The sequence below is a fragment of the Castor canadensis genome, chromosome 7 (assembly GCF_047511655.1).
Source record: "Castor canadensis chromosome 7, mCasCan1.hap1v2, whole genome shotgun sequence".
Taxonomy (NCBI): Eukaryota; Metazoa; Chordata; class Mammalia; order Rodentia; family Castoridae; genus Castor; species Castor canadensis.
Genome location: NC_133392.1, coordinates 10836961 through 10981139, shown reverse-complemented (window position 1 = coordinate 10981139; position 144179 = coordinate 10836961). Strand labels below are relative to the sequence as shown.

The following is a 144179-nucleotide window of genomic DNA, read 5'->3' as shown; positions in this document are numbered from 1 at the left end:
GGTTTGGATTTGAATGTGGCTCTGCCACTTGCTGTGTAGCCTTGTGCTACACAATCTTTCAGAGCCTCAGTTTCCTCATCTATAAAATGGATTTTTAAAATTCCCTTTATCTCCCAAGGTAGTTATGAGGAGTAAAAGAGAAATGACCATAAGTACTTAACATGTTCTAGGCACAAAATAAGCACTCAGTAATAGTATAGCAGTGATGATGTTTGAGGTTATTGTTACTAGACATTGGACAGGGTCACAGGGTGGTTGAAGGGACTGTTATGTTCTGAGGGGTACTGTAGAAGAGTCAAGTGTCTTAGGAATAGGCCTGTATAGGAAAAGTAATTACACAATGCTTATAAACACTTGAAACTGTCCTGGTACTTGCTTTGGTAAACACCAGGCACATGTTGATTATATGGGATTTCCAAGACACCATGTAGCCTTAGCCTTTCTGGTTCATCCCTACCTCTCTCAAAATGTACCTAAGCCCCAACAGGGGATAGTTTCTGTATGCCCCGTGAGCCCAGGACTGAAAGTGTCTAAACTTTTACAAACATGATGGCCCAAGCTCCAAATGACAGTGCCTTTTGTCAAAGTCCACTCCAGACTGCAGTATGCCAAGAGGACATGGGCCCATTCATGGCCCTGTGATAACCCTGAAACTCAGTTCACAGCAACCTGAACTTTGCCTCTATTCCTAGCTGTGCTTACAAACCTTACTTAACCCTCTCTGCATATTGACATCTTCTTCTGTAAAGTACAACCAAAGAGCAATGAATGCAATGAGCGTGAAGGTTGAATAAGCTAATTTCAGCACTCAGCAGGGTGGTTAGACACACCAAGGACCTTACACATATTTCTTAGTGATCATTTCTCCGACAATCAGGAATACAAAATGAAACAATGCCTTCCCCCTGGTGCCCAGCATAACCAACATGCTCATGTGTGCCCTCCCACCCCTCCCCTCTCTTGCCATCAATGGTCCTTGTAGCTTGGGCAACCTTAGTGAGAATGTTGCTGGAGAGTGCAAGCTGCTGGACTGAGCCACTGTTGGGGGAGTCAGCCACTGCACTATTTACTTGGAGCAAAGGGAAAAAAGTAGGAGAATGAGATCCAACATGGCCCTAGCCTCGGCGTGTGCTGGCTCCAAGCATTAACAAGACCCACTTTTGAGGGAGACCTCAGAGTGTCAGACTCCCTCTTCCCTAGATGGAGAACACCCTTCCCTTAGACATAAAGCAGGCTGGAAAAGGTATTTCTTTAATAAGGTCAATTGCAGAGAACATAAAACCTCACTTAACAAGCTGCAAAGTTTGTCTGAACTTTGGTGTAGTGCAGTTTAGAATCAGTAAGCTTCCAGACTCTGGACTATAGATAAACATCTGTTGCCAAACCAGGACACAGTCTATATGGACAAGACTGGTAAGATATAAACAACATAGTGTCCAGTATGGCTACACTTATGCTAAGACGCGATGAGGTCTAGAGAAGCACGCTGAGGTCTCCATTTTGGGGTGTAACCAATCAGCAGAGGACTAAGTGACATCAGAGGAGAACACCCTGGAGAGAAAACTCATATAAAGGGACTCTCTCCTGCTGCCTCTCCTTGCTAGCGGATCTCTCTCCTGAGTAAGACAGGCCTGCCATGTGATAGATAGCTTTCCCTCCCAAGCGGACTGAGCTCCCAGCACTGTCAGCCTAAACTAACTGAATGCTTGGTGGGGCTCCACCCTTACCTGCCACGGTGCTCTGCAAGGCAACTGATTGTGTGCTGTGATTCCCTCTTGGACCTTGTAAGTGGATACTGAAAGTGTGAATAAATGTTGTTGCATTAACCTGAGTGTCTGAGTGGTCTGTGAGGGACATTGCCATAGTTTCATTACCTCTACCCTAAGTCTGCTTGGGCCATATCCCAATCCCACCACAGGGATATTGACTCCTCCTGGAGTGGAGAAGGACGAAGTCCTGTTCAAGACATCAGTGAAGTTGGTAGGTATGGTAGACACAGTGCTCAGAGCCCATTGTGCTTTTAGGAGCTTGTGAACAAGGGTTACTTTCTTTTAAAATCAGAACCCAAAAAATGAATATAACTCAGGTGGTATTGTATTTGCATTATACTGAATCATAAATACAGTTTGGTTTTTTTTTTTTTTTTAGGGAGGAAGTATCTCATGAGTGCAAAACTTCCCAGGCCCCACTGAAATCACAATGTGACCCTATCTACCAGTTAAGTGTTGAATCGGTCTTAGGGAGTAGGTTAGTCAACTTTCTGTTACTATAACCTGAGATAATCAGTTTATAAAAATAAAAGGTTTATGTTGGCTTCCAGTTTTGGAGGTTTTAGCCAAACATTGATTGGTCATTTTGCTTTTAGCACTAGTGCCTGGCAAAACTGTTTACCTTATGACCAGAACTCAAAAGGAAGAAAAAGGAAGGGGTGAGGGACCACTATCTCCTTCAAGGGCATGACCCAATGACTAGAAGACCATCCACTAGGATCTACCTCTTAAAAATATCCACTAGGCCTTTAACACACGGGCCCCTGGGGGACACTTATGATCAAAAGTATAGCAGGGAGGGAGTGCTGTTTGTCAGGAACAAAACAGTAATTTATTGCTCAAGGTCAACGTGAGACCCTGAGGTCAACTGCCTGAGGGAGAAAATAATAGTGAGGGTCTCTTCAGGAGAGGCGGGAATTCATCTATTTTGGGGCTCCAGCAGGAGGAACAGAGGAAGCTGAGAAACTGAGAGAGGGATAGAGAAAAAGAATGGAGGTGTGGGTATGGAGAGAAGCCAGCAAGATGGTAATGTTGAAGATAAGGGGTACAGAAGAGTTGCAAGAAGGTCCCGTGGGGACCTTTTAAGAGCAGAGAAGCTGGGTGTTAATTTTGAAGCTATTTGTGGGCTGCAATATCTAACCTGCACATGTTTAGCAAAGTTGATTCTACAGGTAAATTTCTTGTGTGGGTGAACTTTAGGTGGGAAAGTTTAAAACAAGTCAAACCTGAGCTAAGTTTCCAGTTGACACAGGTGTGCAGAATCAGCGCCCTAAAACAGACTAGGGGCAGGGGTGGCAGCCTGGAGACCCTGAGCCCACCAGTGATTGCAGTAACCCTAGGAAAGGCCTTAGCTGAGGGTGGGGGTGTCCATGATCATCTCATCTGGACCACAAGAAGTACAAGCCCCCACCTACCCTCACAAGTCATATGTCAGCCCACATGTCTTATTGCCACTTTCACAGTTGACCGTGTTTATACGTGACATTGAGCATGAGTTATCCCTAGTGAAGATATGGTCTTCATAAACACTCTCTGGTGGCAGGATGGAAGGCAGGGCAATGAAGACCTGATGCCTAAACGTGAAGGATGATTTCATTTTGAGCCTATGGGGGTCAAAGCACGGATTTGGTCATGAAATGTCAATACCGTTCTCCACCTGAGGTCTTCTCCGTGAGATGCATGAAGGCTTAGAGTCAACAGACTTTTATTGAGCAGTCACTCTCTGGCCATGTTTTTACATTTGTCAATGTATTTGAGTTTTTCCCAGAATTCTTTCAGGTAGGTACCACCTCTGCCATACCAACAATGAGTCAATGTTTTTCCACATTTTTACCTTAATTAGATTTGTGTAATAAATAATAAGAGGAAAATCAATATAACTTGCTTTGGATAACAAACATCCATAAAAGTGACAAGCAGATGTTACTGTCTGCCAATTCTGGTCCTAAATCTTTCTTCATATAACAAGGACTTCAATGGAAGCTTCCTCCTACTGTGATTCTAAAAGGATACAAAGGAAAGTTGAAAAAAATTACCATCTCTCTGAAATGTGATGTTATTTAATAGTGTATATGTGCCAAGTAGAATAATCTCAGCTGAATTTTCCAGTGGTATGCACCATATATTTTAAAATACCACTTACTTAATCCTTATTAGACTGATAATTATTAATTATCTCAGTTTTGCAAATGAAAAAGAAAAACTCAACTACTTTTAATGATTAGTCAAAGACAGGGCTGAGGGGTGCAAGAGCAGGGATTTGAATCCAGATAGCCTGGGCTCAAGTCCATGTTCACTGTGTCTGACCTCACAAAAGGCAAAGGAAGGACACTGACAGTCATTGATGGCGTCTGCTCTGACTTGGCTCAGAGCCCTAGTGTCTCTTGGCTCACATTCTCCAGTGTTTGTCTCTATTTCTACATTGGAATGAACATGAATTCACTTGTTTTAGTGGATATCTACTCAGTTGAAAAGTGAGTAAATAGGCCAAAAGTGAATTGGGCAACTCACGTAATATTTAATCTAACATGCACCATTATTGTATGTACCACTAAGAAAAAAATGCTGTCAATTATATTATGTCAAGTTATCAATTATAAGATACATTCAATTTCAGAAATGTTAAAAATGTCAAAAATGGAACAGGATATCAACAAAAAAGACAGGGCTTCTAGGAAATCTGCCCTCAGCAATCAGAAGCAAAATTTTCTGAAGCAACTTTCACAGGCCGCTAGAAATTAAGCAATGCCTTGCAGCAACCTGGAAATGTTTATTGAAGAAAAACAGCTGAATTCAGTAAGAATTTGTGACATTCAACTTGCCCAACCCCTACTGAACTATCTAGCCCCACAGTACCCTTGAAAAATAAAAGTGCGCGTTCCCAGTCAGACTGTCAGAGTAGCAGAATGGGGACTGCCTTGGTCTGTTTTGTGCTGCCACAGCAGAATACCTGAGTCTCAGTAATTTATGAAGATGAGAAATCAATTTCTCCTGGTTCTGGAGGCTGGGAAATTCAAGCTTAAGGTGCCAGCATCCGGAAAGGGCTTTCTCGCTGTGCCTCTACATGGTGGAAGGTAGTGGCATAGGAGAGAGTGAACCATTGCCACAGCATGTTTTTGTAGACGCATTAATACATTCATGAGTGTGGAGTGCTCATGACCTAAATATCCTGCAAAAGGTCCCACTTCCCAACACCTTTATTTTCAGGATTAAGTTTCCAACACCTGGGTTTTGGAGACACATTCAGACCATGGCATGGATATAGCTCTTTCAAAGACTTAAACAGTTGTCATCTGACCTGTCTGGTAGTCCTCTGAAATACCCCACTTATTCTGCATCAAACCTGACTTGGTATTTCTCCAGTGTGAAAAGCCTTTGGCCAGAATGCATTGTTGAAAATAATTCCAGGCAGGTGTTTAACTTTGCAGCTTCTTGAGGCATTGGGAAACACCTGGGCAAACAATCTACTAACCAAAAAAAGTCAACAAAAGTGACAAACTTTTAGCTAGATGATAGAGAGAAAGCAATAGAAGGGGGAGGGAGGGAGAGAAGACTCAAATGACTAAAATTAGGAATGAAAGAGAGGGTGTTACTATGTATATTATAGAAATGAAAAGATTATAAGGAGTAATACAAACAACTTCCTAGCAACAAATTGGATAACCTAGATGAAATGGAGAAATTCCTAAACACAAACGACCAAAGCTGACTTGAGAAGAAATAGAAAATCTGAATAAACCTAGAAGTGAGAGATTGAATTAGTAATCCAAAAACTTCCAAGACTGAATAGTTACAATGGTGAATTCTCTAAACATGTAAAGACTTAAAACCAATCTTTCACAGATCTTTTAAAAAATTAATATTCAAAACAATGGAAAAGGTTGGAACACTTCCCAAATCATCTTCTGTGGCCAGTATTGTCTTCCTATTAAAAATCAGACCCACATCATGACAAAACTATGGATCAATATCTCTTATGAATGTAGATATAAAAATCCTCAACAAAAATAATTATATTTTGCAAATAAAAACCACAATATGATATCACTTCACATCGCCTAGAAAAGACATACCCTGCTGGAGGGAATGTAAGAAGGTACAATCACTTTGGAAAAGAGTCTGACAGTCAGCAAAAGCTTCATTAGGTGAACAGTTAAGCAAAATGTGGTATACTCATACAATGAAATGTTATACAGTCATAAAAAAGAATGAAGTACCAATACAGGCTGCAGCATGGATAAATTTCAAAAACATTTTGCTAAGTGAAGGAAGGCAAGCACAATTAACCACATATGGAATGATTCCATTTATATAAAATATCCAGAATAGGCAAATCTACTGAGACTAATGTTTTCTGAAGACTGGCAAGGACAGCATGATAAATGATTGCTAATCAGTACAGGATTTCTTTCAGGGTGATGAAAAACTTTTGTACAACCTTGCAAAAATACAAAACAATTCCCCTTAATTGAAGTGTTTTCTTGAATGGGACAAATCCAGTGCAGTCTTTGAGAATAGCCAACTCTAGGGTTTCAACACTATCTTCAGGCCAAACCTGTCTCTGTCTACAGTTCTGCTTTCCTCCAGGTGGCTCCACTCTCACACTGTCTTCTCCACTTGGCTCCCACAGCTCCAAGCTTACATTCTCCTAGCTTTGAGTAGAATCCAAAAAGAAATTCTCTTAACATCTTATATAAGTTTTCAGCTTGACTGTATCTGTGACCATCCCTGAACTAGTCAGTATGACCAGGGTGAGTGGGATCAACTGACTGGCTCACATAACCACTTGAGAGTGAGGGAAGGGAAGTAGGCAACCTTGGGCAAGCCACAGGCAATAGGGGATGGGTAGATGGCTCCCCAAAGATACATGAGACATTCTTACCAGACAGACATGGGCACTTACCAGGTGGAAACAATAGAGGTTGCATAACTAGCAGTGTAACCTTGAGAACCTCCGTGCCTTAGTTTTTTCATCTATAAGATGAGAAGTATAACAATACCTGTCTTCTAAGGTGGTTAATGCTTAAATGAATGAAGGAATATTACTATTCAGGGGAAAGCAAGAGCTGTGTTGCATTCTTTACCATTACGGTTATGTCCAGCAGCCTAGATCTCTGTAATTATCCTTGGTTATTTCATTGGTTATTTACTTCCTCATCAGATTGAGTCGTTCGTTAGTAGTCAGCAATTTTTGAATGCTAAAGCAAGAGTCAACTTATATAAAATGACTCCAAAGCATTTTTGCAAATTTCTACAAAAGAAATTGAAGCAGTAATAATAACTTGGATAGATAAACTATCCTACCCAGGCTTTAATCTAAGTCTAAATTCTAGACATTCTTAGTTTCAAAGGGTTCCTTCCTCCAAACCAGAATTCAGAGCTGTGCAGAAGTTCAGAATGTACTAGACTAAGTGCCTTGACAACAAGAATGTGCAGTCTGCCTCATTCCCACAGTTCCTTAGAGACGCTTCATCTCTATGAGCAAAGAGGCCTTCTGGAATTCTCACCAACTCCAGAGCCTGTTTATTACCTTGTTTCCTGGATGGTGATGCTGGCAAACAAAGGCAGAGCTCCAGTCCACACAGGTCACATTGTATCGGTGCTGAATCTAAAGATGGATGGCTCCATTAGACACTGGAAAAGCCTCTTACACTTGGACAACCAGCTGAAAACATATAAATTGAATTTCACACTCACAGCACAAATTCATCTTTACAACACAGTCCTTAAAAGTACTTGGAGTGATTTTTGTGGGAATAGTTTCAGAGATATGATTTTAAGATAGGACTACTTTGGGGAACAGGCAATTGAGACAAAGGCTATTTTATTAGCATTGTCGACTTTTGCCACAAGGTGATGTTATGAAAGAAATTAGCAACTCTGTGGACTATTAAGGAACAAGTGCACCACATTACCTATGTGCTGTGAGAGTTAAATGGTTAACAAATGGGAAGAACTAGGCCCAATGCCTGACTCATGTGAGTTGTCCCTATCCCCCTCCTCCTTTCTAAAAGAACTCTCAATTTCTCTTTAAATAACAATAATAGTCTAAAAATCCCTATATGTCATGGGGGCCATAAGAATTGAGAAGTACATTTCTTAAAGAGAAACACACTCAATTTTCCCTTTACTGTATTTCTATCATAGAGAGAAAAGAAAAAAAAATTCCAAGAGGCTTAGGGATGAGTCTCATAGACAAGTCTTCTTTTCATGTGTCTTATCACCACTGGTTTGCCTCTTGGTTGGTCTGATTCCTGGTTACCTGGACACGTGGATCCTCACAGCTACTTCCAGCTTTGCTGTTTGTTGACTTATTCTTTAATCTGGCTGAGGCTCTGTTGAGTGAGCCTTTTAGGAAATGTTTGCCTGACCCCTTCCTTCTTCTAGAAACATTTTCTCTATCCACATAGCCATGTAGAGCCCTGGATTTCCTAGCCAGCGATGAGGCTCCCAGGTACCTGATCCCAAAGGGTGAGTCAGAATTCTCCATGAATTATTCTGGAATTGGGAAAATGCAGTGGAAGCAAATGAGCTTCCACCTTGCTGGGCATTTGGTGGGAGATTGTCTGTAGTGAGAGATGGTCAGTGACAAGGAGAAGCAGAGAAGAGAGACGCCAGAAGAGCCCCATCAGTCTTGACTCTGGTTCCAGTTGTCTCAGACGCCCACCTCAGCTCTCTCCTCTCTGCAGTTTGATTCCAGGTTTCCTCCTTTGGATCCTGTGAGCATTGAATTTCCTTTGGGCTAATGTGAGTTGGGTTTCTGTCACTTGTAACCAATAGCACTGACTTAGAGCACTTTTTATATTTGATCTAAACATTCCTTGTGTTCATCTGGGATGGGATGGTTTCCATGGCAACCCTCCTGTTACACTGCCCTTAAAATTCAGCTCCTGTTGCAATATGCTGTTACCTGAGGAGAAAAAAAAAACTAACCATTTAGTGGTGTATAATCTTGACATCTCCAGTCCCAGCAGATCCCCTCTCTGTGAGAGTCCAGAAGAGAAGCACATGCCAGAGAGCAGGTCAATGCCAGCCCAGAAGGTGCAGGGACAGACCTGCCTGGAGTTCTCAGAATTTGTGCTCCCAATTACTGTCTGTCCGTGTGGAGTCTATGACAGGGTAGATCTAACTTTCTGAGAAGAAAGCATGAATTTTTTTCCTCTGGCAAGCTGGAAATCATTCAGTCAGAGTAAAAAGTCTACAATGACTCAGGCTCTGAAGTTGTGCCCACTAGCCTGGCAGGGTGGGTTTACCTTGGTAGCGGAGCTAAGAAGCAGCTCAGTGCCTTGTGAGGCTGCAAAGACACAACATTTCACAAAAAGTTTTAAGAAGAATCTGGTTTCCCAGGTAACAGCTTTACATTTGTCTTCCAGCTCGCTCCCTGCAAATCGACTGTGGATATGGATGAAAGTACTGCTTAGGAAAGTGACCACTACCCTGCCCTGCCTGTGAGGCAGCAGTCTGATGAGGCTAAGGAAATCAGTGGAGCAACTCAGGGCTGAGTGGTTGTAATGCAGATCACATGAGCTGCTGACTCCAGTGTTCAGGAACACAAGCAGTCTTTGCAGACAGTCAGGTGCTTCTGGAAGGGAAGCACCATCACTGACAGAGCGAGGGCTGCTCACAGGCTTTGTCAAAGAATGCCTTCGGATGCTGCTTGCACCAATACTTCATGTTCTAATTCAGCTGTGGAAGGATATATCATTTTTGTTGTTAGAGTATGTCATTCGGGTGCTGTAAGCTCGAGTAACAGAAAACCAAATCAAACTGGATTAAACAACTTGGAAATCCATTGCATACGTAAGAGGAAGTCCAGAGGTAGGATAGGGTTTGGGTTGGTTGATATGAACAGGCCCTGGTTAGGAGGAAGATCCAGGTTCTTTCCACAACTCTGCTCTCCTGTCCAGAGTCAACTGCATCCCAAAGTTGACTTTCCCCTTGTTTATAAGGTGGCTTCTTGTTGCAATCAGAGCTATATATCCCCATGTTCACATCCAACAGGAGAAAGGGCAAGGAAAAATGTTGCCAGCAAGACACTTTTCATGTCTCATTAATCAGGAACGTATCACATCCCAATTCCTGAGCCAGCCCTGAGTCTCCAGAGACAAGGATGGTGAAGTCAACATTTCGTGAGGAGTGGGTCATTTGAGAAAGGGTAAGTAACTGAATCAAGTCTGGTTTCTACATTCAAGAGACAGGGAAGATATACAGCTACACAGGCACCCAAGAATGTTAACTAGCTTTAAGTTTGAATAAGCTACTTTTCTTTTTAGTTTACCACTTCAACATAAATATGTTCAATTCTTCAACCCCCATCTCTCTATCCTTCAACCAATCAGAAGCAGTAGGAGCCCTCACCAAGAGGGACAGGATAATTGCTCCTACAATGCTGAGCTGAGAGCTCTCACTGGGCTTTCTTTTGCATACTCAATGTGGCATGGTGAAGTCCTCAGTGGACAAGGGCATTTTCAGCATCATGGCACCAAATATACTGGCCAGAGCAGAGGTTCTCACACTCCAGGGTGCAGAAAACTCAGTGTAGAAGATCAGCTTTGGCCAAAATGCAGATGTCAGAGGTCCAGTCTAGAGCTTCTGACCCATTATGTCTGTCTGAGATTCAGGAATCTACTAAGCAAATCTGGTGTGAGATCTGGATGTGGGTCTTCTTGGTCACACTGAGAAACAATGGCATAGGCCACGCGTTATCTTAGCCTGGGTTCTCCAGAAACAGATCCAGAACAAGGATGGTTGTGACAGCGATTAACTGGAAAGCATCTCTGAAAAAACACTTGGGAAATGGGAAGTAGTTCAGGAGAAGAAGGAAATCATATCAGTGCAGCTAAGTCCCACAGAGCCTAACCTTCGGCTTCGTTTCACAGAGGAGCTCTGGAAACTGAAGGAAGATGTCTCTCGGTCACCAGTGAAGGGATATATTTAGACTCCACCCACCCTGTAACTTCAGTGACTGGTTAAAGGCTTGACCTCAGGGTGCTGGTAGCTGGGAATGGAAAACCTGTATCAAGAGCCATTGTCCACAGAAATGGTAAAAGTGATGGAGTGGTCATGGACAAGACACCTACATTGTCTGCTCTATTTATTATATGTATATTCAAGTGCAAGTGAAAAGAGTGAGTTTTATGACATATGACTTATATCCCAATAGAGCATTATTAAAATATGTTTAAGCCATAGATAAACATAAAGCCAAACAGATTGAAGAACTCTAACTCTGTCTCCAGTAGACCATGAAACCATGCAACCTATAAAGGACGCAGATGGTTGCACTGAACACAGATCAAACTCAGAACAGGGGCTTGGTGTTCAACACTGACCTCTGCTTCTCCAGCCAGACTCCAGATAGAGTTGGACTAGGCCGTTTGGATATCTTACCCTCCTTTTTGGGGGAAAAATAAAGGCATATATAAAAAACCAGAGAGTAACAGAACATTTAGAACTTTTAAAATATGGTTTCAGAGATTTGTCTTTAATCAAAAACCATGAAACACTATGGATAATGTGAAAGCTCTCTTTCCCATTCTTATTCTATTACCTTGGTACAGAAAAAGTATTATTATGAATTTTGGAGATCATTCCAGCTCATTATTTTGTATTCATACAGTCTAAAAAATAATATTTACCTTTTGAAGCCCACTTAACATGTGTGTCTTGTTTGCTCAATGAGGCTATAATATCTCTGAGCACAGGACAACAACAACAGTTACTGAAGGCTTGCAACATGCCAGAGACCATCCTAAGCCCTTTGCATGCATTATCTCCTCTAATATTTATAATGGCCCTATCACGTAGCTCTACTATTATCACAGTTTTAGGAATGAGGAAGCTGAAAGTCAGGTATGTGACCCAAGGTCACATAGCTAGCCAGTGATGGAAGAGGCCCAAGCTCATTCTCATTCCCGTGTCCTGCCTCATCTTTCTTTGTGCTTTCTTCCCCTTCCACCAGCAGCCCCAACATGATGGCCTGAGACTGGATGGTGAGTGGGGGGTGGGCTGTCATCCCTGCTTATTCTTTTGGCCTCCAAGATCTCAGCACCCAGGTCAGCTCTTCCTTCACCAAAAAGGGAATGAATTAGAAGGACAATCTGAAGAAGATATCAGTCACGTGATATGTCCTTTGTAGCCTTAATAAAGACCACACAGTGAGAATCTCATGCTAGGCTTTTGAGGGTCAGTGTTGCTGGGAGACAGTGACAAGGACCTCCTGATACCCAACTCCACCCCAGGAGGCTGTAACAGTGAACATTTTATCTGTCAAGAAGCATGAAACAGCCAGGCACTGGTGGCTCATGCCTTTAATCCTAGCTACTCAGGAGGCAGAGATCAGGAGGATCATGGTTCGAAGCTAGTCCAGGCAAATAGTTCCAGTAACACTATCTCGAAAAAACCCAATACAAAAAAGGGCTGAGGGATTGGTTCAAGCAGTAGAGCACCTAGCAAGCATGAGGCCCTGAATTCAAAGCCCAAGTGCCATCAAGAGAAGAAGAAGAAGAAGCAGTATTAGGCAGAAAATTAGAAAATCAGTTTTAAGTAAATCCCATGAGAGTAACTTAAATTTGTATATCACTTTAATAATATTAAAACTATTTTAATGTGTATAAGCAGCTAATGCTTATAGAAAGCTTAACATGTGCTAGATGTTTAAGTTTGTATTCATTCATTTAATCCTTACACTAAATCCTATGAAGTAGCTGGAATCCCCATTTAGAAGATGAGGAAACTGAAGCCCAGAGCAATTAACGAATAAACTTATTTTTCAATTGGGAAAAAAGAAGTAATGTTAAATTCTCAATGGTTACAATTCTGTCCACATCCTCTTCTCATGGAAATAGACACATTCTCAACTCCTCTAATGGCCAGTCTGTAGGCTGCCAGTAAGCCAATTGGTAGAATGAAGAAAGAAGATGGAAAGACCCTGCATTGAGGGGTGAGAGGCTCTTCTCTACTAGTAGCTGAAAGAGGGGGGAAAAAGTTAGATAACAAAAAAAAGTGAAGTTTAAGGAGTGGTAAGCAAACCAGCTTTAGTGCTGGACTGTTCCAATTGTGTTGCAAGTATCAGATGCTCAGCTGCTGATGAATTCATGACTACCCAGACTTCAGTAAAATTTCCATGGTGGTTTGAGACAAGGGGAAAGATAGGGAAAGAGAGAGACAGAGACAGAGACAGAGACTGAGACAGATACAGAGAGAGGAAAAGAGAGTGGAGAGGAGAGGAAGAGAGAATCCAACAATATCCCAAGTGTCCATTGGAGATGGGAGATACAAAGATGCATAAGACAAATTTCTGTTCTCCAGGATTTTTCAGTTGTATTTACCCATTCATTTAACAAGCACTTATTGAACACCTTTGTTGTGCCCATCACTGAGCTAGTCCCTGGGGAGTATCAATGAATACAAGAGACAGATTCCCTTACAGTTGAGGGGAGAAGACAGTCATGAAGGGATAAATGGTAAAGAGATAATCCTACAGTGTCAGTAGTATTAAGAGCTACGGAAGGAAAATGGCAGATGAAAGTCCACCAGGAACTCAGTGATGGTCAAAGTACAGGTTAGCTTTATTGAACTTGCTGAGCAGGAGGGATGCCCCCCAGAAGGACATGGGTATCTCAGTAAGACAGAGTTGAGAGAGGGTTCTTATAGGTTAGGGGCTTGTGCTAGATTGTCCTAAGGAGGGTACAAGGAAGCAAGGGCCAGTTCTTTACTGGACACTGTCACATAGTGGATTAGTCTAGCAACTCAGTGACTCAGCAAGCTCTGTTCAGAAGGCAGAAGAATGAAGGCAGGTGGGGTGGGGTGGCACTGGTAAAGGAGATCAAGAGAGATCACTGTCCATTCTTCTGCCACCTATGGCCTCATCTAGAAACACTGCCATGCGGCCTTCTCCATGTCCTGTTGGAAGCAGTGTCCATTTTCTGTTATGAACAGGACAGCCTGATCACTGAATTTCACAATCTCAAGGCTCATAAGCCAGGCATTATAGGAATACATCCAGTCCCTACAGTGACAGGTAAGAGTTTTTCTTATCGTGCAGATTAGTAAACATGCTCAAAGAGATAATGTAGCTCTCCCAATGTCATATGTGTGCCAGAGAGAACACCAAACCTGGGTCTGCCTGACTCCAAAACCCACATCCCAAACCACTGCACAAGGGTGCTTGTGGTAAAGTACAAAGCAGATTGCATGAATCCTACACACTTCATACCATCTCCCTTGGATATTTAACAGCGGAAGTATCTAGATTGCCATAAGCCCACACCCCACAAGTAGCCATTATCAGGAGCCAGAGAGAATAGGACCACACAGCCTTTGCCTAAAAAAAAAAACCTAGCAACTCTCCCTGCCTGGGGGAAGCTGATGTAAAAGCAGGTTGGGAAGTGTTTCAACTATGGAGAACTTTCTGGAAGCCCACTTGAGTTTTGTGGGCTCTGCATACAGTGAGCTACAAGTGAACATCACGAGTCAGCAGTTCTCTCAAGCCAGACTGCTAGAAAACAGTTATATTGTAGATTCAGAAGTTGCTGGATCACACCTGGGAGACTGGGACTGTGGCAAACTCCACTGTGTACCCTCCCTTAGCCTCCTTCAGGTGACTCACACTGCATGGCAGTTCTGGTTCATGCAGATATTGTTCAAAAAATATCTGAATGATAAATATTTGAATAACTGTGTGTGTGCCACTTTCAAATTTTGATTGAGGCTTCACAGTGAAGATACTAGACATTGCTGGAGAAAAAAGTTTCCCTTTAAGAATGGCAAATCACATATAGAAAACAATAGCATAGGGCCTCACTTGGGTCTGCAGCTCAGTAAAAACTCCTGGGTGCTTCCTCTTTTCTCCCGAGCCACAAGCTCTGCAGTCAGCTTTCATGATGCCTGAGGAATCTAGCTTTCATTCCTCTTGTACACTGTTGGAGTCAGGGTACTTCTTGAACATGTGTGTCCAGCTGGCAGGGATCTGGGGCAGTGAGCAATCCCTGGACATAGAGGTGAGGTCATCATTGGGCCTGCAGCACAGTTCAGCTTCTCCCTCTGCCTGGTCCTGCTTCCTCTCACTCTATTATATGGGTGTTTGTCTCATATAAACACTTGGAATTGCCAGCCCCATCTAAGCATCTGCTTCAGGAAAACCCACCCTATCACAGACATCAAGGAAGCCATCCTGGAGGAACTGTTTTTCTAGGCAAGTGCTGAAAAGTTGATAAAAGAATTGGGCAGACAAATAAGGGACAGAGTCTCAGCGTGAGATGTTTACTAGAAGTTCAATTCCAGTTTCATCTGAGGCCTTTACATTTCTTGATTGAAGGCTGTTTCTAGCTAGCATATGGGAGAAAATCTAGTTCACTCAACCTGTTAATGAATATTGAGATGGTGTCACAAGGACGACTGGAGAGAGATATGTAGGTACCTCTGTGACTGGACTCAGAATGTGAGAATTCTCATGAAAGACACCCAGTGGGATAAAGACTCTCAAAGATGGAGGTAGAGTGTGGGGCTAAGGCTCTGAGCATGTCAGAAGACCTTCTCCAGCCAGCCCTCAGCTTGCTCATAGCAGAGGCTGTGCATGTGCTGTATGTAATGGACTTGAAGATGACCTTGGCAGTGCCATGACTGGTTGCACCATTTGACAATATGACAACAAAACCTAAAGCCCCAGTGGGGTATAATAATCTGACACTAGGTTGACTGCACAGGATTCTCCCCATCAGATGGGCAGAGGTTTTCCTCACTGAACGAGGCCCTCTTTATTTGGTTTGGCTTTTTCTACCTATCACACTTTGGCCAACACCATGCTCTATAACTTACCAGATGCATCATGGCAGCCCACATAACATTACTTCCATTCCAGGAACTTCCTTCATGGTAAGAGATGTGCCTAAGGGTGGCACTGGTCTTAGAAGCCAAGAATATCATTCACAACTCTAGGATTTAAGAGACTAGAGAAATCGGAGTTGGACGTAGTGTTAGGCAGAACCATATGAAAATCATCATATTCAACCACTTTTTTGATGTATGAATGTGAGGCAGAGGAAGAAGGCCTTGACATGAGCATAGCTATGTCAAGCTATGCTCACTTCCCTGTGGTTCCCTGAGGAGGGCACTGTAAATTTAAAAACATGGAACAAGGTAGGAAAAAGGCTGAGGGCACAATATATGGATGAAGGGCTGGAATGCATGCCCATTTTTACTTTCAGTTTGTGGTCTATGATTAGAGATTGTTTGGTTCCCATTGCCTCACATAAACAAAGATTCTCCTCTTCAGTATCTGGCTCAGCTCCCCCAACATATGCCCTCGGGGTCAGAGGGGAGGAATGGGATTTGCAGAACACAGCACCACTCCTGGGAACTGGCAGGCCCTAGAGTGACCAAGTCACAGTGGCATTGAACCCGCCTCCTGATAGAGCTCAGCCCAGCCAGGGCTGGCCCCATTCCCCTCTCCTGTCCACCTCACCCCTGCAGCAAAGCCCAGGAGTTGAATAAGGAGATGGCCACGACAACACAGATGCTGACAGCAGGCACACCCAGTCAGGGACAAATCAAGTGACTGACAAGGATAGCAGGTGACGTGATCAGGGGTGGCCCCTGGCCTTTTCCTTGGCCATGCTGGCAGTCATCACCCTACAGGTAAGTGGCTCGGTGACCCAAACTCAACAACACTGGACCTTTATACCTCACCCGCCGCTGCTTCAAGCAGCAACATTGAAAGGACCGAATGTACTGGTTTACACCAATGATTCAGAGTTGGTGAGAGATCACTCTAATGGGCACATGACTCCCACCTTCAGTTCCTAAAATGTCACAGGGCAATCCACTTCAGTCCCATTATGCTTAGGCTCACTTCAATGGTGCCTTCCTACAGCACCCACCTGGAGGAGCGCCCTTTTGAGGAATGGCACCCATTATGTAGATAAGAAATTAGAATTCCTGGGCTTCAATGCCACAGAGCAGTACAATGCCACACACTAGCCGCACTTCCCCAAGTGTCATACTAGACAGACTCAGAATCATCCTGGCAAAGAGATCCCATGAGAGAAATGCCTGTTCCTTCATAGTACATTCTTTAATCTCAGTGTAGCCACTGTTGTCTACTGGTCCAGAAATGCTAGCCAAGAAACCAACGTGACTGGATACTGGACCACCCCGATGGTAGGCCCTGATGGAGGGAACGTCCAAACAGATATATGAAAACTGACTGCTGTCACGGAGTTACTCAACTTGACTAGCTGGTCTTTGGGAGACCTTGAAGGTGTTGAGGTGGATAAGAAAGGCCTCCAAGCCTGCATACAACATCCTTTTGCTCTAGTCATGGGGGGTCTAGACATTACAAAAAAAATGGTTCCATATATGAGAACCATCTCATTGCCTAACTTGTGATCTAACAGCCTGCACCAGCACCTACAACAAAAGGCAAGACAATCTTAGTGGTAAGGCATATACCATATCTTCTGGTATCCACTAATTTTACAGGTCCTTGGTACCATGACAAAGGCCTACAAATTAAAAAATAAGTAAAAAGTCTATTAGTAAGAAGGAAGAGGGTTATAGGTCTTATCATAGCAAGCATAGGGGCTGCCATAACTACTATTGCCACTATGGCCATGGCCTCCGTGGCTTTAACTCAAAGCATACAAAATGCCCACTGTGTTAACACACTCACCCAGAATGTCAACCACACCCTTCAACAACAAATGTCTATAGATGAAAAAATTGATGTCCACTTAAAAACCTGAGGAGGCAGCTCTCCTCGCTTGGGGGATGAATTACAAACTATAAAATTCAGACAGGCCCGCCTATGTCGTGTGGGCTTCCAGCATATCTGTATCACTGCTGCTCCCTACAATGAGTCAGAGTATCCCAGGCACATCAACAAAACTCAGATAATGGGAGCCTCAGAAAACAGCAATGATACCTTAAATTTGCAACACCTCAGACAACAGATCCTGACAATGCAGAGAGCATATGACCAGGTCATTTCTCTTGCTGATATGGCAAAAACTGTATTAGATGAGCTGCGAGGCTTTAATCCATTTAACATCTTTAAACATTCCTTTTGGTACCTCATAGGAATAGGAGTCTTGCTACTAATCTGCTTTTGTACCTTTTCAGTTGGATGCCAAGCAATCCAGAGACAGCTCCTTGGACTAAACACCAGTCTGCACCAAGAACATTTAAGAAATAAAAAGGGAGGAGATGTGGGAAACTGAGGCAGTGGAAGAAGGCCTTGACATGAGCATGGCTATGTCAAGGGCCTCTTGGTGATAGGCACGGACCCAGCCAAGGGGAGGCAAGGTTCAGCAAGGCTGCCTTGCAGGGAAAACAGGACATGCAGACCTGGTCAGGATAGTCTGTACTAAATAACAACCTACCACAGCTTCTTTGTTTCTGCCACCTATGTGACTGGACCCATGAGAACTTAACCTGCATTTCACCCTGCTTCCTCATACATGATGTATAAATAAATGTGCTTGGAGGCAGAGGGGGTCACCACCCTCTCTCATCAGGAGTGCAGACTCACCGGATCCCAGCTTTTCTCTATGTTTGTCTTTGTGTCTTTTTCTGAATCCCCAGTCACTCCCAGTCAGGTCAATGACCTTCTGGCCATGAAATATGGAAATGGCACTTTCATTGACTCAACCCAATACCTGGTGGATTCTGGAAAGTTTCTCCCAGACCAGCCTACTGCCTCTTGAGTCATGGCAGCAAACAAAACTTTAAAGCAGGAGTAATTATTTAGAAATAAAATAGGCATGCATGAGCATCTGAAAGAGCAGACCATGGTAGATATTTCTCATTTTTTTTACTTTCCAGAATCCAAACATACATCCTATGTTATTGGAACACCAAGCTCAGCCAAGCAGATGCTCCCATCTGGGACCCCAAACTTTGAAGGAGTGAGGCAGTCAGAAACTTTTCTCATGGCTGCTGTTGTGAAGTAGAGTCCAACAAGAAAGAAGGGGACCATCAGCTGGGGAAGCAATGAAGCCTCGATACAATCCTGAGAGCAGTCTTGGTTATGTTTCACCTCCCTTTCCTTTGGTTCAAACCCAGTTCTCCAGTCTTCCCATTGAGTGGTTTATTGCAAACACTTTTGGAAAAATCCACTTCTAGTTAAGCTAACCAGAGTAGGTTCTATTGTTTTTAATTCAAAGCTTTAATAAATACACCATCTTTGGCCATAGATTTACAATGGTTTTTACATAAGAGTATGTTTCGTGATAGCAAAAGGCTTGACCTGTAAAATAATCCAGACCAGCAGGGGGCAGGAGGGTGGTGTATTATTTTGATTCATTTTACTTTGTTGTTTTCCAGATTAAAAAAAAATTACTTCATTTTTTTTAGAAAAATCATCCATTTTATTTGATCCTACAAATTTATAACATATAGCTACTTACGGTGCTTGAATTTTTAATGTTTTCATTACTTCACATTTCTAAATATTACTTGTGAGTTTTCTCATTTTTTAATATTTGCCAGAGGGATATTCAGTGTTTCAAAAGAATGTTTTGGTTCATTAATTATTCTCTTTTTATACTTTATTATATTCCTCTTTTGACTGGAGGATTTTTCTCTAGCACTCTAAATTTAAAAATATATGTACTTTTTGGTGGTACTGGGATTTGAACTCAGGCCTTGTACCTGGTAGGCAGGTGTTCTACCACTTGAGCCATGTCCCCAGTCCTTTTTTTGCTTTAGTTATTTTTTCAGATAGCGTCTCACCTTTTTTGCCTGGGGCTGGCCTCAGACCACGATCCTCCTACCTACACCTCCTACCTACACCTCTCTGGGATTACAGGCACCAAAATGGGGTCTTGCTAACTTTTTGCCTGTGCTGGCCTCAAATTGTTATCCTCCCAATCTCCACCTCCCAAGTTGCTTGGATTTCAGGCATGTTCTATTATACCCAACCTAATAAAATATTTAATTTGGTCATTTTTCTGGTAGCATTTAAATTATTTAAATAAATGAATCCAGTCCAGCTCAACAAACATGCATTGAGCGCCAACTATATAACACATACAGACCTAGTAGAGGAGGGTACAAAGTGAGCAAGGCATGAATACATGTCCCCAAACTGTCTGGAGGAGCAAGCATATAAGAGCTATTTTAAAAATAATATCAATATAACAATCGTCATTAGATGAGTAGTTATTTATCCTCTTCTATACATTTTTGCATTTAGATTTTATACATTTTAATAAGACATTTTTAAATTAAACAATATTTCACCTATAAACACATACTACTTACTTATATAATCACAAAAATCACTAAATACACTATTTTTACAAGAAAGACTATGACAGTACTACAATGTAGTAATAATCAGTCTTGACTAGAGATTTCAGAAAGATGTCTCAGAAAATCCCAGTTGTAATGGAGAAAGAGTGAGTCAGAGGAAGATGAAGATGTCCCAGGAGAGGAAGTGGTACAGACAAGGCCCAGCCATGGCAGCCAAGGGGTGTTGTCCTGGCTGAATGTGGTCTCCACGAGGCCATCTCTGTGTCTGCCTGCTTCTCTGCTGTGCCCCCACCAACCACTGATGCAAATGTGGACTACAGGTGTGTCTGCAGTGCTAGACCCAGCAGGTACTTAATGAACACCTGTGAAAGGGAAGAGGATGGATGGGGGTGGGAGGAGAAGGGCAGTGCCCAGGAGAGAGCCACTGATCCTGGAGGCCCTTGGGAATTCCTATGGTTTTCAGAAATGAAAGAAAATTTTACTGCACCTGGCTCACTTTGGTTTGGAAGAAAAGGTACCATTCAGAGGTGGGCAATTTCCCCACAGTTTAAAAATTGATGTTGTGAAATTATCATCACTTTCAGTCACTAAAGTTCCTATTAAAGCACTTTCTATGTCTCTTGTTGATTAATGAGCCATGATGAAAATTCTGTGATGGAAGTATACCTCTGACATGAACATCTTATGTTGTAAAGGCTGCTGTATGGGCTACATAAAGCAGAGTACCAATGGATTCCTCAATCACAGTCACATAAATGTCCCCAATAATGGCTGCTCTATTGGCCTGTTCTGTTCCTATTCTCAGCAGTAACTCACATCCTTTCCTTCAGAGCCCCCAGAGGGTGCTCATCTGGGAAAGGCCAGGCTTGAAATGTTAACAACACTGTCATCCCACCACCTGGCAAGTTAGGGTAAGAACTAAAATTTTGTATATGTACATCCATTTTTTGTGCTTTTGATTTGTACTTGTGATTTGTATGTATATGCACACAAAATATATGATATATATAGCATAATGTAACATCAAAATACAAATTCCCATTTGTGTTACTGCTTTCTAATGAATAACATTGTTATTCAGCTCACCAGCTTTCACAGGAAGACCTTTTCTACAAGAATCCTACTGGTTTTCCCTTAAAAAAAAATAAGCAAAATGTAAGCCTGATTCCCAAAGCGAATTTATTTTTATAAACACTATATTCTCCCACGAATGAGGAAGATTAATTACTGTTTTCTTTCTTTACTTCCTATTGAAATCCTTCATGCTAATGAGAGAAATGTGAGGAACCTGGCCGATGGCAAAGTCAGGTTTGAGTTCCCTGATTAGTTCAGCTGGAAACACCTCAGCATTACACTTCACCCTCAAAAGGGCATCCTTCAAAGGTAGGAGCCAGACTTGCAGTAATTGGCTTGTTTGTAAGTCACCTTCTTGGGTATATCGTGAGACAGATATGTGAGTCTGGTGGCTGTCTGGGGCAGCCTGGACCACTCACCCAAGTGTTAAGTGACTGCTAGCAAGGGGCTGGTGAAGGGAAAGTGAGGCTGGAGTGTCCAGCATCCCTGCAGGGATCACCACTTTGGATTTAGATTCTATGAGAGAGCACCTCCTTTAGGGTGCCCCCATGTGACCAAGAGCAGGCAGGAGAGAAGCCAGTGAGAGGGGAGGAGGGATAATGCCCCAGGGTCCCACACCTGGCTCTGCTCTGGATTTAGAATCACCTATGTCTCCCAAAAGCGGTCCTTTTCTTTAGCTTCTGTGACTGACACCTGACCTACAGTGGGATGGGAAGTCTGGTTACTTGCTGCCAACCTCCATCTGTGAGTTGCTGCGCTGACTCCTGCTTGTCACTTTGTGACTGTTTGACCTTGTGCACAATGAGCACCTGGAACTCCTACACCATCAAACCTTTATTGAGTACCAGCTGTATACCAGGAAGGGTGCTAGGTGCTAGAGAGGAAGGCAGAGTAGGATTTGACTCCTTTCTGAAAGGAGTTCTAAGTCTACTAGGGTATTCCCATATATCATGGTTACCTAAAAATTGGTCTCTATAAGACACATATCTACAGATAACAATAGTGTAGGGTAAAAATACTGAAACAGAAGAAGAATAGCACAGAAAAATTACTTTTTAGTCATCACTACATAAACTTTCACTTATATCTCATTGGCCAGAATTTAGTTTCATGGCCTGGCCTAGTTGTAAGGAAAGTGGGGGAATATACCCATTTAATGGAGTAACAATGTGCCAGATATAAATTGCTGTTCTTTCATTATGAAAGCAAGGGAATGAATGAGGAAGGGGGCAATTTACAATCTTTGCCACAGGAGGCTGCAATGATTTTTTTAAAAAGGACTGATTAAAAATTTAGACTTGTAGTTTCAGATATCTCTTGTGGAGCAAGGGAAAGAAAAGGAGGCAGCAACAGTGACTAAATGCAAGAGGACAACCAAGAGCCGAAACATTACTGGCTTCCACAAGTTAGACTCATGGCCAGTGTGAGTAGGTCTGTTGACCTGACTGTGGGTGACTGGGGATTAAGAAAAAGACACAAAGACAGACATAGAAAAAAGCTGGGATCTGGTGGGTCCAACGCTCCTGATGAGAGATGCCAGTCCCCTCTGCTTCCAAGCGCATTTATTTATACAGCATCTATGAGGAAGTGGGGTGAAATACAGGTTAATTCCCATGGGTTCAGTTGCATAGGTGGCAGAAACAGAGAAGCTGTGGTATGTTGTTATTTAGTACAGACTATCCTGACCAGGTCAGTGTGTCTTGTTTTTCTTGCAAGGCAGCCTTGCTGAACCTTGCCTCCCCTCGACTGGGTCTATGCCTATCAGCCAAGAGGCCCTTGACATAGCCATGCTCATGTCAAGGCCTTCTTCTACTGCCTCAGTCTCCCACAAGTAAGAGGATAGTGGTAGTGATTTTTGAGAAAACTGTTTCAAAATTGGTAAGATGTGTCAGGCGCTGGTGGCTCATGCCTATAATCCTAGCTATTCAGGAGGCAGAGATCAGGAGCATCACGGTTCAAAGCCAGCCCAGGCAAATAGTTCACAAGGCCCTATCTTGAAAATACCCATCACAAAAAAAGGCTGGTACTTCACTCAAGGTGAAGGCCCTGAGTTCAAGCTCCAGTACTGCAAAAAAATAAAATGATAAGGTGGGCACACAAAGAAGTTACCAATGTTTGGTTTCTTTTGTTGATGAAAGATCTAGCTATGTACTGGCTAAAAACAGACATCTGCAGATATTTTTGCTAGTGTGGAAGAAATGTGAAAGCTGTCGGAACCAAAATGGTATTGTTTGCATCAACCCAAACAGAAAGAAAGAAGAGCGATAGAGAAAAGCGAAGGAAGGAAGGAAGGGATGAAGTAAGGAAATGAAGTAAACAAAGTCCAGAGTTTATGAAGGAAGGGCTTTTACACATGGTTGCCTGATATTTACTACCACAAAAGACTGAAGAATTACAAGTTTGCACAGAGGCAACTGAAATCTTATACAAAAAGTACTTCTATAAGGACATCTACCTGGCAACTGTTCAGTCTCAAACTGATGCCACTCCTGTTATAAAGCGTTGAGACCAAGGATTATTGTTTCTAAATAGCTGGTGTTATCTTCCCCATTTTTACATTTAAAAATTTATCCTTAAACAAAAGAAATTTAAAAAAAACCCTTCCCTTTGCCTCAATCTTTTTGAATATGCCAATGGCTTCGCATGGCATGCACATTCCCGTCACAAAACTGCTCTTCTCGAATAATTACTAGTGTTTTTGGAGAGTCTGTCTCTTGCTGTTTATATTTAGGTTAAAACTGAAAAGCAAGTGCTACAGTATGGTAAACCAAGTGCTAATTATGCAGGAGGAAAGGACTGAGTCTAACTAGAAGGAGAGTGGCGGAAGAGAAACTGCAAAATGCTAGCCCAAGAAACAGGCAAAGGGCCGCTTGAACCCAGCCATAGTGCTACCATTCCTAAGAAGAGAGCCTTCCGTGTCCAGATATGGACTGTTCTCTGTACTTGTGAACTGTTTAGATTTCGGTCGTTCATTTTACTCAATTTACTCGATTAACTCATTCATTCACTTATTCTGTGCCAACTCCATGAGAGCAGAGTCTATGCCTTCTGCATCCTGACATCCCCAGCTCCTACCACAGTGCCTGGTCCTGGTAGCAGTCCCAAGTTAACTGATGGAAGGCAGAAAGGCAAATTGGGACTTTTATTCCTCGCTTTTCACAATTTCAAGCAATCTGTTTCCCAACCTGAAGAAAACAGGTGTGACAAGAGGCGGCACCTCTTCCGTGCACAGCACCAGCCTGAGCGGAGCAGCAGAACCAACAGACTCGCGGAACCCTGGAGAGGGCGGAACCCAGGAGCTGTGGAACCTGTGCGCACCGGAACTTTGGAACGTAGGAATCCGCGGATGGTGGAACGTTGGATCCGGCGGAACCTGATAGTGGGGCCGGCGGGGCTACCCGGACTTTGTCCGCTGCAGTGTCCGCCGCTTCCTGGTTGCCGGGCGGCACGGAAGGGCCGGGACTAGGCGCGGCGATGTTACCCTACACCGTGAACTTCAAGGTGTCGGCGCGCACGCTCACGGGCGCCCTCAACGCCCACAACAAGGCGGCGGTGGACTGGTGAGGGCGCCGGGATTCCGGGGTCGGCCAGGAGTTTGTGAGGGGCAGGGCAAAGAACCAGAGGTTTCACTCTCTGTTAGTTTGGCCTCGCCGAAACGGGATGCCGCCCTCACACTACCGTCAGATTTTCTTTTTAGACAGTGCATTTTTTTGTTGTCATTGTAAAAGTAGAAAGTGCTCCGTGTGGCTGATTCCCCATGTAAATACCTTTACCCTCCTTCTCTTGCGTGTGTTTTTCTGCGCCTTCTCCGCACCCCACCTTAACCAGCCAGTTCCCGCTCTTGACCTCCAGCCTGGAGGTTGGGAGGATTTCTCCCCACCCTAATTCCCTGTACACTTTCTGTTCTCTCTCTCTCTCTCTCTCTCTCTCTCTCTCTCTCTCTCTCTCTCTCTCTCTCTCTCTCTCCTCTCTCTCTCTCCTTCCTTCCCTCCCCCTTTTCTTCTCCCTCCTCTCTCACCGTTCTTCTGTCTTCCCCTCTTTCACCCCCTCCCTTTCTTCTCCCTCTTTTTCACTTATATTCATTCGACTCATTCTACAGTGTCCCAGACTCTGTTCTAGGCACCTGTCCTCACCTTTATCTTTTTCTGGCTCCTGTAAAGGATGTCCTTGTCCACAACAGGTCATACTATACTAGATCTATCTTTTCACTATAAAACAACACAGCAGTTCTGAAAAACAATAATTAGATTAACATAAAGCAATTTTTTTCCAGTAGCTGTGGCACCAGAAATGTTGCCACATGGATTTTTTTTTTTTTTAAATTTGGTTGGAGGAACCAGAACTATTCACATAGTTTTCCCCAGGCTCATTGTGGATAATGTGTTGTTACAGAAGCGTGTTGTTCTTGGAGGCTGAGTAAGAGACTATTGCCAAGGCATATGTCCACAGAAGTTGCTTTATACATCTTCATAGCTCTGTATGCACTTAGAGCCTGTTCTGTCTGAATGAGAAATGAATCTCAAGCATTTGTAAGCATAGCTAGCCCTCTGTTGTAGGCCTTTGGGTGTAAATAACTTTATTAACGGTGGTACATATGAGTGAGATTTACCATTTACTTAGATCAGCAAGGGAGGAGTTGAGTCTTGTTTTGCATTGTATTTAAATTGTTCCATTACTGTTTTGCTAGGGGCTGGCAAGGTTTAATTGCTTACGGATGCCACTCGCTTGTGGTAGTGATTGATTCCAGTACTGCCCAAACACTTCAAGTTTTAGAAAAACATAAAGCTGATGTTGTTAAGGTAAGTCAGATCCCACTCTGACCCCCATAACACTTCGTCTAGTCTAAAGGTTAATACATCACTAACTTCTCATTAAATTATGGTATAAATGTTGAATAGTTTTAAATATAATTATTTGGGGTTGCCTAGCATTTACATAAATCCAACTTAATGTCAATCCAGGATGAGTTATTAAATGCCAGTTCTTAGGTCATTTCAAACCTGTGGGGATGGGCGAAGGCAGGGGGAGAATGATGTAGGGGTTCAATTCAACTATGATATATTGTAAGAACTTTTGTAAATGTCACAGTATACCCCCCACTACAACAATAATATTATAATTTAAAAACATAAAATAAAAAGAAAAAAAGCTATAGGGAAAACAAATTCTGCCATTTACCAGACTACTCATTTGTTTAATTTTTTGGGTACTTAGCACTGGCTAAGGATAGAAAGATGAAAGCTCTTGGGCAATTTGTTATCTTATGAAAAAGAGTCACAATGAGGTAAGATTTCCTTAACATGCTGTAGGAAGAAAAGGGAGCTGCATATCACCTAGTAGTGGGGAGGAGGTAGTCACATTAAGTCTTTCCAGTTAGAATATTAGTAAGCAGTAGTTAGGCAAATGCAAAATTAGGGGAGAAGCATTGTAGGAAAAGGGAAGAATAACACAGAAGTAAGTAGTATACCATAAAAATGTCTACAAGATAGGTGTACTGGTAGGAGTGGCAAAGGAGGAGGCAACCCAAGAGATTCAGCTGTCTTGAGAATACAAGATCATGAAGGATTTTCAAGAAGGAGTTTAGATATTCCACTGGATTTTAGAAAAACTCATTCTGGCAGCAGTGGAAGATCTATTGGAGAAAGCAGGACTGGTGGCAGTGAGATCACTGTAATTTTGGCAAGAGATTCTGAAGTCCTAAGGTCTGAAAGATAGAGGAGTCATATTTAGGCGCAAACGTAATAGCCTTTGTAGTGATGTAAATGTAAGGGAGAGTCAGAGACTAGAATGACTCCAAGGTTTCTGTTTGGGTAACTGAATGACAGTTGCCAGTTATGATGAGTTTGTGGGACGTCAGTGAGTTTAAGTTTTCAACATGGAAAGTTTGAGGTGCCTGAGTTGTATTTTATTATAGTGACTTGAAGCTTAGGAGTGAGATCAGGATTGGAGACAGATTTAGGGTCTTTTTTAAAAATGCTCTCTTGAAATAGACCATAAAATTCACCCAATTCTGTGGTTCTTAGTACATTTGCTATCGTACAGTCATCATCATAATCAGTTCATTGCCTGTAATAGAAACCCTATACTCATTAGCAGTCACCTCCCATCTCTCCCATTCCCCTTAGTTCTACCCAACCTCTGAACTACGTTCTGTCTGTACATTCACCTATTCTGGACATTTCCTACAAAAGGAATCATTCAGTAGGTGGCTTGTTGTGCCTGACTTCTTTCATTTAGCACACTTTCAGGTTTCATCCAGGTTGGAGCATATTCTTTTCATTGCTGAATAATTTCCACTATGAGGATATAGACTTGCCTTTTGTTGATGAGCATTTAGGTGTTTCCCAGTTGGGGTACTATGAGTAAATGCAGCTGTGGACGTTCCTATACAAGTTTTCATATGAACGTATTTTCTTTTCTCTGGGGATGTATTTAGGCATGGAGCTGTTGACTCGCATCGTAAATGTTTAATTCTTTGAGGAATTTCTAAATTGTTCTCCAAGTTTTACATTCTCATTAGCAGTGTATGAGTATTCTAGCTTCTCCAAATCCTCATCAATACTTGTTCACTGTCTTTTTGGTTAGATCCATCCTTGTCGATGTGGGGGGGGGGTCTCAGTGTGGTTTTTATATGCACTTCCCTTATGACTGGTGATGTTGAGCATGTTTTCACATACTTACTGACCATTCCTATATCTTCTTTGTAAAAATACCTATTCAGGGCCAGATGTGGTAGTCCATATTTGTAATTTCAGCTATGCAGGAGGGGGAAATGGGAGGATAAAGGTTCAAGGCCAGTCAGGGCAAAAGATGGTGAGACTTTATCTGAAAAAACAAACAGGTCTGGGTGTGATACAGACCTGTAATCCCAGCTAGGCTGTAGGTGGAGGTGGGAGGAGTGTGGTCCAAGGTTGATCCCAGACAAAAGCCAGAGACTCTACCTGAAAAATAAACTAAACTAAAATGGTCTGGAGGCATGGCTGAAGTGGAACACTTGCCTAGACAGTGCAAGCTCCCCCTCCCAAAAAAAAAAAAAAAAAAGAGCTATTCAAGTCAGGAGTAGTGGCATATACCTCTAATTACAGCACTTTCAGGCTGAGGCAGAAGGACTGTGAGTTTGAGGCCAGCCTGGGCTACATAGGGAGACCCTGTCTCAAAAAAAAAGAAAAAAAGAAGAAAAGGATGTCTTAATATATTCTAGGTTCAAGTCTCTTACCAGATACGTGATTTCCAAATGTTTTCACGTTTTTGTTTGTTTGTTTGTTTTTAGTGGAACTAAGGTTTTGAACTCAGGGCTTCATGCTTGCAAAACAGGTGCTCTACTGCTTGAGCCACGCCTCCAGTCCATTTTGCTCTGGTTACTTTGGAGGTGGTTTTCAACAACTTGGTTATGATGTGTCTAGGTGGCTTTTTAAACACACACACACACACTGCTTGGAATTTACATAAATGGAATTCAACACAGCATACAAATACACACATCTTCATACATACACACGTGTACATGCTCTTGTTAGTGAAGGTAGTTACATTTTGTAAAGTCACTGCAAACCCTGAGTTAGCGATTATTGAAACATTGTTTACTCCTAGCAGTTAGGTTCCTATGAGCTTCTGGTGACAACATCTTCATCAAAATGTCAATACATAACTTTGTTTTACATGTGTTTATGTTTGAAGACATCTCGATGGATATATATTGTTGATTCATGTACATTGAATTCATGGCCAACAGCACATCACTGAGCAGAGCTATCCCCACACATATTTTTTCTCTAAGGCACATCACAACTCTCCCACTTAGGAACGGTAGGCAGCACTATGCGTAGGGCCATCTTAAACATTGACGTCACCAGTAAGAAGCACCAAAATGTGAAAAACAGTGTTAAATTGGTGCCAAATGAACATTCACTTGCATTATGAGAGCTGAAGCAAGAATGCCTTGTTTGCCCTCAGCTAGGAACATATGTTACCACGCTGAGCCTGTCTGAAAAGTGCACTGCAAGCATCGGGTTGGAAATTACAAATAAATATTAGCGAGTAAGCAAATTCACATTTGCAGAATCTGCATTAATGAAAATTGATTACATACATGCATATGTGCACAATATGTATAAGAAGCATATGCACACAGTACGTATACATATATATACTCAAATGCACACACACGCGTATGTGCACACATCCACACATTTTTTTTGAAAAGATTGTTGCCTGCTAAAGATAAATTACAATAAGACCTTAAGTGTTAGTAAAACTGATATTTGGAAAACTTAGATTTCCATCTTTTTCACAAATGCTATTGCAATTTGTGGCTTACTTTCCTACTTTAGCAGGAGTGTGTTTGTTTGGGTACACACATATTTACACATTATATGCACATCTTTCAAGATTTTTTAGTGTTCATGTTGGCCTGTTAAACACATACAGAACATGAGCTTGGGTACTGTGTGTGGCCTGGGAGTGGAAATGTGAACAAGACCTATGTGAACTGCCCTATGGAACCAACAGTCCATGAATTGGTGATAAGATATTTTAAAATGTAAATAAAATAATTACACATATACTAAAATGCTTTGAAGAAAACAAACAGGATGTTGAGAGAGGAAAGATGTGGTGGTGACCATCAGGGGGTGGCCAGGGAGGGCATTGGCTCATGGTAATGACCATATATATCACTTATCTCTTACCTGGGAGTATTCATGTTCAACAGTTTAATCAGATTCTCCCTGAATTTGCTGGAGGTATGAGGCATACTTTTTTTTAGAGGAACAACTTTTTTTTTTTGATGGTACTGGGTTTTGAACTCAGGGATTTGCACTTGCTAGTCAGGTGCTCTACCATTTGAACTATTCCTGCAGTCCTTTTTGCTTTAGTTACTTTTGTAATAGGGACTCACATTTTTGTCCAGTCCATCCTGGGCTGTAATCCTCCTGTTTATGCTTATTGCACAGCTGGGGTTTCAGGCATATACCACCACACCCAGCTACTGGTTGAGATGGGGTCTCTCTAATTTTTTTACCAAGGTTGGCCTCGAAACCACTGTCCTCCTGATTGCTGTCTCCCAAGTAGCTGGGATTACAAAGATGAGCCACTGTACCTGCCCCCTCCAAAAAACTTACATTTTTATGAAAGAAGTACAGCCAGAGATTTTTGTTTGCTTTTTTTTTTCTGTTTTTCTCTATTTAAGTTTTTTGTGCCTCTAAGTTGTTCTCTCTTAATTAGGAAAATAGAATACAGAAAAACCTCTGCTTAGCAGTTGATGGTTTTAAATGTTTTGTTACAATTAGGTTTTAGGAAAGTTGAGTCCTAAGGTGTTCTGAAGTTTTACCAAGGTATTCTGGAGGGTTTTTGTTTTTAAACCTGAATTTACCACAATATTAAAGTTATGCATCATTTTTCACATTTTAAAGGCAGGGACATTGCAGTATTTTCAAAAATATTTTAAGTGAAACATTTTAAAATATAAATAATAAAAGTGTCAAAGTGAAGCCCAGTTCCTTATTTATTCATGGTAATTCTTTTATAGTATAAACGTGATAAAAATTTTGGCTGTGGTTTTGTGAAAATGATAAGCAAGTATTTACTCGATCTGTTTCTTGCTGACACTAGGTCAAGTGGGCCAGGGAAAATTATCACCATGACGTTGGCTCCCCCTATTGCCTGCGCCTGGCTTCTGCTGACGTCAGTGGGAAGATGGTGGTGTGGGACGTAGCAGCAGGAGTTGCTCAGTGTGAGATCCAGGAGCATGCCAAGCCCATCCAGGGTGAGGAGTGCGCTGTCATGAGGGCTCATGTCCACGTGCTCACTCTTGCAGAGGTTTTGGTTTTGGTTTTTCTAAGTTTTTCTTTTTCCATACATTTGATTTCATCACTTCCAGGTTAACTCTGGAAGGTGACAAGCCTATTCTACTGACTTAAACCTAGCTGCCTTTTCCTTATCTATATAATTCTGTACACACTTCCTGAAATCTCAGGTAATTTGTGCTTTGGTAACACTCACTGATTTCAGCATCAGCTTCAGTCAAGCACAATAAGAGAGTCTGCTGCACTCTTGAAATCTAAGCTGTAGTATATTTGGTTGAACTGCTATTATGAAATTGCTGTCAGTGCTTACTTCGCATTAACGTAGATGAACAAATTCATTCTCATTTTTATAGAGCCTGCTTGCTCATTTCTTTCTTTATGTTCCTCACTTAAAACCAATACAGGATTCTTTAGACACGAGTCTTTGAGAAGCTCTCTTGACTGAATGAATTTCTAAATGAGGATTTAAAAAGTATTTATTGAGTGTTTACTATGTACTAAGTACATCTTTATTCTATTTATTATTTTGGAAAATCATGAAAAACTGTAATCTTAAGTAATTCCACAGAAACATTGGAGGAGTGTGACATCTGATCATGGCAAGGAGAATCTCACATATTGGTTGTGTATTTGTAAGTAGTAATTAGCACAAATTGCCTGGTATTTCCTTTAAATTAATATTTCATGTTCTTTGAGGTTTTAACCAAACAACTTATTTTTGTATAAAATGAGTTTGATAAGCATTCATGTGTGTCACATTTGGTGAGGATGTTAAGATATTAAGGATTGTACAAAAACAAAATGAAAGACAAGGTCCCAAGTGTTTCGAAGTGGATGCTTCTTGAGCTTCGCCTTTCCTTTTCTGGTCTCTGCAGATGTTCAGTGGTTGTGGAACCAAGATGCTTCCCGAGATTTACTGCTTGCTATCCACCCACCGAACTACATCGTGCTCTGGAATGCAGATACAGGCACCAAACTGTGGAAGAAGAGCTACGCAGATAACATTCTTTCCTTCTCTTTTGACCCTTTTGATCCCTCACATTTAACTCGTGAGTACTGGTTGTGAGTTAACAAGGTACTAAGGTAATTAATGCTGTACACATACAATATGCTATACACATACAATATGCATATATACACACATTAAACATCTATAATGTGAAAATGCTCGAGCAAAAGTGCAGAGGCACATCTCATCCATGTATCTGCAGGTCCTAATACCCAGACTAAATCATAACCCTGTATCATTTGCAGATATTTTTATTATATTGTTGTACTGGGGGTACATTGTGACATTTATAAAAGTTCTTACAATAATATATCATAGTTGAATTCACCCACCCCCATCACTCTCCTTTATCCTCCCTTCCCCCAATTCCTGGACTAGTTCCAACAGGTCTTATTTTTCCATTTTCATACACGAGTACATACTATTTCCACCATACACACTGTCCTACACCCTTTCCCTATATCCTCCCCCCTCCCACTGATACCAGCCCTAGACAGGACCTGTTCTACCTTCCTGTTCTCCATTTTTGAGACACAAGTCTTTGAGAAGCTCTCTTGACTGAATGAATTTCTAAATGAGGATTTTAAAAATATTTATTGAGTGTTTACTATGTACTAAGTACATCTTTTATTCTATTTATTATTTTGGAAAGTCATGAAAAAGACATTTTTGTTTGTTTAAGATAGCTTCACAGGAAGTTTCCTTGTGACATTTCCATGTATATATGTATTACAACTCAAATTGGTTCTTATCCTTTTTCTCCTTTCTACCTTAATCCGCTTTTTATGATGATTTCCTTTCAACAGGTTTCAAAACTCTATATTCATTCTTGTATAGAAAGTACATTAACCATATTCACCTTCTTAACTTCCTTCTTTTACTCTCCCTCTCTCGTTAGTGACCTCCCCTTAGTGTAACCTGTTTTTCAAAATATTGCTTGTATTTGTACTGTGTCTATGTCCTACATATGAGAGAAAACCTGCAACCTTTGTTTTTCTGAGCCTGGCTAACTTCACTTAACATTATGCCCTCTAATTGCCTCCATTTATCTTCAAACCACATGGTTTCCTTTCTTCCTTATGGCTAAATAAAATGCCATTATATATACACACATTTTCCTAATCCATCCATTAGTTGTAGGGCATCTGGGTTGTTTCTGTAGCTTGGCTATGGTGAACAGTGCTGCTATAAACTTCCGTGCATTTGATAAAAGTGTAAGCCAGCAAACTATGTTGACTTCACTCTGTTGACTTTGTGAGTACTGTTGAACTAACCAGGATTGGAGAGTCATTGTGATTTCCAACTCAGACTTCATTAAATTTGATTGTCTAGGAACAGTTAAAGAACGTGAATCAAGGGTTTCATTAATCTGAGGCCCTGTTAAGTTCTTGCTTTTTAAAAAAATCACCCTAACTAATGTCATTTGTCTAAGTGCATTAAATGCATGTGTGTAAATAACAGAATAAGACCAAGGGGATTTTTTTCTTAGAGAGGTAGTTTTGCCAATACTTGATGCTTTCTTAATTAAATGATTGAAAAGTAAGACTTTTTTTGGACAGATAATTATGTAGCTCAATTATTTAGAAAGTATTTTTTATTTAGTTATTAAACAGGTACATCTTTTAGGGGAGGTGGCAGGCTTTGTGTTTCCTAGGCAGGTGCTGTACTGCTTGAGCTATTAGCCGTTTTTGCTGTGATTGTTCTGGAAATAGGTCTTGCTTTTTGCCCAGGTCCTCCTGGACTATGATCCTCCCATTTTATGTTTCCCACTGTCACTGGGATGACAGGTGCATGCCACCACACCCAGCTTTGTTCCATTGAGATGAGGTCTCACAAACTTTTTTGCATGGGGTGGTGTCAAACCATGATCCCATTCTCAGGTTCCCATGTAACTAGGATTACAAGTGTGAGCCACCAGCTCCAACCAAGATTCCTTAAGCTATTACTACTGTTCTGGGAACCAAGATAAAGGTTTCTGCCTTCATGGACTTAACTTTCTAGTGAAAGGTAGTCATATCATAAATTGTGAACATAATGAATTCATAAATTCTAGTATATTAAGAGATGATTAGTGGTGTAAAGAAAATAAACAGGAAGAAGGGGATGAAGAGGAGTGGGGGGCCAAGGGCAGTCAAATTATATTAAAGTGGTCATAGTAGGCTTCATTTTGATAATAAGCAGAAGCTTGAACAAGGGCAGAGAATTAGCTGTGGTTAGAATATTTTCCTTGGATTTGAAAGACTGATTCTGATTTTATCATCAACATTTATTCAGAGAGATTGAGAGAGACAGAGTGTTGCAGGAGGAAGTGAATGGCAGACAATTGGAAGATAAAATGAGAAACATGGCTATAAAAATAGCTGCAGTTTAGGTGTTCAGGCTTTTGTGGATAGTTTATATGAACTTGGGCATGTTTACACTTACCAGTTTGCTTACATAAACTCAGTGCTGTGGGAACACAGAAGGCTGGCTCAGCATAGATGGGCAGGAAAGGCATCACAAAGCAAGTGAAGCTGTGGGGCCTCAAAGGATGAGTTCTGGAACCTGAACAAGGCTTTAGGCTAACTTGATTGTATTAGCTCTACCTCTCTGTGATTTTGGCTGGTGAAATCTATATATTTCAAGTCATCAGCTACCTAACTTTTTTTATGTACTTAAACTACATGTGCTAGAGTTGTTCTTGAATGCCTCTTCCGCCCCTGTGCCTACAAGCAGCCTCATCACCTGCCAGGACCCAGTGTTGATTAGGTTTTCTAGTCCTTGTTTCCCAGCACTAGTCCCAGTGTTGGGGAAGATTTTTTTATATCATAAAAAGGCATAGTCACTAAAATATTTTTGTGTTGTGGGCACTTAGTAAAAGAGTGCCACTCTGTTGTCACTCTACTTACCTTAAAATGTAAAAGGAAAGGTATACTCATTATTTACCCTAAGGTTCAGGCTGATGTTCAGGAAGATAAATATATTTAGACAAGTAGCTTATAATAACCATAAAAACTTACTATTGCCACATCAAATATTTGAACCAAGCTATTCAAGCTATGCAGAGCCTCCTACATATGTGGTGGCTTTTCTTTCTGTATGAATCGCATATTCTGAAAAGCATTTGAATTTTGAAGTTATAGGGAATAACAAGGAAAGGTTTTTAGTGAAAGTCTATGCATGGAATTAATCTGGAAGAATAAACATTTGTTCTTTGTGACAATAACCTTCTAGTATCTTCTTTAATATAAGACATAACTTAGAATATTCAGCCAGAGGCCTCTGATGAATTTTGATGGAGTTACCTGTTTCTCTTCACCTTGGAGAGCAGCCCCATCAAGTTATGACTATAAAATGTTGCCAGTTCTATGTTGCTGAAATTATCATTCATTTGCTCTCAGACTGTATTTGAATAAAACCTTGTGCTAAACTTGATTAAATTTTAATCAGAGTTTTGCTTCTTTCAATATAGTACTCACCAGCGAGGGTATTGTATTCATCTCAGACTTCTCTCCATCCAAGCCTCCCTCAGGCCCTGGGAAAAAAGTGTACATCTCCAGCCCACACTCCAGCCCTGCTCATAACAAGCTTGTTGCAGCCACAGGAGCCAAGAAGGCTCTTAATAAAGTCAAAATTTTAATCACTCAGGAGAAGCCTAGGTGAGTTACAAGTGTAAAAGTGAAAACAACATTGATCTCTTCATTGTCAGATATGAAAGCATCATTTTTGGAATTGTACTAAGATAGATTTTCTTCTTCATCTCACCCTTTCTCACTTCTCATTTTGAATTTATTAGAGAAAAAAATACTCTTTTTTTTTTTTTGTCTCCTCCCCCAACAGGAGATCCAGCATTTAACATGGTCCCTTTACTTATACTAGCTGAAATAAACACCTCCACTGATTTTTACAGATTAAAATTTTTTACTTCTGAAAATATGATTTTAAAGTGTGGTTATCAAATACATGAGTACAAGAAAAATTTGGAAACAAAAGCTGGATTTTCACTTCAGTACATTTTCATGACTTAAATGCAGTGCAGTCTCTCATGAGCCAGGAAAATGTGGGTGTTTCTGTATGCAGATGAAGGTGTTTCCCTTCGTAACTGAGAGCTTGGTTCTGAGGGAAGCTGGAGCTCAATTTCATTCTCCCAATCTCTAAAATAGGGTCTTGTATCATGTAGGATTAGTAAAGATTAATAGACACAGTAATTTAAGTACTTAATGTAGTGGTTGGCAGTTCATAGCATTCACTTAGAACATGTAAGCTGTTATTGTTTAAGAAATTGCAACGGAATACAATTTTAAGTGGTAAATTTTATGCACTGGTAATATGTTTCTGTCTTTTTCCTAAGACTATGATCTTACGTTTTGACTGCTTTGGCAAGATTTTTTGACATTCATTTTAAAATAGCTTTTATCTTTGATATGCTATGATTATTCTCTTTAGCCTTTGTGGATAATTACCTTTAGCCTTTGTGAAAAATATACGGTAATGATATAAATTGCACTCACTACAAATGTATTTTGAATTCACGAACAAATGTCATTTTTATATGTTAAGCCACAGTCTAGTTAAGTTTACTAGTTATTTATTTCCCACTGTATGTTATGCCAAGATGATTTTAGACTGCTTCTTAAGCCTGGCGCTGTTGGCTCACACCCATAATCCAAGCTACACAGGAGGCAGAGATCAGGAGGATTACATTTCGAAGCCAGCCCAGGCAAATAGTTTGTGAGACCCTATCTTGAAAATAACCAACACAAAAAAGGGCTGGAGGAATGGCTCAAGTGGTAGAGCACCTGCCTAGCAAGCATGAGGCTCTGAGTTCAAACCTCAGTACTACTACTACAAAAAAAAAATTGATCAAAAAAAAATTGCTCCTTAAGTATCTTAAGAGAACTGTTTTTCTTATATTCCCTGTCATAAGTAAGTATGAGAGGTGGAACATTTTTGTGAATTTTAACTCATCTGTTGTTTTCTGTCATGTGAATCATACATTTCTTTGGTTTTTTGGTGGGTCTGGAGTTTGAACTCAGGGCTTTATGCTTGCAAAGCAAGCACTCGACCACTTGAGCCATACCTCCAGTCCATTTTGCTCAGGTTATTTTGAGGGATGGAGGGCTCTTGAACTATTTGCCTGGACTAGCCTGAACCATGATTCTCCTGATCTCAGTAGCTATGATTACAGGTATGAGCCGCCATATCTGCATCATCAGTTTCAGAAAAATGCATTATTTGTCCCTTTAAGTAGACTAAATAGAACTGATCTGAGTGCTTTCACATTCATTCATTCATGTGGTGCTACTCCAGTCCTGGGCAGTGGTACTATTCTCATTTTTTCTTCTTTTTGGCAGTACCAAAGTTCTCTAAATTAACTTTTCTTTTAAATTTTGAAGTCTTTCAATAGAATATGTAAAAACAAAATGTTTATATAAAATAAATGTTTAAAAAATAAAATATATGTCTTCTATTGAAATATATTTAATACTAAAAGGCTCTGATTAAATATATGTAGCAGTAAAAAATTACTAAAACAATTTTGAAACGCCTTAACTGTTTTTCCCAATCATAATTTCATCTGTTTTATTTATACTACAGATGTTGTGATATAAGGGAACAAAGTACCCTAGTTTGCTTTGAAAAAGATTTAGGACAGCTTAAAAGTGAGTGAAGGCAGAGTAAAGAATTGCTTTGCTCTGGGCCCATACATATAGTCCAGTAACTTCTGATCCAATGGTCTTAATTACCCTGTCTGTTTTAGTCCTGAGTCCTTTTTTTGGCAGTGCTGGGATTTGAACTCAGGGCATTGCACTTGCTAGGCAGGCTCCTGCTACTTTGAACCAGATGCCCAGCCCTAATTCTGGGTCTTTATTTCAACAGTCTAATACATTTAATTGCAAAGGAAAAATAAACAGTTATGAGTGCCAGTATACTGTTGTCACTTGTAATCTCATCGTAGACATCATGCTACACTGTTTTACTTTGTGTATTTCACATATTTAAGAGTACTGTTGTTTACCCAATTTGTGCAGTGATTTTTGTCATAATTTGTATTCTGGCTGTTAGTAGAGATCTAAGTTTTGGATGCCAACCCATCTTGGTCATTTCAGGAAATAGTTGTACATTCTATTGACAGTTTTTTATGTGGAAAGTATAAAATCAAATCCTTTATTAGCTCTTTTTTATATGACTCGGGTCTTGACACTGACACTGCCATCTGTTCTTCTTTTGGTTCTTTCTTTTCCAGTGCTGAGTTCATGACTCTCAATGACTGCCTGCAGTTGGCCTATCTGCCTTCGAAAAGGAGTCACATGGTGTTGCTGTATCCTCGAGAGATCCTGATCCTTGACCTTGAGGTGAATCAAACCGTGGGGGTGATCGCGATAGAACGCACAGGAGTTCCGTTCCTGCAGGTATCCATATTTTACAAGTGACACTCAAACTCTTATGTTATTTAGAAAGACCGTAACTTGCAAGACTTGTTAGTTCCTACCTTTTCTACTTACTAAAAAATTCATATCATTTTATATTCCTTATTTTTCTGCACTTTTTTTTTGTGGTAGTGGGTTTGAACTCAGGGCTTCATGTTTGCTAAGCAGGTGCTCTGCTCTTCCACTTAGGCCATGCCTCCTGCCATTTTTGCCTGGCATTATTTTGGAGATAGGGTCTTGCTTTTTACCCGAGCAGGCCTGGACCACAGTCCTCCTATTTCATACTTTCTGCCATTGTTGGGAGGATAACAGGGGCGCGTACAACCTTTTTCTACTGAGATGGGGAGCTTGAAAACGTTCTTGCTCGGGCCGGTTTGGAACTTTGATCCTCCCAATCTCAGCTTCCTGTATACCTGGGATGACAGGCACACTCCACCTTGCCCAGCTGTTGGTTAAAATGGGGTCTCACAAAGTTTTTGCCTGGGCTGACTGCAAATCTCGATCTTCCTGATCTCAGCTTCCCAAGTAGCTGGGATTGTAGGTGTGAGCTACCAGTGCCAGGATTTTCAGCATTTTCATTGGTTTTTATTTGCCTAGTAATTCTTCTAACTGATCCTGAGGTAATTATTAAACTATTTATGTGACATGAATGATGACAGGTATTTTTAGGATTATAACTGGATTTTTAGAATGTTCACTTAGTTTTAAAGATTGGGTATTATATGTATATTTTTGTTTCTTTTTTCCCATATTCTCTATGAGTTGGGTTTCACATATTATACTTTAATACTCCTTTGTATTTTTAAAAACAAATGCATCATCTATTTAAAGGTAATACCCTGCTTTCAGCGTGATGGTTTATTTTGCCTACATGAAAATGGTTGTATAACCTTACGTGTTCGAAGATCTTACAGTAGCATTTTCACCACTTCAAATGATGAGGCAGGTAAGTTTAGATCTCACAATGATGTTGACTATATGCTTCAGAATTGTTAAGCTTAATGTGGCAGATAGCAGCCTAAGAGTAGTGTTAACGATAATCTTTGCCTTGAGAGAGTGTTAGAACATGATCATAACATGACACATAAAACAACAAGATGCACCTTTTATTGTTATAGCAGTGCACCTCTTATGTGCAACAAAGCTACTGAGCACTATAATCTTTCTTGATTTGTCCACTGACCAAGCATAGGAATCCTCCTTCAGTTAAAGTCCAGGGACTTCTTTGCTTTAGTAGTTTCCTCTGTAAGCTGACATAGGTTAGTAAGGCTCCAAGGCACTCAGTTGTCAGGTCAGACTTTTGGAGCAGAGAAATAGTGTTTTTGTGAAATGAGGTACTGAAGTACAGGTATTTTCAGACTTCTTACAGACCTCTGCAAATTATGGTGGTGCGCTGTTCATTGTTAATCAAATACCACTGTGCCTTTTCACAAGAGACTAAAACTATATACAGACCTTAAATGAATTCTCTTTATAGTCTGAAGAAACTAGGACTTAGACATAGGTTGTTCTTTACAGTTTGCACCAGTGAAGGAACAATGACCTGTAGTTGAGGTTTTATTAAGTTAAAGCAAGTAGTGGTGATTTTGATGTGATTGCTCCAACATTTCAAAGAAGATTATTTTATGTTAAGATCCAGATCCTGTTCAGGAGCTTACGTATGATTTACGAAGCCAGTGCGATGCAATCAGGGTGACAAAAACAGTCCGTCCCTTCAGCATGGTGTGCTGTCCTGTCAATGAGAATGCAGCTGCCCTCATAGTGAGTGACGGCAGGGTCATGATATGGGAACTCAAGTCTGCTGTGTGTAATCGAAGTTCACGGAACAGGTAAACGAGTCCCCAGGATTGAATCCTGCTTTTTTTCTTGATTATTATAAAAATAGAAGGGCCATTTTTCTATTTTATATATATATGTGTGTATATATATATATATGTAATATATATAAAATACATATTTATGGTGGTACTGGGGTTTGAACTTAGGGCTGTGTGCTTGCTAGGCAGGTACTCTACTGTTTGAGCCATGCCCCTATCCCTTTTTGCTTTAGTTATTTTTCAGATAAGGTCTTGCTTTTATGCCAGGCTGGCCTAGACTTCCATCTTTCTATTATGCTTCCCACGTAGCTGGGGTGACAGGTGTGCCCCACTGTGCCAGCTTTTATTGTTTGAGATAGTGTCTTGTGAACTTTTTGCCCTTGATGGCAGTCCTACCAATTCCTATCTCCTGAATAGCTAGAATTACAGGCATGAGCCACCATACTGGGCTAAAAATGTTTTTAAGTATGTAATTAAGGGTTTAGATCATTAAAGAATTATGTAAATCTGACAGAGCTGGTTCACATCTGGGTAAGATTAATAGATAGTACTATAAAAATAGAATGCCATGACCTGGAATTAATAATTTGAGCTCCTAATGTGTAATGCTAGTTTTCAATATGTAAAAACTGTCTAATTATTATGTCTTTGCAGTAGTTGTGGTGTGTCACCTTTATATTCACCAGTGTCTTTCTGTGGAATTCCTGTGGGAGTGCTACAGAATAAACTCCCAGACCTTTCCCTAGATAATATGATCGGTAAGCTTGGTTTTTTCCTCTAACTTGCATGTTAAGTACTCCTTTTGAAGGGCAAAGTTATTATCAAGTCAGAGTTAACACGTGAGAAAACTGGAATGTGGAATCACTTTTTCCTAAACAAATCAGAAAAGTGTGAAATATTTAACATAGCAGTACCCACAGTAGCATAGCTAGGCACTGTAGGTGTTGGAATTAGAAGATGTTCATTCCTGAGATTGTGATCAAAATAAAAGCCATGCCCCAGGCACCCAGATTCCAGATTCAGAGCCCTTGATGAGCAGCCCTCACCTCCTCACCTCCTCAGGGCCTGCGTGCTCACTGGCCACATGTCTCGGAACTCAATGCATGCTGTCTCTCTCTGTCTTTCTGCTCTTCCTCATTCAAAATTCACCTCAAATGTTGTTTTCTATAACCTTACGAGTCTGATTTAAATGTTCTTGTTTTGTGGGCTCTGGTAGTTATTACCTGTATTACAATTGTGGTTTTGTTTCTGTTTCCTCCATTGAATTACAAGCTGCACAATGGTGGTACTATTTGATTTGATTTAATTTGATTTTGTATTCCCCAGCACACAGCACTGGGCTTTGTAGATGGGCAGTTAATATTTGTTGAAGAATAGTCAAAGTAACAGAGCTATCTTAGAAAAATTATTTTAAGTTTTTGACAGTTTTTTTTTTGATGGTGCTGGAGATTAAACCCAGGGCCTTGATGCCATACCAGTGTAGCTATTAGTCCAGTCCTTTTGTTTTTGAGGTAGGGTCTAGCTAACTTTGCCTGAGCTGGCTTGGAACTTGAAATCTTCCTGCCACTGCCTCCTGAGTAGCTGGGATTGCAGCAGTGCACTACCATACCCAGCAAGTTTTCTTACTCTGTTGAACAATCTTACTTTCAACAAGTATTTACAAATAACACATTTAGCTATTTAATTATTTGGGGGCTAGTGTATATTAAAGAATAATTTGAGGTTTTAAATGTTACACAACTTGAAATTGTAGACTTTGTAAATATGCCAAGCAATTGTGATATCTAATTCTTAAATTGCGGATGTGGTTTATAGAGGATTTTCTGCATCACTATCTGTTCTTCCGTAGTATAACTGAGAATGAATATTGTTTACATTTTTTTGGTTTAAATGCTACTAAACAGGTGATGTACTGCAAAGAGCATTACCTTATGAATCATTAATCAAATGACATTTGTTTAGTGCTTAATACTAATTAAGTGCTAAATATGTGTTACCTCTCTATAACCCTGCAAAGTGGATAAAATTATAATATATGTGAGAACTGAGACCAGAGAGATTAAAAAACATGCCCCAAATCACACAGCAATAGGTGGAAAAGCCAAAATGTGAACCCCGTCCTCCTGGCTCCTGAGCTGGCTCAGCAGTGCCCCTGACTCCTGCCTGCTCCACTGTTGTCTGGGGCAAGACCCAGACCTCTCAACACCTGGTTTTCATGATGCCTGCTAGTTGTAGAGTTCCTCAGTCAATGGAGCTTACTTTTACATTTGAAGTTCTTTCTATTCAACAAATTCATAGGAATAAGTTGAGGCATACTTAGTAGTTTTGCAGAATTCATTTTATTGGTGACATAATTTTCTGAGTTAATTGACCTGATCTGTTTTTAATATAAAATATTAAAGTGAAAATAATTATATCATACATGAACAGAACTAATTAGTAATATGAAAACTGTAGGAGGTTGAATTTTATGCTGTTCAGGGATTTAAGTGATATAAATCACAGTATTTAGAAACAAAAGGATGCAGATTGTATAGCAGTTCTTGACAGTGTAGTTGGTTTAAGTATTAAATAAGTAAAGCTTTGTCACTTGAAAACATTTTAATTAAAACTTTTAATTTGAAATTCACTGTGTACTTAGTGATAATTAAAAGCAATTCAGTTAAATACAGAGGCTGATTTATATTCATGGGATAAGGCTGCTGCTTATTAAGGCCTAATCTGCCCTCCCTCATGAATTGCCTCTTATGGAAAATACTTAAAAAATGTGATGGTTCCCAGGAGTCAACTCTAAGAATACACATATGTGTATGTGGTACCTACCTTCTGAACTTCCCTTTCCTTAATATTCCATCTAATGTTGCCAAAGTAAGCAGAGATCAGTATCAATTACAGGGCCAATCCTAAGGGATATTTTAATTAGATTAAATTGATACCTATTTTTTCTGTATGTTTTATAGATTTCAAAATCACATTACTAAAACAACTTCATAGACTCAAAGGATTATATTCATAGTCCTATCACCCACACAGTAATTTATATTTATTTTTCATAATATGCATATATATGATTCTTTGGATGTGTGTATACATACATATGCAGATATATATTTGTGCATATGTTTGGTGTGTGTACTTGTAAATTCACTCCCACCTACTTTATTATGTTCTGTTGGCATATTAATCCCAACATTTAATAGTGGTCTGTAGGAAGGAAAGTTGTATGCCTTTTTAGTGAACAGTCTTAATGTTTTTGTATTTTCTATATTCACATTTTGTTAGAATGGTTTTTACTGGAGTCATCTTTTTTAGTTTGAGACATGGTAACCTATGTATAAGCAATGCATATGAAAATAATGTCATTTGAGACTCAATGACCTACAGTGACAGTTTATATATTATATGTTATTTGTTAAAACATGTAATATATCTTATTTTATGTACTTACATACACAGAAATTACAAACTTTAAATTTTGTAACTATGTCAGTGCATGAAGACTTCCTGTTAGAAGTCATCAGTGAGTCCTTTGATTGTTCTTACAGAGTAAGAACGAGAGGCCATACGATGGAAATGTGATATAGCATGAAAAGGTCTCTACTCCAGCTTTGCTTGTTTTGCAGCCTCTGTTTAGTGCCCTCATACAGGAACTTTGGTGAAACCATGTTTCTTAGATTTAGGTCCCTGAATTCTGCATAGCAGTATTTGGGAGCTATCTGTCCTTCGAGGTGTTAATGATGAAATTTAAGTCCTGTAGCCATGTACAGAGCCATGTGGCCCTGCTTGCTTTGGCCACTAGAGTGACACATCACACCCTGGCTTCTAAGCCTGTTGAACATGTCCACTGAAAAGTCTCTTCTGACCTTTAAGATCAGCATCCCCTTATAATTAATATTTTGTTTTTTGATGACAAATCAGGGCAAAGCGCAATTGCTGGGGAGGAGCATCCCAAAGGTTCCACTCTGCAGGAAGTGCACCTCAAATTTCTGCTAACAGGACTGCTTTCAGGACTGCCCTCCCCTCAGTTTGCCCTTCGTATGTGCCCACCGCTGACCACAAAAAACATCAAGATGTATCAGCCACTGCTTGCTGTTGGTGAGTGTTTGACCTGCTGTTTTTTTGGCTCATTTTATATTATGTTTAGAGAAAAGCCTTTATTCTTTTTGAGAATTCTTTAAAAGAAGGAATGGGCTGAGTGAACTCATACAGATACCCATATTGAAACATTTTTAATCACAGTGAAACTTACCTGTGCAAGATTTGACAGTCACGTTTCTCTTTTCTTGGACCTCCCCAGTACCTCCCTGGTCTTTCTGCATATGTCATTTTGTATTGGATCTTTTGTTAACAAGGTAGTCATAATTAATAGTTTAATAATATGTTCTTTATTTGCTAAAAATTGTGTAGTAATGTTGTTTAAGTAGGCTGTGATCCCCATAAATATATTTGCTTTTTGGTTTGAAATGGCATTATTTTTCTGTTACAGATAGAAAAGTTTGTCTGGGCTTTGACTTGCTATCACATTAATTTCATAGCAGTGGTATGAACCTAACTTCCTTTGCAGAGAATACCAAAATTTAGTTTGTTCTTAAGTACATATATTTCTCTAAATATTTTTTCAATAGTTTATTTATTTGAAATATTGAACGTATCTTCTTAAGATGCTATTGATTGACTTCTGGCTTTCTCCCCAAGTCTACAAACATGTGACTTGTGATTCTTTTTCTTTTTTCCTAACTGAAACCTGACCACATTTATTTTGTAGCCAACATGTCTCAGCTTAATGGCTGACTCCTGAATATAACAGCTCCTTTAGGTATTCTTTGGGTATTTTCCTGTTTGTTTGTTTTTTAATTATTTGTGGTTGTCTTGTGAAAGTGGTCTTCATTTGAAGAATCAATAGTTTGTGTGTGCATATGTCCAGATTTATAAAAATTCAGGTAAGTATTTAATTTTTACCTTAACATCGATTGATTCATCTTTAACATTTTACAGGTTTTAGTTAGGACTCATCAGTGCACATGTCAGTGTACCTAACTACCTAACTTGTCAATTGGGATTTTTTTCAGTTTCTTGAGGAAAATTCTTGTTGCTACAGTTATATAATAAGAGTTATATTAAATCCTGTGATTTCCATTATTGAATAAGTTCTCACTCATAGTAAATGTCATCATTTACTGACTTTATTACAGCAAAACAAAAGTAAGAAATATAAGTGCCTAAAGTTTTGCAATGTCACACAAGGAAAGATAAGCAGTTCATTTTTCTTGTGGTCCTAGGATATTAGATCATAGGTTTGACTGCAAGAATCACTTGACTGTTAAGAAGGTCTGTTCATTGAAAATTTTTAGTGATTTTCAGTACCAGAGTTGTTTTTATGAGCTAGATGATAAGTGTAAGCAGCTATCAAGTGTACTTTCCTAGAAGAGCTATTTAGAAGATTTTCTGGAGCTTTTTTGAACAAATAAGCTAAAATTAGAATTTGTCTATCATTTTTACTTCCATTTCATTAGTTTGTCTGACTCCATTCATCCTTTTAAATCGTACACTGAAAAAATGACTGTCCAAACAATTATACTGTTCACTCTTCTAGCTTAGCTCGTAAAACCTTTTAGAGAGTAGAACTCCTCAAGTGAGTCATATGTTTTCTGCTTAAGCTTCAGCCATACAGCTTGAGACCACCAAAACTTTAGGAATGGAGTGACTATGAACTCTTCACTGTGGTGATAATAGGACCGCATAGTTAACCAAGTTAGTGCTCATGGCCAAGTGCTTGCTTTGTGCCAAGTGCTTTACACTGAGTGCTTTACATATGTCATCTTATTTCATCTCTAACAGGTGAAAACACAGGGTTAGCATTGGGCACGTAACTCACCCAGGAAGTACAGAGTCAGGGATGACCCAGGCTTCTTTAACTGCAGAAATCACATTTTACCACCATACTTTATTATCTTGTCTTGACTATATAATGAGAGAAAACAAAAATTTAAAAAAATAGAAAGAGGTGGTTAATGAGCTCACCTAGGTGGCCTTTCTGAAGACTATAATAAACATTCTGAACCTCAAAATTTGTAAACTCCTATGTATAGGGAAGCTTAGGAAAGTGCCTTTTCAAATTGCTGTCTATGTTGATTCTGGTTTTAAATCTTTCACTGAAGATCTATCCCTGGAGTTAGGTGAGATTTTAGAGCATATGAGAGTAGGCTCACTTTTGTGAAGGAGAATAATGGAAATGCGTTCTTTTCTTTAAAACACATAGTTGGGTCCCTTTCATAAAAGATAAATGTAAAACGTTTATACTCTAGAAAAAAGACTTGTTGGAAAGACTGAGCACTCCCTCATAATTAATGCCTTCTGTACATCATTTTGGTAGGTACAAGTAATGGTTCTGTCCTGGTATACCACCTAAACAATGGTCTGCTACACAAGGAGTTAAGTGTCCACTCATGTGAAGTCAAGTGAGTATGCTGCTGTGATGTTGAGATAAAAAACATAATACAAGAAAAAAGTTCTCATAGACTTTTTCTACACTGAGTACTCTGCAGCAGTATCTACAGCTGTGATTATTTGCCTGAAAAGTTCAAATAATAAATATGCATTTCCAACTAATGGAGTGCTAATCAAGGATGAGTGCTAATTGCCTCCTTGTGAAGGACGTAAGCAGTTTTTATTGCTGTATATTGTTTATTTTTCCTAAAGACCAGGTTATTGTCTCACTGGAAGTCACTGTGTTGCCTTGTTCAGGTTTAGTTGGATGAAGATCCATCACAGCAGTAGGACTGCTCATGACAAACTTGAATAAAGTAATTTTAATTGTTAATTAATCTTAATTATGTCTTTGTTTGGACACCATTAGGAACGGCCCAAAGTTGATTAGCATTTATTCTTTGATTTCGAGACACGTGCTGTGTGTGCAGAGACATCATGAGAATGCTCCGCTGGCAGCAGAGTGCCCTTGCTTTCTGCTGCACAGCATTGTGATGCTGACTGCAAGGCTGGTTTGCTTTTTTGCCCTGTCTTTTTGACAGACTGTGAAATTACACATATATCATGCAAATTTCTAGTAGTTTGGGTGATCTTTTAATGAGAGTGTAAGAAAGGCCATTTTCTATGTCCTGTCCATCTAGCCATATGTGTACATGAAAGTTTTTGGCAGACTGTTAGTGAAAATGCTATTCTGAGCAAATGCATTTTCTAGATGGGAAGGGTCCACCCTTTGAGTATCACAACTTCTGATTGTAATGGAAATCTTTGCCTTACTCTTTCAAATGCATTGTTTGTCGTACATCCCACAAGACTATTGTGCTGTGCCCTCCTGTGTCTTCCCAAATACACCTACATTGAGCTGGAATTTCTTCAAAAGCACTGGATCTGGGGTCTAGCAGCACAGGCATTTGTTTAGTGTCTTATTAGACTGGGCTTGTCTTGTCTTCTCTGTGACAGGGCTACAGTTGCTATTCTGGCACTTCTAATAGCCTTTGCTGCCTCTGCTCATAGCTTCTCTTCATTTCTGCTGTTTTACCCCCTGCCTCTTGTATAGTGTTTTCTTTTAGGGCTAACACCAAGCATTCAAAACTCTCCATTTAAGCAGTGCTTGTTTTATGGATTAAGTATTAATACAATCATACATGGATGCTCCATATCTCATAGAATTTTTTCCTCTTAACTGACACTTACTTTACATTCAGGGATGTTGCCCAAGAGGATGCTAAAATCCTATTGTCTTTTGTATTTCAATTAATGCAATTTTAGCATTTCAATTAAAAACCATTACAACGATTCACAGGTGTGTTATAAAAACTTCTGAACTGATTATTAGCAAACCCAATGCATTCTATATTTTTATATGCAAATTAAGGCTAACTTTTAGAAGTTGTTTTCTTTGTATGTGAATCTTATGTATACACATATGTATACAGCTGTGCTGTTGCAGACAGTTACATGGGTGTGCTTCTTTAAAATTACGATGTTTTAATCAGGGATGCTTTACGAATGTCTGTTGAGCATCTCATGTAAGGCTGTAGACAGAGCCTTTGAGGCTTATAATCTAGTGGAAGATACCTAGAAGCAACAAAGCAGAGTGGTGCATGTTAATTTTCTTAGATTATTTGTGTTTGTCCAGTTTAAAATACTACTATTTTGGATATCAAAAATTAACAGTTTATATGTCTATAAAAGCATTGATCGACAGCATTCCTTTGATTACACTGAGTGATTTGTAGAAAATAAAATGATCTGTTTTTTTGACTTGTAAACTTGCAGAAGAATCTTAGAATGTTAAGGCCTTTCAGAATTGTGTCCTTGTACCCTACTCCTACCCCCCATGTTGACAAGTAGCCTTTGTAAGATCCCCAGTAGATAGTCAACAAACCTGGCTTATGAGCCCATAGGAATCAGAATGCCAGGTACCTGAGGATAGCTTCTGAAGTTATAGCTGTTTCAATGGGTGAGAATCCTGCCAAAAGAAACAAAAAATTCTAAAGCATAAAAGAGCTGCAGTTCTTTGTCTTTTAGATACCTTAGTGTAAGTTATGGCTGTCCTCATCCTGCTAATAGTGTGGAGCTCACCTCAAACTTATGTTTGACAAAAATTCATTCTTTACTTCAAAGAAATAATCCCCTTCTTACCGAATCCACTTTGAAGTCCAGCATGATTTTTACTTTCTTCATATGTAAGCTGCTGCTATAATCTGTTCAAAGCAGCAGCTGCTGGTTGACAGATGAGCATTCGCTGCAGTCTTGTTATATCCTGTGCACTGGAACATTTGTGAACAGAGGAGAGCACTTCTGTGAATATGCACGCTACTAATGCATATAAGGAGTACTAGGCTTTTCTTGGACATCATTCGTTTAATCTAAACTTATGAGTACTGTCCATGGCTGGAGAGACCCAACATGTTGCCTCCTTTCAGAGAGTCTGGGGTTGGGGGTAGCTCAGTAGTAGAGTGCATGTCTAGCATGTGTGAGACCCTGGGTTCCATTCCAGCAAAACGCATACACATGCACACACAATTACCACCTTGCACGGTGTTTTTCAGCCACTCACACTATTGCCTCAGTTGGTCAGGCCTAGATTAAAATGCCAGTTGACCTCTGGGTCTCAGCTTTAACAGTCTTCCTTACCTTTAACTGTTCCCTGGTTGGGCCCCGAGATCTGATCATGGGTAACTCTTACACTGACAGCTCTTGTTCAGCTCTGCACCAGTCTTTTTTATAGTAAGTAATGCAAAATACACACCTCTTTTCTGCTAGATGCAAGCTCTTAGAAGTAGAGTAGTTATACCATCTTTCATTTACAGCTGCATTTCCAGTGCCTAGCAGTCACTAGCACATACTGGGTATTTAACATAAAATTTCAAATGTGATGAATGATGAGTGGGAGGCCAGAATTACTAGTGTCCAGAGATAATTAATAATTTATTCAGATTCTAGCAACAAGATCTGGAAGGTGAGTCTTAGGATTTCTGTGGACAAACAAATTTGATTGAAGCTGCCAGAATGTCCAAAGACATTCCTTTGTTCTTTTGTTTGCTGTAGAAAAGTTGAACACTGTTACATGTTAGGAGAAAGAAAGGAGAAGTGAGACAATGAACTTTTCTACTGAATAATTAACCAAATTTGTAAGGTGTTCATTGTAGGTGTATTTGAGTTTAGTTAATGGGGCGGTCTAATGAAGAAAATAGGGCTGGAGTTAGCTCTTGAAGAAGGGTAATAATTACGATGATTGCCAGTATATAGTGCTTTCTGTGTGCCTGTCTAGCAAATGAGATGCAGGGAGCAGTGTGGAACCAGGACTTCAGTCCAGTAGTATTTGAAGAGGGAAAGAGGGAGGTCGTTCCAGGTTTGGACATAACTTTAAGTTTAAATGGTTATAATCCTGTATGATGAGAGCAACTGCCAGCTGTTGCAACTATTATTTGTAGCTCACTTTGGGTTGTGTTTGCCCCTATGCCAAAAGACAAATAGGTGGGTGCACAGGGATTAGTGAGGACAACTCCTCTAGTTAAAAAACAGATAAGGTTCAGACCATGGAATGGGAAACTAGGTTAAATAGGATCAGGCAAATGGCTGGATGCCCTTGAAAGCCACAAAGAGGTGTTGGTATGATGTAGGAAGCCATCGTACTGGTTGGGCAAATGAGAGAGACAGAAAAGCAGTGTTCCATGCCAAATCTAACCATTGCGTTCATGTTGGTCTAGAAATGAATAAACAAAGTCAGGTATCAGTAAGGCCTCAAAAGTAAATGTTTTAGGCTTAGGATTTTAGGCCATAAACTTTCTGTCACACCTACTTGATGCTGCTGCTGTGTTACGAGGGCAGCCATAAACAATGTGTTTTTGGAAATGGCGGTCCTGTAAATGCTGATGAGCAGTTTCGATGGAACTGAGATTTAGACTTCCCTCTCAGCCAGCCTCTGTGCCGGTAAGCAGTGCAGAGCCTGTTAGTATGAAAAACATGCCATCACCTCTGGTCAGTACCCACATTAATCAGATTCCCAGGGCTTTCAGGTCATGGTTTGCTGTGTTGTCAGATGTGTCCTTCTTTTCGAGACTTGTTTTGTGCTTTTCTGTAATTGCTGTGGCATTTGCAGCTATCATCCACTTTCTGATCTTAACAGCTCAGGTTGTATTCTTTGCTCTAGGAATTTCTGCTTCCTAACCAACTAGGTATTTTGATAAAATTTCGTAAAATTACTAAGTGTACACAACTTTAAGGATTTTGTTCAGAATACTTCTATACCACTTATTTTTAAGCCGTTGGATTCCAGAAAAATGCTCCAATGTGACTCTCCCTGGCCAATTTGCTATAGTTATTTTAATAATGGTATGAATTCTGATAATTAAACTATCTTGTCATTACACTTGGAGATAAAGTTTTAATTAGAAATAATTTCATGTGTGTCAGAATGTATGATAATGTCTCAAAAGGTAATAATATTATTTTTAATTTGTGTAATAAAATTAGGTCAAAGAAAAACCTGATTTTTCAGATAAACTTGTCAAATAAAAAAGGTATTAGATTAATCTTTTTTTAATTTCTAGGGGTATTGAATGGACAAGTTTGACCAGTTTTCTTTCTTTTGCTACCTCAACACCAAACAATATGGGTTTAGTGAGAAATGAACTTCAGCTGGTTGATCTTCCAACAGGTCTGTAAATCTAGATTAAAAGATTGAAAATGGTTAGTCATATTGACTGAAGATGCTGCTCTCTTTATAAAACATGTTCCAGAGTGCTTCCTTGGACCTTGGAGTTACTCTTGCAGTCTGTGTTTTTGTGTCCATTCTTTGCTTCTGTAATGATTTCCCTAGAAAAGTCTTCTTATTGTTTGTGTGGAAATACCATTAACACGTATCCAAGGTAAAATGGAATGGCACTAGGTGAAACAGTTGGGTTCATAAAAACAGTGATGCCATCTACTTTAAGTACAGTGTTTTACATGTATCTAAAAGCCCATTTTAAAATAACTCTTTGAGTTAGACTTTTAAATTCTCTGTTTAAAGTTTGGGCCTTTGTAGGAAACCCTTCAAAACAGTATAGGTTAAAGATAGTTTTTAAATGCTCACATTTAAACTTTTGATAATTGGCTGACTGACTGGATAGGGACACTTCATGTGGAAGTTTGAAGTCTTTAAAATAGAAAATAGTCCAATAAAACTTGCTCAGCATTATTTAAAATATACAGCCCAGTGAGTTTCAAAATAAAGGACTTGGATAGTGAGACTTTAAAGTTTTTTTTTTTTGTATAGACAATGATTTCAGATAGGTTTTTTTTTTTAAACAAATTAGGTGAGTTTCTTTAAAATAATGTAGTAAAATGAATATACATAGATGATTTTAAATAATAACATGTATGTGTGTCACAAACCCGGTTTGCAGCCGTTTTTCTCATATTGTCGATATGTGTTTCTAAGCTCTCAAAGACGCAGTTGTTTCATTCACCCCTCCTTTAGTCCAGATTCGCTCTAGTCTCAGGAAATGACCTGCCAGTCACCCTGAGCCCCAGATCCCTGCTTTGCTAACATGCTGGCCCCGCTTCTCCCAGTGACACAGATCCCAGGATGAAGTATGAGAAAATATCCCTGTGTGTTTTTTTCCAGTAGGTCTAACTTTAGAACTGTTAGATAAGTCTGTCTTTCATAGATTGTTTTTGAAGAACAAATGCTTTTCGTGATAGTTGTTGACTTTCTTAAGTGGAACATTTCAAGTTCACTTTTGTAGACTTTTATAGTGAGATCCTCTAAGGAAAGCAGTAAACCAGCAGAGCCAGTACAGGGCAGAGGGGTTTGGGGAATGTTAGTGACCCTAGTTAGTTCCACTTGGCTGCAACGGGGCACACTTAGTGTCCACTTGTCTTTGAGTTGGTTATGTTGTCCCTTGCGTTTAATGTAAATAAGAGTCTAGGAAAAAAATGTTCACATCCATGTGTTCAAAGGTAGAATTTACGTGTTCTTATTCACAGAAAACCATTTTGCTTCTTTTGATTCCTGAATAACATACATAATCACTCTAGTTTTAGTTCTCTAATTTCAGTTTAAAAAGACATTTTGGTAGGAATATGTTAAAAATATTTTAATGTTTTGCACATGGGACAAGAAATACTAAACACCTGTTTCAAGAATTTTTCTCCCACATACCAATAAATACTGGCTAGTTTTTGGAAACATGAGGTGTTTTATATTTAAATATACTAGTAATATTTATAGTGAGCAGAAACCTTAAAAATTTAGAAAGTGATATTTCTAAATCTCTAAAATTGAATTATAGAATTTAAGAAACTAAAATGAAAATGTCTTTTTATAGAATAGATATTTGAATATAAGTAACATATTATTGATACCTTGTATTTTGGGAGTATTTTTAAATGTAATTATTAGAAAGAACTTAGAAGCAAATGGATGAGTGAAAGGGACAGGACAGATTGCATTGGTGTGGCTTTTATTTCTCACATGCTTTATGTGCTGTTTTACATTTTCTTTAATATTTACACTTCAAAGGTAGGAGCATTGCTTTTCGTGGTGAACGTGGCAACGATGAATCACCCATTGAAATGATTAAAGTATCTCACTTGAAGTAAGTGTAAATCTATGGTGTTATAATTACCTTACTTTTAATTTTTAAGGTAGTGGGAATATGCTAAAATATACATAGAATTTCTCTTTTTTCAGTAAATTTTTGTTAGGATATATTCATGATACGGGGGGGGGGAGGGTTCATAGTGATAATTCCGCATATTCTTATATTGTACATTAGTTGCATTGCCCCCAGCGTCTCTCCCCCTCAGCCCGCTCCTCCCCACACTTAAAGCAATTGCAAGAGGTTTTCTAGTTCTGTTTCATATAGGTATATGAAGTCCATCAACCATATACTGTCACCTTAATCTCCTTCCTTCACCCTCCTCCTCCCACTAGTACCCCCCAACACATACATACTGTGTCTATTTTAAGTCCTCGTTTTTGTAATTAATATTTGAGTTGACGTTCAGAGGGGTGTCTCAGTGTATGCCCTCTGTGGGTGAGCTTTACTTTGGTCTGTTCAATACCTTCGAATACTCTCCTTTACCCCTTTACCTCCCACCCCCCATTTTTCAATATCTTTTGGTACACATCCTTCTACCTTCACATCTTGTGGTGTGAGATATTACTGTTGCTGTATCATTCTCTTTTCCTTTCTCTCTTTCCCCAAGTTCCATAGTGTAGTTATACTGTCAACAAACATGTTCTACAACTGAGTTTGTATATGATCATGTTTGTTTTTGTGTATATGTTTATCTTTGGACCTACCTTCCATGTATGAGAGAAAACGTGCATCTTTTGTGTTTGTGATCCTGGCTAACTTCACTTAACATGATGTCCTCCAATTGCATCCATTTACCTTAAAACACCATGTCGTTATTCCTTCTGGCTGAGTAATACTCCATTGTGAATGTATACCACAATTTCTTGATCCACTCATCAGTTGTAGGGCATCTGGGTTGTTTCCAGAGCTTAGCTATTGTGAATAGTGCTGCAATGAACATTGGTGTACTGGCATCTCTACTGTATCCTGTTTTATGTTCTTTTGTGTAGATGCCTAGGAGTGGTATCACTGGATCGTATGACAGTTCTATCTCTAGTTTTTTGAGGAATCTCCATACTGTTTTCCATAGTGGTTGTACTAATTCGCATTCCCACCAGCAGTGTATAAGGGTTCCTGTTTTGCCACATCCTCACCAGCATTTGTTGTTATTACCCTTTATTCTGGGCATTCTAACTGGGATGAGATGAAATCTAAATGTTGTTTTGAGTTACATCTCTTTTATAACCAGGGAAGTTAAACACTTCTTCGTGTATTTACTAGCCATTTGTACTTTGTCCTTTGAGAATTGCCTATTTAATTTGTGTGCCCATTTTTTCTCTGGGGTATTGATTCTTTGCAGGCTGAGTTTTTTGAGTTCCCTGTAGATTCTGGATATTAGTCCCTTGTCATATGAATAGCTGGCAAAGATTTTCTCCCATACTGTTGGCTGGCTCTTGAGTGTGGTGATTGTTTCTTTTGCTGTGCGGAAGCTCTTTAGTTTGATGCAGTACCATTTGTTCATTGTTTCACTTAGATGCTGAACCTTTGGAGTTCTGTTTAGGAAGCAGTTCCTTCTACCTGTCTGTTCTAGTATATTTCCTACTGCCTCTTGGAAAATTGTTTCAAAGTTTCAGGCCTTATATTAAAGGCTTTGATCCATTTTGAATTGATTTTGGTACAGGGTGAAAGACAGGGATCTAGTTTCAGTCCTTTTGCATGTGAAAATCCAGTTTTCCCAGCAACATTTGTTGAAGAGGCTGTCTTTTCTCCATCATGTGTTTTGGGCTCCTTTGTCGAAGATCAGCTGGCTGTAGATGTATGGGCTTATGTCTGGATCTTCTGTTCTGATCCATTGGTCTTCCTGTCTGTTTTTGTGTTAATACCATGCTGTTTATTGTTAGGACTCTGTAGTATAGTTTGAGGTTGGGTATTGTGATGCCTCCAGTATTGGACTTCTTGCTCAGAATTGCTTTGGCTATTCGAGGTCTTTTGTGTTTCCATATGTACTTCACGATTGCTTTTTCTATTTCTGTGCAGAATGTCATTGAAATTTTGATAGGGATTGCACTGAACATGTAGATTGCTTTTGGTAGTATGGCCATTTTCAAAATGTTGGTTCTACCAATCTATGAGCATGGAAGGTCTTTCCATTTTCTGAAGTCTTCTTCAATGTTTTTCTTCAGTGGTTTATAGTTTTCATTAGAAAGGTCTTTCGTTTCTTTCGTTAAATTTATTCTGAGGTACTTCATCATTTTTGAGGCTATTATAAATGGGATTGTTTCCCTGATTTCTTTCTCATTCTGTGCACCGTTGGTATATAGAAAAGCTACTGATTTCTGTATGTTAATTTTGTATCCTGCTACTTTGCTGAAAGAGTTTATGATTTCTAGTAATTTTTCAGTTGAGTTTTTGGGGTCTCTTAGGTATAGGATCATGTCATCTGCAATTAGGAATAGTTTGACTTCTTTCTTCCCTTTTTGAATCCCTTTTATTTCTTGTTCTTGTCTTATTGCTCTGGCTAGGAATTCCCAAAGTGTATTGAATAGGAGTGAGGAAAGTGGACAGTTTTAGTTGTTTTCTCTTTAGTATAATGTTGGCTCTAGGTTTATTACATATAGCCTTTATTATGTTGAGGAACATTCTTTCTATTCCTAGTTTCTTCAGAGCTTATATCCTGAAAGGGTGTTGGATTTTGTTAAAGGCTTTTCTGGATCTATTGAGAGGATCGTGTGTTTTTTGTCCTTGCATCTGTTTATGTACTGTTTTACATTTATGGATTTACGTATGTTGAACCATCCTTGCATCCCTGCAATGAAACTGACTTGGTCATGGTGTATAATCTTTTTGACGTGTCATTGAATTCTGTTTGCCAGTATTTTTTTGAGAATCTTTGCACCTATATTCATTAACGGTAATGATCTATAATTCTCTTTTCTGGTTATGTCTTTATTAGATTTCAGAATGAGTCTGATGCTGGCTTCATAGAATGAGTCTGGTAGTGTTCTTTCCCTTTCTATTTCCCGGAAAAGTCTGAGGAGTATTGGTATTAGTTCTTCTTTGTATGGAGACTCTTTATTACTGTTTCAATTTTATTGCATGTAATAGGACTATTTAGGTGGTTAATATCTTCTTGGTTTGATTTTGGTTGGTTGCATGTGTCTAGGAATTTATCTGTTTCATCTAGATTTTCCAGTTTACTTGAATATAAGTTTTCAAAGTACTCTCTAAAGAGTCTCTGGATTTTGTTAGTATTTGTAGTTATGTCCCCTTTTTTATCTCTGGTTTTATTAATTTGGGTGTTCTCCCTCCTCTATTTTGTCATGTCAGTTCAGGGTTTGTTGATCTTGTTAATCTTTTCAAAGAACCAACTTTCTGTTCCATTGATTTTTTTTTTTTGTATAGTTTGTTTGGTTTCAATTTCATTTATCTCAGTCCTGATCTTTGTTACTTCTCTCTGCTGGTTTTGGATTTGGTTTGTTCTTGTTTTTCTAGGAGCTTAAGGTGCATGATTAGATTGTTTATTTGAGAGGTCTCTGTTTTTTTAATATAGGCACTTATGGCTATAAACTTTCCCCTTAGCATGGCCTTTGCTGTGTCCCACAGATTCTGGTAGGTTGTATTTTCATTTTCATTGGATTCTAGAAACTTTTTGATTCCTTCCCTTATTACTTTGGTCACCCATTGACTTTTCAATGGGTGAAAAGTATGTTGTTCAGTCTCCATGTGTTTGAATATTTTCTGGTGTTTCTTTTGTTGTTGAAGTCTAGTTTTATTTATTTTATCCTGATATATGCAGGAGGTTATTTTGATTTTCTTGAATTTGTTGAGACTTGCTTTGTGTCCTAGACTATGATCTTCTATTTTGGAGAAAGTTCCATGAACTGCAGAAAAGAATGTGTATTGCCTGATTGTTGAGTGAAATACTTTGTAGATATCAACCATGTCTATTTGGTCCAATGCATGGAGTAGCTCTGAAGTTTCTTTGTTAATCTTTTGTCTAGATGACCTATCTATTGGTGACAGTGGTATTCGGGTCTCCCACTATCACTGTGTTAGTGTCTGTCTGTGCTCTTATGGCCAATAGAGTTTTTTTGATGTAGATGGGTAGATTTGATGCCTCTGTGTTTGGTGCATATACATTAAGGATTGATATTTCCTCTTGATGAATTGTTCCTTTCATTAATATGAGGTGACTTTCATTGTCTCTTCTGATTGAATTTAGATAATGTCACCAAGGGGCTCACTACATATTGTGTAAATAACTGGTCTGGCATTGACTCAGTGAATTTGTTATTGCTAATTTATACCATCTAGGCGGGAAATGGAAATAGCACATCAACCTTGCTAATGACTAAGCCAGTCATAGCACTGTAATTGAGTCAAGGGTAAGATAACAGGTGATTAAAATCCCTCAACTTGCTACTCAGTGCCAGGAGCCTGCCACCACATACTAAGTGAATCCCAGGCTCCAGGCTTTGCTACTTTGGTGGTGCCAGGAGGCCTCTCTCCCCACAGAGCATGGAAACCCGGTACTCACCACTATCCCTGACAGCAAGAGAGCCCCGGATCCCCCCTACCACCCCATCCTCCCCATTGCAGCCTCAGATTAGAATGCCAGGCTTGTACCACTGTGCGCAGCTGTTGGTTAAGATGGGGTCTTAGAAACTTTTTGCCTGGACTGGCCTCGAACTGCAATCCTCCTATCTCATTCTCCCAAGTAGTTAAGATTACCAGCATGAGTCACTGGCACCTGATTTCTTTCAACAGTATTTCGTAGTTTTCAGTGTATTTGTCTCAACATATCATTTTAAAAATTTTTGTGTTTTCTTTGATGCTACTATAAAGGGAATTTTTTAAATTTCAGTTTCTAGTTATTATTTTATACTGAAATAGTTAATTTTTTGATACTAACTTTGACATCATGCCAACCTTAGTTATTAGTTCTAGTAGTATCTTTGTTGATTCCTCAGGATTTTGTACAAACTTTATCATTTGCTAATAAAAACACTTTACATCTTTTTTCCCAGTCTGTAGGCCTTTTATTTCTTGCTTGGTTGCACTGACTAGGGCTCTGCTAAGCATTGAATAGAAGTAGTGAGAGCTGAAATATTTGCTGTGTTCCAGGACTGTAAATGCTGGACATTTAATGCTATATAAGCACCATTTTTCCCTGTAGTCTATAGTTTTTTGAGGGTCTCACTATACAGTCCAGGCTAGCCTCACAACTCACCATTGTAGCCCGACAGTCCTGCCTCAGTCTCCTGAATGTAGGGATTATAGGCATGGGCCATTATGCCTAGCACAATAGCCTGTAATTTTTTTAATTCATTTATTCACATGTGCATACATTGTTTGGGTTGTTTCTCCCCCCTGCACCCCTCCCCCATCCTCTCCCCCCTTTCCCCCTCAGTTCCAGGCAGGTCCTGTTCTGCCTTTATTACTAATTTTGTTGAAGAAAAGAGACAAGCATAATAAGACAAAGTGTTTTTGCTAGTTGAGGGTAGCTATACAGAAAGATTCCGAGCATTGCTTTCGTGTACACGTGTTATGACCCAGGTTGATTCATCTCTAACTGATCTTTACCCTGGTTACTGATCCCCTTCTCATGATAACTTCTGTTGCTTTAAGGTTTCTGTATTAGCTCCTCTGGAGTGGGGACATCAAATGCTTTCATGTTTTGGGTTTTCTACCTATTTCTATATTACCCATATGTTCTCTCCCCTTGTCATGTGGTCCCAGTCCAACCACATTGCTGCATTTGCCCTAGATCTAAAGTCTGCATGTGAGGGAGAACATACAATTTTTGGTCTTCTGAACTTGGCTGACCTCGCTCAGAATAATGTTCTCTAGTTCCATCCATTTACCTGCAAATGATAAGATTTCATTCTTCTTCATGGCTGAGTTAAATTCCATTGTGTACATGTACCACATTTTCTTGATCCGTTCATCAATAGTGGGGCATCTTGGTTGTTTCCATAACTTGGACAGTAGCCTATAATTTTTGATAAGGTGTGCTTTCATTTTACTTTACCTCATAATATTTTAACATTTCCATCACAGGATATTTATAGATATATTTTTTAACTTCAAACTATTTAAGTGTTTTTCCAGATACACATTTCTGTTATTTGTTAGTTTCTGTTGTAGTCAGAGAACATATTTTATATATTTAAATTTTAATGTGATTTGTTACATGGCCCAGAATATGGTCTATCTTAGGGAATGTCTCACGTGCACTGTGAAAAGTTCTATCTTCTACTGTTGTCGGTTACAGAATTCTATAAAGGTCAGTCCTAGTTGATTGGTATTGTTAAGTCTTCTCTGATTGTTAAGTCTTCTGCTGATTTTCTGCCTGCTTATTCTATGACTTACTGGAAGACGAGAGCTAAAATCTGTAGTTTTAGTTGTGGATTCATTTAATTTTCTTTTGAAGAACTCAAGTTTTTCCTTTGGGTATTTTGAAGCTCTATAATTTGATAAATACATATTTAGGATTATTACTGTCTTTTGATAGGACTGGGGTTTGAGCAGAGGGCCTGACACTTGCAAAGCAAGTGCTCTACCACTTGAGCCATACATCCAGTCCATTCTGCTCTGGTTATTTTGGAGATGGGGGTCTCTTAAACTATTTTCCCAGGCTGTCCTCAAACCTCAACCCTCTGGATCTCTGCCTCCCAAGTAGGATTACTGGCTTAAGCCACTGGCACCCACTGTTAAGTCCTTTTGATTAATTAACTTCTTTATTATTGAGAAAGATCCTCTTTCTCTTTGATATTATTCTTTGTTTGAAAAGATTCGCCTGCTTTTAGTATACCACTCTTTCTTTTGGTTAGTATTTACATGGTATGTATTTTCCATCCTACGTGTATCACCTGTTCTCTTTATGCAATGTAATTAGGGCTTGTTTGACTGATCTGACATTCTCAGCTTTCTCATTATAGTGTTTAAATTATTTGTATTTAGTGTGATTATCAGTAAGGCTAGGTTTAAATCTGCCATCTTGCTAATTATTTTATGTTTCTATTTTTTCATTTTAAGTGAATTAATTTATTAACTTTAATCTCTAACGTGAAAAATGGCATTTGCTGTAATGTGCATGAACAGAATTTCTTTGGAGGTCCGCAGTAATTTTTAAGTGTGCAAAAGAATCTTGAGACTAAAGAGTTTAAGAAATCTCTCGGACTTTTGAGACTCTAGTCTCTCCTGCTTTTGGTCTTAACTCTGTACACTCCTGCTAAATTCATATCCCTAAACAACTGATCACGTTGTGTTCTACTTCAAAACATTCAGCATGATTCACTGTTTTCTATGGAATAAGTCCTGCTTAACTGAGCATGCATGGGAAGTGCTAAAGTGTTTCAAGATTCTCAAGTTAGTTGTCGTTTTCATAATTGTTCTCACATACCCTGTGTTGAAGGTACCATGTTCCCCAGTACACTGTCCTTTCCTGTCTTTTGTCACTTGTCACATTTGTAACTGTCTGCAGTGCTTTTTCCTGTTGTCAAAATTAATCTCCACAGTATTTACTACGTTCTTATATTAGTTATTTATATATATGCCTTTATAATACATATAATGAACTGTATAACATAGTGTATAATCTATCATGGCTTATAAAATTCTTTTGTGAATGCTGTCCTTTTTTTAAATTCATATGGTATTTTGTGAGTTAGGTATGACAGGTATTAACACCATTTTAAAGATAATAAAACTCAAAAAGGAGTCATATGGCTTATCTGAAGCCCCATAACTATCAAGTGGCAGGAGTGGTCCTGTGTGGAAAAATCCAAGTCCCTCGGTACACTGAATCCAGGGCTCTTCTTGTTTTGTCACATTTCCTTGATGCCACCTATTGTGTGTGGATGATGTCTTTAGTTCCTTGCTGTGGTTACTGTGGCGTCACATTTGTTGAATTGCATCCATTGACTTTATTTCATATTTCCAGTCCTGACAGAAAGTGAAAAGAGTGGCATTTGTGGCAGAATGATAAAAATCTGGATACTTCTTGTTTAATTTTTACCATAACTGCATACCATTTCTTTGAGATAGGTGATACTATTCCCATGTCAGATATGAGAAAGTGAGCCTCGACAGCATTAAGTAAGTCATGGAACTAGGATTTTGAATTGAGGCCACTCTTCTGAACTGGACTCCTTGCCTCAGTTGCGGCTGTATGTGCTCCTGAAGGTCATCTCAGAGCTTTACTTTCTGTGACTCTTGGTCATGGGCTGCATGTTGGTTTAATTGCCTGCACTCAGGATGTGCCATCTGAGTTTAGTTTTTTATTTGTACTAGTTCTTACCAAAAGGGGGTTTTTGGTAATTTTGTTTATTTTTGTTGTTGTTTATTTTAGGCAATATTTGGCAATTGTATTTAAGGATAAACCCCTGGAGTTATGGGATGTTAGGACTTGTACCCTTCTTAGAGAAATGTCCAAAAATTTTCCTGCAATAACTGCATTGGTAAGTTCAAGAATTAGTTTATTTAGGTGTGCATGTCTGTGGCAGATGTTTTTCTGTAGCTTGAATTGACATCATTACTGCCATATATTTTCTTGTTAAACAAATATGTGTTCAGGGAAGATAATGTAAATAACTTGAGATAACTCTTATGAAATTGGATGGGTCAGTTAATACTACATTGGTACAATTCCAGTTAAAATTCCATTTGGATATTTTGAGTAACATATTAAACACGTTTATAAAAGAAGAAAGGTCCTAAATGGATAAGTCATCTTTGAAAATATGAGGAGTCACTAATGGGAGGTGTAGGTGGGGGTGGGACCCTTGCTACCTGATCCTAGTACATATTACAAACCATGGAAATAAAAACCAGTGCCATGCTGACACAATAACCAAAACTGTACTGATGTAATACAGACCTCAGAAACAGACCCATGAATATTTAGGAGCAGTAAAGCAGCATACAAACCAAAGAGGATGGATAGACTGTGTAGTACACAGTATTGAGAAAACTGGCTCACCTTAGTGACAAAAGCATTGGATTCCTACTTAAAACTAAATACAGAAGGTTACTTTTGTGACCTAAGGCAAAAAAGGACATCAGAATTTCAAAACAAGGAGAAAAAATAGTGAATTTGATTATTTCAAGATTGATGATTTCTGTTTGACAAGGATACTGTTGTCAAAGTTAAATACAGAAGATGATTTTAGGGTTTTTGTGGGAGTGTTTTGTTTTGTTTTTAGTGGTACTGGAGATTGAACTCAGGGCCTCATACTTGCTAGTAGGTGTTCTACCACTTGAGCCGTGCCCTTAGCCCTTTTTTGCATTGGTTATTTTTGCTTTGTGTCTGGGCTGACTTGAATTCCTATTCTCTATTTATACTTCCCTGCATAGATGGGATGACAGGCATGTACCATCATATTCAGCCATTAGTTGAGATGGGGTCTTGTGAACTTTTTGTCTAGACTGGCCTTGAACTGCCATGTTCCCGATCTCCACCTATCAAGAAGCTAGGATATAAGATTGAGCCCCCGGAACAGACCAAAAAGATGTTTTCTGAAATGAAATTTTCCAATGTCTAAAATTAGCAAGGAATTCCTATAAATCAACAATGAATAAACAGGCACCCCAATGGAAAAATGGACAAATATGCAAACATTTAATGAATGGCAGAGAAATCTAAAAGGTCAATAAGCATGTAAAAAAGTTCAAGCTCATCAGTTTTTAGAGAAGTGCAAAGTGAGAGAGCCATGATCTATCATCTAGATTAACAAAATGTGGAAAGCCTGACAACATCAAGTGTGGGTGGTATATCTGCGTGGGAATCCTGTGCACTGATCACTAGGCAAACAGAGACACTGCTGCAGCTGCCAAGCTTGAGGTTGTAAAAGAACTTTAGCAAGGATTGTTACTGCAGTGTTATTCGTCACCATGGGATTTTGGAAGCAATCTGGATGTCTTGCTGAGAGAACAGCTGTGGAGTGTTATATAGCATGCAGAAACAACTGGGAAGGACTTAAATATCTTAAAAGCAGTGAAGAGTGTGAACAGGATGGTATACAATGCAATACTATTTATGTAAACAAACTAGAAGTACATGCATGTGAGAGCTGAGTGTGGTGGCACATCCCTGTAGTCCCAGCACTAGGGAGGCTGGGAAGGAGGGTTGTGAATTCAAGGCACCCTGGGCTATATAGCAAGACTCTCTCTCTAAAAGAAAACATAATAAAATAGAGGATATCTTAGAAATATATGCATGTGAAATAACTGTGTTAAAGACTTTTGCATATGAAAATATACTAGATTAAACTCACCGGCATAGGTGGAAGTATAAAGGAATAAATACATAAAAGCAGTTTTGGATGGACCTATGCCTGCTAACAGGCCCTGATTGAAAGAGCATGATTCTCTCACCCTGTGTATAGAAGAGGTAGGTACAAGGTGGGGAATAGGAAGTATTGTAGTTGAATTTATTGTATTTTCATTTTGTAAAAACAAAAGCTTGAGAATTTCCTTTTGGAAGTTTGCCATTAAACTTTCCTACCGTTTAGCAAGAACAGTTCATGTGCAGTAATAGTAGGTAGTCCTGGGCAATGATGAGTGTGTGTCCAGCTGATTGTCTGTCTTTGCTCCACAGGAATGGTCACCATCGCACAACTTGAAGAGCCTGAGAAAGAAACAGCTTGCTACCCGAGAGGCCATGGCCCGCCAGACTGTTGTCTCGGATGCAGAGCTGAGTATCGTTGAGTCATCTGTGATCAGGTACAGTTTGCTGTTGCCTCCCAGTGTCATTTGTACTATCAGTATCATGGCTGGGAACTTGACAAGTGCCATCGAAAAGCATCTGTGGTAGCAACTTGGACTCCACTTTTGAGAATACTTGGTTTCATAGTTTAATGTATACCCAGATTACTAAAAAGTTAAATTTTATTATTTTATGCTTAGTGCAGTTGATAACATGCAATGTAGTCCACCCCTCAGCATCTGTTGGTGAATTGATCTAGTGCTATTCTGTCTCATTAACTTGAGCTTCTAAAACTCAAATGAAAGTAGCATAACCATCCAAGGAAATGTATTGGAGATTCTGAATTTATGTGCCATCCCCATTCACACCAATTTTACAAATAAAGAGCTTCAAAGGCAATGATCAGTATAATGCTGCAATTCTGTTGAGTTCTGCAGCAAAAAAATAGTTTACATCACTATTTCCCCCTGTACTGGTAAACTTTCTTCCATGATCTGACTGTTTGGGAGTGATCTAGATTTTTCCATTATTAGCTGGGCAAGATTAGTTTCAAACTTTTTTAGATGGTGTTAGACCTCCTTGCTAGTGCGTCTGTACTGTGGATGAATTATTATTGGGGGTCACTCTGTGAGGAAGATATCTTATTTTCTGTATCCCAAAGTTTGTTGCAGGAGGCAGAAAGCAAATCTGAACTCAGTCAGAACATCTCTGCTCGGGAGCATTTTGTATTTACTGATAATGATGGCCAAGTTTATCATCTCACTGTTGAAGGAAACTCTGTGAAAGACAGTGCTCGGATTCCACCAGATGTAAGTCTAACCTTTGACTAAATCTCCATCAAAAGTTCTCAGCAAGGAGTTCGTTGACCCATATCCAGTGAAGGCATAGTTAAGTTGAAAAACTTCTTTAGTACAGTGTAATGTAAATTTTACTATGTAAAGAGACATTATCACTGATTGAACTTATTCCACACTGCTAAGAGAATGGCATAACTATTTTAATTAAACATTTACCAGCACTACTCATTTTTATCATCATCATAATCCGTAAAGATTATCTTCATTTTATCTATAATGGAACTGAGGGAGAATGAGTAGCTTTGCCAGGGTTCCCTGGCATAGCAATGTAGCAGAGCAGTGTTTGGAATTCACGTCTGACTTCAGTATCCCATTTCTGTTTCATGCATTTCCCCAAAAGATTTGATTTACAATCTAGAATTATTTTTGGATAATTGGAATCAGGTTGTAAGTATAGTAGTTTTAACTGATTCATAGGTATCCTTTTTTGACCTGTGTAACTCTACTTTTTGTAGTTAATAATTTGTGTCAGTATGCATCTTATGGGTTGTTTTTAATAGATGGATTAAGAAAGTGTTAACTAATACAGACTATTATAATTGTTAACTGGAGGCACGAGGGGATTTTTAAAAATGTATATTAGTTTAAAATTGTCATTTTAAAATGAGATGTTCAAATATAAAGCCGTTGCCCAGATTGTGTAGGTGACTCAGGGTCTGGTGAGGTTGCAGTTAAGACCTTGCAGGGGCTGCAGTTACTGAAGTTAAGAGAGGCAGGTGGATCTGCTTCCAGGATGGCTCATTCACACAGCTATTGCAAACTAATGCTGGCTGTTAGTAACAGGCCTCAGTTCTTCCTCATGGGACCTCTCCATGGGGCTGTTTGAATCTCCTCACATGACAGCTGGCTTCCACCAGAATCAGTGTTTCAAGAGAGAACAAGAAGGAAGCTGCAGTGTCTTTTATGACCTTATTTCTGAAGTCACATTCTCTCATTTCCGCAGTATACTCTTGGTTCTCACAATAGCCATACTCTTTGTGGGAGGTGACTGCTGGGAGAGCCATGAGTACTGAAAGAATCAGTGGGCTGCCTTAGAGGCTGGCTACCAAATCTCCCCTATTAACAACTGTAGAAGAATTGAGGGCATACTCCTTTCCCCACCCAAAAAAAAAAAAAAAAACCATTCATTACTTGTAAGATGAAAGCTAACATGTGAGAGTGCTTCTCAAATTATAACTTAATTTTTACTTTTACATAGAGTAAGTCATACCTGAGACTTAGTAATGTCTGTTTTTAACCACCTATCATATTGTCATTTTTGAGATTTTGAAAGGATGAAAATAATGATAGAAATATTGAAGTTTGATGTTTGATAATTTTAATAGGAAAGTAAATGTAAATGCTAGAATTCACCCATGGAAGCCCAGTGCAATGTGTGGGCTATCCTTTGGAAAATTTCGGTTTGCTTTCTAAGCCTTTGTATAAGCCCCTCTTAGATTCCCAGAGAAGGCTCGTGTGAACTCTTCCAGTGCCACACACAGACAGCTCAGTCTCTTTGCTCTCTAATTACTTCATACTTGAGTTCAGAATGAATTTATAAACGATAACTTTTGAAATGCTAGTTCCCATCAATACTAACCTGCCCCTATAAATAAAAATTTTTTAATTGTGGATGTTAGATACATGAGCATTCTTTTTTTCAGGATGATAATTGCACTTCATCATTTTTTGGTCTCGGTGTGGCAAGTCTCTGTTCTCCCAAAGACTTATTTTGTGCCTGAACATAACTCTGAAAGAATGACCATCTTAGTAATGATCCAGCCTTCAGTGGAATTAGTTCATATTTTAGAGCAAATTACCTTCAGGGAGAGGTGATTTACATCTGTATGTTATATCAGATAGTTGGATCTATTATTTCTGGAATTAAAATGTTTTCTAGTGACTATAATGTAGAATGTAGGCAGAGGATTTATGTGTTTGTTTTAATCCAGTGTTTATCTTACTCATTCCCTAATGTACAGTATTAAATGTCATTTTGACTTTTTACATTTGACTTTGGTCCCAGAACTAGGACATATAAAAATGGTAAAAGAAAGGAGAAAGCTTGGCATGTTTGAAATCACGTGCCTACCGAGTGTCTATAGTTTGTTGCTTTATTTAGAAATGGAATGAATGATGGAGCAAGTACCTCTGCCTGGGCCAGCCTCATCTCTGACATCTGAGCATCCTTTCTCGCAAGTGGCTAGCATAGCAGTTCAGTTTGCTTTGGTGAGGCTTGGTTTTGCTTTGGTTCTCTTGGGGCTAACTTAGAGCCACAAAGCAAGTATGTACCTTATTATCTCCACATAGCTTATATCCTGTTAACTCTTAGGTTGAAAGTTCTGGATTGTCTATACAGTTGTATTAATGCATCACTGTGCAGCACAAAGCTGGTAACATTGATTTCTGGGCTTGTTTAAACTATAATATTCCAATTTTTTTACAGTTAAAAAATAAGATTTAAAATATGACCATATTCAATACTGAAAATAAACTTAAAGGCAAACTCTTAAAACATTCTGTTGATATGGTTGGGAAAATAGAAAGATGATCTGAGAGTATTGCTTGGAATATACAGAATTTAATGTGCTTAACATAAGTTTTTACTGAATTAATTCTAATACTTATTTCTTAATTCAGTTTTTCTTTTGTTTCTGGACTACCACTAAAATTTATACACTATTTTGTGTTGGTACCATTCTGTTAATGGTCAGTCATCAAACATTGGCACTTTCCTCCTCTGCACTGTAAATGCTGTGTGAATTTTTGTACTTTCAATGTGAAAACAAGATTTCTTTTAATAAATAATCAGGGAGAAATATTATTTAATAGCTAACATGTATCGAATGCTTACAGTGTGGTGGGCATTGCTTTAAGGCATTCACTTTTACAAATTAACATGGATATCAGTTACTCACATTTCATGAGCTTACCTGACCCTACTAACCATAAATCTAAGGAGCAAAAAAGGTTAAATAAATGTGCCACTGACCCCATACCACTTTAAGTGGTATCTGAGACCAGAGTCCAGCTGCTTAACTCCCTCTGACATCACTGCGGGCGTGTGCCAGAACTGCAAGTTCTTGTCTCCTATTGAATTGTTTGGATTCAGTACAAAAGAATTTTTTTCTTACAGTTGCATTTCTATATGTAACTTCTTTGTAGAGCCTCCTATGGATTCACGCTGTCAAATGTCTTTTTATTTAATAAGTAGTATCTTTTCACTTTCATTACTGCAGAAGTTTCCAGAAGATATCAGAGCTCTAGGTCACCTTTTCCAGTTGGAAAATTGCTACATAATTAGTTAGGAAACTGAGTCTCTCTTGGAATGCATTTATTTATCCTTTAGTGGTAAGAGATAAGTTTAGATGTCTTTCTTTCTAAGGTATTTATTCCTAAAAGACAGCCCTTCTCCATAAATCTAGCTTAGATAACTTAATGTCTCTCAAACTGAAATCTCCTATTTCTTCAGAGTTGAAATTGATATGCCACGTAGCTCTACTAGTGTCTAAAGTCTATGTCTTAGGATTTGGTGGCATTTATACCAAAGTAAAAGCCTTTATAATTAAGCTTTATTAAGAAAATCTTTGTTATTTCACCATGATGATTAAATAAAAGCATTTCTCTGTCCTGATGGCTTATCAGTAGTGAAATTTATGTTTGTTTCTGTTGCTGTTGTTTTGCAGGGAAGTATGGGTAGTATTACCTGTATCGCTTGGAAAGGGGATACATTGGTCCTTGGAGATATGGATGGAAATTTAAATTTTTGGGATTTAAAAGGCAGAGTATCCAGGTATGAACAAAGAATGAAATCTTTGCTAAAAAGAAAAAGTAACCATTGATGTGGTTCCATTGGAAGTTTGTAACTTGTAAGCAGGACTAGTAAACATAGCCAAGTGTGACTTGGATTCTTGGTCCCTTGTCACCTGAACTTGTGAGGAAGGTCCTTGAGCCAAGCTCTGGATCATTCACAGTAGCCCCTGCAGAAGGCGTGGGACATTCGTCTAGCAGATGTTAAAGAGCAGGCCCAGCCCTTTTCCCAGAATGTAGAGTGGTTCTCCCATCATCAGACCTTACCAGAAATGGAGGTAGGAAGGCACATTGGACAGTTTCTTGTGACTAGATACTACTCTACAACACAGTGGTGTTTTTGTCCTCAGAGGAATACCTACACATCGAAGTTGGGTAAAGAAGATTCGTTTTGCCCCTGGCAAAGGAAACCAGAAGTTAATAGCAATGTACAATGATGGTGCTGAAGTATGGGACACTAAAGAGGTAGGCCCAGCACTGTGACATAACAGTGGATATAGGGTAGACATAAACGAAGTCACCAGTCATAGGATCTGGTTTTGTTTTCCCCCTTTCGTGACTGAGAAATGAAACTATATAAGTAGGTATGTCAAGCTTCTTATTTTAAAAAGTATCTTATTCTTTTTAAATTCCTGCCTGTAGAATGTTTCTGTTCTAAAAGTGTCAGGTCAACAGATTGCTTGGTAGACTTATTGTTTTCACTGTGATTGAGACCTTTAAAGTATAGTTTGAATGTGGAAGATAGATGGCAAAGGCTGTCTGGTTCTAAATATGCCCTGGGCCTTTGCCCCAGGCGCTGTCTTCTTGACCATTTCATCTGTGATGATTGACGTCTTTTCCGTCAATTCATCCTTGCAGGTTCAGATGGTGAGCAGTTTAAGAAGTGGAAGAAACGTGACCTTTCGGATTTTAGATGTGGACTGGTGCACGTCAGATAAAGTGATCTTGGCATCTGATGATGGGTGCATCAGAGTCCTGGAGATGTCTATGAAGTCCACATGTTTCAGGATGGATGAGCAGGAATTAATTGGTAAGAGCTCTGATGAAAGGGTGCCTTGAAACACTGCTACTCTTTAGAGAACTGCTGCTTCATTTCAGTCTTACTGTCCAAGAATCTGAGTTTACAAAAATATGTGAACTTAGAGCTCCACTATCTATCACTGCTAAGATGCTATACTCACTGTAGTGGCAGGCCTGGTCGTTCCCAGCTCAGGTTGTGAGGTGTCCCTTCCAACCCTCTTCTCAGTGACTTGTTAACAAGGTAGAGGATGGTAAGTTCATAAGTGTGGCTTACTCAGAATTTAGAACTCAGCAGAAATCATGATGCTAGTGAAAAGGCTCCTGGCTTTTCAGTAATGAGCCTTATCTGTTCTGTAACCATATATTGTTGAGAAGTCATTTTGGAAAGTGTTCCAAGTATCACGTACTCTCATTCCTTTCTATGACTTGTTACATAACCAGTCAAAACAAAATATCTCAAATTTTGTTTTGAGACTTTTTTTTACCAGAATAAACAATGTTGTAGAATAATAGCTATATCCGACTTTTAAAAACAAGAGTGGGAAGATTGCAAATGCATACATCCATTCATTTATTTTTTTAGGTACTAGAGGGTTGAACTTAGGGCCTCACACTTGCTAAGCAGTAACTCTACCACTTGAGCTACACCACCAGTCCCAATCCGTCAGTTTAAAAAGCAGCTTCTATCTTATAGCATTCAGCTTTTGTTCATCTTTGGAAGATACTTTTGGAGGAAGTCAGTGATTCTGATCAAAATTAAAAAAGAGCAGAGACTTCCTACATTGAGTATTCTCTCATCAGACCTTTAGTGCATACTGCAGGCTCTATGATTTGTAGAAAATGTCTTCAGAGGCTCATTTAGTCATTTACTGACTCAACTCTGGGAGTTGTCTGTGCTGTTAGTTTCCCTCGGTGGTTGGCCTTGAGAGCCGTAGGGTTTTGAAAACCTGCCCTTTCTCAAGATACTGCTGACTTTTTGCTGGTGTTGATCGGACTGTCCGTAACTTAGTTGTAGTGGTCTTTGGTTTTTGTCACTGTCATACCTTGCCCAATATATTTGAGTACCAGCACTTACTACTTTGTAACTGTGACTGCCCTCAAATATAGCCAGAGTTAGATATTGTATTCCCAGATCTGATTGTGAGTCATTCACCAGTTTTCCAGAGGTGTCCAGACCTCCTCCCAGGGAAGGGTAAGCAGAAGTACTCATTCACACTTAAAGTTACCAAGAAAATTGAGAGAAATGTATTTTTTAATTTAGTTACTAATTCTAGGTAAAAAAGTGTGGAAATGCAATCTAAATGTTTGAAAACATTTTCTTTCACCATTATTTTAAAATTTGAATCTAAAAAGCTCCAAAACCATTTTAACTTATTCATAAATTGAACCGACTGCAGAATTGGAGTCCCTCGTATTAACCCCGTGTGGCCAGATCATAGTTTCTTTAAATTTTTTCCTAATGTTAAAAATAAATATTCCTGTCTAATCTTCAGTGATATAGTCTCAACCAGAAAGGGGGAACTATTTAAAATAGAATGGGGAAAGGTCAATAAAGCTGTGGATATAGTCTACAAGCTGAACTTGAAATTGAGACTAGCATTCAGTGGTTGTATATTACCAACATATATGTGGCTGACTTGGTCTTAAAAATAAAGATGAATATGTTTCTATTCTGGGAAGTTAAAAGTATGTTATGAGCTTATTGATTTAGGATAAAATAAAATCATTTTAGGCCATATGTATTGACACATCAGTATTTGATACACTTTCTTCAGTTTTCCTGGATGACAAGTAGGGAAGATCATAAAATACTCACTTGTTAGAACAGCTTAGATGTACCTCCTTTCCAGTCAGGAAGATTGCAGTCCCTGTTGCTGAGTTGTCTGCTTTGATATAAAATGTCTTTAAAATCTTAAGTTTTTTAACAGCATCTCAAGGGAATGCAAGAGTGCGAGACTTTCTGAATAATGTGCTAGTATAGTGTAGTCTTTGTATATAATGCACATGCGTTAAGTGGTCCTGGCATGGCGTCAGGCTCCTCATCCTTGCTTACTCCCCACCTTCAGCCACTGCTGAGCGTGTTTTTCCTGTTCAGCACATGCAGAAGGTAGGAGCCTTCATGACACCTTGGGTTTGTTTTTCCCATAACCCAGGACTTGTGCTCACTACTATAGCATGCTCACTACTATATCATCAGCCCTGAGGCCCTAGGCATTTTTTAAAAGGATAGAGCTAGTGCAGTATTTGGGAAATAACCAAGAACTTTTGAATGTGTACCACATTTTCAGTGATTCTGTTGAATCAATATTAAAAATCTTGGGTATGAAAAAAGTGGTATTAGAAAATTCCTGCTGGGCACGGTGGCTCATGCCTAAATGCTAGGCACTTAGGAGGCAGAGATTGGGAGGATTGCATTTTGAGGCCAGCCCCAGACAAAGTTTTTGAGATTCCATCTCAACCAATAAAACCTGGGCACGGTGGTGTATATCTGTCATCCCAGCTACACAGGCAGTGTAAGCAGGAGGATCGTGGCCCAGGCTGGCCTGGGCAGAAAAACACAAAACTATTGGAAAGATAACTGAAGTGCTGGAGGCATGGCTTAAGTGACAGAGCACCTGCCTAGCAAGTGCAAAGTCCTGAGTTCAAACCCCATTACTGCTGGGGAAAAAAAAGAGTAAGAAAAAGAAGAAAGAAGCATTCCTGACCATTTTTCTGATTCTTAAGTTGAAAAGTCTACATAAAATATTTATCTTATTTAGGTTTTATAGCTATATAGAATGAATTTTTCTAAAGTAGCATGCTTAATAGTAATATAAGCCACTTGTGTAGTAACCATGTTTAAGGAAGTAAAAAAAAAAAGAGATGAATTTAATTTTAATCAAGATTTAATCCAGAATTTTATCATTTTAATGTGTAACCAATATTAATAGTTACTAATGAGATTTTTGCCTTTTTTTGGTTCTCAGTCTTAAGTCCAGTGGGTATTTTACATTTGCAAAATAAGATTAATTACCTTTCGATTCAGAGGACAAATTTTCAATGGAAATACTTGAGCTATATTAAGATTTTATAAAATTTTCAGTTGTCCAAGTTATTCCAAACATACTTAAAAATTATTTAGTGACTGACTCAAGTATCAATATTTTTATTTAAATAAAGTAAACATTCATTTTGTTTTACTAGCCATCTTTCAAGTGCTCAGTAGCCATGTATAAGTAGTGTTGTCATGTTGGATAGCACAATCCAAAGTTGATGTGGATCATTTAGGTAAGACAACACCATTGAGGACTTGGATTGTTTTAAATAATTGATATATTTGTGGAATAGATGACACAAGAAAGGCTCTGCAGGAGTTAGACGGGTAGTGAGGCTGAGCAGTGCAAGTCTAGATTAAAGGTCAGGAGTCTCATAGAATGAAGGGTGTCTCAGTATAGATGCTGGGCACTGGGGCCTTTGATCCTGTCTCTTTGCACTGGGACATGTTGGAAAACAGGCAACTCTTCTTTATTAGTGTCTTGACTAAGCAAACTGCAGGACATGGAGGGGCGGGTACCAAGGCCCTGAATGAAGAAGATAACCCCTTATTCAAGGGCCAACTTCATTAGTGCATCCTGGGAGTACCAGTGATCAGGGAACACCCTATCCCTCAGGCACAACCTCAGGGTTGTTGGGCCATGTTAGTTTAATAGTCTCAGAAAAGCAAAGACATCGAGTAGCACAAGAGAGCAAGTAAATGTAGTATTTTTATCATTTTAAATGATGAGCTTTAGTGGTATCTGTTGAGTCATTTCTTTCAGTCTTTTATTCAAGTAGTACCAGAGTTTTATAGCACTTAGGATTCTCAAATTTTAAAGGGAAGAAGGAGACTATATTAACTGAACCTGAAGGCAGAGAGTATCTCTGCTCTTAACCTGTTTCCCAGGTAGGGCCTCCATGGAATATACTCTCTCAGTTTTACCAGCTTGACACATTGTTCTCTGCTGACTTCACTGTAAATGGCCTATAGCTAAAGCTTCGTTATTAGTATAAAAATTAATTTCATAAAAAATTTTTATTGTTGTCTAGAGCCTGTATGGTGCCCATATCTCCTTGTTCCAAGAGCTTCCCTTGCCCTCAAAGCCTTCTTGTTACATCAGCCTTGGAATGGGAAGTATTCTTTGGACATTTCTCACATGTAAGTTATTTCATTTTTGTTTTCCTTTCATATCTTTCTTGGTGTTGAAGGATACCCATAAAAATTAACTGTGGCCAGAGCTTAAAAGGAGTGAAGTCTTAAAATCAGTCCAACAGAAGGTAGAGACACTAAAATGATCTCTAATCTGCCTCTCATTTCCATGCTGTGGGACCTTTGTGGAGGTGTAGGTCAGTAGGAAGCTACGAGTGCACAGACGGCACCCAGGTTTCTGTGTGGTCTTTTTAAGGTCTGAACATGGTGCTTCATAGAAAGGAAAAGGATCAGTGTAAAGAGAGCCTGTGGAAGCTTGGGGCCCAGGCTTAATTCTTCTAAGAAGGCACTTCAGTGGGCCTGCTTCAGAGTTTGTTGTGTTGTTTATAAATACCTCTGCCTCACTGCAAAAGTATAGTCACAGAAACTGTTACCAGCAGTCATTAATTAAATCCACAAACATTACTGAATTGGCTCCATGTGAAAGGCACAGTAGACATGGGATGAGGGAATTTTCACAAATGTTATATGGTGTCTATTGCCTAAGACCCAGCTACTTAGAGAAACCGAATGGCCATTCTGGGGCCCCTCGTTCAAGGGCTGACTTTAATAGTGCATCCTGGGAGTACCAGTGATCAGAAAACACCCCATCCCTCAGACACAACCTCAGGGTTGTTGGACCATGTTAGTTTAATAGTCTCAGAAAAGCAAAGACATCGAGTGGCACAAGAGATGCACTTCTGCGAGCAGAATGAGCAAGTTCCTTTAGTCACTGTAGGTTCTTTATTGAAAGGAATATAAGCCTGATGGCTTACAGAGCCTACTAGTAAATTTTCTGGTCTCTTGGAAGCCAAAGACACTGTTCATTTGTTTGTTTTGATTCAATAGATGAAAGCAGACATACAAATGATTGTTTGGTCCTGAGTACATTGTTGGTGCTGGTCTGTAGCCATGTTTTTAACAAAGGGCTGCAAAAAGGTTATTTGTATATTCAGACAACTCTTAATCTGATAAGGAAATAAGTAGTTGTAAGTGAAGAGATAATTAACTTGTTCAAAATCTTTTCTGTACAGTGATTATCCAGAAAATGAAGAAATAAAGATTCTCCTTCAAGAGCAGTTGAATTCATTGTCTAAGTAAGCACTTTGTATTGCATTAGAAGATGAGTATGAAAAAAGGAATATACATTAATTTGAACCTTTCAAAATCAAAATAATTTGTTTAAGAAAATGTTAATGGCCCAAGGAGAGACCACTCTGTTCAGAGGTTTAGATTCTTTGTTTTAGAGAAAAAGGACCTATTTAATAGTTACAGGGACAGAGCATTTGCCTTCACTAAAGTCGTATCTACCAGATGCTCTGATCTCACATCAGGGCAGGACCAGGAGCAGTGGTTTGAGGTCCTTATACTCCAGCTGCTTCTACCAGGCCTCCCCCGTGGAACCATGTGCTAGAGAAACAGGTGATTCTGTATCTGCTTCCCTCTTCTAAACTGAGTTCCATGTCAAGTGCTCTGTTTGAATAATTACTACTAGATTAATATGTTCCCTAAAGCCAAGAGCATTTAAAATCAAATATTAGATAATATTACAAAGAAAGGAGAAAACTATGGTTCCACACGTAGTTCCTGGTAAAAATATGGTATGTTTTTGGAACCTAGAATCTGCCACCTATAATATAATATTTAACAAATTGAATATTATAGAGGGTTTCACTTGATGGCAGATTCAAAATAATTATTATTTTCTGTATCCCAAGATTAACATTTATGTTTAAGTGGGGAAGTAAATAGACATAAATAATACCTTCTGCCTACCTTAAAAATACTCTTTATTGAGCTATTATTTTACAAACATCAGGTGTAGAAATATTAGCCATTCTTTCTTAAATATTTTACTTTTGAAATAGTTTCAAAATAAATTATGAATGCCATCTTTTCTAAAGTGCATAACTGTTCCTGATGATTTGCAAAATAATTTTACCAACAGTGGCCTCCTTGTTCCTATAGTTAGGCAACTGATCATATTTTCAAAAACATGAGATGAGCTGCTGCAGGCCTCTAGAGCTGAGTCAGACCCCAGCCTCCTGGCGGTACCACTTCTCAAGGCCCTTTAAGCTTTTGTTATTGGGGTGATGGCAAAGTGACGTTGCCTTTGTCTCCAACATATCCTTTGGCTGGAGTATTCCATTTCAAGAGTGAACTGATTTATCTCCTTTATTGTTTCATTCAAAATGTATCTTACCTCTGCCTGGATTCCTGTCTGCAGTGACATAAAGAAACTCTTACTGGATCCAGAATTCACACTCTTGCAGAGGTGCCTGCTTGTTTCCAGGTAACTGTTTGAAGGGTTCTGTGTAAGACATAAAGGATTTCAGGTTCATTTCTCTCTTAGTGAGGTTTATAAAATGTATGATGAAACTCTTCTATACGTAGAACAATATGAGTTCTTCCTGTAGATTTGACTTAACAGTTATTTTTAAGAGTATCATACAAATAGGGGGAAAATCAAATTAACTTTTTTTTCAAGTTACATTTTAAACACAAAGTCTAGCACTTCTGTAGTGAAAGGACTTTCCCTTGCAGGCAGCATTTTAAAATATGCTTTAAAATATCAGATACAAACAGCATGTATTTAAATGTACTGATTATTTTTAGAAGCAATAGCTTGTACTTTCTTACTGTACAGCAGAGTTGTCACTTATGAAAAAGACATTTCCCTCCATGCACCTCATCTAGCCAAGTGACCCCAGAGGCAGTTATTCTACCATGAAGCTGCAGCCCAGATCATGTGCTAATGGCAAGCCAGGTAGACAGCTGTTCTTAGCATGACAGAGAGCTGTTGGGTCTGAAGGGGCCTGTGCAGTCAGGCCCTGCCTTGCTGGACAGCCAGTAACAAGGTTGGAGAACTTGCTTCTTTACCCCATCCCCAGCAAGGCCCTACACCCATGTCCTAATGGACTTCAAAGTGACGGTACAGTGTTCCCATACTAGGGCCACCTAGGGAGCCCTGTCCAGGCCCCAGCTTGCTGTGAGTGCAGAGGCGAGCTTGGTTTCACCCTTCTCAGGCTTTATGGTGATGAGTCGGAGCTACACTTCTGGACGGTAGCAGCTCACTACCTGCACAGCTTGTCCCAGGCCAAGTCTGGGAGCACCACAGCGACCAAGGAAGCCACCCCTCGGGACAAGTTGAGCAACCCACTGGACATCTGTTACGATGTCCTCTGTGAAAATGCCTATTTCCAGGTATTACTCTGCACCTGCCAAAGCCTTTAGAGATACCATCTTGATTATTCGTGTCCTCTGAAGTATCTTAAACTTGGGAAATGTCAAATCAAAGCTCACATTATAAAAAAAGTCTTCTAGCACATTGGTGTAAAAAAAGGTCAGATTCAGGACTTGAGAAGTCCTGAGTTCTAAGCATTATATTAAACACAATTTTTGTCTTAAATTTCTTAACTTTTAAGAAAGTTCATTTTAATTCTCTCACTTAAATTTTCTATAAGTAAATATTTTTTATTTAAGTTTGCTATGTAAAACATAATGGTAGCTTCATAATTTAATCTTCAGCAAAATCCTTCAATACACACTGGAGTTTTTCATCCATTTGTAGTCAAGTGCCAGCTTCTTGAGCAGGCAAACAAGCACACAAATGAGAATACATTTCAACATTTTTTTCTTTTGAAATTCTTACTAAATTGTTGAATTTCCATAAAGTTACTGTCTAGTAAACTCAGAAGTCAAAATTATGTTTCTTAAAATGACTTTATAAAAGTACAGTGAAATTTCAGTAATTAGCAAGTCTTATAATTCAGCCTCAGTCTTTCTTTGTTATTTTTCTACTCTAGAAATTTCAGCTAGAAAGGGTTGATCTACAGGAAGTAAAGCGGTCAACTTACGCTCACACCAGGAAGTGTGCAGACCAGCTCCTGCTCTTGGGTCAAGTGCGTCAGTTTTTGTATTCCTTTCTGTGCTTTATGGACTTGTTAATTGATTGGTATCTCAGAGCATCATTATACTACACATGTATAGACATATATGTACACACATTTTACATATATGGAGCCCCCTCTTCAGTGTATCTGCTTCCCTGTACATTTAGACTTTCTTTAAAAATAATACCACCAGACATTGTGAGAAAGGATAAACATGCCTAGCCAGCTTGTAACTTTGGCTTCTATAATGTTCAGTGAACACCAGCTGTTTGTTTTGTTTTGCTTCTTAACTCTGCATCAGTTGGTGCAGAGGTGAAGTGGGCAGTCACTTCAGCACCTGTCCCCAGGCCAGGTTTTATGTTGGCTTTGAGAACTTTTGTTTAATTTTTATAGGTGAAAAGAACTTACTTAGAAGCATTTTTTGAAAAAGTGCATCTTCCTTAAGCTGTAGACTTTGGCATTCCATATTATGAATTTCACAAGGTTATGTTGGAGGAAGATGTTCCCATAATCATAAAACTGTTTCTCTTATTAGACAGACAGAGCTGTGCAGTTGCTGTTGGAAACAAGTGCAGATAACCAGCATTATTATTGTGACTCACTGAAAGCCTGTTTGGTCACCACTGTCACTTCTTCAGGCCCCTCTCAGAGCACCATTAAGCTGGTGGCAACTAACATGATTGCCAATGGCAAGTTGGCAGGTAAAGCACATTGCACTGTGGCTCATTTGCTCAGCAGAGCGGGGGTTGAGGACATGTCTGTCTTTTCATGTACGCTGAGTAAAATGGAAAAAGTGTTGCTAACTGTTTATAGAATGAACGTGTTCTAGGCATGAGGGGGGGCAGTATTAATAATTGCAAAGACAACAGGTGTAAGTGGAGAACCCTGGGCCAATAGAACTACAGAACCTGTGCGTGACTGCGCCTCACCTCTTTACTCTGGGGATATGTTTGTGCTTACTGCCCTGGTTACTTCAGTAGTATATTGTAAGTCAGTAATGTCTCCATTGGGTTCAGGTTGTTTCCTTTATCCAAAATACTTACGACCAGAAGTGTTCCAGGTTTTGGATTTTTTCAAATTTTGCAATATTTGCACATATGTAATGAGGGATCTTGGGAATAGAATCCAAGTCTGAACATGAAATTCTTGTTCATGTATGCCTATATGCATAGCCTGAAGGTAATTTTATACAATATTTTTAATAATTTCATGCATGAAACAAAGTTTCATGAATTGGAATTTCCCACTTGTGGTATCATATTGGTCCTCAAAAAGTCAAAGCACTTTGATTATACATTTTGGGGGTTAGGAATGCTCACCTTGGGTAAAATGCTCAGGACTAGATGAAGTCAAATGGGGATTTTACTTTTTAATGATTTGTCAAAGAGAATGCTGCAGTGCCAGATGACAGGGCTTCTCTTCTGTCTTCCAGAGGGCGTTCAGTTGCTCTGCCTGATAGACAAGGCTGCAGATGCCTGCCGCTACCTGCAGACCTACGGCGAGTGGAATCAAGCAGCCTGGCTTGCAAAGGTAGGAGACTGCAGTAGGTGGTTTGAGCATTTGGGATTACAGAGCTCAGTCTTGAACCTCTGGCTTGTCATTTGGATGCATGGCCTGCAAACTGTTTTACAAATAACTTTCTGAAATTCTCTTTCTCCCTCCTACTCTTTGAGTATAAGTTACATTTCTTTTTAATTGGAAAATAGAGTTTGCATTGGTAGTAATTAAGTGAAAGTAGCTGCCTCCTCCTGCTGCTGGGGTCTGATCCAGCCTGCAGAGGTGTTGCCAGGCCCCTGGGTCCTGCAGGCACAGGTCGTTATCACTGCCATTCATGGGCAGTGTGTGTTAGTAAGGCAAAGCCTGGCATTTGTTTCTAGGAACAGACCTCACTTTGATTTCATTACTTTTTTCTTTGTGCAGTGCAGGATGCTTTTGTTTCTAACATAGGCATCTTTCTCAGGTCCGTTTAAGTTCTGAAGAGTGTGCTGATGTTCTAAAGCGGTGGGTTGACCACTTGTGTTCTCCACAAGTCAACCAGAAATCAAAGGCTCTTCTGGTCCTTCTTTCTCTGGGCTGCTTTTCCAGTGTGGCAGAGACACTTCACAGGTACACCCCATATGTCATGGGCCACTTGGACTTGCCCAGGATTGATCACTTTGTTCAGGCTCCAGAGGATGGTTGGTAGTACTCGATATGCCTAGTGAAAGGAGACATGCACGTTTTAGGCTTATTTTTAATTTTAGGCTTATTTTTAAAAACACAAAGGGCGATAGAGCTGTCTATGGCCATTAATTCTTCATTTAGTCTAGGAACTATCCAAACCTTGTAAACACTTATTTTTAAGGAATATGGAAATCTGCAGAGAATTGGGTAGGGTTTACTTTTGAGCAGAACAGCTGAGAGGAGTCAGAGGGGGTAGGAAGTATGGCAAGGTGGGGTGTTCCCTCTGAACAGCTCAAGGGGGGAACACATTGCTTCTCATGGAACATTTATTTATTGAAAACCAAAGGAGGTAGGTTGAGGCAAATATGACAGATTTTTTGTTGAATCTGGACAGTGGTTGCATAGTCCTTGTCATGGCTCTATTGATGTCTGTGACTTAAAGTATTTGATAGTGTGCTTAAGTATCAGTAACAGGCTTGTGGTTGGGGATATTGTATGTTCTCCTGTCATTTCTTTTATACACTAGGACTTAGAGAGGTAGTGGTGTGACTCACAGAGCAGATGGTTTCCAGGAAACTGCATTCATGTCTTCAGATGGAAATGTAACCTTGGATGCTTCTTCCACTCAGGACATAAATCATGAAGACTGATTCTTATTTTGTTCTCTTGGGCAGCATGAGGTACTTTGATAGAGCGGCCTTATTTGTGGAAGCTTGTCTCAAATATGGTGCATTTGAAGTCAACGAGGACACAGATATCCTTTATGTGAGAGGGAAGAAAGTGATGTGAGTGTAGTTTGGAATGTCTCTTAGTTTGCTGCCTGGACAGGAGTTGTATTGTGCTGAGAAATACTCGTACTCTGTTTCATCAAGGCCAGGAGAGAGGGAGAAATGGGGGGAGAAAGAACTGGGGAGCGGTGTCATGCTGACATCAGCGCTAACTGCTCCCAAACTGCTAGCCTTCCAAAGACAGTCACATGGAGCGAGGCTGTTGGGTGAGTTTCTCTTCTGTCAGATCCTGTTGCCTATCCTCAGTTGGGAGGAGGTGGTGGGAGAATCTGGGAGGATGTTGGTTGGGTCTTCTAGAAGGAGGGCAATGGCTCAGCTGGCGCAAAATGCAGTGATGGTATGGATTAAGACATTGCCTCCAAAAAAAACAGGTGCTGCTCACCATGGGCCCCGAGTCTCTGTCGAGCACTGGAGGAGCTGGCTCTTCTGTCCTTGGGAGCGTGTGAGGAGCGTGTTCCCCACCCTTTCTGCTCTTCTTGTCCTTAACCATGTCTTACAGAAACTCACTGCTGCCGTCTATGCAGACTATGCACGAAGCTTGAAGAGCCTTGGTTTTAAACAGGGAGCAGTTCTTTTTGCTTCAAAAGCTGGAGCAGCCGGCAAAGAATTATTGAATGAGCTTGTGTCCCACAAGGAAGAACTAACTGAGGAGTGACAGGCTGTGTGCTGGGGGTCTGATGTTGAAGGCACAGTAGGAGGGGTTGCTGACATGGCCATGGTCACAGTCGTCCACACCCATGTGGAGGATGGTCCTTGTGAGCACTTTGACTACTTCTAATGCCGAGTGTGCTCAGAGTGTGGAGGGAGTGCTGATGCCAGGAGCTCAGAAAAACACACATCTAGAGTTTGCGTGCAACATTTTATACTTTGGGAGAAAAAGCTTTAAGATCTCTGGAAATACTTTTAATTTTTTTAAACTTAAAATTCAAGAGATTGAATTGCTTTTCTCATTAACTAACTTTCAAGATGTTTGAAAAACGTGTACTAAAAACTTTGTGAAGCCAGTTTTCAAATATGTGCTGTGCTTGTGTTTATATACAATCATTCCAGATACAAACATGGAAGAAATATTTAAAGATAGCTTACCGAAGTGATTTTTGTTTTCTTACCTTGAAAACACTGTTGATTCCTTGGTTTAGGTAGTGGCTGAATGTTGTGATTTTGGTCTCATAAACTCATGGGAAAGTCTTTGCTTTGTGTTTGGTTTCAGTATGTGTGGTCTTTGATAGTTTGAATTTTAATTCTCCTGTGATACATTACAATAACCTCATTTTGGAGTCTCTTTGTACTTTAATTTTCTGTCTTTGTGGTATTCCAATAGCTGAATATATGAGACATAACTATCATAAATTATTGTTGAGAATTTAAATGTCTATAACTACAAAAGTGGTAAATAAAAATTCTATCCAAGTCTTTGTGAGTTTGGGGGACTTTATGGTTTTTTTCAGACAGGATCTCAATCTCTTGCCCAGGCTGACCTCGAACTTGCCATCCTATTGCCTCAGCCTCCCAGGTAGCTGGGATTATAGACATGCATCTCCATGCCCAGCATCTAGGCCTTTGTATCCTCTGTGTTGTACACGAGGCCAGATGGTGTCTTGCCTCCTCGGGAGTCTTCCAGCTTCCTAGCCTCCAAAGTCAGCACAAAGCAGTACTGACACCCTCCTGGGGCATGACTACATCTCAGTTCCTGAGTGGGATCTGTGTTTGACTCTTGGAGGTGAGACAAAGGCATTTCTGTGTTTCCCTTCCTGGGGCCTGCAGGGTGGCACATAGGAGGGTTTGATTTTTAGGTAAACTCATAGCCTCTCTGCCCTTAACAATCAGCCAGTCTGCCCCTCTGCCAGTAAATGACTGCACAGAGAAGAAGGGCCTGCCTGCTGCAAATGCATAATCCCAGGCCAGTGCTGTGGATAGCAGTACTAGAAGAAATCCAGGACTCAGTCCTCATCCTGTACCTGGTTCACTTGACTGGTTGATTTCTAAGGTGTCCCAGAGCCCCACCTCCAAATACCATCACTCTGTGTTGGACCTGTACATTCATCCCCCAGCCCACCATTAACGAGCTAAAGCAACAGTGCTGAATTTAGTAAGCAGAGAGCAAAAAAGAAGACATTTTACTCCAGAGCAATACATTTTGAAAATGAAATACCCTTCAGATTGAGGCCATCAGAAAGGCCCTGTGGCATTGCCTGGCTGTGGAGATGAAGTAGGGTCTCCTCCCTATAGAGGGTCCTGACAGTGCTGGGTGTCTGTAGTTTCAGTTTCTGTGTTGGCAGCTTTGTTTCCAACCCTCTCTTCTTGGGGAGGGAGATGGAGAGGAGCTGACCACAGCCCCATTGAGCAGGCAGGACTGGGAGGCAGACCTCTGTGCCACACAGAGCAGCTGAGTCTCCAGCGTGTTCTGGAAGGCCGCCTCACCCTGCCCTGCGACCACCCCGCAATCCACAGTGATGCACAAAGTCCTGTAGGAAAAACCACACCCATGTAGGGGTCTTCCTCAGGAACACCCACCATGGCCTGTGCAATGTGCCCTCTCCTCCAGAGCCTTACGCACTGTTAATAAAATGCATGCTGTGACCTGGGTTTGGGGAAAAGCCAGAGAGGGGGCTGAATTTTGAGTCAAGATCTGGACAGCCTCTGCCCACGTGATGAGGAAATAGCCACACATTTAGGTCCCTGAGGAAGGAGCCGCTGACAGGGCCATGGCCCAGGGAGGAGCTGTAGGGATGGTGACACCAGTTAGTGCCACCTTGAGTCCTCATCCAAGACGCCAGAGCCTTCCCACCCAACTGTTAATAGGTCTCTGCAGAATGTTCTAGAAAGGTAACAACAGGCCCAACCCTCCCCACCACCATATTTTATTTCCTTTAGCAAATGTGCATGGTGTTTTATTTAAGTGCAGTTCTCAGAAGAAATGCCTGGAGTGTTGTAACAGCATCTTCTGTTGTTGCTGCAAGCACAGGAAAACATCAAAAAAAGAAAAGATGATGACCCATCACGAAAGAAGAGTGATGGGTCATTTTGAAATCTGTAGACAGGTATGAAACCAAGAGTCACCTGTCCTGAAATCCAGTATTTCCATTTCTTGTGTGTGTGTGTGTGTGCATGTGTGCATGTGGATGTGTGTACGCACTGTGCATTCTTCAGGCTGGAACAGAGGAGCAAACTCCAAATACTTTCACCTGCACCACATCCCCTCCGTAGCTCTGCAAGTGCCCAGTGGCAGAGCTTCTGCTCGCCAAGGCACAGTGAAGAGTGGAGCCCAGGCCTGGATCCCAGCTCTTGCCATTTCCAGCTGTGGGAGTCCTGATGGCATCCGTTTCTTGGTTATAGAGCTCTGAGAACAGCTCAGCACAAAGAATCATGGCCCTGGTTAGTGACTCTGCCAAAGCCCCACCACCGGTCTGAATCAAGCTCAGCTCTCCTGAGCTGGCATAGGTGCTGTGATGAAGAAAGCTTATGATCCAGAGATGACAGGTGAAGGTGAGAGTATTATTTCCAAAGCAAATGTGGAGAACACTGGTCCCAAATATTCCTCAGAAAAGACTAAAGAAGAGGGGAAGCAAATGGGTTGGGGAAATGAGGCATTTCTTCAGCCTTCTCCCAAGGATTCACACTGCATGTGAACACTGAAGGCCCTGAGAAGTCCTGCAACAAAGAACATGCTTAACTGATTCAGCAACACTAGCTAGACCTACATGACTAGGCATGTACTTCTCCCCTGCTGCTCCCCCTCACTTTCTTTTTTTCCTCCCTTCCTCTTTCTCATGCTGGCTGTAAACATCATGGAGTTCATGAAAGCTTTGGAGCAGCAGTCGCCTGAGGGACTTGCTGGGTGTCAGGTACCATTCTCACCAGGATTTCTGGAGCACCTGGCACTATGGCACCACGGTGACTCGGGTCCCTGTCTTGCAGGAGATTGACACCTAACCCACAAGACACTTGCTTCTTTCTAGAACACAGCCTCAGGGCCCTAGTCTTTTCCCAGAAAAACTAAATTGTCTCCATATACAATACAATACTGGGATTGAGATCATCAATTTCCCCAAGCATAGAAGTTTCATGGCAAAAAAAAATGCAAAACACTTGAACCCAAACAAAAACAAAAAAGCAACCCTGAGAACAGAGCTCGCTGAGTGAGCCTTCTCAGCCTTTTCCGGTTTCTTAATAGCTGGTGCCAGCACAGCATGCCTCCCTCCTCCTGTCCCAGCTGCAAGGTCAGCCATGCCACCTCCCTTAGTGGGGTGCTCACTACCTCCCAGGTTACCCTTGTATGACTTAGCTCCCATCCCCGAATGTACTGCAGAGACCCCCATGCACAGCAGCTGTCCAGTGTGATGGGGGAAGCCTGGTTCCAAGATCAAACCTCTGGGTGACAATCCCAGCTGCACACTCTACAAGCCATGCATAAGTGGGTGACATGCATGCTACACCTCTCTTTATGTGCCTCAGTTTACTCATCTGCAAAATGCTTATCATTGAGTGATATAAGCACTTAAAGTGATTGGCACATGGTGTTATCCAGGCATTTATTGCTGTTCTGTTCTAAGCTGATGACCTGGGCACCTACCAGCATAGTCTTCTGGACTCACCACCAGTGCAAATCTGTGAACTTGCTCACACCAGGCAGCTGTCTGAGTCTGTCTTCTGTTGCTATAACAGAATACATGAGAATGGGTGACTTATAAACAAAAGAGGCTTATTTTGGGTCACGGTTCTGCAGACCGGAAGGTCCCAGGTTGGGTGGCCACATCTGTGAGGTCTCAGGCTGCTTCAGCTCATAGGAAAATAGGAGGAGTCTCACTTTCCAGCAACTTGCTCTCCAGGTAACTAATTCTGTCCCATAAGAAAGGCCTTCATCTCTGCAGGAGGCCTCTGTTGTTAGGACTCAGGTGTCTCCTGGGAGGCTGTACCTCCCCACACTGCTGCATTGAGGAGCTGAGGGTCCAGCAATGAGTTGGGGGTAAGGGTTTGACACTCAGCCACAGCACAGCTTTTCTGTTTTTTCTATGACCACAGAAGGCCAGGCCAGGGGAAGACCAAGATACTGAGCTCTGCTCTATCCACCGTCAGTTCTTGCACCCAGAGCTCAGGTCCTGGCCTCACTTCCTGCTCTCAACCCCTCCTGGAGGACCTAGGTGACTCATTGCCTCCCCGTCTCCTGGGGACCTATGTTAACTGTGACTGCCAGTGATGTGGGGGAGGAGCACACGGCTTCTCCCATCAGCTGCTTCCAAGCCTCGGGGCCTGAAAAGGACAGAGTCCCAGGAAGAATTCTCCAGAACCCAGAGGTCACATCATCCAGGAACAAAGAGAGTCCCAAGAACTGTGGATCCTCCCACCCACTCAGAAACAGAACCACTTCACATCCTCAAGGATACAGCAGAGACACTAAGGAGCAAAAGGACAGGGGAGCAAAGGCACCCATGGTTCAGTGAGTTTTTGAGCCATATTTTATTTCTCCTGAGATTTCACCCATTCATGCATCTGCCCATAGGACTAGGCAGAGAATTCTGGGTACCTCTTGCTCAAGACAGCCACACAGACAACTGAAGGGACATCAGTACCCAGAGTGGCTTCTGCCCCTGGCCACCCTCAGTCTGCAGACCCAGGTACCCTGGCAGCTCCCTGCCTGTCTCCCCCTCCCACCCCACCACAAGGAATGTGCCCTGGAGCCAAAGTCCCCACTGGAGACAGCTGGAGAGGAGTTGAGGGGCAGGTAAAAGTCAGGGTGGAAACCATCTGGGGGACCTGGATGGAGCTGCCCCAGTGAGTGAGTGTCCTTCTGGGACCCCAACCTTAGCCTCTCAGAGAACAAACCCTGCACTCTGATTCTCGCAGCCTCATAGTAGGAATGATGGTCCTGTTCACTGAAGAGTAAACCAAGGCTCAGAGAAGTAAAGAAAACTGGTGAGACTAAGTATATTTTAACTTCCCCAAAGTAAGGAGTTCCCTGGGACACCAGACTTTCAATCCTAAAACTGGAGTGGTTGGTCACCCTAGTAGTAAGTGACAAGGATGAACCCACCTGACACCCAGGTCAAGCTACTCCCACTCTACCCAGCCTCCAAAAGAGGGAGGATTTGTCTGGGCCCATTTGAGCTCTCTCTTCACAAGTCAGTTGACTGGACAGGTGTTGGAGGGCCCAGTCTGCTGGCTGGAGAGAAGGCAGTTTTCCAACACACCTGAAATGTCTTTGTGTTCTTGGGCGTTCTAAGATTTATTTGCAAATTTGGAACCAGTTCTTCCATTTTGGTTTGGTGTGCTCTCCTTTCATATAGGAGTACTGGCTCCGGCCCCTTTATCTTTATCTTTATCTTCTCTCTGTATTTTACTTTTAAACTAGTAGCAGAGCTTTGGGAAAACTGAAGTATTGATCCATATAGCATCTTCTCCACTGCTCAGCCAAGTACTTTGGAACCTTGATTCTTTTCCTGCTACCTCAGAGGTGGCTCTGTTTTCAGCAAAGGATGGCACTTATTCACAACAATGGCAGTAGGGCCACAGTGGCCACCGGTGATTCAAATCCTGGTCTTGAGATTTCACACCCAGGGCCAGTTTCTACTGTTTGGTCAATGCAAGATTCCTGGTGGGCCAAAATTCAATTAATAAGCTAAATGAACCTCCAGCAACATTATAGGCCAAAGCTTCAAAAAAGTTTGAAAAGAAGACAAGGCCGAAGGTTTCATTAAGTAGTCAGGTACACTGGTAGATGGGTGGACCTTCAAGAAAGCCCCACACTGGCTGCTCCCCTGACCTGCCTTTGCCTCTACACCCTCCCCTCCCTTCCTCATCTCCTCCTCCTGCTCTGCTTCCCCATCCTGAGCAACTTGGCTGCTGGCCACTCTGAGGGGAGTGACTGGGAGTCTTGCTGGATGTGAACTTGGCCATGCAGAGGCCAGTGGGGGAGGTTGGAATGTTAAACTGAGGAGGAGTCCAGAGTAGCCTAATATGGCCTGAGTTTGCTGCCCAGCTACCAAAGGGGGCAAAGGCTGATCTGTGAGTTAGCAGAGGAGGCTCCCATCTGAAGATGCAGTGAGGTGCTGCTTGCTGCTGCCCTTGGAGCCCAGTGACAATGGAGTGGAGACCTGGGAAAACCTCCCTTTGTGGCCTGGCCTGTCAATGTCAGTCCTTCCCTTGTTCCTGGGACTACCACACTTACTCTGCAGGCTTGAGCCAAAAGGCATGGCGGCAACTTGATCCTAACACAGGAGGCAGGAGGCAGCGATGTGAAGGAGAGGCTGTGTTTGAGAGGAGAGGGACTGGTGACTTTTTGTGAGGAATCAAGGTGCTTGGTGAGTCTCGGGGCCCTGTGAGCAGCCCAGCCTCTGAGCTCTGGGATAGACCTCATGTCCATCCTCCCACAACTTGAATAGGACATTGGGACACCTGCTGGGACTGGTTGGTTGAATTGCAGTGAATTAAGTGGTGTCCCAGCTCCTCACCAAAGACTCAGGCTTGGGTGGATCTGCCAAAGGCCATCCCCGCCCCCGAAGACTACTTCTTCACTAATGAACAAAACAACAAATACAGTGTCTTGGAGAAGACCAACGATGCTGCAGTCAGCAGCGTTTTTGTCCTAAATGTGTTTAGGGCTATAATATTTTTTTAAATATACAGTAGTGCTGTATCTCTGGTTAGGTGTCTGGTGTAGTTTGGCTGGCTCTTGGGATAAAATGAATGTCCAGTCAGCCTTATCTGCCCATGGGCTCTGAATGTGAAGATTCAACAAACTGTAGACTTGAAAAAAAAAAGTTATGCAGGTCTAGGGCTATAGCTTGAGGGAGAGTACTTGCCAGCATGCGCAAGACCCTGAGTTCAATTTCCAGCACTGCCAAAATAAAAGAAGTAAAAATAAAGTCCATGTTGTTTAACATGAATTGTGTAGTCAGGCCCACAATGGTGGGGTCTGCACGAACATAAACAGACTTTCTTAACCCATGTCATTTTTCTCTAAACAAGACACTGTGAAGACTGTTAGCATTTACACAGAGACAATTTAACATACACAGGAGAACATGCGAGGTTATCTACAAATACTACACCATTTATCTCAGGACCATAAGCATCCTTGGTTTTGGTGTTCTGGGTGGCAGGAGGGGTTCTGGAACCAATCCCTGTGGACCCAGAGGTGTACACATGTATGGTGGTCACACAAAAAGCCCAGGAGCTCCTGGGCTGCTTGACTGTACTCGAGGTTATGTTCAGATGGACCCTAACTTTTCCTTTTATGGATGACTGTGATCCAAAGGCTCTAGAGCAAGTCAGAAAGTCAAGTGCTGGCAGGTTGGGGCAGTGCTAGCGTGAGGGACATGGTTAAGGTGCAGCGCCTCCATGCCCACTCTGTGTGAGGAGGTAAAATGGGCTCTGTGAGAAAAGTGGCAGCCACTCCACGCCAGCTGACTATTAGCACAGGAAGAAGGGGACTGAGTATCAGATCTTTTGATATTTCAAAAGGAGCTGGAAGTTCAAAGAACTATGTGATATATCCAGATTTTTAAATATTGGCTTAACTAAAAAGAATTCAGTTCAAGCCAAACAAAATACCTCTGTCGGCCAAAATCATCTCTTGTATGGACAGTCTGTGACTTTTATAATCATAAAAATGAGAAAATGTCGGCACTGTGTTTCGTTTTGCATTCCGTGTTAATACACTAAGAAGGTTGAAATAAGTTCCATACTTGGAGCATCTTGGTGTCACAGTGCCTCTGAGGGCCCATCCTAGACACCTGTGGGCCTCTAGACCTGGTCACCTGAATTTTGTGCAATATTTTTCAAAATCACATTGCCACATCCCCTTTTCAACCAGAGCCTGAGAGCTGGGCTGGGCCTCTGAGATTTTCTTTTGGTGCCCCAAATGATTTGAATGTGTGGCCAGGGCTGAGTTTGTTTTGCTTATCACTGTCCTTTCTTCCCATCAGAGTAAGGGTGACCAAGGGCTGATGTGGCCCTGGTGGCTGCTCGGTTCATCAGTATCCCCAGCAAGACATCCCAGGGATGGTGGCATCGGAAGTCCTGGGTGGCACCTTCTCCTAGCCCCTGCTGGCTGACTGTGCTGGGCACTCCTCTACTCTGTCTTCATCTCCTCGTTTGTATCAAGGTGGCGATGCTGGTCCTGAAATTTTTCTTCAAGCAGCCTGTGAGCTGTGAAGTGTGGTCCACACAGAGCATTGGTTTTCTGGGTGTCCCATGTACCCAGCCACTCTCTGCTCCCCAGGCAAACACACTGAGCTGCTTCAAGCTGCCCTACCCCTGGCAGCAAGCCTGTCCCTCCCTCTTGTCCCAGTGTCACCAGAGCCTTTGTGGAAGACCACCCCCACGGCCATGTTGAACTCTCAGGCCAAGTCTTGTCCACGACAGATGGCTGGCACCAGGGTCTGTGTGTAGAGAGGAGTCTTTGGTTCGTGTTATTGATGTCAGCCCCTTACATACCCCTCCAGAGAGCACAGTGGGCAACCATAGCTGCAGACCTGCCTCCTTCTTCTTCACAGGCTCCAGCCCACCCTTTCTCCCTACCCCTCTTCACTTAGGCTCCACCCACACAGGGGCCATTGCTCCCTCTTCCTCCTGTGCTGAGGGACATGTCCCAATGTGATGCCCCCCCCTTCTCAGGCTGAGGCTTAGTATCGAAGTGTGGCGTGGTGATCTTTTCCCTGGGCTATCCCAGGACCCAGCCTCTCCAGCTGCCCCTGCCAATCCCCTGGATCCACTCACTGTAGCTTCTTCCACTCAGCTGCCCTCCAGCCTAGGGGGCCCAGGATCCTTATTCTTCCAGAAGCTTAAAGAAGGGCACCCTGCACCTGCCTACTGGAATGAGGTGTGATGCGTCTTCTGTATGACAGGCTGCATGCTACCTGTGAAGTCTTTAAAGTAGCTAAGAGAGCTGGGCATGGTGGTACACATCTGTAATCCTAGCTACTCAGGAGGAAGAGGTAGGAGGATCAAGGTTCAAGGCTGGTCCAGGCAAAAGTAGCATAAGACCCTATCAAAAACAAAGCAAAAAGGGCTGGGGGCGTGGCTCAAGTGGAGAGCACCTGCCTAGCAAACACCGGGCCCTGAATTCAATCCCCAGTACCCCCAAAAACCAAAACACCAAGTCCCCAGATCCTAAACCACTGTAAAGTGTTTTTTTCCAGGCTCCACTTGTAGTCCACCTGGCAGGGTGGAGATTGAGCATCCTTCTCCCTCCCACCTCTCTCCCAGCACGGGAAGGGACCACCTATGTCATAAGATGTATTGTCACAGTGTGTCTTATAAGTCACCTCTCCCTTGTGTGTCCCTCCTATCTATCAGAGCACCTGGCTATCACCTTCACTGCACTCATTACAGCTGTGACTCGTTCATTTCAGCTGATTGATTTAATGTACAATTCCTTGTCTGCTCTCTGTCCTCTCCCTAGATTGGAGTTTCAGCATACTTGGAGAATCCTTAAGCCAGGGGATTCCGCCTGGCTGGGCTGATGAGGAAGTCAGGAGCCCTTGGGCTGGAGGAAATCCCTGCCCATTCTGAACCACAGGTTCTTTGTAGGTAAAAAAAGACCCTTGAGATTGTGGCTGCGTGGTGCCATGGGTCATGCATCACCATGTGTCCCAGCCAGCAGAGGGCAGCAGAGCTCAGAAAATGGAGCTTAATCTGTAGCCTCAATCCTGGTCCCGAACTGCAGTGCCCTGGACTCTGTCCCCTGTGAAACAATGCCTGCTTGGCAACTCTGCACTCCAACACCACTAGCCAAAGGCGCAAGAAATCTCCTGACCCGATGGCGTTTTCTTTTGCGACAAGGAAAGGTGAACGGATGCCTTCCACCTAGCTTTCCGTCTCGGAGTCAGAGTTTTATGTCATCCCACATAGCCCTCTGCCTGCAGGGACACCCAGGCCTGGAGTGGGAAGAATGGCCCAGGGTTGCATGCTGGTTACTGGCTCAGGCCTTCTCCCCTCCTCCCCAGTCTACATCACCTTCCCTCCTAGGAGAATCAGGCCAGTGCCCTCCTTGGTGCCCCAAGGGCTCTCATCGGCCCAGGGCTGTGTGAAGGGCCTGAGTAGTTTCCCAAGCGGGGCCAGTGAATTTATATTTTTCTCCAGTGCACCTGGAAAAGGGTGTCCCCACCCAGAGACAGCAGGTGATCCCCGATCTTCAAACATAGGGCTCTGCCTCTGGAGCATGGTCCACGGAGTGCAGCCCTCATCCTCCCGGCTGATGCTTCACACAGGGAAGTAGAGATAAGAATGGGGTGGGGTCGGCTGGAAACTCACAGGTGCTGCTCAGAATCATGGGAGGAATGCCTGATTCTGGCACTGTCTCGCTCCAGTCATTTGGGGACCCAGGGCAAGAAGGACCATACTAAGTGCCTATTAGTAAATAGTTGTTAATCAAAATAATTTACCGCTTTAACTAAACCTTGTTAATTTTCTGCTGTGATAAACACCTCTTCCTCGTGAGCTGCGAGGCCACAGGTCTGAACTTGGACTTCCAGGGAGATGCCATCAGAATAAAGCAAACAGGCAGGCTGACAAGACACCTCTCCCCCAACCCAGGCTCTGGGAGGGGCTGTTGAACGCTCTCCACTCTCCCATCCCTGCCCTCCAGAAATTCAGCGGCACAGGTACAGGAAGGCTGGCCTCCAAGCAGCCATTGAGACTACTGTATGCTGGAACCTCAGCCCAACTGAGGTCACACACCCAGGCCAGGCTGGGGCTTCTGAGGCCAGTGTGGAAGGTGGAAGCCCTGGGTTAAGGAGCTGTGGGAACAGCCTCCCGGAGGGCTCTGGCTTTGTGTTTGCTTCTTCCTGTCAGGTGGCAGCATTCCAGGGCCCAGGGCCTGCTTGGAGGTAGGTGGCGGTGTTGGGGGGAGTTTGCAGCTCAGTCTGATGGCTGGAGGGCTGTTCAAAGCCACTTTCTGGCCCCACACCACATTTGGAATGATTGGAGCCAGACTCTACATTTTAGCAAGCCCCTACCTTCTGGAGAATTCTAACACACACTAAAGCTGTGCACGAGCCACACAGCTTGGAAAGATTGTCACAAAGCATCTCCTCCCTTGGCATCTTGGGAGTGGATCGCTCAGGTAGATTTCCCTTCTCTTCAGGTCTCAACTCCAATTTCACTTCTTCAGGGACATCTGTTCCAAAATGGCTGCCACATCTAGGCCCTTTCCATCACATCCCCTCACCCACCTCCTTTTTGGTTTTTATCACAGGCACAAATGAACTCTATGTATTTATTTTACTCATGGTGGAGTCTCCCCCTCTAGAATATAAGCACATCTCAAGGCAAGGGCTTAATGTACTGAGATCACCCCTTTCTCCCCAGTGTTTTTGGAATAGATAAGCTAAAGGAGTCTGTGTTAAACAACAAGTGAGGTCACACCCACCCCATGATTCAGTGCCTCTTCCTACAATGGGAGAATGGGGCAGGTGCCTGCTGGAGAAGAGGGCATTACAAAGGAGGGAAGGCCTAGGGGGCAGGAGCTGCCAAGCTCTGAAGGCCTAGCTTGGCTGGCTGCCCCCACTCAGTGACAGGCACAGGGAGAGAGGCCCTGGGAGTCACACAGGGGCGTCCTCCCCGGGAGGAAGGACTCAGGGCTTAGCATGCTTCCTGGAGCCGCGTCTGAACAGGTAGGAAGAAGAGGCCTGGTGGGCTCCCGGGCTGGGCGGGACGAGCCCGCAGCCCGGCGTTCACAGGAACCTCGCTGCACAGCACACTTGTAGGTACTTGCCCTTTGCCCTCCTGGCACGCCATGAATTGTTACTGGGCTGTCTTGTTAGGAGATTAAGCTTTCTTTTAAAAAGATGAAAAAAATCTCCAGCAAAGGCTTGACTGGGGCTGACCCCCAAGGAGGTGGTGGCGGTAACTGATGGGCGCTATACGTTTGTCTAATTAATCTTCTTGTCAACAAAGTTGTTCTTTGCTGGTGCCAGCCCTGACATCATCCCACAAGCTTGCCACACTGGTTCATACCCATCTACAAAGGCACCTCTCACCCTGCCTAGCACTCACCAACTGCCCCCAACTACCCGTGGCCTTGTCACCAGCCTGGAACTCCATGGATGGGAAGAGAGGTGTCACTCAGAAGGGACCCTGGGGAACCACAGCTCCAGGGAAAGTGGACATAAGACCTAGAAGGCTCAGGTTGTCCTTTCGCTGGAAGGAGCCTGGCTCCCACAGGGAGGCTCAGTGTTGTGGGCACATTACTCCTGCCTGACCTGGGCTCCCCATAGCGGTCCAGGAAAACTTTGGGTGACCAAGAGTCCAGGCAGGGCTGTCAGTGAGGCTGACGTGGCTGTAGGGACTGGGGACACTGTGATCAATTTGAGGTTTTTAGCCTTGTTTTGTTTTGAGACAGGGTCTCACTATGAAGCTCATCTTTGAACTTGAGCTCCTCCTGCCTCAGTCTCTCACCATGCCCCTCCAAGTTCTTTGAAGAGATTGAAATTTTCAAAAAGACTGGTGGGTTTATGAGCTGAATGGGGCTCCCTGGTGGCCATGCATGGATTTCTTAAAGTCAGACATTGTCCATCTCACCAGGCCTTCTAGACCTTCCGATCTCATTGCTAGAACATCACTCTGCCGGTTTCCCTCAGGCACCCGTCACCATCCTCACTCATCGTGCCTTCTGCTCACCTACCAGGCTCCTTAACCAAGGGACTGTGTGGATAAAGCATGGGGCAGGGGAAGAAGAGTGGGGAAGAGGGTCCATGAACTTGGCTGGGGAAACGCTGACATCATTACTTTCACTAACCTCTAACTGAAATTTAGCATTTTATTCAGCACCCCCCAGTGTATTAGCAGTGCCTGGGATTTGGTCTTGAACAGAAATCACAAAATATCATTTGTGCTCATCACTATTTTGAAATGACTACAGATCTCATTACTTCAGATGTTTAAGAGGAACATACATGACTTTCCACAATTAAAAGTGTTTTGATAACTGTATTTCAGTATAGTGGGTTTGCTCTGGAACCCTGTGTATAGTATTTTATACTTTCTTTCAAGCTTTCTAAGAAGGAACCCCAGAGTCTTCATCGGACTAGCAAAGAGATCATCCAACTGCACGCGGGTGACATCTTTTATCCTTTTTTTTATCATCAGCACCCAAGCACATAGCAGCTCAGCACCATGACTGACGCATTGGTGGAATCACTGAGCAAATGAATGAAGGACAGAGCCTTAATTTGGCCTTCCTTGTGCTCAAGGAGCCATGTGGCAAGGCTCCAGGGACTGCCACCTGCGTCCTTTCTCCACCACAGCCCGGCTGTCCCCACACAGAGGCTGGGTCCCACCGCCCCCAAGAGTTCAGGTCTGACCAGCGCCGACTCCGCTGAGCCACCAGCGCCCCTAGCCAAGGGACATCTGATGGCAGGGTCACCCTGACCCTCAGAAGATCGGAGCCGCGGCCCCGGCTGCGCTGCGCGCTTTGGCCACGCGATGGCGCTGCGCCCCCGGCCGCGGAGCCTCCGCGCGTCCTGCTGCAGCTCGCTCTCCCGGACCCCGACCCTGACCTCAGGCTTAGAGTGGGATTCGGGGTTCGATTCCCGGCTTCGCGGCGGCGGGGCTCTGGGGGTCGCCGCAAACATTCTGGTTTATCAGTGGCCAGTCCATTTCTCATCAGTTATCCATCAGATCCGTTGGCTGGATATCTTTCCCAGACCAGTCGTGAGTACGCCGGGGGGTCCAGCCCGGACCGGGAAGAGGGGCAGAAGAGACGAGGTTATTGATGTCCTCGGGGTGAAACCCCAGAAACCCGATTTTAAGGCCCTATAATTCACCACACCATCTACATCCCGTGTCCTCCGAGGGGCGGGGGGCGTATGCTGGGTCGTGTGTTCTAATTCCGTCCCCCTTTCCGCGGCTTGTCTTTCGCGAGTTGTGAATGCGGGTGGGAATCCCGAGGGTGGCTTCATTCGGTGCTCTGCGTTCACTGCACACCGCGAGGCCATCGCTCTGCACAAAAGGACAATGTCCTTCCCCTGCAGCGTTGGATTGCTGTGGGGTGGGACGCATGTCCGCGGGGCTGCGCGCCGGCCACCTCGTCCGCTCTGCAGCGGGGGGACACCGGTCCAGGGTCTCCACGCTCTCGATGGAACTTGAGCAGCGGGGAAAGCCATCCTTGGAAGGTGGCGAACGTTATCTTAAGGCCTTTGGAAATGGGGACAGTCACTCTGGGAAAGATGGGTTCCGGTCGGAAAGAATCACCGGGCTCCTGCGCCCCTGCTGCATGCGTCTTGGAGCCCCAAGCCGTGGGCGAGTGGTGTCCCAGGGGCTCCAGCTCCCTCCACCTGTCCCTGGGCCCCGTGGTCACTGGTCACTGGGGGCGTGCAGGCCCCAGCCAGGAACCAGTGCTGATAATTGAGAGACACAGGCAAGGACGTAAATTCCTGTGGTTCCCAGCCTGGGTAGTGTGCACTAGGGGCTGGGGACAATCGCAGGCAAGGGTCTGTGAGAGCCAGTGTTGAGGTTATGTTATCAGTTTAATGAAAGCAGCATCTGGACCCTGGGGTTTTTTTGCAGACTTCAGACTGGGAGCTGGTTTTTGAAAATGCCAATAAATGGTGTAAAATCGCATTGCTAATAGAGAAGACTTCTGTGATCTCTCACTAAACTGTCTCAAAATGTATCTAAAATACACACACACACAATGCAAACACATTTTTTTTTTTGGCGGCACTGGGGTTTGAACTCAGGACCTCAGACTTGCACTCTTGTGTTTGGAGCCACTCTGCCCACCTGCAACACAAAATCCTAAAAGATGATGATTACTACTTTAATTCCAGAAATAAGAATTTCCAACCCTGTTTTGTATTGTCGCAGGATTCTATTTTTCACTGAAGGAAAGAATGAAGAATTTAAAATCAGAGAAGCAACCAACACAAATTTCCCAGATGTTGTTCTAGGAAATTTGTCATTTCTACCCATTTCCAGAGCAGCAAACAGATTGTCTTCAGGAATATTCACTGAGCTCTCAAGAGAAACTTTTCCAAGATGCCCCTTGAAGCAGTGGCCACAAGTTGGATTTAGAACAAGTGGAAATATTGTGAAATTGCTTATTTTCTTCCAAAGTTTGTTATTTTTCTTCCTTATATCCTGTTAAGCCAGGGCCACTCATTAACAACCACATTTTTGCATTAAATACTCAGCAGAATTTTTAGTCTGTGACTGCATTCCAAATTAAACTTTTAAGTTTCCAAGGAATGTGTAGCAAATGTTTAAATCGGTCAGAAGTTAAACTAATGAGAGGAAGAGAAAAAAAAATCTACTTTCTACTTCTCTCGTACAGACGTGGCTTTTTATCTGCTCCATGCTTTGGGGACACTTTTATCCTTAGGATCTTGAAAGGACAAAGCCACAAGGCTCAGGAAAACTCAGCAGCATCTGAAGGCAGTGCAGTTGAAAAGTTGTGACAAACGCAGAATCAGAGGTTTTCTTGTCAAGGTTTGAACAGGGCTGCCTGCAATCAACTGCATGTTAGAGCTGGACCGGTGTCCAGACGGAAAGCCTTGTTGTGCAGATGGCCTGGCAGAGTTCCAGAGGGTGACAGCAGCGCATCCAAGATAATTCGGTGATAAAGTGACAAAGAGAGCCCGTACCTGTTGCCGAGGTCTCTTTAATGAACAGCTGCTGGTCTCAGTCGTGGCACGCCTGTGCCCATGTGTCATGAGGACAGCTATAGGGGAAGACAGTAGGAACGATTTGACCTCTGCCTAAGGAGAGGTGATGGCACAAGGTAGCCCAACAAGGCACAAGCTCTCGCTTCACTCTGCGTCTCTGTTGCAAAGGACAAGGTCAGTGTGAGCAGGGGCAGAAGTCAATTGTGGGGTGATGGAACTGCTTAGGTTTGGTTCTTCTTGCGGTACTGTGGTCTTGGTCCAAGCGCTCTGCCGCTGGAACCATGCCCCAGCCCCAAGGAACCGTTTTATACCTGGATTACGGTGGTATTTCCATGGATCTATAAATATGTCAAAATTCATAGGTCTGTACACCAAAAGCCTGATTGCAAACTTATAAAATAACATCAAATAAACTTAGGGTGCTCTTTGGATTCTAACTATACCTATGTAAATAAAGTTCTTTCTCTAGAAATGTTTTAAAAAAAATTTAAAAGAGCAGTTTTTGCAGGGAAGTTGTAAACCTCTATCATGGTAAGACAAGCCCATGCTCGGGTCAACAGGAATTCTGTACAGGCCAGGCCTGCAGTAGTCTGGAATGTTCCTTTTAAGAAAATGTTGCTAGCTTGTTCCAATTCAGAATTTTTTGAGACTGTATGTCTGAAGTATTTTATCATTGGAGTAAAAAAAGAAAGAAAAAGTATTATAAAACTGCAAGACCAAATTAAACCGTGAACATTGGGCCAGTGTAGCCAAGTGTTTCACACACAGACCCTAATAGAGATAATACAGGTAAAAAATTAGTATGCGGTACAGGTCCGTGAGGAAAGGGAGATTAGCCAATAAATGAAGTTAGGACCGACCATGTGGAAAGCGCTAGAGATAATTCCAGGTTTCTCCATAACCAAAATAAATTCCACATGCACTCAGCAGTGAAGTACAAAAATGACATGAACGTCGGAGACGCAGGTAAACTTCAGATCCTCAGAGAGGAACTTTGTAGGCATAAAAGCTTAGGAATAGGTTTCCAAGCAAAAGATTATCGGGTTTGACCACAGAGACAGTAAAACGTCTACATATCAGTAACACTAGGAAGATGCTTGATGTAGCTATCACAAAGAATTAATCTTATCTTTATGTGCAAGGCTGTTTAAAAATGAGGAAAGAGCTGACATGGTTGTATTCGGAAGGTAGAAAATAATAACAAAAATACAAATGGTCCAGAATATGTACAACTCTTCAAATTTATTCATTAAAGTATAAATCATAGCTGGATGTGGTGGTACATGTCCATAATCCCAGCACTTGGGAGGCTGAGGCAGCAGATCTCAAGTTCAAAGCCAGTCTGGACTACTTAGCAAATTCAAGGACAGCCTGGGCTACAGAGTGAGACCCTGTCTCCAAAATAAATAATAAATAAATAAATCTAATAATGAAAATTCGCTTTGCCTCTCAAATCCATGTAAGAGATGTACTCTTTGCCAGGTGTGGTGGCTCACGCCTGTAATCCTAGTTAATTGGGAGGTAGAGATTAGGAAGATAGAGGTTCTCCATCAGCCTGGGCCAAAAGCTCAGGAGACCTCCATCTCAGCCAGCACAAGGCGGGCCTGGTGACATGAGCCTGTCACCCCAGCTATGCGGGAGTGAGTGTAAATAGGAGGACTGTGGTCTGGGCTGGCTTGGGCAGAAAAGTCAGACCCTATTAGAAAAGTAACTAAAGCAAAAAGGGCTGGGGGTGTGACTCAGTGGTAGAGCGCCTGCCCAGCAAGCTCAAAGACCTGAGTTCAAACCCTAGTACCCCCTCACACTCACAGAAAGATAGGTACTCTCACACATTGCTGGTGGGAATTTAACACTGACAGAAACTTTCTATAAGACAAAAATACTCATCAAGAGTCTTAAAAATGGCCATATCCTAACATAATGCTTTCCTATTTCTGAAAATGGTAACACCCAAAGACAGTTATGAGGATGATTTCTGTGGAAGGCATCGCTTAAAACTCATGGGAAATAGACTATATATCCAGTAATTAGTTTTCATTAGTAATGAAAGCGATTGCCATCCAGATGAGGGAATATTATGCAGTCGTTAATATTTTTAAGTTCTAGGTAGGACCATGAGGTAATGCTAATGACAGACTTGGGAGGTGCAATGTATATACAGTATATACTGCAAAAGAATGAAAAAAATATCCAAAAGTTGTCAGTGGGGCTCGAGGGGATTGGAGGTCATTGTAATTTTTTTATGTGGTTATCCCCCCACAACCAAATAATTTTCCTTTATGATAGAAAATGACATGACCATCTCCGTCCGACTTCCCCTGTGGAGATGTGGGTCAGAAGTTCTTCCCAGGTGGTAGGTGGTTGAGTGACGCTGTCCCTGGAAACACCAGGACAGGTTTCCCCACAGAGTGGGTCTTCAACACCCCAAGGGGCTACTGCCCACAGTCCTCTGCTCATCTATCGCTCAGAAAGAAAGGGGTCGGCTCCCTACATTTCTTTTTTTCTTTTTTTTTTTGGCAGTACTGGGGTTTGAACTCGGTCTTCACAATTGCTAGGCAGGTGCTCTACCCTTGAGCTATGCCCCCAGCCCTTTATTGCTCTAGTTTCTTTTGGATAAGGTCTTGAGTTTTTGCCTGTGCCAGGCCTTAAATGGTGATCCTCCCACCTAGACCTCCTGCGTAGCTGGGATGACAGGCTCATGCTGCCACTCCCAGCTTTTTAATGATTAAGATGGAGTTATCACTAACATTCTACCTGGACTGGCCTAGAAATCTGATCCTGCTGATCTCCACCTCCCAAGTAGCTGGGATTATAGTTGTGAACCATGGTGCCCACAGTGCATCATGGGAAGACACTGTCTCACCATGGGTCTCTTAGCATTGGTTAGAGGTTTCAGTGCTTGGGCTCTCCTCCATGAAACCAGAAGGACCTCACTCTAGTGTCAGCCACCGGCAAGTACAGATATGCTCTAGTGGTCACCAGGCTTCCTGGCTCTGCCCCATCCAATAAGTTGGGAAAGGAACTTTCAAAGCCACTCGGGAGATCAATTGGCTTTCATCACTGTCCTCTCTTGGGATTTGCTGTAGTGTTGTGCCCAGGGGTGTGCTGGGGCCTGCTCATGTGAGAGAACCCTGGGCACTCCCTTCTCAACTCTGTTCACATTAGTAGCTTCAGAAATAGTCAACCACGACCAATCACAGTTGCTTCTATTGTTTTCCTGGAGAGTCCTATCTAAAAACCCACCCACTGGCTGTGCTTAAAACAACAACTGTTTTATCATCTCTTGTGGTTTCCATGGGACAGGAAGTCGTGAGGGGCTTGAGTGGAGGGGTCTTGCCTCTCATGCACTGGCCAGAGAGTGCCTGGCCAGGGATCTCTCATTCTGCGCAGTCCCATGAGTCTCAGCCTGGGAGCTGCCAGGCTTCCTTACAACATGGTGGCTTTAGAGCAGTCAAGGACTGAGAGAGTTCTCAGTTTCCATGCAGCGTGGAGCTGCTCTATGAGCCACAAACTCAGACAACATCACCTCCATGGCTTGTCTATTACAAGTGACTCGGAATCCTCCTCCCCACCCCAGTCTCCAAGGAAGGGACTCAGGCTCCAGCTCTTGATGGGAGAACAGCAGGTTTCTCCCGGGGTGCAGGGGATGGGAGGTTCTGTGTTTGGAAGATATGACCCGCTACAGATATTTAAATTCTACTTTGGGATTCGCCTTCAGAAGTTACAGCACACATTTCTAGATATTTAGCGGGTGTGGCTACTTTTCCTCTGCTGAACAGACATTTGATTTCTGAGAACAGACAAAAGACACGGAAAGCCAACTCTGAGAACAAGCAGATAACTCTGGTGGAAAATAATCCTACCAGAAAAGAGATGTCCCAGTGGTAACAGAGTCAACGTTCACACCAGGCCTTACTGGGGCCTGGAGGACAGTACGGGCCTTGTCAGCTACATTTCAGAAGAAGCCCACAACCTACTAGGAGGACCACTACAGAGGCAAAGTCTTTACTAAAATTACAAACATGGCATACTGTACCACAGAATACGTCTCCCTGCCTTGCAGCCACAGGGTCCTTTTCTTTGGTAACTGTCAAAATATTTAGCATTATGCCAGGTCCATGACAGGGACAAAGTAAATATTTGAGTGATTGATTGATATATCATCCAGAACAAAAATAAGCCAGCTTCTTGTTTAAGATGGTCCCTAAAAGAGTTCACCCCTTCTCTTCAAAAGAATTACTTGAAGAAATTCCAACGTGTTTAAACTGGAGGGCTCAGAGAATAAATAAAAACGTACATTTCTGCTGATACATACTCTGTGCTCCACGGTTCCCAAGCTCTGCAAATCTGTGCACCTGCTTCCTCTCATCCTTGCTGGTAGGGCTCATTGAGTGTAGAGGGACATGTGGGGACCCCAGGTGCTACCCCACAATTCCTCATGGCCTTTAAGGCAGCACAGATGGATCAGCTGGCTCATTTCTGTTCAGGCCACCGGCCATTCTTGGGCCACGCTTGACCAGTTGCCCATCCCCATCTACTGTCATCAAGATGGTAACCTATTCTATTACGAGGATGGAGATGCACTTGGAAGAGGCTAGGCACCTATGTGTTCTCATGAACTAAAGTTTGGAATTTTCCATTTTTTCCTTCCCCAAAGACTATTTTTCATAGGACTCACAGTTGTAGACATGTTTATGCTGATGAGCAATGGCTGCCCCCCTTGCAGATAGGTGGGCCCTGTGACTAGGTCACAGGGTACTGTGAGATGAGGTGATGTGCCACTTGTGGGTTAAGCATAATTCCAGGTTAGGGTGGGAGATCCAAGTGCTCGCTTTCCCTTCCATGGCAGTTGTGAGGTTGAATATTACAGAGAATACAGCTACAAGATGCAGGGGCTGCCATTAGCCTGGGTCTTCGAGTGACTGTAGAGCGTAGCTCCCTGGAGTATCCCACAGTCCTGACCAACTCATACTGGGCAGGAACAAGCCTTTGTTATGTGGGACCCTGAAGCTTTTAGGTGAGTTATTTACTGCAGGATAGTGTTGCCTAGCCCGACTAGTACAATAGTCTACAGAAATGCAGCAGGACCTGAGCTGGCCATGTTCTCAGTGGTGTCACTAAGCAGGACACCACTTGGGTGGTCCAGGAGCGAGAAGCCATTTCACTGGTGGAAGAGGTTCCTCCTCACTTTCGCTTTAGGGAAAATAAACACAGGACTCACAATGGCCAAGGAGTGGTGTTTCCTTTGGACACAATGGAAGCACAATAGACATTTGATATGTGACATGACTGTTTATTACAGGACAGAAGAGTGGGTTTAGGAGCACGATCTTGCATAGAGAATCCCAAAGCTGGTCTCTGCTGGGTGAGATAGACAATTGACGTTTTACCCTGAGATTAGTACACAGTCATCAGGATGTGTGTGTGTGTGTGTATGTGTGCGCGCGTGTGCACTCGTGAGCATGCATTTGTGTCTACATACCTAAGGTCAAAGGAGTTGAGCATAAAATAAGTAGTAATTTTATCTGCCCCATTTTGTAGTTGGTATTGAACTCCACCTGGCCAGGGTTGCATTTTGATTATGCCCAATCCAGGTGTACGACCTTGGGTGTTAGGAGGAGAGAAGGTACAGGCAAAGGACTCATGCTCCCCATCTCATTGGACAGAACTTGGCCCCATGGTCACCCTCGGATGCAAGGGAGGCTTGCAGATGAGCAGTACTGAAGGAGCATGTGACAGTTGACAATTGCGGGCTCTAGAATTAAAAAAAAGATGACAGCAGATAGCAGGTGTACAGCCTGCTCGACACAGCACTGGGTGCTTAGTGAGCAGACAAAATGTGGCCCAAGACTCCAAGCGTCTGCCCTCCTGGGTGGGGTTGGACCTGCATGGAGCACACCACCAGCCTCGCTGCCGCTCAGAGCACTTTGGGCCTTCTTGGTGCTCAGGCTGAGTACACAGCTGTCCTGCTCTAACAGAGCAGCAGAAACAATTAAAAACAACAAAGGCAGCAGGACGCCCATGGCTCACACCTGTAATCCTAGCTACTCGGGAAGCAGAGATCAGGAGGATCACGGTTCAAAGCCAACCCTGGCAAATAGTTTGTAGACCCTATCTTGAAAATACCCATTACAAAAAAGGGCTGGCAGAATGGCTTAAGTGGCAGAGTGCCTGCTCAGCAAGTGCAAGGCCCTGAGTTCAAATCCCAGTACCACCAATAAAGAATAGATAAATAAATAAATAGATGGGTAGATAGATAGATAGATTAAAAACAAGGGCAAAAGCAGCATGGGAAGGGACTGGCTGAATCATATGATCCTTGGAAAAGAAGATAACTACACCTGAGTGACACAGGGCACCAGCACATACCACAGATTCAAGGGGAGCCTGGGGATGCCATCAGAGAAGCAAAGGCTCCAGGGAACATAGCTCCTCCAGCAATGGGAGGGTTTCAGACTCAGGCAAGATGTAGTATGAATTAGAAGTGCTCTGGTCCTTCACAATGGCTCCAGAGTGGCATGTCACTGCAGCTGCTCCCCACCATGAGGAGAGCATGGATGGGACGAGGGAAACAGGGAAGAAAACAGAGAAGTCTGTGGCAAGGCTGGACCCTGGGGAGGAAGAGCTGTCACTCCTGACTTGCCCCCCAGATGCCTTGATTGCCCAGACTTTAGGCGAGCCACTGGCCACACCCCAGGTTTGCAGGACAAATGAGACCATGGTTTATGCTGTCCTAACTTCGTCTCTGACACCTTAGCTACCATGCTAAAAGGGATGAAGAAAGTCCTTCTTTACCTGGGCCTGGTCAACTGCCTCATAAATAAATAAACCAATGGTTCTCAAACCATGGCCTGGGAACTTCTGAACTTCTGAGTCAGCCACTATGTCTAAACCAGCCATTCTCAAGTGGGTATTGAAATCAATGGTTCTCAAAGCATGGCTTTAGGGGACCTCTGGAGTTCCCCAAGAGACTCTGAGAGGATTTGTACCATTATTTTCATGGTAATATTCAGGTGCTACTGTCTTTTTCACTCTTATTATCTCCTAAGTATAGTGGCATCTCCCAGAAGCTGTAGAATGCAAAATGTCCCAACAGAATAAACACAGGAGCCGCTATGAAAATCCACCTGTCTCGTGTCAACCCAGTCAAAGAAATTCACAAAAATGCAAATCAATCCCATTCTTCCCAGCTGGTATATTTTTCATTCAGTTATTTATTACACAAAATGCATTACTTACATAAACACGTATTGGACTGATTGTGTTACCGTAAACCAGTAAATAAACAAATATGTTAAACCTTCAGAGGTTTAATTCCTAATATGACAAATAGCAATAGATGTCACTTACATTAAACAAAAGCTCTTTGGAGCCATCAATGACTTTCAGGATCAACAAAGGGTTTGGAGACCAAATAGTTTGAAAACCACTAGTCTAAACATGGGAACATTTGTAAACACAAGTGTGCATGCACAAACTCGAACTCTTAAAAGTATATTATGACCAATTATCCAATATCCTTTCTACCTCGAGGCCAAGGGTCCAGGGCCAAGTCCTTCTTTCTGAAGGAGGACTAGAGAGTAACTATTTTAGGTTTTCAGAGGCTGTGGGGTTTCAATAGTAATTGCTTAACTCTACCACAGTATTGCAAAATCAGCCGCAGACAATAGGAGCGAGTGGGCATGGCCGCGTTCCAAGGAAGTTATTTAAGACACTGAAATTTGAACTTTGTATAATTTTCATGTGCTGCAGAATGTTATCCTTCTGCAAATCTTCTTCTTCTTTCACGTAAACACATTTATAAATCAGATAACCTCCTTCTTTCCTACTTTTGGATTCAGGAAATATGATTTTCTCAGTGCTGTCGGTGGCCTTCCCTTAGGTGGGTAGCGAAGGTCAAGGGTGTCACATGGGGTTTGCTTTTCTGTGAGGGGACACGTGAGCTGGGTGTAAGCCTCAGAGAAACGCCAGCAGGGAACCGGCCAAGGCAGGGCCAAGCAAAAGGGAAAGGAACATTCGTTATGCTGAGCTGAGTCCAGGTCCCACAGCGGCCTTGACTTTGAACACACGCTGGATGTGTTGAGTGCCTTTTATGAACCGGGGGAGGGGGGGTGGGCATTAAAAGTTAAAAGATTAAAAGTTCAGATCCTATTTGCCATTGAGCACTTTCTGGGAAGTTTTTTAGAAAGAGATGTGGATGAATGAGGGATGTTCGTAATCCCTGGGCAAGGCTTCTGGGGTCTAAGACGTGCCTGGCCCTTCCTTTATTCTCTACCTGGTCACCGTGAGTACTGAGTTAGCGAGCCCAGAACCCTGCTCCTAAGCAAAGGTCAGGGTCGGGGTCCTGCAAGCCTCTGGGCTCATTTTTGTCAATAAATCAATCCACACATAACTTGTATTCTGTGTGTTTCTGTTTAAAGACACCTTCTTTAATATGCGTTGTTTGGCTTGTTGACTGCACTCTCAGCAAAGCTTACCTAGTGCACACGCATTCTCTCCAGGAGGCCCGTGGGACACTGGCAATCCCTCCGGCACCATTCTGAGCAGTGCGGTCGCCAGGGAGAAGCACAAAACACAGAAAGTGTGTCACTGAATCCAGCATGGAGAGGACACTTGTCAAGGACAATTTTGGGAACAGTGCGGTGTGAGGGCTGGCGGGAGCGGGTGCAGTGGGGCCCCGCTCTGCCTCTGCTGGATCTGCACACCGGTAGCTCACAGTTCTCACTGCCTGCTCCATGCTTGTCTGTGACTGAGCATAAATTGCTGTACGTCTTGGTTTTGAGGTTGTAAATTCACACGCACGAATCCATGAGTGATAATACATACCGTTGGTATCAGAAAAGCTCTCAGAATAAAAACCGGTCTGACCATTCTCGAGGGGAGTTGGGTAACGTACACTTAAAATCTTTGACTCTGAGAGTTCAACTTCGTAGACTTATCCAGAGAGAATCAGGCAAATAAGTGAATAGTTAAGTAAAGGGTGCTCATTATAACATAATGGAATATTACACAATTGTGAAAAAGAATGAGTGGTTGGATATTTGGTAATATGAAATGTTATAAAGTGAAAATATGATCTGCCTTCTGTACCCATGGGTTCTGCATTCAAAAGTATTTGATCATAACATCTATTTGCCTCAGGTTTATATTGAAATAGTAATTAGAAGTAATCTAGAGATAATTTACAGTGTATGGGAAGAGTGCACACGTTCTATGCAAATACTTTGTCATTTCTATAAGGGACCTGAGCACTGCAGATCCGTGGGAGATCCCAGGGTCAAGTCCCCAGTGGACACTCGGAGCCAACTCTACACACAGTGTGCTCCACTTTTGTGAATCAATATATTCAACTCATGATGTGAGATGTTGACGTCATCAGTTTATGGGTAGAAATTCTCCAAGGACACATGGCAATAGGTATCACGTCTAGGAACTGAGATGACGGATGAATTTTGTTCTTTGTACTTTTCAGTGTTTTCTAGATTTGTTAACAATGAGAGCTACCTTTGTAATTAGAAAAGAATTATTTATATATATGATGAGCATTTGGGGGTGTTTACTCTATGCCAGACACTGGGCTACATTCCTTGACTCTTGAATTTTTACTAAAAGTCTATGAAATGATTATTGTTTATATTTCACAATTTATAATAGAAACAGAAAGCCCCCCCTCACCTCCTTCTACAATCTGGAATTCCCTGGAGGGCCAGCACTCTCCGACACATCTCCCTGCCATTCTGGGAACAGGAGCGAAAGGTGGAGTCTCTGGCCCAAGTTCTCATTGCTTAGAAAAGTGCTGAAGCCTGAATCTTTCTAGCCAGGGCAGAATTCCTGGGCTTGGCCACAAGGCCAGGGCTAACAGATTCAGGCAGGAATTTAGTCTGCCTCCTTTTCTGTTTTTAAAAGAAATAATCCACTGTCTCAGCTGGGTTGAGCCTGATATTATCTGGTTTTCTTCAAAGTCTGAGAAAAGACAAGCTGCTGTTACTGGAGGATGCAGGGCTGTCTGGGGAGCGGGGCTTCTGGGAAAGACTGGACTCTGCCCCGAACCCCATCGGTGGACAGCAGGGCCTAAGGCTGCACGGGATGAGTTTAGCAGATGTAAGCTTGTCCGCCTGCAAGCTCTGCTTGTGATGTCTCCTTTGCAGTTTTGCTCTGTATCTCAGCTGCATGTTCCAAACATCAATAAATTAAAAACTAACCACAGGTAACAAGGGGAGCCTAGGTTAGGCTGCAACCCTCGTGGCATGACCCTGTTCCCTGACCCCAGTGTCTGCAGTGTGACACCCCACAAGTCCTCAGTTTTCTGGCTCTTTCTTTCTGCTCCACTACTTGAATCCTACAGCACCTGCTATAGGTGAGGCAGAGGGCTGGGCCGCAGGGCCCACCGTGTCACATCTGCCTAGGGGACCGTGGCTAGGTCACTGATCTCTCCAGTTGCCCTTTTGAAAACTGAGGTCTAAAAATAAGATCATGATTCGAGCTGCTTATTTTAAAAATGCAGGTTAGCAGCAATTAGGCCCCAGCCAGGACGCTGCAACCGAGCCCTTCCCACGGAGGTGCGTCTCTGATAGCAAAGCCCAGTGCCTGGTGCCAAGGCAGAGACAGAGGACTGGAGTGCTGCTGGCTTTCAGTACCAAAGGGAAAGGCGTTTCCTTGGGTAGGATCAGGGGGCTTTCACAAAGTGCACTATCCAGGGGTCCCTTGACCTACACAGAACAAGTCAGTGCCTCCCGGAGCCAGCCACTTGGAGTTCCTGGAATCTTGCAGCAGAATTAGACATGGTTTATGGTTGTTTTCAGAGAACCAGATGCTCCCAGAATGGTGTAAATGTCCGTTTCGTGAAAATCTATTCTAAAAGCCACTATCCACTTCTCAATCATCTCCTGCCCCCTTTCTTCCAAAGTGCCCAGGGTGACTCAGATCAGAGCATACACAAATGAGCTGAGGCTCTGGGGTGGCTTACAGCTTAATTAGGTCCCCTCTCTGCCTTGTCTCAGTGGCTGGGCCTCAAGCTTACTCGCTCCCTGGCTGCAAGAGTCCTGACTGCCAAAGAATTCATAGCAGGAGCCACACTTCTTGTTGACTTGCTCTGCGTGGTTCCTCCTGACGCTCACATCCAGGATGCAATTAGGCCCAGCTGAGGAGAGAGAGCAAGGACTGAGCTGCTGCTGTCCTGCCTCAGCTTGTGCACCCAGACCTGCTTGTCTGGGCCAGCCCGGAGGTGAGGCACCCAGGAATGTGGAGTGGCGGCAGCTGCACCTGCTTGGCCCAGCCCAGGTCAGAAGGCAGCAGGCTACAGGTGTGTTTCCGGGGGCGGGGGGGTCTGGCAGAACAGGGGCCCAGTATTGAAGGCACTCGGGCTAAATGGTCCTGTCCCCCTGCCACACACACACTGCCAATACCAGCACAGGGAGGGATATCCAGAAGCAAGTGCTGGGATGGTCGTTGGCCAGGAGCCACCCTGGGCAATGCCAAAGCCAGCACCCCTAGAAAGGGCACCATAAAGACAAAACTGTATAACCACACCTGGAAGGCCCCTCTCAAGGAGAAATGCAGACCCATTTGCTGTCATTTTTGGTCTGGGTGGCTTCCCGGTGGCTTCAGGCTTGGGCTGGCAATGAGGTAAGTTACTCTACCCTAAAATGAATCTACCCGCCTCTCTTCTGCAGAGAAGGAAGGTAGAAGGAAGATTTTTATTTATTTATTTTTTTGGCCCTACTGGGAGTTGAATCCAGTGCCTCACACTTGCTAGGCAGGCATTCTACCACCTGAGCCACACCTCTAGCCCTTTGTGCTTTCGCTATTTTTGAGATAGGGTCTTGCACCCCCAGGCTGGTCTAGACTGAGATCCTCCTACCTATGCCTCCCAGGTAGCTGCCATCGCAGGTACACTAAGCCTGGCTTCTTGTTTTGACATAGGGTCTCTAACTTTTCTTGCCTAGGCTGGCCTCAAACCATGATCCTCTTATGTCTGAGGAAGGAGAATCTCAGCTGCAGAAACAAGAGGCGGTTAGCTGGGCACCGATGCCTGTCCAAGATGGCAAAAGAGAAAAGAGAAGCCCTGGCTCACTGGTTGGACCCCAACCCCCTCTGCACCCAGGTGGGTACAGGCAGACTTAGGACAAAAGATGCATCCTCCTTCCTCAGAGACAAGGACTGAAGAAGCAAAACTGCAAGGAATCCATGTTGAATTTTGTATCTCCAGTACCTAGCATTCTGTCTAAAGCTCCACCATCATGACTTTGTTACATAGAAAAGTGTCGCAGTGTTACCCAGGATGTATTGTAACCTGTTTGATAAAACAATGAGTGGGCTCCCCAAGAGTAAGTGCCCAGGCCAGCAAAGCGTTTAGCATAGATCTGCCGCCACAGGAAACCCACCATGAGATGGAGGAAGCACAACTCTAAGCAATCACAACAGTGTTAAGGCCTCCTCCAGACCACAGCCTTGGTGGCCTCAGAGGGATGCCCTGGACCAGGGCCTGATCTGTGACTCAGAGGACAAACTTCCTTGTCAGATCCTCAGTGATCACACCCTAGATTCCCACCCACCTGCTACGTGCACGTTGAAGCCAGTGAGGAGGCCAAGCAGCAACCAGCACTGCCCACACTTTCTTTTTCAGAAGAAAAGGGGGGCGTTTGAGAGCTAGAAAGACTGTTCTATTGGTCTCCCCATCTTGGAGCTGCAATGCTCTGCCCTGGTTTTCCCTTCACCAAGTGGCACCCTTTGTGCTTCCTGTTCTTTGAAGACGCTGTGTTTGTTACACTGTTAGGGAAGGAGTGTGTCTGCTCTTGTGCACAGGGTAGAGCTGCAGCGACCAGACACCCCACATATTTATATTACAAATAGTCATGCCTGACTAAATGCCAACTGCCTGGCAGGCACTGTCTTGAGGTGTTCAGAGGCCAGGGGGAGACAATTATTGGACAGCAAGCATGTCCCAGAGCAGAAGAACGTGCAGTGCAGAGAGGCCTGGAGCAGTGGCATTGAATCTAGCAGAAGGTGGAGTACCAATGACGTGACGAGGGGGCGGGGCCTCTGAAATGACAGTGGTGTCTCTGGATCCTGGCCTGAAGGAGGAAGCAGGGACTGTGATACTGGGCAGGGGCTCAGAGTGGACTGTGACAAGAGGGAGGTGCCCTGCATGCTGCTCTGAGCCATTGGGAGGGTACCTTCTGGTCTACAGGGGAATGCAACAAAGGGACATTTCCAGTTTCTAGCTGCATGGTGGAAAGTGGAAAGGAGAGAAGAGGGTGGAAGGGGCTCTCAGCTAACTGCTTTTAACCAACATCTTCCCTATTCGTCAGTCATGGCCACAGGGTGACACCACCATGCTGTCCTTCGGGGCACCCTTTGTAGCTTTTCTGTATGTAAGTCACAGGTGTTCCCATGAAGGTTCTAGCTGACTTTGGTCCTCGACCAGGGCTGGCTGGAAACCTCCAGGCCTTGTCACTCATGGTATAAAGCAGGGCCCAGCAGCAGTACCTGGAACTTGTTGAAAATTCAGTCACAGGCCCTGCCTGGGCCATGAGTCAGCTCTCCCACCTCACCAGAGCCATGCGTGAAGTCCTGAGGTTTCCTGAACTGACAACCAGGAACTGGGGCAATGCAACCTGAGGGAGGAACCTTCCATTCCCAGGCCCAGGCCACAGAGGACCCAGCAGGAGAGAAAACAATTCTCACTTCAGCTTGGGTGTCTTGATGTGCCCTGCAGGAAGCTAGCCAGAAAGGACTCAGTCACTCTCAGGCACACTGTGGCATCAGGCACGCAGTCAAGAAACAAAACAACCCAGGAATGCAGGTGAGCTCACACCCTGGGCAGAAACTCTGCAGGCTGCAACAAGCTGCATGCGTTCCACCAGGAGGCCGCCTGCACAGGTGAGTCACGCGCCTGGACCTGTGAACACCTACATTAGCCATGACTGCCTGGATTCTCTTTCTATTTGGCCCCAGAGAAGAAGCTGTCACAGAGTTCAGCAGAGCAAAGTCACCAGGCTTGCACTTGGGTAAAACAGTATCTTTGCACAGAAGCAAAGAATAACCAGTTTCATTGTGCGTGTGTGTGTGTTTGTACAGGGGTAAGCCTGACCTGCTGTTGAAATACGATGCACCTGGAAGGGAACCATGCAGAAAAGCCCTCTGCCTTGGTTGATCTGTGGGTCACAGCGTGAGAAAAACGTCTCATCGCGTTCAGGGTCTTGAGCATTTAAAACTAATACAAAAGAAAAGTTTTGAATTAAAGTTTATGGCTGAGCCTGCCTGTCTGGGTGGAGCTGGCTTAGTGGGCAAGGCTGACGCCAGCCAGGCTGCAGGGGCTGGAAGAAATCAGACACCAGCAGGGCTGTCAGCGAGGAGGGATGACTCTCACAGGCCAGGCCAGCGTGGCTGCCCTCTTGGCTGGCTGCTCCTGGAAGAATGTTGGAAAATGCCCAGGCCACACTCTGACTCCGAATCTCTGGGGGCAGGGCCAGTGACTGAAAGATGTTTAAGTCTCTCCAGTGGATTTTGATGTGACACCTATGTTGAGAACTACCAATGAAGGCCAAGCGCTAAGGGATGGAGGAAAAGGGCCAGGCTTTCTGCACCTGCCCGTCCTTCCCCTGTGCTGGGGAGGTGTGCAGGCCTCAGTGAGGGCTTGGATGGGGCAATTCTTAGCATTCAGTTCTTAGGGAGTTTTGCCAACCTATCAGGGCCTGGGGCAGTAGGGAGGTGCATTGGAGGAGCTCACCTGCGGGGTGGGGCGAGCTCTGTAGCACCTGCCTCTCCCCGCTTCCTGATGGGTAACCAGAACACTTTCAGTTTCCATCAGTGGCACACTTCTTTTCTCAAAGGACTGGCACAACAGCGACTTTATCTTACCCCTTCTATTAGTTTTCTGTTGCTGATGTAACAAATTACAGTAAGTGTCATGGCTTGAGACCACACCAATTTACTATCTTACAGTTCTGAGAGTCAAAAATCTTAAACTCAAGGTATAGCCAGGTCTGCACTATTTCTTGAGATGCAGGGTCCGGGGCTGCCTGTTTCTGTGTCTTTCTCAACTTCTAGAGGCTGCCTTGGTTCATGGCCCTTCCTCAAGTCACTCTGCTCTCTGTGTCATTCTCACATCTTCCTCTGACTTGAACCCTCCTGTCTCCCCCTTCTGAGGACCCTGGGATGACATGGTGCTCGCCAGCATCATCTTGCCACCTGAAGGTCCTGAACTTAATCCCATCTGCCAAGTGCCTTTACCAGGGAAGGTTATATTCACGGCTGTGTGGATAAGGACATCTTTGGGGCCCATTCCTCCATCTCCTACACCCTGACAACAGCTGCATGAGTCACTTGTGCATCAGTGCACCCAATGGGCACATGGGAAAATGGACACCTAACTGGAGACAGGCAGGTACTGCACAGCAGAGGTGAGAGTCAATGCTTGTAATTGACTGATTGTTGCCCCTGTATCTGACACTACTTCTTGGGATTACCACCCTCTTCACCCTCCAGATATGGACCACTTCCCCACCCCGATGAAACCCAAGAGGACGCTTGCCCTCCCTCGGGGTGGCTGTTCCTGCACACTTATGCTGGGCAGTCTCATGGGCACATAGCCACTCATACATGATTGCTGTCCCCAGCCCAGGTGTGCAACACAGGTGGGTTGATACCCATGTTTCTGGGCTTGTCCACCCCTCCCCCACTAGATCATATGCCCCCTACACCCAAGTAATTGGCACAGTCATCTCCTCTGTGACATTGTCAGAATTCTGCCACCATTATGATCTTATATAATTAATCTTTTCCTCTTAACTGTAAATTCCATGGGGTCAGAAAACACTAGCATCTCCTCACCAGTGCCTGTAGATTAGTATTTAGGGTTGTTTAGTGAAAATCTGTTGAGTAAAGGAATATTTGTCAGAAGCCTAAGGCTCACAAATTCTAAGCAAATAAATACTTCCTTGGCCTTCTAGAAGCTACGGTTGATTGTTTCAGTTGTTCCAGTCCTCCACTCCCTTCCTGGAGGGACCACACATCATTGAGACATAACCACAGGTGGTATTTCCTTCCCAGTAGGTTTAGTCATGTGACCTGCATCAGCCAATAGGATGCAAGTGTTTATAACAGAAGCCATGTCTGAGCTACTCTGAGAGCAGTTACATGGCTGGGCTCCTCTTGTTCGTATCCCTTTGCTAAGAAAACATAGTTTTCCAACAAAAGGGTGCTCCTTCAGTATATGTCTCAGAACAAGACAATCCAAGAGTAGGGCCACCTTGCATCTCTCAGCATGAGTGAAATTGAAGCTGTTGCTGCTGCAAAATTTGGGGATTTTTGATACTAACACATAACTTAGCAAATTCTGATGAATACAGAAGTCATTACTAGACTTCTCAGGGCATATTCAACTTCCTTTCTTCCCAAATGGAGACTGATGTTAAAGCCCTGGCTTGCCACCTGCAAGGTGTATGCCCTTGAGAAAGTCACATAGCATCTTTTGATTTCAAATTCCTATGGGCTGGCAGAGTGTCTCAAGTGAGGTCCTGAGTTCGAACTCTGGTACTGCCCAAATAAATAGATAAAAGCTTCTCTGACTTCATAATCAGTGGTTCTGAAGTGTTACCTACTACTATAGTTTGGGTCTTAAATGTCCTCCAAGGCCCACGTGTTAAAGGCTTGGCTGCCAAGCTGTGGCACTATTGGGAGGCAGTGGAGCCTTGAGATGGTGGGGTCCAGTGGAAGAAAGTTAGATCAATGGAGGCATGTCCTTGAGGAGGACATTGGGACTCTGGTCCCTTTCTGTCTCTGTATTTGCTTCCTGGCCACTACTAGGTGGGAAACCTCATTGCCAACTGCCCCTCCCACCTCAATGTTCAGTGCTACCACAGGCCCAAAGGCAACAGAGCCAGGTGACCGTGGGCTGAAGCCATGAGCCAAAATAAACTTTCATTCCTTATAAGTTGTTTATCTCTGGTACTTTGTCACAGTGATGGACAGGCAAAGCCAAGCAACTGACTAGCCTATCATTTGATACCCAATCTCTGTCTTCTGTGAATTATGACTCTATGACAGTATGGTACCAAGGGAGTCACCTCAAATTCTGAATCCAAACAGCTATGTATTCTTGGGAAAATTGTTTTGTCTCCCTTTTTATTTGAAAAAGTCTTCTTCCCTATGGAAGGAAACTTTACTACACAGTGTTGGGATATGTCATCTAGCTCCCAGTAAGTACCCAATAATCTCAGTGTCTTCCTTTTCCTCTTCTTGGTCACACCGAATCCTTGGAGCTGTACTTCTTTGGATCGTGTGTGCTCTAAATTTGGGTGCTTTGAGGAAAAGGGTGAAAATATCAGCATAAAATTGCACAGAGGCATCCATGGGTGTTAATAGCAGCATCACTCATAATTGTCCCGAAGTGGAAGCAGCGCAAGTGTCTATCAACTGATGAGTGATAACCAAATGTGGCACATCCATGGAATGGCATATTGTTCAGTCATACAAGGGGTGACGTACTGATACATAGTACAACATGGATGACCTTGAACATAAGCTAAGTGAAAGAAGCCAGTCACAAACAGCCTCATCCTGCACGATCCATTTGTATTAAGTGCCCCCAAAAAGGACAGTTCAGTGACAGATGAAGTAGGAGAATGGTTGTCTAAAATACTGGGAGGCTGGAGAGCATGGAGGGTTGGGATTAAGACCTAATGGAAAGGGGCTCCCTTTCTAGGGTGAGGAAAATGTTTTGCAGTTAGATGGTGGTGATGCTTGCACAACTTTTTAAATATACTAAAAACCACTGAATTATACCCCTTACTAATTTTTGAGTTGCATACTTTAAAACCATGGGTCATACGCTTTGTGAAATATACTAAAAACAAAAAGTCAGAGGGACATAAAAGGATGAGTGGCCAGGGGGCTGACAGCTCTGGAGGGCATTGTCCCCTCTGTCTCTCTTCTTAGCACTGTAGTCTTAGTTTGCTTTGGTCTTCTGACACATCTGTCTTCTGCTGATACCACAGGCCATGGAAGGAGAACGTTTTCTTGTTGCTTAGTTCCAAGGAAATGACTGGGATTTCTAAAGATCATTTTATTAGAAAATTAGACAGGGCTAGAGTGAGGTAAGGAATAAAAATAGAAATGTATCAAAAAATGGAAATATTCTGGAGACATTCCTTACTATAACGGAGCCACCAGCATGGCCAACTCATGGGTCCTGAGTCCTTCCCACCCCTTCAGCCCTGTCTGAGTCCAGTGCTGAAGTCCCCATTGGAAGCTTTGGACAACCCCCCCCTATTCTTTCTTCCCTGTTTGAACCTGAGCCACAGCTCCTCACAGTGCAGTGGGAGTGGGGGGTGGTGGCTGGGTGGATGGTGCTCTCAATATAGAAAACCACCTTCCTCCCCTGCAGGCCGGGGACAGGGCATGAGTGAGTGGGTGGGTGGGTGGAACATCTATAAAGACTTTCGGCTCTCCCTTCCCTTCCCCTTTTTTCCCTGTCAGAGGAGGAGCAGGCCATTTCCTCACGGTGCTCCACAAATGCTAGTGGATGGCCCACCACCCAAGACAACCGAGATCCTAACTCCCCTGGCCACCTTCAGTCCACAGGCTCCCCGATAGCTCAGTCAATTGTTAGTACATCCCAGCAAAAGAGGGAGAATAAGGAACTATTTTGCTTTGGTTCTGCTTGGGTGATTTTAGATTTTAAGGCCAAATAATACTCTACAAGGCCAAATCTTTTGAGTGTTTTTTTTTAATTGCTCTGAGTCTTGGTGGCCACTGTTACACGGGCAAGTTGAGCTGATTGCTGGGGAGAAACCCACACTCCAATAGAGGGGAAAAGTAGCATCCTGGGGTCCCTACAGGGACAATCGTTGTCATCACTGGAATGAGGAGGGTGTTTATTTTTTCTTGCCAGAGCCACATATCTCTGAGAGGGTAGCTGGTGTTATCTAGAGAGAGCTGGGAAAACAAGACCCTCTTTCCTTACAATTTTTGAAGCATATTTACCAAGCCCTCCACTTCCTGGGTTGAAAGGCTCACCAAAATATGTAAGATATTCTTGAAATAATCTAGGATTCAGTCAATATTTATAACCAGGGACTTCAGCTCAGGTGGCTTCACGAGACTATTTGAGCTCCACTTAACCACTGTGCACAGATCTTCTATGGGAGACCTTTTGCCTGCTGGCTCTTCCGTCTTTATTACACCGTGCAATTGGGAACACACTTGACTTTCAAAGGCTTAACTTGTGCTATTCAAAGGAAAACTTTCCACCTTATTTTGAAGCCCTATCTTGTTCTCCTAAACAAGATATTGCGGTCTGAATAAACATAATAGCCCAGGTTGCCTAAGGATCAACCATTTCCACTTCAAGGAGAAGTTAAAGTGAACAAAGACGCAACAGCACCAAAGATTGAGCTTGAACCTCTGCTGCTGGGCACGTTCCAAGCTTGTTCAGATCGGCTCTTCCAAAAGCAGCCCCAGAGAACCGAGGTTCCTCAGGTTCCCTGAAATCCTCATGCTCTCAAGGATGACACTTGACTATGAAGCAAGGCGTCCCGGAAGCCCCAGGCAGGTGGCAAATGCGGTCAGTGGGGGCAGTGCTTGCTCTCTCTCCTCTTTGGAGTGGTTTCCACCAGTCTTTTGCATTCCTCTTCTCCTTGGGGTACCCTCCATCATGTAAGTCTCTGGCTGGCCCAGCCCTCCACCATAGCACCCTCCAAACTCCCAGCTCATGGTCCCCCACCACCTCTTTCTTAATCTTTCCTTTCTTTCCCTCTATCCATCCTCTGAACAAGAAAAACAAAGTCACCCTGTATAGAACAATTGGCCTGCAAAGTATCTAATTTCTCTGACTTCCTAGAAGCCAGTGTTTTGGTGCCACAGGCAGACGTCCTATGCAGAGCAAAGAGAGGGTTTTCCCAGGTGTGTCTTCTGAGACTCACCTGGGGAGGGTTGTCAGCACGTAGATTCCGGTCCCATCCACCCCTACTGAATGGACTCTGGGAAGGGAATCTGCATGTTTCACAAGCTCCCAGGTGGGTCTTCCTTCCAGTGACACTGGGGATCTGTTTTGACTAAAGAGACAGCATGAAAAACCCTTTTTATATGTGAGGCAGAGTGGCACACATCTATAATCCCAGACACTCAAGAGGAGGAGGCAGGACGATCGTGAGTTTGAGGTCAACCTCCGCAAAGTTAGTGAGACCCTATCTCAAAAACAGCAACAACAACAAAAAGACAAAAAGGCTGGGTATGGGCTCAAATGGCAGAGTGCCTACCTAGCAAGCACAAGGCCCTGGGCTCGATCCCCAATACTGCAAAAACAAAATGACAGTAACAACAACAACCTTGCTGGATTCCGTGCTTTGTTCTCTACCAGTGGCACATTTTTAAAAACTGCTTTATTGAAATATAAATTCCATGAAACTCACTTGAGTGTTGTATCAGTGGTTCCTAGTTCAGACATGTGCAGTTATCAGTACAATCCATCAGTGTAGTGGACATTTTTCAATCAACCCCCCCGCAAACCCTCTCCATTAGCAGTCACTCTCCATTTACCCTTAACCCCCGCCTTTAGATCGAAGAAAGCACAAGTTTTCTGCCTGTCTTTATGGACTTGCCACTTCTACACACTTCTTAGCAAAGGAATCCTACAATACATGACTATCTGGGTCTTGTTTCCTTTGCTTAGCATGTTTTCAAAGTTCATCCACATTGTACCATATATCAGCACTTCCTTTCTTTTTATGGCTAAATAATATTCCACTGTATGGAAAGATCACTTTTTATTTATCGTTTGTCTGTTGATGGGTGTTTGGGTTGTCTCCTTCCAATTTTAGGCAGTTATGTAAAAGGCTGCCAGGAACACCAGTGTGGCAGTTTTTGCATGGATGCATGCTTTCATTTCTCTTGGGTACATGCCTATGTGTGGACTTACTGGGTCACAGGATGACATTTTGCAGAACTGCCCGGTTGTCCCAGAGTGAGCTGTACCATTTAACGCTCCATGCAGGAGTGTAATGAATGATTTCTCTACCTCCTGGACAACACTTGTTATTTCCATCTTTTCTGTCATAACTGTCCTGGCAGATGTGAAGAGCTATTTCTTTGTGGTTTTGATTTACATTTCCCTAATGAATAGTCATGTTGTATGTTTCCTTCACTCATTGGCCAATTGTGGATCTTTTCTGGAGTAGATGCATGGTTAGGAAAGCATTTCGCCTCTCTGAACTTCAGCTTCCTGGAGAGTGAGATGGAGGTAATTGATGAGGTGATTAAATCAAATGACTGACACATAGTAGGTGCTTACTTAATAATAGGCTGGAGCCATGATTCCCACAATTCCCTTCTGGTGTGCTGGTGTGGTTCTGGGTTAGGATTGGCTACAGGCAGTATGCCTGTGGGATATTCCAAAGATGTACATGGTTGGTGGCCATTTTATGTCTTGATGGTTGGCACAGTGTGCTGGCAGCCTGTGCTCATGGCTGGTGTTCTGCTGTCTCCCACAGTAGCTCCTGCACCTGCCACCCTGTCAGCTCCTACTGAATCCACTCTTTGAATCTCTCCAAGTCCTGGTCTGGGTGCTTGTACACTTCTGTGTGTGGTAAAGGGGCCCAGATTCTTCAGCAGGTCACTCATGTTGTCAAAGTCGAATGGGACACCAGCTCAGGCTCCTCGTGGATCCCAGCTTGCCCTTACTCTCCCAGTCACACCCAACTTTTTTTTCCCTGAGTGCTGATCTGGCTTAACTGCATTAACTCAACACCAGAGGCAACCACCGTGCATAGACTTTACCACCAGCTTCTGGATTGTATATGACCCAGGTTCTACAAGAAATCCCCAATTTCCTGTCACTCAGAGTGTCTCTTTCTCTGGTTGAGCCTGCGAGATCCGATCACCACGTGCAGTTAGGGCACCTCCGTCTCTTGAGAAACAAACCAGGAACTCATAAAATATGATCTCCTTACAGAAAGTAAGGGTGGTGACCTGAAGTTCTTCCTGTACCAGTAACCCCCATCCCAGGCAGAGGGACCTCCACCTGCCCTTTCTGTGTACATTTCCTGTTACTGCCATGACAAATGACCACCAGTCTAGAGGCTTAAAACAACATACATTTTTTATTATTATTTTATAGTTCTAGGGGTTCTGAGCCCAACATGGGTCTCAGTGGGCCAGAATTAAGGGGTCATCAGGGAGAACTCACTTCTTTGTCTTCTCCAGCTTCTAAAGGTTGCTTGTATTATTTGGTTTGTGATCTCTTCCATTTTCAAAGCTAGCAGTTAAACATCTTCAAGACTTTCCTCTCTCATGATGACCTTTTTACCCTTTCCCATAGGACTTTTGTGATTCTATTGGGCACACAGAATAATACAGGACACACTCCCATCTCAGGATCCACAAAGACCACATTTACAAAGTCCCATTTACTAAAAGGCAGTATTTTCACAGGTTCTCAGGGCCAAGACTTGTACATCTTTGGGGGCTGTTATTCTGCCAGCCACATCTGCAGACCTAGCCTCTTTCAGCAACCCGAGAGACAGACCTGTAAGACTGCGTCTACCAGCTGTCTTGAATTCTTGATTCAGCCAGTCCTGCCACCAGCAAAGATCAGGAAACAGAGATGAGCCCTGCTTCCCTGCACCTGAGGGCACTGTGGAGTGGAGTGTCCCTCTATGAAAGAACAGTTCTGCCAGCCAGTGCCCCCGCTACACAGCTCCACCTCCACTGGTTCCAGTTCTGCTTCCTGCCCTCAGGCCGGTTAATAACAGCTTCCCTGACCGGCCAGACCTGAGTTTTCCCCAGTCCTGTTGGCGTCCTTTAACCTGTCACACACCTTGGTAAAAGTCCCCTTTGACATCACGGGAGCAGATAAAACTATGAAACTAAGGATTCATGGCCATGGATTTATCAATAGATTCTGAGATATGGCACAAAAAGCACAATAACAGAAGAAAAAAATGGATAAATTACATTTCATCACAATTAATTTTTTCCCATCAAAGAACAGTCAGAAAGTAAAAAGACAACCGACAGAACTAGAGGAAATCTTTTCAGTTTGCACATCTGATAAGGGTCCAGGATCTAGAACATATAAAGAACACTTACAAATCAACAACAATATGGCAAACGACCCAATTACTAAATGAATCAAGGACTTGCATAGGCAATGTCTCCAAACGAGAGACAAGTAATCAACAAACACATGGACAGATGCTCAACATATCAAAACACAGTGAGATGCCACTTCACACACCCTGCTATGACAATAAAACCACAGGGAAATAGCCAGCGCTGGCAAGGCAGTGGAGGAAGGGAGTCCTCACAATGATGGGTTGGGTGGGGTGGCTGCTGTGAAAAAGTTTGGCAGCTCTTCACCAAGTTAAACACAGAATTACCGTGTGCCCCAGCAATTGCGCTCCTAGGTAAACAGACTCCAAATAATTGGAAGCAAGTGTCCCTATAAAAATTTGTACATGAATGTTTGTTGCAGCATTATTCACACAGCCCAAGGTGGAAGCAGCCCAAATGACCGTCACCTGATGAATGAAGAACAAAATGGGATATATCCATAAAATGGAATATTATTTGGCAATGAAAAAAATGAAGTCCTGACACATGCTACCCCAGGTATGAGCCTTAAAACATACTAAGTCAAAGAAGCCAGACTTCACTTACATGAAGTGACCAGAGTAGGCAAATACACAGAGATAGTGAATGGACTAGTGGTTTCCCAGGGTTGAGAGGACCTAAAATGGGGAGTGATTGCTTAATGGGTCGACGGCTTCCTTTTGGAGTGACAAAAATTGTCTAGAATTGAGAGTGGTGGTGGTGGTTGCACCACACAGTGAATCCTAAAATGGCTCCAATGGTAACTTTCATGACATGTGTATTTGATCACAGATACAAAAATCTTTCTTTGCTTTAGTCAGCTTTGAGTTATTATAACAAAATACCCCAGGTGTCTAACTTATAAAGAGAAAAGGGTGATTTATTTTGCAGTTTTGGATGTTCAGAGGTCTGACACCCGCAGGGATTCAGTTCTGGTCAGGGCAGTAGATGGTGGCATATTGGATCCGCAGTACAGGTAGATACAAAACGATCGCATGTTGACCTGGAGCAGAGAGGGGGTAGGGAGAAAGACAGACAGAGAGAGAGAGAGAGAGGGAGAGAGAGAGATTGATTCCACAGTTCCTTCTGAGGGCATGCCCCCAATGACTCAAAGATTCCCACTGGACCCCACTTCCCTATAACACTCTGCAGACCAAACCTTAAATTATAATGGACCCTTGGTTGACACTCAAACAATCGAACCATCATATTCCTTTTTAAAATTACTTTAAGTTTGCCATTTAAGTCCTGCCTGTACCATGGTCCCAGCCTCTGGTGCTTCTACCAAGACCCCATTACTGCCCAGACCAAACCCTAAACCTCAGCAGATCCCGCATACCATGGGAGCAACTGCTGTTCCCAGTAACTGCTGTCCCTCTGGGAGGACCCTTCCTTAAATGCATGTGTCCTTCGGAAATGCACTGGAAGGCCAGTTCACCTCAGGGGCCACTGCTGACCAGAGTGTGGCCTGGAGACCAGAGAGCTGCTGTAGTGCAGACTCCAGATGCTTCTTTAGGAATGTTAGAAATATACTTGATGCTTCCACACACTTCTTTTTTGTTGCTTATTTTTTTGTTTTTGAGATCAGGTCTTTCTGTGTTAACCAGGCTGGTCTGAGACCCCTGGGCTCAAAGAATCCTCTTCTCTCAGTCTCTTGAGTAGCTGGGATTACAGGCTATGCTCATGCTTCTGACACCTCCACCTGGGAAGACGAGGACATTTTGTTGGAGATTCTTCTCTGGGGATAGGTGACTGATCTCATCCTGCACTCAGTCCACCCAGAAGGCTGGGCTCCAAATTCAGCCTCACAGAGCCTCTGTCTTGTCTTCTAAGTTATGTAGAACCCCTTGCCAGACCCTTGCCTTTCTCTCTGTCCACTCTCAAGGACACCAGTCTCTTCTGACTGGTTCTCCAGATGGAAGCTGGCTATGGCCTGACACACCCCAGGCAGGGCCTTGTCGCTCACCCCCTTCCTGATTTTCACACCCAGCCTCCAGAAGGTCTTTGTCCTCCCAGGCTCAGGTTGAGGTCAGCCTCCTGCCATTTATAACTTCCACTTCACTCCATCCTGGCCGCCTTTCTCTCCCTCTTTGTCTTCTCATCTTAGTTGGCAGCATTTCTGTTTCCTTGCCCCCCGTGATGCTATGAGGCCATGCCCTCTGTGCTGTCACCCATTCATCCTCCCACCCAGCTCCAAATTCATGGGCAAACACTTGCTGTTAGCCGCTCTCACAGCACACAACGGGCTTCATTGCAAAAGAGCTAATGCACGGAGCCTACAGGCTGTTCGCTGTCCAGGGGTGTTTGTCACAATGGAACACAAGGTTCAAGGTTCCTGCCAGCTGAGCTATTTCCTAATGTGCCTAGGAGGGGTACCCTTCACACGCCTAGAGAGCTCCCCCGACCCCAATTAATGGGGCTTTAAGATCAAAGCAAGGTCAGGGGAAAATTGGCTGAGCCACTGTGAGTACAAAGTGATTTCATTTAAAATAGGCAGTGAAGACAGAGATCATAGAACAGGGCATTTCAGATTTAGTGCCTGATGCTCCATCTCCTCAAAGCAGGCAACCTCCCATCTCTGACCTTGGCCTTCTCTCTTCTTGTCTGCACTCACTGTAGAGTTGGTCCTCTGCTAAATTTCTACCTGCCTGCTACACATCCTGCTGGGAGTCACAGCTCTCGACTGCAGTGTATCTCAAATTGAATGCCCTCTCTCCTTTCCCCGTGAGCCTCTTGTCACCATCATCTCCAAATTACTCAGTTCCTGCCTGGTGTCCCTGTCTCTGTCATTGCTGTTTTCCCCTCACCAAGTCACCATTCACATCCTTCTACTGTGAACACACCACAGCCCTACTACCTGCCACCACCAGTGGAGGGCTTCTTGGCCCTCCATACTCTGGTCTACCTGCCCACCCAAAGTCCAAGCCCACTCCTGCTGCAAGTCTACAAGAAAACATTGAGAACTCCATTTATTCTGCATTTGAAATTTCTTGACTATCTGCTATTCTTTTTTGCTGGGGATAGGGGGGGCAGTAGTACTTGGGTTAGAACTCAGGGCTTTGAGCTTGCTAGGCAGGTGCTCTATTCCGTGAGTCATGCCTCCAGCCTTTTTTTTGCCTTAGTTACTTTTCAGTTAGGGTCTGGTGTTTTTGTCGCCAGTGGTCTCCTACATGTGCCTTCTGGGTAGCTAGGATCACAGGTGCATGCCATCACCAGCTTATTGGCTGAGATGGGGGCCCACTAACTTCTTGCTCAGGCTAGTCTCCAACTATGACCTTCCCAGTCTCTACCTCCTGAGTAGCTGGGATAATAGACATGAGCCACCCACCTGGCAGACTACGTGGGCCTGATGTTAAGGGCTGGCATTATAACAGTGGGTCGGACCCTCAGAAACCCATAGTCCCATATAGAAGAAAACATGCCACGTGCTATAGGATAAAAGGTGCTATGGAGAACGGAAGTGGACTCTGGGGTCACAAATAAGGGCAACCACCCTTCTCTGTAGGCAGGATCAAGTCTGTTTGTCCATCTTCATTTATATGCCCTGCCCTGGCCTGTCAGCCACTTGCACTTTCCATGAAGAGCCTTCAAAAGGCTCCTGCCTCTTTCCCAACAGGAGAACACTCTACTTCCTAACCTTTTTACTCATTCTTCCTTCTTCCTCGTTTATTCTTGCTCCACTCCTGTACCTGTCAAACTGAGTCTTCAAGAGCTATAGGGACATCACCTCCTCCCTGAAGCCTTCCCTGGTTATCACACAATCCCTTTTGATTGCTCTATAATTTTTGAAAATTGTGTGCTCGTGGTTCCCTATGCATCTCCCTTGTCCTTCTGAACTCAGTGGCACAGGGATCACATTTTATGAATCATTGAGATTTACCTGCCACATGCCCTGCACTTACCAAAGGACTCACCTGCCACAATGCTCTGCACTGAGGTGGGGAAGGGGATAAGGAAGAGACCCAGTGGATTTCTGTCCCAGGCGTACTGAAACACAAACCAGCCACTCCACTCGTGGTAGATTTGGACCCTTCTGCATGCATTTCTTCCTTGTACTGAAATCTGTGAACTCACCTGCTCTCTCATGGTCAAGGGCAAGTCATGGTTAGGTGTGCAGTTTACACTTCCTGTCTCTGACCAAGAACAAAAGCATCCAAGTCTTTCCCTTTCTCTGCACTGAGACTGAATTCCAGTTTACACAAATCTAGTTGCATTCTTGCTCTCACACACGTGAGGACGAGCTTGTTTTTGTTGGTTGCCATTACTCTCTCCTACTCTGCCGAACCTAGCCCTCCCATTTCTCAACCCACTGGCCAATCTTTGCCTCCTAACCAGTGCTACTTGGACTGGCCGTCAGCCCAATTCATAGGACCTTCCTTCCTATTCCTCCTCTTCTGCTTGGGCCCCTCACCTTGGCTTTGCTTTGGAGAAAGTTTACAAGGCTGGTTTCCTGCATCTCCTTTAATCATACCGTTATCTGGATCAGCATTTTAACTTACACTGCAAGGCATTCTGACTTTGTTGGGGGAGGGGAGGGAGCAGGAAAGAGGATTGTTGATGATAGCTATGTTTTAGTATGGTGATGATCATGAGTTAGACGTGTAGTTTGTCAAGCTGGAGGCTGGGGGGGAGGGGTCGGGGAGAAGGACACTAAATAGCATGAAGTCACAGTGCAAAATATTTTTCAAGGAGACATCAAAGCCTTTTTCCATGGTGTCTTGCCTTGACCGCATTTCACACTGGCAAAACAAAAACTGAAATTAAAATAAAATACCAGCCTGGCTCCATTTAGCCAGTTATGCTGCTCCACTAAGTCACCAATTCTATTAAAGTCTCTAAGTGCAAACATTCCAAGATTTATTTGCCTTGCTTATAATTTTTCTGCCTTTCCACTGGTGGGCTGTTTATTTCTAATAATTTGGTAGGAAAAAAAACATTCGCTCATACCAGTGGAGGTCTTATATGCCAAGCTGCAAACCAGAACACATTTTATTGCAGAATAAAACCCCTGGAAAACAGGCTCCAGGGGGGCCCGCTGACGGCAAATTTACAAGCATCGTACAATTGACGCCATTATAATTAGTTCCCCCCAAAAGTCTTATTTTTCAGGGCAGAGATCTGAATCTTTCTCTTTGCACACGAATATCTCCGGATTACAGCAAAAACATTATGGAGGGTGAGTCATAGCCCGGTTTCGGGCTTTAAAGACTAACACAGATCCTATAAATCTAGCCCACATTCTTTTACTGGGAATGACTGACTTTTATGAAAACCAAGGACTGTAAATCAGAAACCTAAATAGCTTACTTTGCAGCCGATAAACACAGACTTATGTGGTGACTGAGCCATAAATTAACCCTTTCATGGAGGACTTGGGTGGGGGATGTGTCTAGAGGGAGTGGGGCACCCAGCCTCCTCCTAAAGCTGTAGTGTGTGGGGGGCGGGTAGGGGAAGGGTGACCTGCTACTTGTCTCCCTCCAACAGACCTAGGTGAGCAACAGGAGCACTACCTCCTACTGGTCCATCTGAGCTGGGCACGGGCTAAGCCTCTAGGATCTGGCCTGTGCTATTGCACAGGCCAGCCTCCAACTCCCCAACCTGAAAGGACACACACCGGAGAGCTACACTGGAAGGGATTTCTGCAACGTGCTTCTATGTGAACCTGCTGCAGCCTAGAACCTAGACCCCTGCCAAGGCAGGAAACCTCTCTGGACCTCAGTTTTCTCATCTGCAAAATGGCACAAGGTGAAATTACACAGCAATTCTGTAAAATGCTCAGAGCGGTGGTGGGCACACTAAACTAAGCACTCGACAAACGTTAGCCAGTGTTATTAACCGATACCACTGGAACCACGGACGATGTAGGCCAGGTCACCTGGGGATTCTGTCAAAGTGCAGATTCCACCAGCGCCTGAGGTTCTGCATTTCCATCGAGCCCCTGAGAACTGCGGTGTCTGGACCAAGGGACCCTAAGAGCAGGTGCAGAGTGCGCCTTAGGCAGCGTCACACTTTCTGCTCGATATTGTTATGGCTCTCATCTGATCCTTGACAAAGACACGGGGCCTCCGAGGTCTCCGAATCCTCAGTGGCCCCAGCAGAGGAGGACCCGGCGCCTTCCCGCGAGTCCCGGTGGCTCCCGGGGCTCTGGTGGCCGCCCCCACCGGCTGCCCCTGAATCCCTGCAGCTGCTGCGTCCTTATCTCCGCTGCTCCGCCCCTGGCCTGGCCGCTGTCCAGCGCAGCCCCAGGCTGGCCTCTCACTTTTTTGTTTAAACAAGGCACACCCTGTGTTGCCCACTCCAACTTTAAAGAGAAACAGGACCTGGCGACCCCAGGAGGGAGGAGAAGGGCATTTATCATTTTTATGTGGCATTTCAAAGGAGGAGGCTCCTAGGCCCCCAGAGACAAAGGGCCGCTTGAGGTTAATGGAGAAACCCCATTTAATCATTAACACTTAATACTAAACCAGCCTAAGTAAGGGCAGGAGGACAACTGGGCAGCTCAGGCTCAGTCATTGGTGTGTGTGTGGCGGGGTCAGGTAGGATCAAGACTCTGGTGGGTGGAGGTGGCATTGGAGCCCAGGACCTTTCTGGCAAATGAGGCTTTCAACTGAAGCTGAGGGTGGGAACCTGTAATCTGGGTTGGAGGTCACTTTAGTGGCACCAAGCAGGGGTAGTGAATCTTTTCAATCAGGTCTCTTTGCCCTGGGAAAGTGACAGCACTGATTCACTTTCTAGGCCAGGCCTGAGCTCCAGGTGAATAGACAGTGCAAAACCAAGCCATGCACACCTGGCCAGTGGTTTGTAGGTCAGTGGTTAAGCCTGCTATGCAGATGTGATGACGCATGGAAGCCATTCCACCTGGCCTGACCCAGCACTGAGATGTTCAACTCTGACCCTGAGGGTCCCTTCACCACTGCCACCTGTCCAGCTGACCACCATGCATCCATGGTGTTCCAGCTCTCTGCCATGTCTCCTTTTGATCACTTACCTAGAGCTGGGAGCAAGGTGCCTCCTGCAGCGTTTCTCAAATGCTTGGACAAATCAAACAACCACCACATGGTGGGTGGGACAAAATCACTCAAATTTACTTCCTTTCTCCTCTCCTCCAGGCCTCTGATGAGGAGCAGAGCGGGATCCAAACCCCCACCCCCCGCACACACCTGGTCACCCTGTCCACCCTCTTCACATCAGGTGCAGCAGCCCCGGACTCAGATCTCAAACTGACCAGGGTTTCTGGCCAGCACTGAGTAACCGAAATGAGTTTCCTGCAACTCTTCTTAGTTTTAACCTTTTTTGTTTTTTGGTATTACAGCTTAGCACCATAACTATTGTTAACTGGGTGTTAAGCTAAGTGAGTTTATTACACACTCAACAACCTGAAAAACCAGTATCTCAACTGAGAAACAGAATTTGACCATTTTGAATTCAGAAAGCAGAATTTTCTGCACCCATCCCTACCCAGTCACTACTCCGCCCCCAGGGCAGAGGTTGGTTTATTAAAAAAAATGGTTTAATTTTTAAAAATCACACAACAGTCCTGGTGGAACCTAGGTGTGGCAAAGGCAGTTCAGATGGTGCAGGAATCATGACATGTGGCATTCCAGACCTACTAGTTTAGGGTGCGGGAGGTTTCTGACACTGCACCCATCCCCTGGCTGGACCAGTTTTAAGCTTGTCAAGTGGCAGCTTAACAAAACCTCCAAGTGTACCTGTTTTTCAGCAATCCTGTAGACCAGTCACTGCGGTGGCATCCCCAACCTCAGTTCTTGGAATGCCTTGGCCGGCAGCATACAGGTACCCCTGCATCAGAAGGGGGTGGACCTGACTCTGGGCTCCCAAAACTCCAGCCAACCTTTCCTGCTTCTTATGGGAAAATTCCCCAGGAGGAGATTAGATCTGGGGAGTTAGGGGGCCTCGTGCCTGGGGCAGATTACAGGGGGATTGGTTAGCTGTGCCATTAGCCAAGTCCTTCCACTCCCAGCCCCCAAGGGTTCTTTCTGGAGTTTGTGCAAATCCCGCTGAGGGGAGACCCTCCTAGAAACAGCAGCAGGAGGATCCTGGGGGGCTGGAAGCCAAGGAGGCCTCAGAGAAACTTGAGCCTCTGCCTGGGGCTCAATTAGTGTACATTTCCCCTCTCTCTCAAGAGAGGAAAAGCAATTCCTAAACCCCAGAGGTGATAGTGACTTGTTTACCTTGGGAGAGCCCTTTGAAAGTCCTATGGACTCATTAATCTTGGAGATCTGATCACCCTGTGGATGGCCCACCCTTAGAAGGCCAGGAAGAAAGACCTCTGTCCTGTCCTGACAGCCCCAGATCCCAACCGCCTGTCCCTTCATGACTGGGTGACCTTTAGCAAATCCCCCCTTCCCATCCCTCAACCTTAATTTCCTGATTTCTGCAGTGTGTAATGAGGATGTGTCCTTGCAGGGCAGTGAGGAGACCCAAGGCCAAATGCTTATAAGGGATGGTGTGTCTCTGCCCCACCCCACCCCCCTGGAAGCCTCGGCCCGCTCTCCAAGAGCCACCACTCTACTCTGCAACTTGCAAACGTTACTCGACATTTCTGATGTGTAAGGGAGTTCTAATTAAATTCCAAACAACTTATGGGCAAAACACCGGTTTCCTGTCTTTTTTTTGCAGTGCTGGGGATCGAACCCAGGCCCTTGAGCACGTTAAGTAAGGGGTTTCCTGTTTTGAACTAAGAGTGGCCAACTTGACTTCATCTGCCTGGAACTTTCTTGAAAGTTCATCCTCCTGGGACTGGTTTGGTTTTCAGATGGGAAGTTCCACATCTTAGAAACACCCTTAATCCAAACTGGTCACCTACTTAAATTGCTTTACCACATTCTGTTCTGGTTATTTTCTGCCTTGCTGTGATGAAGAGCTATGTTTATTAGAGTCAGTGCAAATGATCCCACTAACTTACCTAAAAATCCTACCAGGTAAACATCCTATTACTATTATTAGTATTACCATTATTATTATTATTATTATTATTGTTGTTGTTGTTGAAACCAATATACTTCCCTGGTCCCATGCTAAACAACATTGGGACAAAGCACTTTCTGGTTTTGGTGCAAAAAGAACCCTGGGACAATGCAAAATAATACAGCTGCTTCCTGCAGGAAATACCACTGCCAGAGGACCCAGCTGCTAAGCCATTTCTCCTCATAACCAAAAACCTACAGTCAACAGTCATGTGAAGACCCCATCCCCACTGTGCTTCCCAGCCAAGCGGTTCCTTCTTGTAGGTTCTGCCCAAACCAGCCAGTCTTCTAAGAGCTTCTTTAAAATCACACTGCTCAGAACAGCAAACTGTCAGCATCCTCCCCAACTTCTACCTTCTGAGACTGAGATTGTGGGGGTCAGGGCTCCCCATAAGGAACAATTCCAATAAGCTTGCCTGATGCTCTTTTCAATGAGCTGACAGCCAGCATTACTTCCCCAGTAATTACTGGGGAAATTACTTCCCCTTTTAGTGAGGAGGTATCTGAAGCTCAAAGTTTATCTTTTCCCATGAGCAGTGGGTATTTACTGTTCTGAGGACATGCTCTGTGCTGGATATGATATTGAACACTTCATAAGTCTATTTCATTTAATCTTTTTGCTTTTTTTGTTTTTGTGGTGCTGGGGATGGAACCCAGGGCCTCACGCATGCCAGGCAAGTGCTGTACTATTGAGCTATATTCCTAGCCATCATTTAATCTTGACAATAACGCTGGGGATATTAACTCTGGGTGTTTAAGCTTCGTTTTATAAAAGATGCTACTGAGCAAGGGTGAAAGCTAGTAAGTGATAAGGGAGAGGATTAAAACCTCACCCCATCTGGCTGGAGAGCCTGGTTGAGTATCCCCCAAGACTTCCTATATCACAGAGCACAGCTTGGATGCCTTAGCTGGGCGTCTAGAGCTCTCTAGGTCTGGCCTTTTTCAACAGCACCTCTCCTTCACTGGCCGCTCGGGCCATGCATCCCAGCATCCTTTACCGGTGGTGCCCACCAGCTTCTCTCAGTCCACACTCCCAAGCTTTTCCTGCCTGCACTCTCTCCTTGCTCTGCATTCAACATTGCCTTCTTTCCCTTTTCGTATATACGTGCGTGACCAATCTTCCCCAAAAGGCTGTGAATTTCTGGAGGCCTCTGTGCCTCTGACTCCTTTGCCTGTCCACACTCTTGGCTCCCCTAAGAGGAGATCTGAGCTCAGTTTCCACATCTGTGAGATGGATAACACCACCTCACAAATTGGTTGTGAGATTCCTCCAGTGATAGCTGTGACAACACTTGCAATCTGACACTCAGTTTGAAGTTTATTTCAGCAACACCAGGGGTGGCACAGAGGAGCCTCAGAGCTTATCCACAGTACTCACAGCTCCTTGGGAAACTGGTCCCTCTGAATGGGGTTCTCCCACACTGACATGTGGCCAGCCTATGTGGGTAATGGGGTGGGGGGACAATGACATGTTCTGCCTGTGAAGGGTCACTGGAAGACTGCGAAGAGTATGAGCACCAGGCTTCACAGCTAGTGGCTCGTTGCACTCATTGTGTCTTTTTATTCTGCACCTTGGAGAGACCAGGGTCCAGACAAATCCCCAAACATCAAGCAACTTGCCTGAAAGCAAGCAAATCGCCAATCCAAAGTCCACTCCTCAGGCCCTTCCTTTATCAAGCTTTTTCACTCCAGGCCATGATTCTCCTGCCTTAATCACTCCAAACCAGGTACCAGACAGCAAGGTACAACCTACACCCCAGAGTCTGCTGAAATGCTTTCACTCCACTAATCTTGCACTGGCTTAGCCTACCTGGCTCTCACTTGTTCCCTGGGCTCCTGCCCCATTTCCATTCCCCTGTGCCTCCTGACTGCCCCCGGTCCTTTTCCACGTGGCCTCCAAGATGTGGCCTGCCTCCTTCTCCTAAGATCTGTGAGTCTAACTTCTGACCTGGTGGCCTAATCACTCCTGAATAATGTGAAATGTGCATTTTGAAACACTTGTGCTCGAGAGACTAAGGGCAGCTCTGGCCATGTGGATCGCAGCTCATGATATTCACCGGTGAGTGTGAGGCCTCTTCCAGAGAAATGCCACTCTGTGGTCACATCAGTCTGAACAGCACCTCTAAGACTGGCAGCTGAGCAGCTGGGGACTGTTCCAAATGCTCTCTCATCAGTTTCTGCCCAAGTTCATAAGGGCACAAACCAAGTACCCTGCTCAGCTCTGCCCCCAGCTGACCAATGAGTGTTGCTGAGGGCCCAGCAGGCCTGACTTTGTCTCTAGAGGGATCAGTGATCAGAGGTTCCCCAGGCAGCAGCCCTCGCCCCATGTTCCATGTCTTGCTCAGGGATCTGCCATGTCTGATTACAAGAGGGGCCAAGGGAGAGTGGCCTAGACTTGTCATTGGCACCCAGCTGACTCTTGCCCACCCGTCATCCTGAGAATTTTGTTTCTATGTCTACACACTGGTACAATACAACTCAGGACCCTGCCTGACAGGATGATGGAGGACCAGAAGAACCGGAAGGTGATATGTAGGCCAGGCTTGATCAGACTGGGTTCAACTCACTCTGGTAGCTCTCAACTGGCTTTACACATCTGTTGGTTTTTTACACTGCAGCCTTATTTTATACACATTTAAATTCATTTTTTGGTGTATATTTCTAGGTGTGCATCGCATGGCCACCAGCACACTCAAGATCCAGAGCAGCGGCATGGCCACACGTATTTCCTCAAGCTTCCCCTATAGCCCTTGCCCCAGCAAACACTGGCCTACGTTCCAGTGCTACAGTTTTTTTTTGTTTTGTTTTGTTTTTTCCTTTTCTGCGTGCTGTATAGATAGAGTCATACAGATAAGATCTTGCCTTTGGAGTCTGAGTTCTTCCACTGCACATCATGCATATGAGATCCATCTAGGTGGTTCAGTGGTTCAGTTGTCCTTCCTCTGCATTGGTAAGAAGTAGCCTATTGTCTGGGTCAACCACAAATTATCCACAGACTTTTCATCAGTTTAAAAGACACTTGGGTTATTTTCACTTTGGGGCAATGTTGAATAAAGCTACTATAAATATTTATGTTCAGGGTTTTGAGTGAACATAAGTTTCATTTAACTTGGGTAAACACCTAGGAATGAAACTGATGGCCCTGTTAGCTTCATACTTAACTACATAAAAAACTTCCAAACTGATTTCTTAAAGTGCCTCTCCCTCTGTGCCTTCCCACCAGGAATGAGTGGGACTCCAGTCACTGTGCATCCGTCCAGCACATGGCATTGTCAACTTTATTTCTTCCTTTTTATCTTCTTAGCCATTCTAATAGGTGTGTATGGATTTATAGTTAAGATTAGGACAATGTATTAGTTTTCTAGGGCTGCCATAATAAACTCTCACAGATTGAGTGACTTAAATAGCGAGATTTCTTTCCCCACAGTTCTGAAGGCTGGAAGACAGAATCAGGAATCAGACTGGTTTCTTCTGAGGCCTCCTCCCTTAGTTTGTAGTGGCTGCCTTCTCTCTGTCTTCATACAAGCATCTGTCTGCATATGTGTGTTTCTGTTGTCCCTCTGTGTTTCCAAATTTCCTCTTTTTATAAGTCACATTGGATTAGGAACCATCTTAAACACCTCATCTTAAATTCAGTTGGTTCCCTTCTGAGGTACAGAGAGTTAGGACTTTAGCATAAAAATTGTGTGGGGATGGGTACAATTCCCCAACACAAGCAGTGTAAGTGCATCTCAGCCCAAGTGCCCTGGATGAGAACACAGGGAGTGACCTGTGTATGGGAAAATTAGAAAAAAATCCCTCACTCAATTCCTATGGCTATTTATCCCATCACGTTGGGATAAAACGCTGGAGACATCCTTCCACTGGATGTGTGAGACAGCACAGGCAGTCGAATCAGATGCCAGCTTGGATTTCTACTCTGCCCTTTCCTGACTACAGGAACTTGAGTCACCTCTTCTAGAAGCCACACTTTCATGCTTGTAACAGGAGGGGAACATGCTTGTCTCAAGGCTAGGTGCTGAGGACACAAGTCTGAGAACTGCAGCTTCCTCTGTTTCTTTCTAATTCATCTTTGCTTCTTTAGCTGAGCCTGCAGGGAACCTTTTGGTATTTTCCCTACTTCCTTGGGGTTTGTGTTAAGATTCAAATGCTTTGTAAATGTCAGCACTTGGATTTAAAGATTCTTACTAAAATTGGCTACTGGGGACTCAAATGTGCTCATAGATTTTACATGGTTAGAAAATTGTCAAATGCTGGAGAAAGTAGCCATTTGGTCTCACGTGTCCTTACCGCCCAGCCTCTTTCTATAATGTGGATGAATGCTTTCTTCCCTCAGATTTGTAGGTTAAAGTCCTGTGAGAAATATGCTCACCTGTCCAAACTCAAAGAATGGACTTAGAGACACATGCAGTACAGTGGAAGTGAGACTTTAATGGCGATCTTGCAAAGTTGGGTTCCTGACAGCAGAGACCATGGAAGCTGTTACAATGAGTATTATATTGTCTAGTGTGCAAGTCCCTCCCCTGGTTCCTCATTGGCTGAGTACTATGGGGGGTACATTTTTTTTCATGGATGTGGCCTAATTCTTATTGGGTTATGCCTCTTGGGATTTTAGAAGCAGACTTCAGTCTCCACCTTCCTTTGTCTATTTGTGGTGGGAAGGCCTCCCTGTGAGAGGTGCACGTAACCCATTCCCTCACTTGATGGTGATTTACCCCACCCAGTTTAAGTTTTTGTATCTGTTGCCCCTCTCCCAACATCCGCAAGCTGATAAGCAAGTAAGTGGCTGAGGGTTAAATGCCTTGAAAACAGACAACCACTGACTTAATTTTTTTAACAAATCCCAACCCCCAACATGATGGTTTTCAGAGGTGGGGCCTTTGGAGGGTAATTAGGTCACGAGTAGGATTAATGACATTGTAAGAGACATGATCACTTACATGATCACTCTCTCTGCTTGGTCACTCTCTGCTCTCCTCCTGAGACACAGTTTCCAGCTGGTCCCAACATGACCCCTTGTGTAATTCCCCTCCATTACACTCCATGTGTCCTGTCATGGATTCTTCCATGAGGGACACAAAGAATTTGGAAATCTTCTGATCACAGACTGCACCATTGCCGTTAACAGTAGGAGGCCAAACTGGTTTTGGAGTAGGAACTTACCTAGTCTGAGCTGGGTGTTCAGAAAAGAAATTCCTGTGTCTCCAAGAGTGGAGTAAAGTGGAGCTGCTTTAGCAGTGGTCCAGATGAGGGGAGGCTGATGGTTCAGAGAAGCAGGAAGGAAGGGCTGGTCCGGGTGGGGTCAGTGGGGATGTGCCAGGGTAGAAACCGGGACTCTGGGCCAGCAGAGCTGGCGCCCAGGATAGGAGTGCCGTGGAAGGGTTGGGTGGTGCTCAAGAGGGGCCTGGCTCATGATAGCTTTCTGTTGGTGCAGCAGAAAATTGCTGCAAATATGGTGACTTTTAAGTGACACAAACTTGTTCTCTTATTGGTCAGAAGTCCAGCAAGTTGTCACTGAGCTAAGACCAGGGTGTTGCAGGTGCAACTGTGTAGACAGTCTATGAACGAATCCATTTGCTTGTTTTCCAGCTCCAGAGTTTCCCCAATCTGTGCCCAAGGTGTCTTCTCTTTCCTCAGAGCCAGCAGCTCTTACACTTCTTCAGTGGTCATGTGTGCCTCCAACCACAGCTAGGAAAATTCTCTGATTCTAACAGTCATGTATTCAGACTGGGCCCACCTGGAAAACCTAGGCTCATCCCACCCCCATCTCAGGACATTTATTTAATCACATCTGCGCCCTTTGCCATGTCAGGTTATGTAGTTACAGACTCCAGGGGTTGGGGTGCAGATATCTTTGGGAGTTGCTATTCTGTATACCATACTTGCTTAGGCATGAGCTCTGCACCCTAGAAGGAGCCCCTCTTCCAGGAATCTGCTGCCTCCAGGCTGGCTATGTTCTCTCCAAATATTAGGAAAGGGATTCCTAAGTGATCCCTTTCTCTGGGCATGCAGCCTAACTCAGTAGTTCTAATCCCACCTCTCCAGCCCTCTTCTTCCTAAAGAGCCTGTTTTGTTTGTTGTTTGTTTTTTGCTGCAGTCCCTTTCTTGGGCTCCTTTCCTTGACACAACCTTTCTCTGCCCAGGTGTCCTCATCCTTAGACTGGCAGTTACCTGCAAGCCTGGCTGTCAGTGGGGAGTTTGCAGGTGTCCACACTCTAGAATGACTTCCTTTGGCCACCTCTTGGGATAGCCAACTTCCCAGCAGCCCCCTACTGGTGAGGGCTGAGACACTCCCTGCATTCCCAGTCTGGCATCTGTTGCTCTTACTTGGTGGGGGTCATTATTGATCAGTACTCAGGGACGTGCTATACACAGAAGGGCTGTGGCTGCTACCTCTCAAACTTGGAGGACTCAGGGTCAGCTCCAGAATTCACTAGCACTCAAAGAGCTCATGACTAAGGAAACTGACTTTATAGAACAAGACTGGGCTCCTGTCTGTCTTCCAGGCAAATCGATCTGAGCATGCTTTATCTTTCAAACCTTGGGAGCCAGAAATGAGGAATTAAAGCCAGCAGCTCAGCCCTGCCCACAATGTCAGGTTGTGCTTGTCCCCAGGCTATGCACAATGCTCCCTTACCTGCCTGCCTCAGTGCCTGCCAGGGCTGCACTCAGAGTCCTTGCAGTCAGCTTAGTTTGAGATGGCAAAACAAACACTCAGGCCATTCTGCACAGCGAGCTACCTGGGGCCTTTATGACCAGATTTTATTTGAAGAAATGTGAATGAAGTCAGAGTTCCTGCCAACACAATATTCATGGCTGTGTGAAATGTCCTGGGGACAAGCCACCTCTCCAGGGACCCTCCTATAGGGAGGACATGTTGCTCCTTAGGGAGCCTCAGCTCCAAGCAAGCCTGTCACCTTGTGACCTTGGCCTTCTCCCTTCTTCCTCTCCGTGCAGCTCCACAAAGCTCCCCTGACACTGTGGTCTTCCTGATTCTGTGCTAGTAACAGCCACCTAGAGATGAGGACAATGAGGTGCCAGCATCCTGGGACCTCAAGTCCAGGGGAGAAGGCAGGACTTAATATGGACCATTAGGATGCAATGTGTGCAAGGCCAAGATGGTGGGGCACAGACACAATGAGAACAGTGCCTAGCCCAGTCTGAAGGGCAGGGACACAATCGGGAAGACTGCCTGCAAGAACGGAGACCTGAGTGGAATAGGGGTCAGCCAAGTAGAGAGTTGAGGGAAAAGGGAGGGATGTAACACCACCCTGAGGGACCATTCTCCCCAAATCTGTATTGACCATCAGCTCCTGCCAAGATTCCAGGTCACTAGACCAAGGGAAGATGGTTGTGGTACCTGGAGCCTCCCTGCCTCCCTCCACACCAACCCCAGTTTGGCAGCCAGCAGCTGCAGGCTTCACATAGTGAGATCTTTTCCTTCCTTCTGCCCTTGAAATGCAGGATGAGCTGGCCATGCCATGTTATTCCCTAGGGAGTTTTCAGTCGCCTCTCACAGAGCAGCTGAGTATCTTCCTAAAGCCACACAGGCTGGGGACCACAGTCACCAGAAAGGCTGCGGCAGGGGACACCCAGGCAGGTAGGGTAGCGTGGTGGCTGTGCACAGGTGCTCTGTCACATTCAAATCCCAGCACTGTGCTTTCCAGTCACAAGACCTCAAGCCACCCAACCTCTCGTAGCCTCTGTTCGCAACTGTGAAGTTGGGAAAATAATAGTGTCTGTCCTGCAGGGTAGGTGACTGTGAGCATTGTGTGGTGACTGCCCTTGGTACAGGCACAATGAATGATTTCTTTAAAAAGAGCACACAATTAGACCAAAGCACTAGTCAAGTGCCAGTAGCAAAGAGTGACAAGATGAGTCATCTCTTGAATCACATCAGGGTTTGGGGATCCAGAAAGGTAGAAGATGTGAAATAGACTAGAGAGGATGCTAGCTGAGCCTTCAGGAGGAATGAGGGGGTGCAAATGTGGGATGCAGGTCCTGAAGCACCCAAGGAGAGTGGAGGAGCACTGTCCATCCCTATTCATCCTGGGCCAGCCCTGGAGAAGAGGTGCATGCCCTCAGCCCAGAGACACAGCCTAGATGTGGGTTTCCCTTGGGTGGGTGGGCAGGGATCCTTGATACTCAGGCCAACAGCAGTGCTGAGCAGGGGCTGCTGGCAGAGGTCTAGGGCAGCTTCTTAGCTGAGAGAGGTCAGGAGCTGAGAGGGTGCATGAAAAGCTCAGGAACTACTGCCAATAGCCAGACTCCTACTAGATGCGCTGGGTTCAAGTATCCACTCAGCTGGACATTTCTAAGCACTGACTGTTCCTGCACATGGTTTTCCCTGGGAGCTGGGGAAAGGATGGAGCCTGGGTTTATCATGTAGCAGAGACAAGGACAAGTGTGCTTCATTCCAGGACAAGGGTGGGAGCTGAGGACAGTGTTGGCCCTGATCTCTGGACTCCTGGGGGTTAGGGGCCAGAAGACCCCATGGGCCATGCTGCTGGCAGCAAAGTGTTTGCAGTCACAGGGGTGATTAATGCCACTAACCTCCACGGATAACCTCTCTGTGTGAGCTCCCTCTTTGGGAAGGTTGCTCTAACCCTCCTTCCTGTGAGTTTTGTGGTGAGAGGGGCTGGTCTTCTCCACTTGACCCTGAAGAACAAGGGCAGGTAAAACATCAAGTGCAGGAAAGGAAGCCATAGCTCTCAAGGTCTTAGGAGTAAAGCCTGCTGGGCAGGTGACTCTGAAGGGGTTGACAGCTGGTTATGACTGACTTAATCCATATCCCTGACTTGGCCCACTTCCTGTAGAAGCCACAGCAAGTCCCTGCACGAGCCATTGAACCTGGAATTGTTAGTTTTAGGTGCCCACAGCACCTGCAAGAAAGCTGGTTGCCTGTTCCTGCCCTGCTGCTCTCTGTTGCTGTTGCTGTCCACCTGTGCCCACCCCTTTCATACAGGTCCCAAGAGTGATAATGATCTAGAGAAAGGGGCCAAAAGGGGCCAAAAGGGGCCAAAAGGGGATCAGGTACAAAGAGGAGGACGCCAGAGCATTGCTACAGAGCTACACATCTACTTAACCCTCAGCCCGAGGCAGGCAGGCCCCTTTCCAGAATTTGTAATGTGACTCCCCCGCCTGCAAGCCACAGTGGCCTCTGAGCATGGCCTCTGCGGGTGGCATATCACTGCTGAGGCCACATAGTTCCCAGCCTCAGTGCCTCACAGTCCCTTTTAGCTGCAATGACTGAAGCCTTGCCTCGTTCTGAGCAAAATGCCAAGGAGCAGGGTCTTAAATGAGTTCCCTTGTCTTTCACTGGCCACTTGTGTGTCCATTGAGGGTTTCCTGGCAGTTTCTGGGCTTGCCTGCTGGCCAGGCTCTAGATTCTCCACCCCCAGTGCCTCCCATTTCCTGTCTCCCCCTTGGCCCCCCTACACACGGAGAATGCAAACCTTCTGTGCTGAGCACAGGCCTGTCCATCAAAGTAGGACTCCAGACAAAAACATCATCACTGTGTGTGGTTTTGGGGCTGTGGCTGCCAGAGCTGTGGGAGTCAGTGAGGACTGTGGTCTTCCTTTCTCTAGGGTGAGGGGCAGGCCCTGGCCTGGGCTTCTGTTCTGGAACAAACGATGGGGAAGGGAAAAGTGTGGCACACGCACTGAGCCTATCTTCACGCCCAGTTTCAATGTGTCATTGATTCCCTGCCAGCATTCTGAAAGGTGGACCGTGTTACCCCCACTTTACAGATTAGCAAGCAGAGGTTCCAAGAAGTCACATGACTTTCTCACCAGGGCCAGAGTCAGGATTGAATTCAAGTTTGGCACTCGGGCCTCTTCTCTGTCCCATGAGTTTGGCAGTGGTTCCTCTCTACAGGAAGTTCTCCATCAATGGCACAGCTGGTAATGTCAGCAGGACACACATCCAATAAGGGGACAAAATACTTGAAACCCTGTATTCAAAATACTTGAGTCCTTCACCTAGAGAATTTCATGGTCACAATGCCACCACAGGGACTGGTTTGGGCTCTGAGCCTCCCTGTGCCTTCTGGGGAACCTGGCATCTGGAGCCTGCTGCCCCCTTCAGGATGGGGCAGGTTCTACCCTCAGGCTCAGGTTGTCACCCGAGGATGGGTGACAGTTCCACGCTTCCCGGTTTCCATGCAAAATCTCAGGCCCTTGAGATCCACAAACAGGAAAAGCATTTCAAGGTGTCTCACAACAAGGAGTCTCACAAGGGTGAAAGTTTTAGCACAGATTTATTTTAGCATCACGGGATAAATTGGTGGGGAGGGAGAGAGAAAGAGAGAGAGAGAGGAACATTTTACATTCTCCATGCAGGAAATGGAAGCAAAGACTCAAACTGGAGGCCTCCATCTCCTAGTCTTTTACTAGAGATCTGGGGGAAGACACAGTGGTCAAAGGTAATAGATCTGGGTGGCTGACATGGCTGTTAAAACAGGGAGGGGTCCATCCTGGCCCACCCAACAGTGTGCTTTAGAACTTCCCTTTGCTAGACAAGGCCATTCTCCACCCATCAAAGGATCCTTGCAGCATGTTAACGTCTCAAAGAGGAAAGCAGAAGCAGGTAGCTCTTCAAAGTCTCCCTGTTCCAGTAACAGGGTCTAAAAGGAGATGGGAAGGAGCTAGCTGCTAAGCTCTCCAACCTTTATTTCCATGTCCCAAGGTAAGAGTCTGGCCCTTTAAATATTTATTAAAACAATATAATTTCCCTGACTCCTCATCTATTTATCCTGCCTCAAGGTGACATGCTCTTGTAATCAGGACACTGCTAACTGGTGATCCTTCAGCCCTGTCTCATTGTCTCATTCATGTCATTATCATTCACACCTCTGCTCCCTCCCCAGCCTTCTTGCTAGGCAAGGAGCCTCTCTCCATTCTGACTCTTTGCAAGCTGACACCAGAGCTCTGTCACCAATTGCTGCTGCCAAGGGGCTTCTCAGAGCCTGGGAGTACCAAGTGCAGCATCTGCCTCAAGAATGTATCTGTACTGCCATCTGCCCCGAGAGGTTCTGACTCTATGAACTCCCTCAGTCCCAGGGTTTGGCATCTTAACAGGCTCCATGGGTGATTTAGATGCTGGTGGCTTGGGACCCACACCTCAAGAAGCTGTGAATGACACCAATGCAGAATAGACACAGCTTTTCAAATAGTCTAAACATGGCTTTGGAAGGGGGATAGAAAAATCCCTCAGAGATGTGGTGGGGACGGGTTGGGGACACAGGCTGTGAGAAGGTGCCTGGAAGGGAAGGAACGTGCATGGAGGGCCGGACATGGTGTTAACAACTGTAACCCCAGCGACTCAGGAGGAGAGGTAAGAAGAATCAAAGTTGGAGGCCAGCCAGGTTAAAAATGTTAGCCAGATCCTATCTGAAGAAACAACAAACTGATCACAGAGGCACGTATCATCATGCCAGGTACTTGAGAGGTGGATATAGGAGGATCATGGTCTGAGGCTAGTACTAAACAAAATCATGAGCATCTATCTGAAAAATAACTAAAGCAAAAAGGGCTGGGGGCCTGGCTCAAGTGGTAGAGTGCCTGCCTAGCAAGTGCAATACTGCCAAAATAATATTAATAAAAGGAACGTGTTTAGAGCTCCACCTAAAGGCTACTTATTTTATGCATTTCATCCCCTTTGGGCTCCAAGACAGTCTTGCAGAGAAACCTTATTTGCTTTTACACAAAAGAGGGAAACTGAGGCTCGAGTTGTTTAAGAAAGAAACCTAAGGTTTCATAAACTGTCAATGAAGACCCAGAACCTGAGGCTATCCCTGCCTGATTCCAGAAGTCTGAACAAGCCACCTTGCTCTGCTGGAGACTGAGCAGGTGCCAGGTTCCTTTCTACAGGGCTAGGCACAGAGTCAGTGTTCAAAGTATCTCGTTAAGTGAATGAAGAATGAATGAGCAAATGAGAGAACAAAACCGCTTTGAGAGCATGGGAACTGGTCCAAGAGGCTCCCAAGTGACCTCATGCTCAAACTTCCCCTCCCACAGTGTGTCTAATCTGAAAGGTAACCCCCGCTAAATTTGCCCAGTTGATAAGGCCATACAGCTCCCCTGCACCTGTTATCCAAACCTGAATCCGAACAGGAAGCTGGGGCTGAGATAAGGCTGAGGAAGGCAGTGCCTGGAATCGTTGCCAGGCTGGTGCCGGCCATTCAGCTGGATGCCACAGACTTCCAATGAGTCCCTCCTAAGAGCTGAGCTCTGTGCTAGGTCCTGAGGATAAAGAGGAAACCAGATGGTCCCTGCCCTTGGATGGCTTGTCCTCTACTAAGAAAGGAAGGCAGATGTGGAAGAAATAATTCCATATAAGACAAGGATATGGAGAAGGAGAAGCATGAAGCGAGGGGGCAGGGAAGGCCCCATGAGCTGGAGCCTGAGATGAGAAGGAGCAAGCCAGGAGCTCATATGGCCAGAGCACACACCCAATTATTCTTCTTGCTACAGCAGTCCTGGAGCCAGGGGTGCTTGCTGGCTTCCTTTTTCCTGCTCCTGGTGCGATGGCTTTCCACGGTCATTGCCCATTGACTTTCTCTCTGCTTGGATCTTCCAGCTTTACCATGGTTTTGCCTTCAGAAACAATGGCCCAGTCCCTGCACCTTTCACTCAGGCTTCCTTCTCCCTGCCCCTCACCCCATCAGCCAGTGCCTGTGGAAGCTTCTTTTACTGCTCTGGCCATTGATTGCTGAACTTGCAAGGATTCTGTGAGCTGGTTAAACAAAGCCATGTTAAAAATGAAGTTACATGTACAATTACATAAATCATACTCATACTATATTCTATTCACGTCAAAAGCAACAAATACTAAGAACTCGTTACTTTTTAGCATTTTACATCTCAGGTTATTTATATTTTGGAGGATATTTATGGCTCTTTATGTGTCACGTGGTGGAAATACCACACAGATGGTGCTGTGTACCTCTCTCCAATTCCTTAACCAGTGTCATCATCTGGGTGGCTGTCTACTAGGTCCACTTTGTGTTGTAACAACATACTTGAGGCTGAATATTTTATAAAGCGAAAAGGTCACAGTTTTGGAGATCCGAGAGCATAGTGTCACCATCTTCTCCGCTCTGGTTGAGGGCATTCTGTGTACATTACAACATGGAAATAGCGTCAGGGCAGGAATGCGTGGGAGAAGGAACAATCAGGTGGCTGGACAAGGAGCAAGAGAGATTCAGGGACCAAGTTTGCGTGTTCTATCACCACCTGTTCTCCTGAGAACTGTGAGAAATGTGCTCACCTGTCCAAACTCAAAGAATGGACTCAGAGACACATGGAGTGCAGTGAAAGCGAGACTTTAATGGCAATCTTGCAAGAGCTGGTGCTTGGTGAGCAGAGACACCCAAAGCAGTTACAAGCAGCATTATATTGTCTAGCGCGCAAGTCCCTCCCCTGGCTCCTCATTGGCTGAGTATATTCTTTTCCCTCACATGTCCTAAGTTTCCTATTGGGTTATTTAAAAATATGCCTCTCTTTGGATTGATCAAATTTTAGAAGCCGACTTTAAGTGGTACCACCTCTTTTGTGGCAGGAAGGTTTCCCTGTGATATGTGCTTTCTGGCATGTATACAGATTTTACTCATGTCCTCATTCTATCTTGATTTACCACCCCTCCCCCCAGTTTAAGTTCCCTTATCAGTTGGCCTCCCCCAACATCCACAAGCAAGCAAGCAGCTAGGGTTAAATGCCTTGCCTTGAAAATGGACCACCACTGACTTTATTTTTTGTTTGTTTGGTTTTGTGGTACTGGGTTTGAAATCAGGACCTTGCACTTGCCAGGCAAGTGCTCTACCCCTTGAGCCTTTCACCAGCCCCACTGACTTTATTTTTGACAAGAACTAACTCAGGTCCTAAGAGAACTACATTAGCCCCCCTGCGGTGGGGACGGGGGGAAGCACCCTCAAACCTAATCACTTTCCAGACCCTGTCTCCTGCGGATTCCACAGGCCCACACCACCACACTGTGACGTGAGCTTCCGCCATGTGAACCTTAAGGTGATGGGGACACAACTCTAACCATGTCCAAACTATAGCAGTAGCTTCAAACACCATGATAGGAGTTGCTACATTACAGGGTCAGTGTAAGGAGTCATTTTGTTTGGTCTATTATCTTTATTTAATAAAGTGATGGGGAAAATCGAATAGTATAAACATGTCATGTATAGCAAATGCATGGTGAACAGCATAAAAATTGAGGAAATATTCCTCTGGTATTAGAAACGATTTAGCAAAGAGTTATTTATTGTTGACAAATGAGTGAACTTTCAACATACATCTTCGTTGTTTCATTGTTGTCTCGTGAAAATACCAACCATCAATACTCATAGATGGTCTGTTTGTCGGAATTACACCCACTTCACAACAATGTGACTACTTGTGCAGATTAGAATGGTAGTCAGGCATTTAGTCATGGTCTGATTTTGTGACATTAGGAAGTTGCTAATTTAAAAAAGTGGATTTTGCAAGGCATAAGAAGTCGTACTGAAATTACAACTACATATAGAACTTAAAATTAGTAAATATTTTATTATTTGTAAATTCTGCACTGAAGTTCTTTCCATCAGCCTAGTTAAATTAAACATGATCATACATATGCACTTTTTCTTTTGAGAAATGGGCTGCCTTCAGTCTTTCTGCCTCCCTGAAGCCTGAAGTGTTTACAAAAAGCATCCATTTCTCTTGCTTGGGTATCTGCTTCCCTGTCCCAATCTTTTTACAATAAATCACTTCATGGATTCACAGAACAAGTTTTCATTTGAAAGCTAAACTTTCCCTGCCCTCCACTCACCACATTAAAAAAAGATATTAATTATATCTTCTGGAGTCATCCCATTGTCCACAGTGAGCCTGAAGT

The 144179-nt window shown here is 43.3% G+C and overlaps 1 protein-coding gene across 2 annotated transcripts; it reads left to right on the top strand.

The window, feature by feature from the left end:
- Positions 1-24472: 24472 nt before the first annotated feature.
- Positions 24473-82029, top strand: Wdr11 (WD repeat domain 11). Of its 2 annotated transcripts, XM_074078191.1 has the most exons (29): positions 24473-24655; positions 25783-25894; positions 30705-30858; positions 31774-31947; positions 35359-35545; positions 38134-38299; positions 39149-39263; positions 39951-40146; positions 40789-40892; positions 44053-44229; positions 46508-46592; positions 51177-51283; positions 53132-53207; positions 61546-61654; positions 63793-63917; positions 64562-64709; positions 68423-68529; positions 68897-69011; positions 69405-69576; positions 73632-73740; positions 74805-74867; positions 75998-76063; positions 76797-76974; positions 77577-77672; positions 78199-78364; positions 79096-79193; positions 79624-79769; positions 80501-80581; positions 81113-82029. In XM_074078191.1, exons 1-29 carry the CDS (start codon positions 24570-24572, stop codon positions 81267-81269), a joined length of 3675 nt encoding a protein of 1224 aa, XP_073934292.1. In that variant the 5' UTR covers positions 24473-24569; the 3' UTR covers positions 81270-82029. The 2 variants fall into 2 exon arrangements, with proteins under 2 accessions (XP_073934292.1, XP_073934293.1); XM_074078192.1 differs by lacking the exons at positions 51177-51283; positions 53132-53207.
- The last annotated feature ends 62150 nt before the right edge of the window (positions 82030-144179 follow it).

Excerpts from the sequence above, each read along its gene's own strand:
- Wdr11 (XM_074078191.1), top strand. The coding sequence starts at position 24,570 with ATGTTACCCTACACCGTGAACTTCAAGGTGTCGGCGCGCACGCTCACG. Across the intron at positions 68,530-68,896 it reads TTAAAAGGCAGAGTATCCAG|AGGAATACCTACACATCGAA; the intron begins GTATGAACAAAG and ends TTTTGTCCTCAG. Across the intron at positions 78,365-79,095 it reads TGCCAATGGCAAGTTGGCAG|AGGGCGTTCAGTTGCTCTGC; the intron begins GTAAAGCACATT and ends TCTGTCTTCCAG.